Source organism: Lygodium microphyllum, chromosome 9 (assembly GCF_053477565.2).
Source record: "Lygodium microphyllum isolate KBCC chromosome 9, Lygodium_microphyllum_v1.1.10, whole genome shotgun sequence".
In the NCBI taxonomy this organism is placed as follows: Eukaryota; Viridiplantae; Streptophyta; class Polypodiopsida; order Schizaeales; family Lygodiaceae; genus Lygodium; species Lygodium microphyllum.
The window spans coordinates 1,650,735-1,794,913 of record NC_141143.1 but is presented as its reverse complement, the minus strand read 5'-3'; the positions used below and the strand labels follow the sequence as shown (position 1 = coordinate 1,794,913).

The 144,179-nt window shown below is 43.6% G+C and overlaps 1 protein-coding gene across 4 annotated transcripts; it reads left to right on the top strand.

The window, feature by feature from the left end:
- The first annotated feature begins 58,153 nt into the window (after positions 1–58,153).
- LOC148030747 (alpha/beta hydrolase domain-containing protein VTE7-like) lies at positions 58,154–142,483 on the top strand. 4 transcript variants are annotated; one of them, XR_015691796.1, is made up of 12 exons: positions 58,154–58,432; positions 58,541–58,875; positions 61,738–61,835; positions 61,911–62,008; positions 62,199–62,248; positions 62,338–62,433; positions 62,516–62,605; positions 62,969–63,061; positions 97,541–97,636; positions 141,608–141,744; positions 141,844–141,909; positions 142,000–142,056. XR_015691796.1 is itself a non-coding variant. In XM_087684252.1 (11 exons), the coding sequence occupies exons 1-11, from the start codon at positions 58,183–58,185 to the stop codon at positions 142,117–142,119; spliced, it is 1,392 nt and encodes a 463-aa protein (XP_087540378.1). In that variant the 5' UTR covers positions 58,154–58,182; the 3' UTR covers positions 142,120–142,480. The 4 variants fall into 4 exon arrangements, 2 of the variants coding, with proteins under 2 accessions (XP_087540378.1, XP_087540379.1); XM_087684252.1 differs by lacking the exon at positions 141,608–141,744 and having other exon boundaries at positions 142,000–142,480; XM_087684253.1 differs by lacking the exons at positions 97,541–97,636; positions 141,608–141,744 and having other exon boundaries at positions 142,000–142,483.
- Positions 142,484–144,179: the final 1,696 nt, after the last annotated feature.

The window sequence follows — 144,179 nt, the reverse complement described above, 5'->3', positions numbered from 1 at the left end:
AACCTTATGTTTGCTTCCTGTAAACTCCTCAAAAATTATAGATTTGCACTCTGTAACCTGCGCACCCACTTTTAGTCAATACAACCGAAATCACAGTGTACCCTGAAACTGCTGTTCGCAACCTTGCGGCTCTAAAACGGGCCCTGAAATGACCTCAGATGGCCAAAATAGCAGTGGGAAACCCCTAAAGGACTAATCTGCAGAATACACAGCGCTCTTCACACACACCAAATCTCACTGCAATCTAAGATTTTTGCTCTGCCCTGCTTTTGGTGCCTCCACAGGCACTGCCCAAGAGAAAGAGTGGAAGAATGGGAGAGCTTCTTACCCGTGGCTTGCTTTCTCGAACCTTGCTTCTTCTCCTTCACTTTAGCCTTCGAAATCAACCTCTCTCACTGGTGCGGCTCTGATACCATGTCAAGAATCATGTGGTGGGGGGACTTGCTCAAGATGCTGCGCAGAACACACACAGAATGCACAAGGAGAAGCTCACTCAAGAGACAAGAAGAGAGATGGAGGCCAAAACGTTTTCTTGCTAGTTTCTTCTTCTTCTTGCACACACTTTACAATGTACACAAAGTATAGATAAGATACAACATAAAGGAAAGTGGCCTACTAAGTCAAACAATGCATAACCCACTACACTAGTCGACTAGCGCTATAACTATGCCAGCTGTAAATAGGTGTAACAACCTGAATATAATAAGTAATGAGTCAGTGGCCATGTGAGAGTCATAATGATCACCGACGTGCTAAGTGTAGACATGTGGACCAATCTAACTAGGCGGTCCATCATTAATGTCCGCATGTGTTGAGCTTGTCATCTCAACACAACCTAGATTACCTAGTGAGCTTTGCTAGTAGAAAACTCACTAAAACCGAAATGAATTACTCCACAATGGAGAGAGAGGGCTTGGCAAGTATTTGCTGTAAAGAAATTCCAAAATTATCTATTGGCTACTCCTTTTACTTTCTTTGTTGACCATCAAGCCTTGTTGTATCTTGTTAACAAACCATGAGCTATAGGACACATTGCCAGATGGCTTCTTTTGCTTTTGGAATTTGACTTCTCTGTGGTAGTGCGTAAAGGAAAGCAACACTACATTACTAACCATCTATCTCATATCCCCACAAGAGAAGTGGCTATCCAAGGCATTGTGGATGAACTGCCAAATGCACACCTATTCTGCTTATCTAGCGAAAAAGATTTGATTAGAGCTGACATGACACCATATTGGGCTGATGACATAGTTCAAGTGCTTGAGCACGGACTTTCAGAGCGACTGATAGATAAAGCCTGACTTAGGCGGCTCATTCTAAAGATCCAACCATTCCAGTTAATAACAGGCCAACTTTACTGGCTGCTAGAACAAGACGAGTTACTGTGCAGATGCATGTGTGAACATGAAATGCATGGCATGCTAATAGAGGCACATGGTAGAATCGCCGGAGGATATTTCAGCGGAGAAGCGATAGCTCACAAAGTACTACAATCCTAGTTGTGGTAGCCTACCCTTTTCTGAGATGCTTGAGAGAGGAATTTAGGTGACGGGAAGTGCTTAAAAATAGCTAAAAATTATGAATATCAAGGGAAAAATATTCAATGTCAAAGGCGCCGGCTCGATCTAGGACGATTTTAAGCGTCAAAGTGCTTTAAAGGCGCCCGAGCGACACTTGTTGATTTTTCATAATTTTTCAGACAGTCGTGCGGGTTGACACGAGCTACTGGCCAATGCGGGATGCTAAGCCAGACGCCCAAGATTTTTCAGAGCTCGATTCCGAGTCCGGACGGGGAAATTGCCACAAAGTGGGCAAGATTTGAAAAGGTGGACCAAAGTTTGGCCAAAGTGGGCATGACCTTTGGGAGCCCAAGAAATTTAAATGTCACATGAAAAGTTTGATGCAAGAGATGAAAAAAACGTGGAGAGAGGAGGTGCCAGGATGCGCCCGAAAAATGCGCCTCCTCCTCCTTCATCATGGCATGGAGGTTGCATACAACCTATCAGGCAGATCATTGGCCCTCATTTCCCTCTGTATGCTGGTCATTTCACTACCCTTCGCCCGTCAAATGATGCTCTCTTTGAAGATCTCTGATTTCAGTCTTTCTCTCTCCTCCCTCTCTCTCTTCTAAAGGCAAGTTCATGTGGGGAGAAGAAGGAAGAAGAAAGAATGATGGAGGCTTGTCCGGCATGGATCGGATTGCTCCACAGGCTGGAAATGGTGATTGGTGATTGCGCTGGACATGAAGTGTTGCTGATTTCCAAATTTGCAGCCATGGACATGAAACCCGAAACACTCAAATAAGCGGTAATTTAAAATTTTCAAAGGAAATTTGAGATTCTATAGCTTTTAATTGATGAAATGTTGTTCATGTGGGTTAAAAATTGTTCATGTTGCTGTTTTCCATGAGTTCTTGCTGGTCATAATCAGAAAATCAGAAAAAATATACATCTTGTGGTTCAAAATAATACATTAAAACACGAAAAACATGAAAAATCAAGGGCAAATGATGGTTTTTGGCATAAAAATGGGGAAGTAAATAGGAACATCAACTAAACATTCACTTTTCTGCAAGAAGGAACTAAGGGCCACAGCCCCTAATCTGTTCTTAATTTTTAGTAATTAAATAATGCAGGAAAATAAAGGAAAATACAAGAAAAGGGTGGAAAAACCCTAAAAAATAGGGAAAAAATACATTTTGGGTTTCGAAAAATAAGGATAAATAAGAATAATGGTTGTGAATGTTTGTGGGGACTGAAGCATGAGGATTTGCCTCAGTTCAACCCCACCTTCTTGTGCTAGCGTGGGTTTTCCCGCTTTTTATACATAAAATGATGGTAAAATACCCTATAAACTTATCCAACGATGCACTATTTAAACGGGGAAGGGTAGAGGAGTTGAAATATGTCTAAATGCCATGTGAGATGATGGAAAGTTGCTAATTTCTATGCATAGCATTTAGGACGGATGATAATTAAAATTAAGAGCTTAGTAGCACGAGGATCACCTCGGTGCTAGGCCCATGCAACGAAGCACGAACGGTAGTTGGAAACCATTAAAAGAATGTTTTTGCACTTGTGCACGATACTGTTTTGCTAAATGTTTGAGCACTAGGCATCCACCAAATGCATAGAGCATGAAAAGAATTTAGAAAAAATATCAGTGATCAGCTCCTGGACATGCATTGCAATTGGTTTATTAGGACATGACCTATGTTGAGAGGCAGTGAGGTACCCATGTTGTAGGCTAGTCGTGGGGTCTAGGGGAAAGAGAAGTAAGGACAATGGTACATTCCTGGACACGCTTATTTGGTACCTTGAGCGACTTTTGTGCGAAATGTTTATTTGTTGAGCGACGCATCGAGGGGCCAATCCCCAAGGTGTAGGAGAGTCGCAGAGGGTTGACGGCATTCAGCCGTAGGAGGAACCCCATGTGTATGTGATTCGAGCCGTTTGGCTATGTAAAAGGGACTCCCTCTGAGGAGTAATATTGGGTTAGGATCAGTTGGACTACAACGTATTACAAACGCCATGTTTAGGAAGGCAGAGATTTCGATAGACGCTCCTGGCCGTGAGGCCGAGGGGTTGTCTTGTGCGTAGTGACGAGGCCCGGCTAGTGCATGAGCCAGTGCCGGCCCATTTTTAGGTCCATCAGTGGTGCGTCTGCCGGGAGCCGCTTAAAAGTGGCGGTCCTCGAATCTTAGTTGTCTAGGGACCAACTAGCAATTTATGCCAAAGGATACAGAGATTGATCCGTTATTTATTGATAAGCATCCTCTAGCAGAAATCCAAAAGCAAGAAAGAGACGAAAGAGCTAGGCGACGTGCTGAAATTTTTAGGAGATATTCCCCTAAGCGTAGCGGTGCTAAACCCTTACGAGGGAGTGGATCTAGTGGTTTTGGGACCACAAGCAGTAAGTTAGGAGAAGGTGGAAGCTCTAGTGCTCCCCTTCCTTCTATAAGCCAGTCCACGTCAAGTACGGGAGGTGTAACCCCACCGTCCCCTATTCCTAGTGCAAATCCAATCCTTGTCATGGCGCAGCCTATTGCAATTCCAGCAGGAACGACGGATTTGCCGGCTCTAGGTTACCCGCTACCCATTTTTAATGAGTTAGTTGAGGAAGATGCGGAACTCCACATTAGGGAGTTTCAAAAGCTGATATTTAATTGCCGCATCCAAGAAGAAGGACATTTAATGATGTTCTTCAATATGACTCTCAAAGGAAGAGCCGCTATATGGTATCATGGTTTAGAAGCCAAAACCATATTGAACATTGATGCATTTTATGGAGCTTTTCGAAGGTAGTTTTCCCCTAAAAGGGGTGGGCAATATTGGTTGCGTGTACTCAACGTGACTCGCCAAGAACCACACGAGGATATTCGTGCTTATGCGAAGAAGATAAAAGAGGTTTTCCGTAAGTTGGACACCTCTATTCCTATCCCCGCAGCTACCCAATTGCAATATTTCCTACATGGTTTGGACTTTAATATCCAATTGCAGTTGAGTAGTGTTCCCTTGGGGGATATAGATACTGCCATTACACAAGCACAAGAGGTGGAATCCCGACTACAAGCGGCCTATGCTTCTCGAGGCAATTCGAATATGGGTTTAGTGTTGGGAAATAATGTGGAAATGGCCAATGGTAGTAGTGGTCAAGGGATAGCGATGGCTAACCCTAATGGGAGAGGGAACATGATACAGAATGTGCCTTTATTACCAGCTCCCCTTAGCATGTCGATGCCTACGGGCAGTCAAATGGCTCCAAATGGTGGAGGCCAGGCGGTCAATTCTAACACCATGCCTGTGGCTCAACAACCTGTGCCTAATCGAATTGTTAGGGCGATGGAACGACATGGTAATGACCAAGGCTATGAGTCGAGTGCTTCCAATGTTCTTGGCGAGGTTAATGACATGATGAAGCATTATATTGACATGATTACAGAGCAGTATCGACAAATAGCCGTTGATGTCAACTTCCTTAAAAAACAACAAAACTTGATAGGAAGTAGATACCTAGAGGAGGGCGCACCTTCGAGGTTTAGTTGCAAATGGTGTGGTGGGCATTTACTATCCAAGAAATTGCCCAAATGTTAAGTGCGACATCTGTGGGAAATCCGGCCATTTAGCAGCTACTTGCTGGAGTAAGATCGGTTTCCTCCAGCGAGGAAGTTGGCAACCAGGGCCTGTTAATCATCGCGTGCAAGGAAATGATTCCCAGCGAGAAGACGGGCCTAAACAAATACTTCAACGACCAAAGACTACAGTGGAGGAGCTACCTAGTGGTAGTGGGGTTAGTTTGATTGAGGCTGTACGCCTTAACGATGCTAAAACCTCTAATCTGCGAGCTGTCCTTACAAGAGGTCAAAAGGGTAGAGAAGCTGACAAGGATAAGCCTGTCGACAGAAACCCTAAACAAGGCGACAAAGGAACGCAAGTTTTGGATCCTGCCATGGAAGGGGGACCTTTGAAGCCCGTAGAAAGTAAAGCCGATAAGGAACCACCAAAGAAGAAGGTGAAAGTTAAGAGAGAGGCAATAAAGCCAGTTCAGTGACCTAAAGAGCGGATGGTTTGGCGTGAAAAGCGAGCTCTATCAAACTATCATGAATTCGATTTAGCGAGCTCTCTTTGCGAAGTCAAGCCGGATGTGAATTTTTTACAGCTTATTAAGCTTTCCCCAAGAGTACGCAAGGAATTTAGAAAGATCCTACGTACCGGGTATATCGTAGAACCTTTGGGTATTGCGCGAGTTGGTGATGACTGGTTCGAGCATGCTGAGAAGCATTGCCCAAGGGTTGCGGCCTATGTCGATGGGATATTAGTAGATTATGCCATTGTCGACACGGGATCATCGGTCAACATTATGAGTTCTGAGCTGATGGAAAGGTTGGGTCTTGCAATTCAGAAAGATACCTCCACAATTCTCAGAATGGCAGATGATAGTTTGAGACAGCCAGAAGGTTGCATTACTAAGGTCCATGTCACTGTTGCAAATGTAGAATGCCTGTTGGACTTTAGGGTGATTCGTTTTGCAGGGCGTCCAAGTTACCAAGTATTACTCGGACGACCTTGGATCTTGCAAGCGGACTGCCAAGTGGATATACCCGCTTGTCGATTAATATTTGGCAGAGGTGCCCAGCGTGTGGTGATTGATGCTTATCCTGAGTCCCCGCAGAGTGAGAGAGCCCCTCTATCTTCCACAGAATTGGAGACATTAGAAGATTTATCTGCCAGTGAGACATCATCAAGTGATGAGTCCAAAGAGGGATCCACCACAGAAGACATCTATCAAATCACTTTGAATGAGCCGATAGAGGGCCAAGAGCGTATAAGAGATGCAGATGTAAAAATAATCAAATCCGTTTATGTGTAGATTTTAGGGAGCTGAATAAGCAGACAGTTAAGGACTACTACCCGTTGCCATTTATTGACCAGATTTTGGATCAATTAGCAGGTAGGGAGATATATTCGTTTATGGATTGCTTTGCAAGATACAACCAAATGGCAATTGCAGAAGAGGATAAGTTGAAAACAACTTTTATTACTGTATTTGGTACTTTTGCGTACCATGTGATGGCCTTTGGTTTATGCAATGCGCTTGGTTCGTGGCAACGAACAGTAGATAAGACATTCGGTGACATATCCCCTGAAGAGTTGAAGGTGTTTATTGATGACTTAGGGGCCGCCACCGTGAGAGGAAGGCAGTTGCTCATTTTAAGAAAATGCTTTGAGCGCTGTAGACAATTTTGCATCGCCCTAAACCCACGGAAGTGTGTTTTTGGAGTACTTTATGGGCTATTGCTGGGTCATGTGGTCAGTTCGGTAGGAATTGCGACAGACCCCGAGAAGGTCAAAGTTATAGTTCCCATGGGTCCACCACGCACTCCGAAGGAAGTTCATAGCTTTCTGTCTTTGGTTGGTTACTACCATAGATTCATCAACGCCTTAGCAGAAAGAACGTTGCCACTTACAAATTTATTGTCCTTCAGCTGCTCGTTTGTATGGGGTGACCCTTGTAAGGTAGCATTCGAGGATGTGAAACAAGAGCTAGCAAGAGCGCCCATCTTAAAAGCACCTAAAAGAGGTGAGGTGTTTTATATATTTTCAGCAGCCACGATGTATAGTATCAGCTGTTGTTTAGCCCAATTTTGGGAAGAGAAGTGGTACCACCCGATTGCTTTTGCCAGCCGGAAGCTGGGGGTATCCGAAATCAACTATACTTACATGGAGAAATTGTGTCTAGCGATGGTCTTTGGGACCAAGAAATTCAGGCATTACATTCTCTATGAGAAAGTCGTGCTTTATACGAAGGCGGAGGGACTTCGACTATTGATGAATAAGCTACAGTCGCCTGATCGTCTAGCAAAGTGGTTGATCACTTTGCAGGAATTTGATTATGAAATCAAGAGTAAGCCACCAAGGTTGCAAGGCATCGTGGAATGTCTTGTGGACTTTGGGGAGCCGAAAGAATCTGTGGCTGAAGGTAGTGACATGGAGTTGTTATTTAAAATAGATACAGCATCTATCCCCTCCTGGTATGCTGTAATAACGCATTATTTATCAACGGGAGAGGCGGGATCCGAATTATCTAAGGCTGAGAAAAGGAAAATTAAGCAGCAAGCGTTAAAGTTTGCCTTGATCGCAGGTACATTATATCGGCAAGGGGTTGATGACATCTATCGCCGGTGTGTGATGCCTGACGAGGTGCCATTCATTTTGGAAGAGTGCCATGATTCTGCTTGCGGTGGCCATTTTGCTGGACGGCTTACAGCACAAAAGGCTTTAAGAGCAGGTTATTGGTGGCCTGCCATCTTCCAGGATGCGTTTGCGTATGTTAAGCGATGCGATATTTGCCAACGCCATGATAGTCGAGAGAATAGAAAACGACCACTCAACCCTATTATGGCGATACTTCCATTTGAGAAGTGGGGAATAGACTTTGTGGGTCCTATTACTCCGTCGTCGACTACGCAAAAGAGGTACATCATTGTCGCAACTGACTACTTCATAAAGTGGTCAGAAGCACGTGCAACAAGGAAAGATGATGCTAAAGAAACTGCTAGTTTCCTTTTAGAGCAGATAATATGCCGGTTTGGTTCGCCAAAAGAATTAGTGTCGGACCGCGGAACCCATTTCCTAAATAAGGTGATTAAAGGTTTGACAGAGATGTGGCAAATCAAGCATAACAAGACAACCCCATATAATCCGCAAGCCAATGGGCAAGTTGAAAGCACCAACAAGCAGCTTGTGGGCATCCTGTCCAAAATTGTGTCGGAAAAGAAACGGGATTGGGATAAAAAGTTATACGTGGCAGTGTGGGCCTATAATACGACTTTCAAACGAGCCACTGGCCATACCCCATTCAAGTTAGTATATGGGGAGGAGTGTGTCTTGCCTTTAGAGATTGAGCTACCGACCATTCGGTTTGCCATCAATCATTCTTTGAGCGATGAAGACGCACTTTTTGAGCGCTTGACGACACTGGCATATTTAGATGAGCTTAAGTTGCAGAGCTTATTGCACCAAGAAGTGGCGAAGCGCCGGATGAAGCAGCTACATGACCTCAAAGCCAAGAAATACACCTTCAAGAAAGGACAGCTTGTTCTGTATTATGACGCACGACGTGAATTATTTCCAGGCAAGCTAGAGCCCAAATGGGATGGGCCCTATAGGATCGTTAGAATAGGAAAGAATAAATCCACAGTTTTGTTAGCTGACCTTGAGGGGATAGAATTTAAAAATAAGGTTAATCTTAATAAGATTAAACCTTATTATTTCTGATTGCACTAATGCTATGACTGCCTTGCAGGTCTAGGCGAGATCGATCAAACATCTGCAAGGAAATCGTGATAGAGGTTGATGGGTCGTCTGATCCCTTATTTAGAACACCCATATTTAGAACAGAGGTATCATCAAGGAAAGATCATTTGGTGGAGCAAAGGACACAAGGTGATTGAGCAAGAAGGCGGGACATTTATTTGGGAGATCAAGGTCTTCTGCCATCACTGCCTACAAATTTTGACGAGCATCCCTGTTGAATTCAATGACAATGGAGGGATGGAGCCTACAGTCCACCCATTGAATATGCTGAATTTCGATTACCATAATTACGAGTAGAGTTCCGGATGGCGGGATATGTAAACCCTTTATGGACGTACACCTTGTACTTTGATGGGGCGTCCAGGGGTCCATGCAAAAAAGGTAGTGTAGGAGTTGTCATCCGAGACCCCCGACGACGCATTGTCATGAAGTTAGCTGCTTATCTCAGGGTGAATTTTACCAATAATATGGCAGAATACAAAGCCCTGATTATGGGTTTGAATATTGCAAAGAAGGGTGGTATCCGCCAGTTGTTGGTGAAAGGGGACTCTCAGTTGGTTTTAAATCAACTCAATGGGACATACATGGTACGGAATCCCATCCTTTGTATGTACCATCATACTGCCATAGCCCTGCTAGACGAATTTGATAGAGTGTCTTTTCAGCTGATTCCACGGAATTGGAATCAGTTTGCCGATTCTTTGGCTAATTTTGCGTATGAAGAAGACCTCTTCTTTAATTGTGGCCCTTGTCCCGATATATCTATTGATGGTGAGACAGGACCTGGTCGTTTGTGGGGTATGCTTTCTGAACATGCCCTCTTTGGCAAACGCTGGTTAATTTGGGTGATGCAGAGGGTAAGCGAGACTTATCTGCCTTTATTATCTTGGACCCATAGACTGATTAGACGACATGTGATGCGAACACATCTTGCAATATACGCAGGAGGGATAGGTCATAATCTAATGCACCTAGTTTAGGGCTACGAGCCTTTGTTCCCCTGGGAATAGTATGCTTTGATGTCTATCATGGTTGTTTCCAGGAGGATGTTATGCGTAGTATTGTTTGATTTCATTAGGCCAAGAGGGCCGATTCAGTTTTGTAGTGAAGTGTTTCATTTCATTAGGCCAAGAGGGCCATTTCCCTGCCTAGTGCGGGTGTGTTTAATCGGGTTTTTGTTTTAAGTGTTGTGCTGGACAGGTTTAGTGGAATTTGGTGGAGCCTGGAGGAGCCTTTGCTGCGATGGAAGGTTCTTGTGGCCAATCCAGGTGATATCTCTCTTACGAGTACCTTTCTTTCCTGTTATATGTGTATTTGTACTTGTCGAGGGGATACATTTTTGTTGGGGACCGGAAACCAAGGCATGAAGTCCCAAGTTGAGGTTGAGTATGTTTGAGGGAGGTCGGAGTAGTCATTGCCTCCTGCAAAGACATTGTTGGACATTGAAAGACCTGTTTTAGAAGGAAGTCCTAGTGGCCCTGGCCTGCTAGCCTGCTAGGCAGCCATTCTAGGAGTTCTTGTTAGTAGTGAGGCAGTTAGAGAAGCCTGCCAGAAGATAATAAAGATGATTCCCAGAAACTTTGTACATCCTAAAAGATGAATATAAATACGAAGGTGTGTAAAAAGGGGTTCTAACCCCTAGCAAAGAAAAGAAAAGAAATGAAAATATATAAGCAGTTGATCATTGCCTTGCGAAGGCCTGGTAGGTTTCTGGGGACGAATCAGATCCGAGGCCGATACCTTGTCTTCCTAGGGGTGGCTTCTTGCCAAATATAATACCAAAACAAGGAAGGTTGGAGCGAAAATAAAAGTGAGCATTAGAAAAGGATTAAGTGTCGCCTTACGAGGACTTGGTAGGTTCTTGGGTGCCGAGACAGGTCCTGAGGCCGATGCCCTATTCTCCTTGGGTCACTACGCTCAGCTCCCTCCTTTTTACATGCCCAAGTATGTTCATCCAATAAAAACCCTAAAAGAAGAAATGTACTAAAAGCAAATACTCTTTGATCAAGCTATAGGAGTCCTCGCCTTGTAGGAGCGCCTAGTTGTGTTGTCTTTAGTTGGTAAGTAGTTCAGACTACCATTTAGGGCAACCTCTTTGACAAGGTTTTTTAGTTTGGCTGTGTTGGAGCAGCTGGTCAGTGACTCACTTCGGATCTTTTATTAGATGATGCTAGGCCTACTCCTTGTGGATGTCATGCCTTGGTTCTGTCCAGGGGTAGGGGGAGCATTGTGCTGAGGTTTATTATACATTCGTTTTGTATCAATTTGATGCTTCTTTGGTTGTTTATGTGCACATATGTTCGTGGATTCGACGGGCTGAGTCGCCCTATCCCATGGTCGCCAATGAGAGCGGAATTTAGGTGACGGGAAGTGCTTAAAAATAACTAAAAATTATGAATATCAAGGGAAAAATATTCAATGTCAAAGGCGGCGGCTCGATCTAGGACGATTTTAAGCGTCAAAGTGCTTTAAAGGCGCCCGAGCGACACTTTTTGATTTTTCATAATTTTTCAGACAGTCGTGCGGGTTGACACGAGCTACTGGCCAATGCGGGATGCTAAGCCGGACGCCCAAGATTTTTCAAAGCTCGATTCCGAGTCCGGACGGGGAAATTGCCACAAAGTGGGCAAGATTTGAAAAGGTGGACCAAAGTTTGGTCAAAGTGGGCATGACCTTTGGGAGCCCAAGAAATTTAAATGTCACATGAAAAGTTTGATGCAAGAGATGAAAAGAACGTGGAGAGAGCAGGTGCCAGGATGCGCCCGAAAAATGCGCCTCCTCCTCCTTCATCATGGCATGGAGGTTGCATACAACCTATCAGGCAGATCATTGGCCCTCATTTCCCTCTGTATGCTGGTCATTTCGCTGCCCTTCGCCCGCCAAATGATGCTCTCTTTGAAGATCTCTGATTTCAGTCTTTCTCTCTCCTCCCTCTCTCTCTTCTAAAGGCAAGTTCATGTGGAGAGAAGAAGGAAGAAGAAAGAATGATGGAGGCTTGTCCGGCATGGATCGGATTGCTCCACGGACTGGAAATGGTGATTGGTGATTGCACTGGACATGAAGTGCTGCTGATTTCCAAATTTGCAGCCATGGACATGAAACCCGAAACACACAAATAAGTGGTAATTTAAAATTTTCAAAGGAAATTTGAGATTCTATAGCTTTTGATTGATGAAATGTTGTTCATGTGGGTTAAAAATTGTTCATGTTGCTGTTTTCCATGAGTTCTTGCTGGTCATAATCAGAAAATCAGAAAAAATATACATCTTGTGGTTCAAAATAATACATTAAAACACGAAAAACATGAAAAATCAAGGGCAAATGATGGTTTTTGGCATAAAAATGGGGAAGTAAATAGGAACATCAACTAAACTTTCACTTTTCTGCAAGAAGGAACTAAGGGCCACAGCCCCTAATCTGTTCTTAATTTTTAGTAATTAAATAATGCAGGAAAATAAAGGAAAATACAAGAAAAGGGTGGAAAAACCCTAAAAAATAGGGAAAAAATACATTTTGGGTTTCGAAAAATAAGGATAAATAAGAATAATGGTTGTGAATGTTTGTGGGGACTGAAGCATGAGGATTTTCCTCAGTTCAACCCCACCTTCTTGTGCTAGCGTGGGTTTTCCCGCTTTTTATACATAAAATGATGGTAAAATACCCTATAAACTTATCCAACGATGCACTATTTAAACGGGGAAGGGTAGAGGAGTTGAAATATGTCTAAATGCCATGTGAGATGATGGAAAGTTGCTAATTTCTATGCATAGCATTTAGGACGGATGATAATTAAAATTAAGAGCTTAGTAGCACGAGGATCACCTCGGTGCTAGGCCCATGCAACGAAGCACGAACGGTAGTTGGAAACCATTAAAAGAATGTTTTTGCACTTGTGCACGATACTGTTTTGCTAAATTTTTGAGCACTAGGCATCCACCAAATGCATAGAGCATGAAAAGAATTTAGAAAAAATATCAGTGATCAGCTCCTGGACATGCATTGCAATTGGTTTATTAGGACATGACCTACGTTGAGAGGCAGTGAGGTACCCATGTTGTAGGCTAGTCGTGGGGTCTAGGGGAAAGAGAAGTAAGGACAATGGTACATTCCTGGACACGCTTATTTGGTACCTTGAGCAACTTTTGTGCGAAATGTTTATTTGTTGAGCGACGCATCAAGGGGCCAATCCCCAAGGTGTAGGAGAGTCGCAGAGGGTTGACGGCATTCAGCCGTAGGAGGAACCCCATGTGTATGTGATTCGAGCCGTTTGGCTATGTAAAAGGGACTCCCTCTGAGGAGTAATATTGGGTTAGGATCAGTTGGACTTCAACGTATTACAAACGCAATGTTTAGGAAGGCAGAGATTTCGATAGACACTCCTGGCCGTGAGGCCGAGGGGTTGTCTTCTGCGTAGTGATGAGGCCCGGCTAGTGCATGAGCCAGTGCTGGCCCGTTTTTAGGTCCATCAATGCTACACGCTTCGTAAAACACTGTGACGAGTGCCAAAGGACCAAAGTCCCAATTTGTAAGGATCGTATGGAGCTAACACCAAGTATCGCATGACAACCCTTTGAGAAATAGGGGATTGACTTCATCGACCCATTAGTCCTACAGCATAGTATTCACAAGTCAAATACATTATTTTGGCCTACCGATGATTTGATAAGGTGGGCAGAAGCGAGAGCTACAAGAAAGAATGACACTCGGACCACCACTAAGTTCCTATGGGAGCAAGTGATCTCGCAATTCCACTGCCCCATTGAACTAGTTAGCGACCAAGGCACCCACTTCATCAACGAAGTGATAGCGCACCTCTTGTCCTCCTTCCTAATCATCCTTTGGAAATCCTCGCCTTATTACCCACACGCAAACAGTCAATTCGAATCAACAAATAAAATCTTGATAAACGTCCTGACTAAGATTGCCTCTACTTCACACTCAGTGATTGGGATAAAAAACTGATGGCGGTCTCATGGGCCTATCACATGGCTTACAAGACAACTGTAGGACAAACCCCCTTTAGAATGACTAATGGCACAGAGGCAATCCTCCTTTTATAATTCTTCATGCCAAGCCTCAAGATCATCCTTCAAGAAAGATGGGATAGAAAGGAGACATGGATTGACCGCTTGATTGAACTCGAATGCTTAACGGAAACCCTGCTTCTAAGCACCCATGCATTCATATGCAAGAAGGCAAGATACAAAAGCTAGTTTGACAAGCATGTCAGACACCACAACTTCGAACAAGGTGACTTAGTACTACTATACTCAGTCAAAGGACATAAGAAAAAGCTAAAGTTTTGGGGGCTAGGACCTTTTAAGGTTCAGACCATCAATCGAACTAGCAATGTAGAACTCGAAACCATAGAGGGTGAAGGCATAGGCTTCTTCAATGGCAGCTGCATAAAGAAGTACTTCCCTCCTACACACCCATTGTATGAGCCCCCGATGCCAACACTCCCTATCCACATACGAGTAGCCACTATCACTCAAATGGACAATGAGGATGAGGAAGCAATACCATCAGCCTACCTCAACATGACGGTCACTACTAGGAATACATACACCATCAATGCATTGATTGATGAGGGAGTTAATAATATCTTAACCTATAACCATTGGACCCAAATTGGCAAACCACCATTGCAGCCTACTAATGCTAGCCTCACCCCTTATGGAGGCCAACCCTACAAACTTCTGGGAAAGTGCAAGGTTGTAGTTTCTATCGGATCTAAGAGCATGCCGATAATTTTCTATGTGTTGCCCAACACTAAGGAGGCAGGCGCGGAATCTCTATTAGGACAAACTTTCAAGAGGCAAGCTCGTTGCAATGTCGACTACGAATTACAGCACATCCACCTAGCCATGGATGAAGTTCGCATAGTTACAGCTTTCATCAGGGGCAGTGTGACTCCTTCCAAGTCCGCAAAGACACCGGTAAAGAAACCCACCGCCAAGTCTCAAGAGGGGGATCGTGACTTGTCACAACCTATCCAACCTGGAGGCCAGAAACCCACTAGAACCACCACTGAAACCCATGAACCCCAATTCAAATGGGTACCTAAATAGGGAGTGCCACCTAGAAATAGAAACCCATGACCTCGCAAGGCTAACAATCCGTACCCAAAACCTAGGAGGCTAAGGTGGAGCCCTAAATATCAATGCACGATCAAGTCACAATGGGTCCCTAAGACCTTATTGTGCATGCAAGGCTACTATGAGGGTAATGCCTAGATTTGGATGCCTAAAGCCAGAATAACCAAAGGCTCTATGTAAGCGCCAGACCACCCACAACATCATGCCAGAAACACTCAAACCGCTAGTGCATCAGGCCGCTAAGCCCATAGAACCTCCGAAGCCTAGCTCCGCAAGGTTTGAACCAATCTATCGCCACAATCACCGACTGCTACTAACAAAATGCCCAGTTCTACTAGTGGCATGACAACTGCAACCACCACCAAAACCAACAGATGGGAAACCCAGCTCCAACCTAAAAAGAAAACCACGTCGCGACCATTACCATATGAATTATCTAGCCCTGTCAAACCTCAACCACCACCGGACTTAGACCCTCTTATGAGAGGTGCTCAATTCTAACCTTGCCCACGGATTTAGCTGAAAATACTGGGGATGACTTGGTGCCTTCGACACTTGGATGCTACTTTTATGACATTGGCTAAAAGCTATGATCGAATAGATCTAGGACTCTTGGAAGAACCTATAGCAACAAAAGTGCGAACACTCCCTTGCTCTTGGGAAGAGTCGGAATTCGTATTCGTTAAAGCTTCCAAAGCAGCCAACGGAGTTGATTGCAATCGAGGTATCCAAGGAACAAGCAGTCAAACATCATCTCATTACATCGTATAGCAATAGCACGATCATGGCCACCAACCATGAAATCAAGGAGTTGCAACGGCTTGTTGCCAATCACAATTTCCCCTTCTTGCAAAAATGGTACGCTCTACGATTGCAATGGGAGCTAGACAGATGCCAAATAATGACCAATGCTAAATATCAATGTACAATCAAAGCATCTCAATATGACCCAACCTATGTCGCTCCAACTTCATGTAGGATGTTGACTACTCTCAATAATCGACCCATGCAAGATCACATTAAAGAACACCCTTATCTAGATCACATCCTCACCGAGGAGGAGTTGCACATTGCTAGCAGAGTGGCCTCTGGTGACTTCTTACTTGATGTCCTCACTTACATTACACATGTGGGCATCCGCCCTTGATGCCAGGAGGCATATTCCACATTGGATTTCGTGAGACCATGATGGACTCCGTGAGTTTTTTATTCTACGATGGATTTGGTGAGGTTTTGCAGTGGATTTCGTAAAACTATATTTATTTGCCGAGGCTCGTACACGAGGTGATTTCCTTGTGCGAGAAGTTGACGGGGATGTCTATCCTTTTCGGGCATCATATTAATTTATATGCACATGGGTGACTCCACAGCGGGCGATTCCACAAAATACATATTCAAAGTTAATGGATGTTTATGATTTTAGAGTGCACTCATATTAAACTAAAGTTAGGACAGAGTTTCAACCTATTTATTTATTTTGTAGCTGAAGAATGCTACGTATTCACTTTTGGTGGTTTAATTTTATTATTTTCTAACAATTGTAAATGCTTCAGTGTTGATGTGTAGAGCAGGTGCCGGTGGCGTTGGGAAGCACTGGACGATAGCATATATTCAAATTACCTAGAAGAAATTATCATTTTTGATGGGTGCGTGTCTCATTATTAAAAGTGTGACACTAATATTTATTTAGGCGTGCTTATTTATTGAAGCCCTTGACAAATATTTATTATTTTGTATACGCATGGATGGACGATTTAAATATTTCATTATGGGACATTGTATTTGGGCATAGCCCGACTTTTGGGCCACCAACCACTTTATTCTTTATTTGGACAAAAGCAAACACAAAAGCTAAAGCATGATAGTGGTAAAATTAGGCTATTTTTTAACTTTGATATGCATAAATTTATAAATACATGCTTTGTGAAGTGCTCACACAAGGCATGGGGGGAGATTGTACCCAATTAGTCTCTTTTCTTTATGTCGTGCAAATCTTCCTTCTTGCTTTTTGAGCTTAAGTAGAGTTCTTTTGTTCTTGGGGACCTTTTGGCGCTCACTACGTACGCATCCAGCATCTTATTTGCGCAATTATAGCCCTTTCAATATGGATAGCTATGCTCGGTTAGAATATAATCCGAGTTTCTATGCCTAGCTCATTCAAAAGTAAAACACTAAGATGGTGTGCTAAAGGCCCTTCAGCCTCTCTCATCCTAGAAAGGTCAATAAAACCAAACACATAGAGAAAACAATAAAGGAAAGGCACACATTGCAAGGGTAAAATGCAACAACTTGTAATTAAGAAAAAGGTCAATAAAATTTAAAATCAATAGACTACTGAGAGGAAAAAGTCTACTTCTGCACGCGAGCATTTCAGTTCAACAAGCATGTAGTAGTTTCCTATTGCTTGCAATTACTCTGAAAACCACTAATGACGAACATGGCTTCATGACAAGCACTCGCCATGGCAGGCCAAGAAAAGGCTAGAAAATTGCCTTTTTCAGAGGAAGAACAAGCAAAATATGGACTTTTGGTGGAAACACGAGCCTTCAACCAGTTCAAATTCCAGCATATCTTCTCAACCTAGATGACGTGGCCATTGAAGAACGGGCAGTAAGGCAGATCATCGAGCAATGCAACCTGCAAAAATACATGGAAGCAGTGAGCCGGGGAGTGGACTACTTCCACTCTGCAAAGTTCCTGAGGACTTTCCACAAAAATTGCAGCACCATAACTGTGCATGAGGGGGAGGAAACTTGCCAAGTGCAGATCGAATTGACCTTTGAGTTGGTGAAAAGGGCATTGGGCCGCTTGGTAAACAAAGTAGAAAGGAAGCCAAAAGAGATGTATATACTTTACTAGGGATGGAAAAGGTAAAAGTCCACACCAATGATGGTGTCAACTTGGAGGATATTCCTGATCCCAAAATCGAACTCCAAGCTAAGATGTTGCATGCGCTATTTTCTAGCCAAAGATACAACTCCATAATGAGTCTCATCAACGTCCCTCTGCTAGAGAGTGTCGTAGCAAGGTCGCTGGATGAGGTCAACCTCAACGGGTTTGTGAGGAAGACCATTGAGACCTCAGCAAAAGCCTTGGCAACAAGAGGGCAGCCCATTGGAGGAGAATCTCCCACCACCAAGGCTAAAAGGGAAGGTTCATCTTCAAAGGCTGCGACAATCGGATTTGGTGGGGTCCTCACCGTGATCATGAGGGAAGCCTTGGGACATGAGTAGGAAGAAGGAGAAGAAGGGGTGGACAAAACACCAAGTAGGTCACCACCCCACCAAGAATGGGAGGCACAGTCTAGCGAAAGGACACTAAGTGAAAAAGAAGAGGGCAAGGAATAAGAAGAGCAAACTAGTTGGGGAGAGGTTATGAAGACAAAGAAGAAAACTGCACAAGAACAGCAGGAGGAGGAGAGGAGGAAACAAGAAAGGGTGGACTTGCAAAAGGCATGCAGGGAGTCCAAATGGGCCGAGGATGAGAGAAAGAGAAAGTAGAAAGAGGAGGAGGAGGAGCTGAGGAAAAAAGAGGAGGAAGACATGGCCCTTACCACACGCAGATCCATTGAGCAGCAATCCAGGTACGATGAGCCAAAACCCGCAAGCCCCATCAAAAACGAAAGGCCAAGCTCAAGCACCTATGTGCTTGAGTTTGTGCCACCTGCAGTGCAAGAAGGCAAGGGCAAGGCTCCGATCACCCCCATCCCTGCAATCTTGACGCCTACCATAACCACCATCTCCACTCCCAACTTTATGACCTAGGTGGATGCTAGCAATTTAATTGCTTGGGTCTAATACTTTGTAAATAAGGAAATGGCCCAATGAGTAGGAGAAGAAACCCTCTTGGTAGAGACCAAAAGACCAGCTGCAGCAAACGCCGAGTTGAAGCGAGACCCTAAGAAGCAAAAGGTGGCAGGCTCTACAACCTCCGTCCCCACAACAGAGAGGCCGCTCAAAGAATACGATGAGTGCGTCAAAGAGCTTCTCTCTCAACTAGAGGGAGCCAAGGAGGAGAAGAAAACCACGTTAGCAACGCTTAGAATTGAAAAGGAGGCCATGGCGGCATTCCAGCTAGAGAGAACATGCCAAATGGCCATGGCCCACCAGAGGGAAGCCAATGAGCTGAAAGAGTAGCTACAAGCTAAGGAAGAGACTGAAGCTATGGCAGGTGTGCTTGAATGGAGAACTGACACCACACAACGCCTACGGCAACACAATGAAGAGATTGTGGCACTCTATGAAGGTCTGCAAGCTCAAATGGAGAAACTCACTAAAGCCATAGAAGAGCTAAAGGAGCTGAGGGAGGAAAGAGCTCACAAGTATGAAACAGAGATGGAGAGACTAACCCAAGAGGCTACCTCGGCATAGGAAGAGCAACAACAGCTAAGGGCAAGAATGGAAGACCAAGAACGAAGGCTGATAGTGCTGGCCCAAAGGCAGGGGAAAAGCCTCCACGACATGAACAAGAGGGTTGAAGAATGGGCCAATCAGAACCAAAAAAGAGTCAAAGCTTTGGCACGTCACCTCATCAAGCCAAAAAAGAAAAGATACTTGCCGAAAGCAGAGCGGAGGCCATCCAAGTGAGCTTCCACATCCAACAATGCACCTTCCTAGAAACCCTATTGGATGTCACCCAAGCAGACGAGGGAAAGTCCACGGAGGCAATGAAAAAGAAACTAGGAATGCCTAGCAGGGCACTAAAGGCTGGACTTCAGATGCCACTACAACCTAGTGGAATTGGCTCAAGCTTGGAAGAACAACGCCATTATCTCCTAGGAAGTGGACACACATTCCTCGAAGAGGAGCAACAAGAGCCAGGAAGGAAAAGAGAGGTGGATGTGAAATTTGAAATGGGACTACATGAAGACGAGCTTGTCCCACCACCTCTTTTCCCGAGGCCTAAAGAGCAACAACATGCAAACACCTCTGCAGAAAGAAAGGTGGCACTAAAAGAAAGAAGAAAGTAAATGGTGGAGAAGACAAGGAGAAAGTGGAATGCCAGAGGAGTGAGGGCACCCCAGGCACCTATTCCACCATGTGCAGACGACACCCCAGTAAGCTTCCACACCAACCTCATAATCTGGGAGATGCAAGAAATGGCTAGGAGCCCCTTTGACCTCAACTTACGATTCATCACCACCCTGTGTAGAGTGTTACCTATCAAGGTGGTGGAGGAGGTGATTAACATCGAAAACAGGCTCAGACAAAGATGGCTAGAGGAGAGAGAGCATAACCCCACATTATGGGCCACAAAAGACGTTGAATTTTGGCAAAATAAGTTTTTGAAGTACCACGATCTGTGCCCGGCTACAAATGCCAACCTACATAGAGAAGAAGGGTCTGTGATGCCAACTTGGACACTTGGATGGCCTTTTGCAACACTCAACCCTTCAAGAGGAATGACCCAACCTTTATGCCCTACCCTTGAAGGGTGGGAGTGGATTTTGACTCTAGTGTCCACAGCCGTTATGACTTCCTTGTAATCTATAATCCTCATTGTACTACATATGAAGATGCCCTCATCTTCACGTTAGAAAACTTATATGATACTCTAATCCAATTCACTAACCAATTCTCTTCATGGCCTAACCCCGCCTTTATTACCACTTGTAATTACCTTAGATTTCTTAGGATACTCCTTAGGCAGGACCCCACCCCCAGGAGCGCAGCCTCCTAGTTCTCCATTTTGATCCTAACACTATGGATAGTTGCACGATGGCTCGGCTAGAGATGTGAGCCACTCTATTGCCTTCATTTTTCTTAGCTTTGCTAGAGGACATGAATGATAGCCGCTTCACCCACTACAATCATCCATTCCTCTCCCGCACCACCACCCTTCAAGTCTTCCTAAACCTTAAGGGGTATCTCCAAAGCTCCGAATTCCTTAATAAATCTATTAAGCCCCCATCTCCACCTCACTCCGATGACAAAGATTAAACATATGTCATGACTATGTAGCTTTATTATTATTTATTTAAAAAAACAAAAAATATATCACACATCGCCATCGCAAGTTGCACATCCACCATAGCCATTGCACCTAGGGCTCCTCAAGTTAGGTGCATCCGGTGGCCCTGGTCGACCGGCTGCATTCCTTAACCCCCTAGCCTCATTTTGATCCCACACTTATGAAACATCCTACCATGCCGACCCAACAAACCAAGGGGCAGACACAACAACCCCAATCAAAAAGTGAATGAAGAAGCTCATTTCAAATAGTGCATAAGAAGGTCACCGCAGAGGGCCAGGTGACGGATCCATCCAACACAATATTCAATTTCAATGCCAAATCCGCCCATCAGCCTCTCTCCATTACCAGGGCTCAATCCAAACTCAAGGTCCTTTCTGGTCCATAAATCTCCCCAAGACAAGGGATCATCTCCAACTCAAGGGCCTCACAGTTCCATAAATCCCTCCAAGACCAAGGCGGCTCAATCTAAACGCAAGGGCCTTATAGTTCCATAAATCCCTCCAACATGACTCGTACACAAACTCAAAGAGCTACTTGGCTACTCTAGCAACACAGTTTGACTCATCCCCCAACAAGTGCTATGGAACTGGCACTCAACTAGAAGGGGGGTAATGTTAACCCTCAAAAGAACAAGGTGGAAAATCCAGAAAATCAAAATCAAAAGACAACGTTAAGGCAAAAGCGGAATGAAAAACAAAGGCACACCAAGAAAAATCGAGAAACACAAGAAGTGTAAAAATGTCCTAAATCAAGGAGAGGCGCTCAAGAAAAAGCACAAGTCGATACTTTTGTAAAAGAGCGCAAGGCGCACCATGATTTATTTTAAGAGCACCAGGCTCTGTGCAAATTGTAAATATAGATGGGCGGTAGGAAGGAAGCTAGGAAGATAGGAGAACAATGGAAAAGAGGGCCTAGGCTATGGTCGGTCATATAAAAAGAGTATAACCGCCCAAATGGGATTTAGGGCTTTGTATATAAAGTTCAAAAGATGAATGAGTGCCCATTCTTTTGGTGTGTGGCAAAGTGGAATCTTCTTCTTCTCTCCTTCTCTTCTCTTTTCTTGCTTGTGTGTGCTTGAGGGAGGGAGTGTGAGATTGTGAGGGAATGAGTATGTGAGAGTGAGGGATCAAGGAGGTGAAGCTCTCCACCAACTCTCTTCTTCTTCTCTCCTCTTCCCTTGTCTTCTCTTGTCTCACGTGCGGCTATGGAGGATGGAGCTTGGAGGAAGAGGTTTGAGGATGCTTGAGCTTACATCAAGAATCGTGTAGCTATCGAAGTGCTTAAGACAGGAAGCAACTCAATCAGGCATCAAGGTAAGCTCACTACTCTCGTAGAGAGGGATACGGCATTGGCTATGTGAGAGGTAGCCATTAGTGCTTGCTTGAAATGCTTGAACAATAGCAGTCCGTGGATCTTGGCAGTAGAGCTTGTGCTCGCCACTACAGAGGAGACTCAAGTTACAAGACAAGAATCAAAGAATCATCTTCGAGCTCAACATCAAGTTCGAGCATAGTATCTACATAGTGTGTTTTCACAGTGCCATTGTTTGTGTCTTTTGACACACTAGATTTCAACTCTATTACTAAAAAGTTTCAGAGTTTCAAGTTGATTCTCAATTGAAATTATGTAGACCTTAATGTGGAACTCATTCATGAGAAGTAACATGATTATTGCTATTCATTTCTACTACATTGGAAAAATGTATATTCTACTTGCAGGAACACATGAAGTTGCCTACATCAAAGAGCAATTAATGAATCCATTTGAAGATTTTGAAGGCATTTCTGTTGCCTCAAAGATAATGATACCTTTTCTTGAGGGGGACATGGACATGAAGACTAATGCAAAGCAAAGTCAATAAAGAAGAAGACTAAGAAAAAGAGGACCATGAAGAAGAGGACCAAAAGATGCAAGCTACAAGCAAAGCGAAGAAGAAGAAGAACAAGATCAACCATGAGGACCCTAAAGCTGCAAGCAAAGTGAAGGACAAGCATAAGTCGAAAAGAGCAAAGTGGACTACATGAAGAAGGACAAGAAGATTCATAATGGCATATCTAAAAATGCTAAAAACCACAAGGGCTTGTCGGTCCTTGACCCAAATTTTACTAGACCTTTTTATTGTATGTACTTGCCATTAATGCTCCCTTCATAAGCAATGTAAACTCCTCATGTAGCCTATGCATAACAGCCTATACACACTTAGTGAGGCCTTGTAATAGCCCATGGACGTCAGTCATGTTTGTGGTACCCACACTTAGCCTTTTTTATGACAGCCTCTGGATGATTACCATGTTTATGGCGTACCCACACTTAGCAAGGTTCCACAACCTCTATACAATTAATGCTTTTCCATGATTGTGATTGAGGAGGGGTGTTGAGAATCTGGCAATCACACTGCTTGTATGTCTCTTTCTATGAAGCAGTGAGCAAGGAAATCACCAACAGTCTAGGAAGAGATCTTGAATTCTATAAGCACAGTGGTGCAAAATGCTACCTATGGAGCTTCTATAAAGCATTGTACTTGACTATCACTTTCACAATGAGTAATGCAATATCATGATGCTTTCCTCTTTCAGTTAGTGTCATTTTCATTGTCAGTCTTATACACAAGATTGTCTTTATAAGTCCAAGCTTTCATCTTGGAACCTAATTCACTTGTGCAACAGTTGTCTACTCATTCTCCATGTCAATATGAATCTAGCCTTCATCTTTCATCCACCATATCTCCTTCCATGCTCTAGATCTGACATTTTGACATTGGTGGAGGCATCACTGCAATAAGAGTAGTTTTTTGGGAAAAGGACATCGGCACAGACACAGTTATGCACAAGAAATCGCAAAATGTGGGCATTCACGCCACGAAAAGACGCCAATCGTGAAAATGAAAATGGCATAAAAATTAATAACAATTAAACTGAGCATCGAATGGAAGGATGAAAAAAAGGAAAAATAGGTTAGAGGTCAAGAGGAAAGGGTGGAAAAATGGAAGGGTATGTCCGAGGTCAAATAAGGGCATTCGCATAGGAAAAAGGCAAACAATTGGCCAAAAGCACACACACGAAGATTAATATTGGTAAATCTGTCGTTCAAAATGAACAGTGGGCAAAAGAAAAAATGGCAAGAATGATGTGACGGACTGGCTTGTCATCTCAAAATGCAGTTCTGACAGGGATAAGACATGCTTGCATGGGAAAAACTACAACAAGACCAATAAAAACGAAGTCAAAAATTATTTCAAGAAAATTCTGTATCAAAACGTAGTGCAACAAAAAGGAAAAATGTCAAGGAAAATGTATGGGATATGGTTAGGCAATGAAATTGCAGTTTTGGGGGCATTCACATGAGAAAAATGCAAAAATCGAGTGTGAAAACCCACACGAAAGTGAATATCAATATATATGTCGGTCAAAATGAAGGGCACTCAAAAGGAAAAATGTTTAAGATGATGTGGAAAACTTGTTTGTCACATCAAAAAGTAATTACGCTAGGGATAAGACCCATTCACATGGGAAAAACAGACAAAAGGCACCCGAAAATGGAAATAAAATTTAATACGAAAGAATCTGCAGGTCAAAACCAAGCATAGTGAAAATTAAAAATGTTTGCTAGAAGATGTTATACAAGAGATGTAGGGTCCAAGGTGGTTTCGGAGGCAGTAGGACACGTTCGCATGGTAAAAAGTTAAAAACACAAATAAAAATGGAGTCGAAAATTAATACGAGAAAATCCGTGCATTAGAACAAAGTGCAACAAAAAGAAAAAATATCAAGAGAGATTGATGGGACTAGGATGTTAAGTCAAAACACAATTTTGATGGCATTAAAGGGTGTTCACATGGAAAATTTAGGAAAAACGAGCATGAAATTGCACTTAAAAATTAATAAAATAAAATCGATGGATCAAAACACGATGGGGAAAAAAAAAGTATAAAGGAGAGAATTTAGACATGGCCATCAAAGTAGAATTGAATTTTGAGGTGGTTAAGTAGGTTTGCACGAAAAAACAGCCAAAAATATGCACAAAATTTCCCAAAAATATGGAGAAATTAAGACAAACAAATCGTACATTGGAATGATGCCCTATAAAAATGAAAAATGTCTAGAGAAAGGTGCATGTTAGGGCTATCACATCAAATTACTGTTGCAAAGTGAAAAAGGTGCATTCGCATGGAAACACATGAAATGGGTAAAAAATTTATAAAAATTTAAAAACTCATGATCTATGGCTTGGAACGGAGGGTGATAAAAAGAAAAACTGGTCATTTCAAAGGGATGAATAGGGATGTAAGGTTAGATTGTAATTTGGGTGAACCTAGGGTGCGTTCGCATAGAAAAAACAACAAAATAAAAGAGAAAGGAAAATGGTCAAGGAACAACCCCAAGACAAGTTGAAAAGAGGATGGGTGGGTGGGTAAGGGACCCATCAGGGAAAACGTGGGATATGGAAAGCTCAAATAATCTCATAGGCAGGTTTCCAAGAGGATATGCAAAGTGAACACGTAGAGGCGCATCCCCACACTTAAGAACTTAATTGATTGGATTGACTAAGTGACACAGGCCTAACACTTGATCATAACCCATACTCGTACATCCCCACACTTAAAACATGACCGACTCTTGCAATCAAAAAGGGGTAAGGTAAGAAAAACTTGACCGATTTGTAGGTAGTCAAGGGTAACCATCACTATCACATGAAGGAGCATAGTCGTCGGCAGGAGGTATCATGGCTCACCACATCACACTCATCCAGCAGCATGGTAGGGACAACACAGCAGTACCTAGGGAGGTAGCTTTGTTGATGAAACATTGGTTAGGTTGTCAATGGTGGGGTAGACAACACTCAGTCTTCTCAACAGTCACTCATGTTGAAATGATAGATTAGTCACTCATTCTATGGCTCACATCACTCGAAGAATAATGAGGGAAACCCATAACTCACACCCAGTTACAAAATTGACGAGATGGATGATTTAGAGGAAGTATGCCAATGTGCACAATTGATGGTGCATCAATGCATCCCAACCCATTTGGCATAGGTGCAAGAAGGAAGGCCATGGAGCCTTAGCGTGCAGTGCGCCAAATAGAATGAGGTGTATAGTGATGGTGGAGGACACCCATCGTATGTGTGCATAAGAAAATGTGAATATACTTGTCTCCAAGTGTTGGAACATCCCTCAATCCTCACCTCTCAGTTGATGAAGGGGAAATTAATCACCCTCAAGTCCCCCCCTCTGTCTCACACTATTGATGATTACAAGAGGGCAACATGTTCCTCACACCCCATTGATTGAATCCTCACTATCACTTGTGCAAAGGTTATATACCGTGTGCGCAATTGATGGTGCAATAGTGCATCTTGCCCTGTTTTGACATACGGTATGAGAAGGAAGGCTATGGCGCCTTATAGTTCCATGCATAGTAACAAATTTGTGCTTTGTGCTTTGAGAGGCCCATCCTGTGTGTGCAACACTCCATTCACACATCTCACCTCTTTGTTGGATATAAAAGGCAAGGACTAGTTACTCATCCCACCCTCTATGTCTCACACTCTGTTAATGAATACAGACGGTAGCCCATACTCACGTCCTCATCTGGTTAAGATCATAGCTCTCATTGCTCAAGGTTGGTTGATGAACATCAATTCATTTGGTTAATAATGTCACTTGGATTGGTAGTAGATGAAAAGATATACCCAAGGAGGTAGCCCACAAATCAAGTACTTGGATTGCACCTTGGAAATATCACTTGTTTTGTAGGAGTCAGAAGCACTGATGGGGTTGCAAGATTCAACGCACGAAGGGAGGTGGCTTTGAAATTTCTTTGGGAAAAGTTCTGCTAATGATTCAACTATCCTGGAGGATTGTGGGGTGTTACCACCTTTTCCACAGCCAGCTTCCCGTCCAAGGGTGTGTGCCACCTTTTCTTGAAACGAGGCCTGTTATGACAAGGAATTTCTTCCTTTTCTCCCATAACAGTTTTGATTTTTTTCTTTTCTTTTCTTTCCTTTTCTTTTGCCCTTCTCCTGAGGGTGTTTCCACCATGTCTCGAAGAATAGGTCGCCATGACAAGGATTGAAGTCCTTTCTTGAGCAATAATTTTTTTCCCCTCTTTTTTTTCTTTTTGTTATCTTACCTCTTTTAAAAGAAAAGAATGACAGGAGCACCATGTATTAGAACAACCGGATCATTAGACAAACGAAGCGAAGGGGTGGAAGGTGGCTATGAGGGGCTAACAAAATGAAGCCACATCATCAAGTTCAGCAAGAGGGTTATCATGAGCATTAGGTAAAGCTATATCGACTGTCGTGTAAGAAATGAGGGAGCGATCGGCAATGATCGTCAGGATCCCTAAAGATGGTAATATATCTTGAGGCAATAGCCATTAATCAAGAAGGGATCATTAGAAGCATCAATTGACTGGACTTGGATAGATCCATTAGGGTTGACAGCAAGTACCTTATAGGGGCCATCCATTGTTGTTGAAGCTTGCCTCGGAATTTTCCAAATTGAGAATCATAAGCAAGGATTAAGTCACCTTCCTTGAACTCCTTCTACTTGATGAAGCTATCATGATAGACCTTTCTACAAGCTTGTATGGCTTCCATGCATTGTAGGGCCACCCTGCGAGTCTCATCTAGACATTCTAGGTGCAAGAGATGACATTGCAGAGATTCGTCAACTTCCAAGCGTTCTTTGATAGCCATGCGCAAAGAGGGTAGCTTGAGTTCAACAAGAAAGACAACTTCTATACCATACACCAACTGGAAGGGGGTTTGTCCTATAGCAGTCTTATGGGAGGTTCTGTATGCCCATAGGGCCTCTATAAGTCGATCATCCCAATAATGACAATGTGTGGTAATTATTCTTATCAGAATTAAATAGAGGATACAATTGGTAACTTCAACTTGGCCATTGGCTTTGGGATAGTAGGATGTGGACTTACGATGGTATATCTTATACAACTTTGTCAATTCTTCCATAATCTTGTTGAGAAAGTGAGTACCTCTATCACTTTCGAGCTCGAGGGGACTGCCAAAACGAGTGATGATATTCTTGTATAGGAATAGGGCCACACTGTTGCCATCATCCCACTTCAGAGCTTTGGCTTCACACCACTTTGTCACGCAGTCTGTACAAACCAAGATGTATTTGTTCTGCTTCCTTCTAGTTGGCAAATCAATGGGTCCCACAAAATCGATTCTCCACTTCTCGAATAGCTTTAGGGAAAGGATGGGTTGCAGTGGCATGGTACTAGATTTGGTAGGCTTCCCCATTCATTAACAAGCATCACAACGTTTGCAGTAGTCATAGGTATCCTTATGGAGGATCGGCCACCAATATCCTATGAGTAAAGCCTTTCTGGCTATTGCTTCTCCTGCAAAGTGTCCATCACATGGCTCATTGTGGCATGCTTTCAACACTATTCCAATCTCCTCTCCTACAACACATCTATGCAATACTTTGTCTTTGCCTTTCTTGTACAAAGTACCACCTAACAAGGTGTAGGGGGCTAATTCCAACAAAAGTTTCTTCTTCTCACAGCTTGAGATACCAGGGGGATACTGTTGGGTTGCCAAGAGGTTGGCTATGTTTGTGTACCATGGGATAACAGCTTCGACTAGAAACAAGGAAGCATCAAGAAGATATGGATCATCTTGCTCTTCTTCATCGCTCTGAGGGATTTGTGATAGATGATTAGCTAGGACATGGGAGCGACCGGGTTTAGTAACCACTTCAAAGTCAAACTCCTAGAACAGAAGGAGCCATCTTATCATTCTTCCCTTCACATTGGCCTTGTTCATCAAGAGAAGGATAGGGCCTCATGATCCAAGTAGAATTTGAAGTGCATCGATAATAAGTAGTGTCGAAACTTCTCCAAGGAGATTACCATTGCCATGCGCTCTAGCTCCATCACAAAATAATTCATTTCTCTATCGATTAGTTTTCGGTTGGCATAATATATAGGCTGATCTAAATTTGAGGGGCCCTTTTGGCATAAGATTGCACCTAGGCCTTCAATCGATACATCAGTGTGCACATGGAACTCCTTTGTCCAATTAAGAGGTTGCAGAATGGGTGCTTCAATCAGATACTACTTCAGGGTGTTGAATGCCTCATCACAATCAGTGGTCTAGGTGAACTCTATATCTTTCCTTAGAATCTTATGCAAGGGGGATGCCTTTGTTGCAAAGTGTGCAATGAACCTTCTGTAATAGCCCACATGACCAAGGAATCCTGTCAACTATTTGTGGTTGGTTGGCACTGTTAAGGCTGTGATCTTCTTGATCTTTGCAGGGTCTATTGCTATACCCTGTGGACAGACAATATGACCTAAAAGAACTCTAAATGAGATGCCAAAGATGCATTTGTTGGGGTTTAGAGAGATCCCATACTCTCGACATCTGTCAAAGCATTGCTCTAGGTGTCCCTAATGCTCACGGATTAGGCTATAGACACAGAACTTATCTAGGTACAACTCAATGAAGTCATGCAAATGGTTATAAAATGTGGCCATCATTACTCGTTGGAAAGTAGCAAGGATGTTACAGAGCCCAACAGGCATCACTCTGTAAGCATATGTTCCCCATTTTGTTGTAAAGGTTGTTTTGGGTTGATCTTCTTCTGCAATCTAGACTTGATTACATCCACTGAAAAAGTTCATGGCATGCCACTGTGTCCAATAGTTGGTCCATGAAAGGAATAGGAAAATGATCCTTCCTTGTCTTGGAATTCAACTTTCAAAAGTCCACATATATTTTTAGCTTTGCATTCTTTTTGGGTACTACCATAGTGGGTGAAACCCATTCAGTATTAGCCATTGGATGGATAAACTCAGCTTCAAGGAGCTTCAACAATTCGACCTTCACTAGGGCATGGAGTAATTTGGATTCATGCGCCTCTGTCTTTGCCTCACAGGCTTGGCATCAGGCTCTAGGTCAATGTGATGTTGGCATACTGTAGGATCAATACCCTTCAAATCTTTATAGGACCATGCAAACACATCTAGGTTCTCCTTCAGTAGGTCATGCAAGATCAATAGTTTTTCTTTTGGAAGATTGATACCCACCTTTAGGTGATGTTCGGTACCCTCAACATCCATGAAAGTTAAATGCTTTTCACCTTCCACTTCTCATAATGAATGTCCCATGGACAGATTCTAGTGGATATAGATTCGAATCCTTCAAGGGAGTGGTCTTCTCTTTTGATCATTCACTACTGGGAAAAACTTCCTCTTTCATTAGAGGCTTAACTTTCAGGTTTGGTTTCAGTTTTGGTTTGGGGATAAGTTATTTCTTAGCTTGAAGACTCATCTTCTGAGGATGCATCCAAGAACGTCACATAACATGAACCTCCTGAGTTCTGTTTAAGTTGCAAGGCTAGTGGTTGTTGGCAAGGTGCATCGTCATCATCTTCTCTTATGAAGGGTAACTTTGGGTGACAAGAGCCATTGTTGAAGGAAGGCTTATTCTTCTTAATCCATTTCTTATGGATCTTTTGCATATAACATAACCCATTAGCCAGTCCAAAGGGTACTAGATTCATTCTGTTGAACATCATGGGATTTTCTACTTCTGAGGCATTTGAAACTTCTTCCTCATCTCTTCCTTCTGCGAGTAGGATAGATTCTTCTAGCCCACCTTCATAGTCTTCTTCTACATTGTCATTTTCATCCTCTTCAGACTCTGTTTCTATCTTTGTGGGGGCTCTATAAGAGGAGAAAAAACTCTATATTATGTCCTTTGCTTCTGCTTCTCTGTTTGTCTCTGCTTGTGTCTTTGTCTTTGCCTCTGCATCCGCCTCTGCCTCTGTCTCTATTTTTGCTACGGCCATGTAACAGGGAGAATAGTACATCCATGCATCTATCTCATTGTCAAATGCCACTTTGCTTCCTTCGGTAGTTGGCTTATAGTGCTCATTGTTCATGAACTGTGCCTTTATCTTCTTGGGAATGATCTGTTTGATGGCTTCTTCATCTCCTAATGTGCCATCTATTACTTCATTGGAGAAATCAGTGATGACTTCAATGGAAGTGGACCCATAGCCTTTTTGTGATCCATACAACTTCAACACCACTTTGTTGGGTCCTTTGCCTAGGGTTAGGGTTCCTTTGAACCAATCCATACATGCCCTTACTTCCAAAAGCCATGGTCTTTCTAGCAAGAGAGGGTATGAGGTTCCGTAGGAATTTGATTTGACCACCAGATATGTCAGTCAATAATCCCTTCCTACAAGGGTTGTCTTCATGTATGTGAGAATGCCTAGAGGCTTAATTCTGCTTTGATCTACCAATCTGATAAGCCACTACATAGGCTGCATTCCTTGTAAGCCTAGATCTTTCATTGTCACATCCATCATTATGTTCATTGATGAGTCTCCATCAATCAATGTGTATGCTATAAAGCATCCTTCAATCCACACACCAATCTCTGGGGTTCCAACATCTAGGAAGGTATTCACTATATCTACTTCCTTCACAAGCTCTGGGGCTTTGTTAGGTTTGATTGGTGTTGAGGGAGAAATCCTTAGGCCTCTTCTTCTTGTCAGTATGCCTTTGAATTTCTTTTGACATCTAGGAGGCAGCATTAGCAACTTTTAGAATGTTAGGTTAGGTTTAAAGGTGTCTAGGTCTTTGACCAATTCATATTCTTTAATAGAATCTGTAGACTTCTCCAATCAACTAGGGAATGGTGAAACACCCACTTTTATCTTCCCTTTTTCTTCCAGGAGAGTGACAACATCTGCACCTCTTCTCCTTCAAGGGGTACTTCAGCATCCTCTATCTCCTGGACTTCCGGTCTTATCTCTGCAACTATTTCTATAGCTCTCTATGGCTCTGTAATGCTTTGTACTACATTGTTTTGTGATTCATTGTTCTATTTCTCCCTAGGAAGGTTGAAGTTTGCTGACTTAGAAAAGGGAAGATTCTCCTTTGGAACTGCAGGTTCCCCTTTCTTAGCACGTGTTATTTTGGCAACCTCTAATTCCACCAAATTGAAAGTAGGTTCTTGTGTCTTCTATTAGGTATCAAGAGTGGCTTACACAGGAGCTGGACTTTGACAATCTTTTGCAATGTAGCCTTCTCCTTTGCATCGAATGCATAAGGGCTTGTAGTCTAGAGACCTTCTAGGGTTTGGATAGTTTGGTAAGATATGCCCCTTTTCTCCACATCTATAACACTCCAACTCTGATCTCTAGCCACCGCCAGATTTTCGTCCTTTGTAATTTTGAGAGGGAAACCTCCTTGGACCAAAATTAGAACCGAAATCCCTAGGCTTTGGTCCAATGCCTTGGGTGATCATCTTGGATTCCAACAAGTTAAATCTTGCTTCTTCATCTTTCTTTCTTCTTTTGTGCATCTCTTTCAGAGAGCAAATATCCTCTGTATGGTTCTTCCTCAAATCATATGAACATAAGGCTCTAGGAATGGTTGGTTTTTTGGTACATTCAGTGGCTAAATGTCCCGCTTGATGACACTTTCTACACTATGTATTAGAATGCATCATATCTCTCGCACCTCCCATAGGAGTGAATACATTGGTTGTATTTACCTTCAACATCTATAGTTGTTTGGTAATCACATCCATAAACTCCTTCTTTATGCTTGCAACTGGATTAGACAGGTAGTCATTCAATTTTTCACCTGCTGGAGTACTTGCAGTAGGATTTTGGAAAGCTTCTGTTATCACTGCATAGACTGATTGGGTTGATCCAGAGGGTCTATTGAGGCTCGAATTGCACTTGCTATTAGTAATTTTATGCCTTAGTACTAGTATACATGTAGAAGCAACATATGTAAAGTGACTCAAAATGTCATATGAAGTTTTTACCTAGCATTCAAGTGCCTTCCTAATGTTCAGAAAGTTGTATCTTTTAAGATCCTGGATGATGAGTAATGCTACCTTCTTTAGGATAGCACCAGATTTTGGTCGCTCATATCTGGTTCTATTACTGTTTATTTGTGTCCTGAATATTTACGATGTCTATTTCAAGTTATCTGATTAGGAGTGGTCCTGATGACAGAGAACTGTGTGATAGTTTTCAGGACAGTAGTTCTGCATTGATAAATGCCATAACACTTTGGCGATCCTGCTAGTTTCATGGGAATAACTCTCATGATTTAGGCATCAGGCTTGGAAAGAATAATTACAAAATTGAGCTGCAGAAATTTAGGACCCTAATGGCATTGGAGATGTACAAGGTGCCTTGCATGGGCAGTATTTATGTCAGACAATTATCCTTATTTATCCAATCCTATCCTCACAAGGAACATCTCAAGAATTGAGGGCGCTATTGTCAAGATAGCAACAACAAACTACAGGGCCTAATGATATAGATGAAGCAATGCAATTAGGTAGGGTGGATAAAGAAGAGTTCACAGATGTTGGACAGAATCCCTTAGGGGTGGGTTCCTCTGAGGGTACCTCAATAGTATACCATTCTCCTACCACCTCTACAGAGTCCCCCCCAACACCTCCAACTTCTTCAAGCATACCAAGTTTATCAGATAATGAAGAAGCAATTTTGCCTCATGACTATCAGGGTACTCCTGCAAGGTAGGCACTTGAAAGATTGCAGCATGCGGTGTTAAGAAAGACATTCTTGTTAAGGAATGCAAGGGTTCCATTAAATAAATCTTTGAGTTTTAACCCTTTACCACCACAGAGGAAGCCCAAGAAGCAAAACAATATGAATCAAAATCAACTATTTAACCCAAAGGTGAGAGCATCTAAATTTTTAGGCAAGAAGGAAGATCCAGACAGCCATGTGACTCAGTTTGAAACAAGGTGGACAATAAGTGGATTTAATCAATTGTATGGAGATTAGGTCAAAGAGCAGCAGTTTGTAGCCACTCTTTGCAGGGAAAAGTCATGGACTGGTTTTCCAGTTATGGTATGGCCGCATTTAATACATATGATGAATTTAAAAATGCATTTTCGGGCAAGTTTTAAAAAGATAAAATCTCGGGGGATATTTTGAGGAAGATCAAGAGGATTAAGCAAAAGAGTTTGCTAGTGGATGATTATGCTCAAAAGTTTAGGAACCTATTGAATAGGTTGAATAATGCTGATGCACCATCAGTGGAGATGCAAATTACTTACTTCATTAAGGGTTTGAGGCGTAAAATTAGGAACCCAATTGCTAATGTAGAATTGGGACAAAATGGTACATTGGATACCATGATAAAGGCTGCTATGAGAGTTGAGAGAAGGCTGGGTACTTCTCATTCAAGAACACATAAAGATATTGATTCTTCAGGTTTAGATTCTGATACAGATTCAGATTTAGGATCTAAAAGTGATACTAATGATGATGATAGTGAGAATAGTTCAGATTCAGAAAATGATTCCAGTGACTCTGATGATGAGGAGTCTAGCAGGAAGAAACATAGGAAGAAGAAGAAAAAATCAGGATCAACCAAGTCTAAAAAGAAGAAAACAAAAGACAGAAGTAAAAGAAAAGCAGGAGAGTAAACTGGATAAGAAGATTAAGCAAAAGCTAAAAGATTTAGGTCGTTCAGACACTAAGAGGAAGGAAAATTACTGTGAGATATGCCAAAGAAATGGCCATGAAACCAGAATATGTTGGTACGATCCTAATGTTAGGATGGCACAGCAAATGCCAATGGGGGGCAACCTAGGCCGAGATCTATGCAGCCAGTTGCAGTTAATCAGATTATTACTAACACAATGCCTCAAAGATCTTTCAGGGGATCTGGAAAAATGTAGGTAAGACAGCCTTGGGAAAATTTAAGAACACATCAACTAACTACTCAAACGGGAGCATGCCACTATTGTGGAGGTCAAGGACACTTTGTTGGACCAAACTATGAACTTTGAGCAAGGCATAGGGCTGAGAGACGAATGCCAGAAGAGCAAGGAGCTGCAACGATGGAAGACCTGCAATAGTATCTCATCTACAACATCCACTTGCCCCAATTGCAGTAGACCTCATAGAGCTACTTGACCAATATGTGAAAATGCAATTTTGGGATGGTACAGGAGTTGTAATTCAGCAAGAAGAGGTTCAAGAATGGCGAGAGGGGGTGTCAGGTGACTTAAATGCTGCAAGTATGCATGTTGAATGTGATTGTTCTAATTACATTAAAGTAGAGGATTGTCCTGATGAAGCTATGGTATTAGCGAATACTAGAAGCCAAGTAGGCTTGAAGCTTGATTGGTAGGAACAAGAGAAAGCCAGGAAAAAAGCAATAAAGCAGGTCAAATGGTTTCAAAAACTTGCAGGGAAAGCTAGATTTGAAGAGCTTGATGATCACATACATTCAGGAACCCTATATCTTGATGAGCAGGATCAATATCCTAAAGATAAAGAATTAGGAAAATTTCAAGAGGAAGGTTCATCAGAGCTATTCCATGCTCTAGCAAAGTGTTCCTTGCAATTAACATTGGAACAGATCTTGGATTTAATTCCAGGTTTCAAGGAGAAGTTTCTCTTGAAGATCAGAGAAATGGAGCAAGAGGTTCTTGAAAGTACACCAGTTCACACGATCAGGTAGTTCCTAGCTATCAAGCAATTATACCAACCCAACAAGAAGTTGTGGATTATCAAAGGCCCACTATTCAAGTTGAATATGTAAGAAGGAAGCATGATGATGTCCTGTTGGATGGGGGTTCCGGAGTTAATATACTTCTTGAATATACATATATAGCAACCAAGCAAGATGAGTTGCTACCAGCTTCGTTTCAGGTCATGATGGCAAAGGAGAGGAGGTTACAACCTCTGGGAATTATCAAGAATCAAGAAAAAGTAGTTGGCCTGAAGTTCAAGGTAAGTTTTGTTGTGTTAAGAATGTCAAAAATTGGAAATTCCTATAAGATGCTTTTGGGTAGACCGTGGTTTAAGTTGGCTAAATTGAAGGAGGATTGGGGGAATGATTATGTATGTATACCAAGGGGATTGAAAGAGATTGGATTATCAATAGTTAGTAAGGTAATCCTAAAGAGTTCTTCTAGACATGTGGTAGCTCAGACTATTGATTTGGCAGATGAAGTGGAAGATGATGAGGAGGAAATGTTTCTTCAAGCAAATCCTTCTATAGTTCTAGTGTTTGAAATTGGCGTGGACAATATTATTCAGAAGTATTAAGATTCTTCAATAACTAAAGGACATGAAGTTTTGGACTACCAGATTGTTCAAATTGCACGTAGAAACCAATCAGGACACCAACCTGAAGGTTTTCCTGAAGGTCATGAGTAGTCTGATGTTTAGGAGAGATCAGAAAATGAGACCCATAAAAGGGTTCAGGACCGGGATAGCAGTTATCCTAAAGAATTTCAACAAGGGACAGTCCTGAAGTACTAGATCGAGAGGGTCAAAAATTAATTATTCATGTTGAGTTTCGATATGAGCATACCATGAGAACATCTACAAGGGTTGTTGAATATGAGGTTCAAGAAGTCAACTTGAATCTTGAAGGGGAGGTTAAACCCATTAAGGTCAGTATCTTTGTGGAAGAAGAGTTCAAGCAAAGCCTCATCCAGTTGTGCAAGGAATTTAAGGATATATTTACTTAGGATTACACAGATATGAAGGGATTCGATCCAATTGTTTGTCAACATAGATTAAATCTTAAAAAAGATGCCAAGCCAATTATCCAAAAAAGGTATAGGATGAATTTGAATTATGCCAAGTAGGTCAATGATGAAATCGACAAGCTCTTGAGGGTTGGATTCATCAAACCAGTAAATGAGGTTGTGGGAGCTCTCGCTCAACCGCCAAGACCCACAGACCGCTTATTGTTCAAGCGTTCCAAGCCGAGCACTAATGGCTACCTCTCACATAGCTGACGCGCCATCCATATCTACGGGTGTAGTGAGCTTACCTCCATGCCGTTCGAGTTACCTCCTCTCCCACGCACTCCGGTAGCTCCACGATCCAAGTGCAAGCTTTAAGCAAGCTCCATCCTCAAGCTCCACGCTCCAAACTCCATTGCCACGAGCAAGACAAGAGAAGAGAAGAGAAGAGAAGAAGAGAGGAGAAGATGGAGAGCTTCTCCTCCTCGGTCCCTCACCCTCACACACTCACTCCCTCATACTCTCACACTCCCTCTCTCAAGCACAAGCTCAAGCAAGCAAGAACAAGAAGAAGAAGAAGAGGAGGAGAGCTACTTTTGGCCACACACAAGAATGAGCTTCTCATTCACTTTTCAACTTTATATACAAAACCCTAAATCCCTTTTGGGCGGTCATCCCCTTTTCCTCTTTTTTACATGGCCGGCCGTAGCCTAGGCCCTTCTCCCCATTGTCCTTCTATCTTCCTAGATTCCTTTCCACCGCCCGTCTACATTTACAAATTGCATGGGTGAGAGCCCGGCGCTCTTTTACAAGATTTCAGGGTGTGCCTTTTTATTGTAAAATGCGCCTTTCCCCTTTTGCATTTGCCTTGGACTTTTAAGGTTGCCCTTGCGCTTTTGGCCTTTTCTCCTATTCTTTCTTCAGTCGGGCTATCTTTTTTCTGCCTTTTCCCTGCATCTTTTTTATTTCCTTTTTCTTTCTTTGTGTTGGGGTTAATATTACCCCCTCCTAAACGAGTGCCAATCCCATGGCACTCACCGTCGTAGGTAGCAGGCTATAGCATGCACCGAAGACATGGGTGACAAGGACACCAGTTGTTTCCGTGAAGGAGTGTTGGTGGTGGTGTGGAAGAAGGTCCTGGGGGCCTGTTGGTGGCCAAGGTGGCTGGTGGAAGGTTGTTGGAGTTGGTGGTAGGGCTGTTCTGTGTTGGGGATGGCATTGATGGCCAGCACAAGTGTTGGTTTGTTGGGGATTTGGCTTCTTTGCGGGCTTGTCGGATAGTAAGGGATAAGCATTCAGAGTTGGGTGTCACTAAAGAGCGATCGACATTTCGTTGGAGGCTTCAATACCTGCAATTTGAAAACCTCTCATGTGGTCTCTCCCTAAGGGGTAGTGCTAGTCTTCTTGTTGTACACAAGACATATGTGATTAGTTTGGGAGACAGGTTAAACTCTAAGCAAGCTGAGAGTATTGTCCTGCACTTGAGGACCCAAACTGTGTATATACTTCGGTGCAGATATTATGTGAGTGCTCATGTATACTTAGATATTATGTAGTTAGAAGACTGTGGGCTAGTTTCTCGTAACAATGTAGGGATGAAGAAAAGTTGTCCATGTTGAGAAGAAGTACACGTGAAGGTATATGAGACATCCTTTGCATTGTGACTACACGACGTAGCATAATTGAATACAGGGACACCGCACTTTCGGTAGTTGGAAGCTATTGGACTTGCTTGATGAGGACGGTGTACTTTTCATGGCCAATCGTGCGATGCTTACCACAATTGATTGCAATGGTATTAAGGCAGAGTGCAAGAGGGAATTGTGCAAGTGGGTGAGGGTGACAGGTCTAACCATAGGCGAGACAATTGTGGGTGATGCTAAAGGGCTAGGGGACTAGGGACGGAGCTAGTCGACCAAGGTCACTGGACGTACCTAATTTGAGGACCCCTAGGTGTTGTGCTGTGATCGTGGGTGCTTCTTATCTTTTCGTTCGTTTCTTTTTTTTCTTTTCTTTTCTTTTCTTTCTTTCTTTCTTTTTTTTAGTTTCTTTTTCTTGTGCTTTTTTCTTTCTTTCTTTCTTTTGTTCTCTTCTCTTTTCTCCTCTTTTTTTTTTTTTTGGACTTGCCTGAGTACAACCATTACAATATGTTGAGGCTATAAGCCTTTCAATGGGTTGGAAAATGTCAAGCTTCGAAGGCTCAAGAAATGGATATTATAGTGATGATTGTGCCCTAGCCTCGTTGTTAGAGAAGCAGTTGTTGAGATGGGGAGATACACTTGAGATATTGCAAACCTCCTTGCGACACACGCGACGTTGGTACAATTGAGGCAACGGCTGCCGTGAGCCAACTATAGAGCTTGACCCAGAAAGAGAGCGTAGCCCATGAATATGCTTTGGGCCATGCGATGTGGGCGGTCGGCAAGGGTGATTTTTGCTTTGGGCAGCATGGCTTTGCTACGGCTCTTTGTGGGGTCGATGGTCTTGCGGTGATCGGGCATTGAACACTTATGCACAAAGACCTGTATCATCCTGCATCCACTTGTCACTTCATGAGAGTACATGCATGGTCTATGCCACAACTATAATAAACTGGTGCAACGCAAGGAGACATCACTTATCTGAATTCTATGGTGTTGACTTAGATATTTATCACCTACGCTTGATTAGATTTTTCTTTTGCTAAAGATGTGAAAGACATTAAACACAGATATGAAAAGTTCGTACAATTAGGGAACATGTCAACACTTAACCATTTGAAGACAAAGAGTCCTGGCCAGGTAGCTTTTAATAAGCCTTTATACAACATGGGGCTACTCTATTTGTACGAGGCAGGGCGAGTCTAGGTGGTCGGGCAATTGGGGCTCTGCTAGTGCGGGGCTCTCGTGGGGTTGGGCAGGGAACATGTCGACCGGGACATGAATGGTGTAGTCCCGGGCTGCCACCGTTTCCAAAATGCCTTTAAATAGTTCATTGAATTCTTCCCTGTCCGGAGCTTCCCTTTCTGCCCTTAAGCATCTAGTGCCCGAGCGTACATTGGGGGTTTGTGCCACTGGAGTTGCCACATTGTGTGCGCCTCCTTGAGCGTCCGCTCCCCTGGCCCGCGGATTCTTCGGCCTTCGTCCGGGGCGGTGTCGCTTAAGGCCGCATTTCTTGGCGTACCTTTTAAGAGTGGGCACGTAGCGCACTAGTGGAGGGGCATGTGTTGCATGTTCCCGTCGACTGCGGAGAGCATCCTTACAAGCTAGCTGCCCTTAGTTCTCCATATTTTCCTTGCGGAGGGCCTGTAAGATGCAAATCAAGGATTAGGATTTGTCACATGATAAGACCATTCATATGTAAGAGATTATAGTGCATGTTATCAAGCGCATAGGATGAGAAGGGGAGGGGTGGGGCATGCAATGTTGTTGTAGAGGGATGGCCCCCCGTGATGTATATTTAGCCTCCCCATTAGCAAATCTTGGTTCACGCCGAGTTACATTGGCTGGTGGTCATGGATTTAGGCAGGGCTCATCCTTGGAAGGATAGACCAGAAAGGGAAGAAGGTATATAGAAAGGGACTACACACTATCTACACCATCAGAGTTGTTGGTCAAGGCTTCCTATGGCGGTAATGTGCGTTGCATGCCCTTCACTTGGAGGTGGGGATGGTCACACGGATTTTAAATGCGTGATGAGAGGAGGACTTGAGGAGCTTAGCCTGTCAGACCCAACTCTTCTCCCTGCGCTTGACTATCATCGCTTGTGTGTGTTGATATTGTTTATACACGGTGACACAAAAATCAGTGTTTATTTATATACATATTTATGAATCCATGTCACTTCACGAGGATAAGAACCAATTGTAGAACTCGGGGTTATACTAGAGCATGGCACACGCATCCAGCACTCGTGGCAGCTTACTTAGTACCAATAGATATTTTGCCACATCGAGCAACATGGACCCTTGTCCGAGTCTACTGGCAACATGTAGCTTCTCCTCAGTGAGAACCTCATCAAACAGAGAGTTTTCTTGGCTAGGTTCACCCAAGTCTATACCCCGAATGGCAGTCAGCACTCGAAGGGAAGTTGGTGCCACATAGGTTGGGTCCCTTTGGGATCGCCATTTGGCCAATCGCTCCTCAGAGACTGTCATGATCTGAGCCCCTAGTTCGGCCATTGCAACGCGGTTCTCACACCAACGCTGTTCAATTTGACTTCGGCCCTTTGTTAGTCGCTTTATTTGTTCTATCTCTAAGAGATTTGGTTGGCAGAGCACATCATTGAACGTGACAGTTAAGCGCAATTCGTCAGATTCCTCGTCAGAGATGAGTCGCATGCGTTCATGCAGGAGCCTGTCGTAGTGCTCGTTAAGATGTTCTTGCTCTTTCTAGGATAGAGGAAAGGGCAAGTAATCTCCAAGCTGCTCCTTGAGGATTGTGCCCACGTCCGCAAGGACGTAGACTCGTGTGAACACCTTGAGCTTAGCATCCAACTCAGCTAAGCATTCTGCGATACTTCTATGTTCAACGAGGGCTTGCTCGGTTGCCATCTCATGCAAGGTTCTAGGAGTTTGTCTAGGCTTTAGCATAGCTGGGGGTCCAGGCCTATATGAGCAAGATTGGTCAACGCTAGGATTGCTCATGCTCTTGGGGTTTCCATGTTTCTCTTGAGGCTTCGTTATTGCGTCATGGTTCTCCTTGGGTGTGACTGGTGTGAATTCGTCATCCCGTCGTGACAGTGTTGTATCCACTCTTGATTGGTCGATGTGAGTTCTATTGTCGGTGGGTTGAGTGTTGAAAGCAACTGTTGATGGAAACGGCTGCTTTGATTTTTCAGAGCACACGGATGTTACTGAGGTTTCACCGCTATTAGAAGAGACATCAATAGGGGACTTGATGCTTTATTCCCCAGCTCTCCATCGCTCTTGGTCTCAATGCTCTTGAGGTCCACAATCACCTATGATTGCTGTTGTCTTTGTTGTTTTCTCCTCTTTTTCCTGGTCAGTGAAGGTGCATCTCTCAACGACTCAGGACCCTGGACTAGGTCAACTGTTGATGTGCTTGGTTGGGCCTCAGCATTCTCTTTCTCTAGCGTGTCCTTATGGGACATGGCTGTGGCCTGCTGAATAGCCTTGCTAGGTTGTGAGAGCACAATTACCTCCCTTTTCGGAGAGTCTAGCTCTTCAGCCAACTCCCTTGAGTTTAACTCCTCCAGCCTAGGCTTTAGGCACTCTGAAAGTGCTAGAGTTTTCGAGGAAGTTGGTTGCAACACCTCCTCCACAGGTAAACTACTAAGGACACGTTCCACACAGGGCATTGTCACGGCCAAGGGCTGTGACTGCTGTGATCCCTGATTGGAAGTAGTATCAGCTAGTTTAGTGGGCTAGCTACCCTTGGTGGATTGCGGTGTCAGGTCCCTAGGGCGATCGGAAGTAGTCGCATCCTCTGTTGCCCTTTGGGTGTTTGTCAGTGTAGATCGGGCATGAGTTGATCTGGTCACATTGGGTTGCACAGGCATATCCTTGGGCCGAGAGCTACGGCTAGTGTCATGTCCCCCCTCTTGGATATTTGGAAGCCTTGATGGAGATAGAAATTGGGAGTGAGCAGCTGCCATTGACGATTGCTGTTGTGCTTCATGTGTCCGTTTGGAAAAAGAGGATGTAGGAGATCTAGGACTCTTGGGTGGACTTGGCACTAGCTGAATGATTTGCTCGTGTGGCTGTTAGATGATTTTGCTATTTGCTCTATTGAGCATTTACCCTTGTCGTGAGCAATATTGTGCCTATGATCCCTGCTATCCTCTTGGGGAATCAAAGGCTCCTTGGGCACTAGTGACTTTTGCATATCCTCAACGATTACACCTGATGTCTACTTGTCAAGCACGCTAGGCTAAGGATCTTTCTTTCAAACACTCATGTCTGGCTTCTTGCCTCGAGACCTAGAGTTTCTCTTAGATTTCCTCATGTGCTTCGTTGCTTTTGATACAATCTTGCCTTCAGCTGATAGAGATGGTTTAGTAGGGGATTTTGGTACCCAAATCCATCGGTTACCTGTGTAATACCCTTGAGCACGTAGCAACGCTTTGGATATCCATCGCGGCGTTGTGCTGACCCTCCATCGATGCCTGCATCTATAAGGCTTGGGCTTCTTTTGGGGCCTTCTACAATATTTGTAAGTCCAAAGCCTGTCTTTGGCGTTATCTCTTGACCTTCTTGTTTCGAGCATGGCCTCACTCACCGGTTCTCGTTGTTCTACTTGTGCTTGTATTAACTCTTCCAACAAGTCCTTGCTCTCGTCAGCAAGCTTGACTGTTATGTCAGCACCTTGCTTGCCTTTCCCTCGAGGTTTGATGAGGTCACCCTTGCTAAAGGTTGTGACTATCCTCACACTCGGTAGTGTCAGGTGTATCCTCTGTGCTACATAGTCGGCCTCACACTTGGTCGCCCTTTTGAAGGGTCTTCCTAGGAGGGTTTCTTTCCCGCAGCTAGCACTATTTGGAGGAACATGAAATAGGATAGGCAAGCTTTCCGTTTCAATTGTCGCAAGGATTTTGCACTTCCCTATGAGTGTTTGTGGGTGTCCCCCATAAGGGCTAAGAGTTGCACTAGTCGGTGTGAGCTCTGGTTGGCCTAGTAGGGTCCATGATTCATAGGTCAAGATGTTAAAATCTGCTCCTTCATCAATCAGAGCATCGATAGTATGCTCTCTTTTCGCGGTGAGTTTGACCGTAAGATAAGCAGGTGGTACTATGTCTTCATCTTCCGGGTCCTGGCTTGTAAATTTAAGCCTTCTGACAGATGCCCTTGAGTCCCCACTTGCATGACCAGACGTGGATTCTCCACTAATGTCTTGGGTTGTCTGTGCAATGTTGCTCAAGGTACATCTCTCGTCAAGAGTGTCATGTCTAGTCATCTTGGCATTTGTAGCTTGCTGATGTTGCATTTCGCTCTGACTAGACATGGTATGAACACAATGTCTTTGTGTTCTCGTGGTGTGGCCTTTTTGCCCTTGATGGCTAGATTGGCCCATTGAGGTTCTAGGGTCTCTGTTTGTCTCTATTCGGGCACGGGCTTTTGGTTGCTCTTTTGCAAGGGAGAATCCATGCTCGTGTAGAGCTATTGCTACACTAGGGTCCAATTTGGAGGACCTATCATAGCGTGCGTTTTCTCTCCAACCTACTCGAGGGAGGTGCGGAGGGGGCATAGCTCTAAATTGTGAACTACGTGATCTAAATTTTGGCCCACTGATGGATCTGTGATGTGCCTTTAGCTCTACATAGCCTTTGGGATCAATCTCGGGGTTTAGATGTGTCAAAATTTGCGTTCTAGATACCTGTCCGATTTTCAAGAATCCGATTATCAGATGTCCGATTTTCAGGAGTCTGATTATCAGAATCGAACGTCCGATTTTGGGTTGGTTCGTTCGGCCCCATGGTCCAATTTTGGTCACATCCGATTCTGGGAGTCGGATCGAAAAGTGGTCCGATTCTGGGAATCGGATTGGACAGGGTGGTCCGATTCTGGACTGGTTCGATTCTATGATTCGGACAGGGGTGGGTCCGATTCTGAACTGGTCCGATTCTACGATTCGGACAGGGGTGGGTCCAATTTCCTCGATCAGACGAGGCGTCTAATCGGACAAGTTGGTCTGAGTGGTCTGAATCCCAAAATCGAACGGGTTGGTCCGATCGGACGGTTGTTTGAACGTCCGATTCTCAAAATCGGACGTCCGATTCTGAGACTCGGACACTAAATCGGGTATCTGATTCCGTCGACCCGAACGTACTTTCGAGCATGAAATCGTCCAAAATCTTAAGGTATTGCTTATTGTAAGCTACAAGATTCCACAGGAACGATGCTAGAGTGATGGGGAAGAGATCTATATACCTGGGATAGCCAATAAACTCCAAAATGCAAATCAGCAAACGAATCAAACCCTCATGCCTTGTTATGACAGCAGAAACCCTGATGCTTTTTTTTTCTTTGTTTTTTCCTACCCTAATGCACCCAAATCACAAAGTAAATACCTACACTACTTCATTCTACAACATAAATCTCAAGAAAGCAAAAAACCTACTTGCCAAGGAGATCGAATACCATCTTCAACCCCCTCCCTTCCTACCTATCTCAAGCACCGGTTCGGGGGAAACCCCTTACTTTGATGCTTGATTCGAAGCGCGCAAGCGCTCAAGGCTTGAATCCGTTGGTCCCGGCAACAACGGAACCAAAATGTGGGAGCTCTCGCTCAATCGCCAAGACCCACGGACCGCTTATTGTTCAAGCATTCCAAGCCGAGCACTAATGGCTATCTCTCACATAGCCGACACGCCATCCATATCTACGGGTGTAGTGAGCTTACCTCCATGCCGTTTGAGTTACCTCCTCTCCCGTGCACTCCGGTAGCTCCACGATCCAAGTGCAAGCTTCAAGCAAGCTCCATCCTCAAGCTCCACGCTCCAAGCTCCATTGCCGTGAGCAAGACAAGAGAAGAGAAGAGAAGAGAAGAAGAAAGGAGAAGATGGAGAGCTTCTCCTCCTCGGTCCCTCACCCTCACACACTCACTCCCTCACACTCTCACACTCCCTCTCTCAAGCACAAGCTTGAGCAAGCAAGAACAAGAAGAAGGAGAAGAAGAGGAGAGCTACTTTTGGCCACACACAAGAATGAGCTTCTCATTCACTTTTCAACTTTATATACAAAACCCTAAATCCCTTTTGGGCGGTCATCCCCTTTTCCTCTTTTTTACATGGCCGGCCATAGCCTAGGCCCTTCTTCCCATTGTCCTTCTATCTTCCTAGATTCCTTTCCACCGCCCGTCTACATTTACAAATTGCATGGGTGAGAGCCCGGCGCTCTTTTACAAGATTTTAGGGTGCGCCTTTTTATTTTAAAATGCGCCTTTCCCCTTTTGCATTTGCCTTGGACTTTTAAGGTTTCCCTTGTGCTTTTGGACTTTTCTCCTATTCTTTCTTCAGTCAGGCTACCTTTTTTCCGCCTTTGCCCTCCGTCTTTTTTATTTCCTTTTGCTTTCTTCGTGTTGGGGTTAACAGAGGTCACTTGGTTATCCCCTATAGTGGTGGTGCCTAGAAAGAATGGAAAGATCTGGGTTTGTGTGGATTATAGGAAATTGAATGCAGCCACTATTATTGATCCTTTCCCTATCCCTTTTGCTAATTCTCTTCTTGATGATGTGATTGGCCATGAAATGTATAGTTTTCTGGATGGTTTTTCAGGCTACAATCAAATAAGGATACATCTAGAGAAGATATGGATAAGACGGCCTTCATCATTGAGTGGAAGCATATGTTAGTACGATCATGAATTTTGGGTTAAAAATGGGCCTCCTGAGTTTTAGGGATTTTCCTTTCCTTATTTTTGTTGATGCTTCTGATCTTGCTGTGGGATCTGTGTTAATGCAGGACAAAGTACCTGGATGGTATAGACCTATTTACTATGCAAGTCGGAGATTGAGTGTTGCTAAAAAGAATTATTCAGTAACTGAAAGAGAAGCACTTGGTATGGTGTATTCAGTTCAGAAATTCAGACATTGTTTGCTTGGAAATCAAGTCATATTTCATGTGGACCATTAGGCACTCTTGTTCTTGATCAATAAACCTTAGTTAACAGGAAGATTTACTAGATGGATGTTGTTGTTGCAGGAATTTGATTTCAAAGTTATTCATACTCCTGGGAAAGAGCATGCTATAGCTGATTATCTCAACAGACTGGACAATGATGATATGGAGGCAAGAGTTCCTAATCAGCTTCCTGATGAATGCTGAAATTTTTGAAGTTCAGGTAATAGATCTTAACTCCTATTATGATCAGCTGTTGCATTTCTTACAGGATGGAGTGATGCATGTACACTTTACAGTAGATCGAAGGAAAAGATTGGCATTGAAGAGTCAGTCATTTCAGGTTATTATGAATATTTTGTACAGAAAAGGAGTTGATAATGTTTTACGGAGGTGTGTTCTTGAATTTGAGCAACCAACAGTTCTTCATGAAGCTCATTCCAGACTGTCAGGAGGTCACTTTTCTGGAGAAATTACACGTAGAAAAATTCTGCAGACAGCAGGCAAGTCTATGGTGGCCTACTGTGTTGAAAGATGCTCATCAATATACTAATGAGTGTTTGCAATGAGTGAAGGAGGGTCAACCTCTTGATAGAGATAGAATGCAGGATCATCTTGTATTACCACTTGAACCATTTTAGAAATGAGGAATAGATTTTGTTGAACCCATTAAGCCAGTTGCAAAAAGGACATGTAATCGGTACATTTTAGTTTGCACTGATTATGCCACAAAATGGGTGGAAGCTCAAGCCTTGAAGGATGATAAAGCTATTAGTGTGGCCAAGTTTTTGTATACTAACATCATGACCAGGTTTGGATGCCCCATTGAGTTGGTTAGTGATAGGGTTAAGCATTTTTTGAATCAAGTTATTCAGGACGACCTGACTGTCTTTCACATGATTCTTCACAATAAGTTGACCCCATACCATCCTCAGGCTAATGGGCAAGATGAGAGTTCCAACAAGATATTACTCTATATCCTAAAGAAAATTGTTGAGGATAACAGGAAGGATTGGGATGTAAAGTTGGATTCTACATTGTGGGCTTTTAGGACTACATACAAGGTGACAACTAGACTTACACCTTTCAGGTTGGTGTATGGATTAGAGGCTGTGGTCCCTATGGAGTTTGTGGTCCCAAGTTTAAGAGTTTCTATTGAACATAAATTGGATCCTAAACAGTCAGTGCAACATCAGGTGGAACAGCTCCTAAAGTTGGAGGAAAACATGGTGTTAGCTGCCTATGTGTCATGAATCATACAGCAAAGGAGACAAGCTTGGGTGAATAGACACATTAAAAATAAAGTTTTTGAAAAAGGGAATTGGGTTGTTGTTTACAATTCTCGACTGGGAAAATTCCTAGGTAAATTGAAGCTTCGGTATGCTGGACCATTTATTATTTATGAAGATCTTGGACAAGGTACATTTTTGCTAAAAAGATTGCAAGGCAATATCTTGAAACCTACACTTAATGGTTTCAGGTTGAAAAGGCTAGTGCAACCTTATTATTCACCTATTAGTTTAATTTTTCATGTTGGTGCAAACGAGTTGGTTTTTGAGGGTTGCATGTATGAAGGGTCACAATTGCATGATTTTGACATGACAATTGGCACAAAAGAAGGGTCACTCAAAGAAGACTTAGACTTCACTTTTGAATGGAGAAGGAAACAGGGTCTTTTGATGTTTCTTCTCTTTCTCCATCACCGTGTGCTTCGTGCCTTGCTATTGCTGCCATGACCCCCACATATCGAAGCTCTGCAAAAGGAAGTTGGTGTTACCAAAACGTGCTCAATTGGAAGAAGAGGAGGAGGAGGAGTATGAAGAGTTTGACGATGAATGACCTACGTGACATAAGGATGAAGAATCAACATCGAAACAAGTGTCGCAATTGTCGAGTCCGAGTGCTGTGAGTACTCCCTTTGTTGACTCTACATTAGTCATTGATGTTGAGGATGAGGTCCACAGTGGTTGGCTGCAAAGTATTGGCCTATATGCATTTGCATGTCTACCATGGTCTCGATGGGTAGTGAATGTTAATGCGTCATCACAATTGGTTGTGTTGAGACAAACACAGGGTATTATTGAAGGCCGCATAGAATTAACTACATCAGTGGTTGCTCGAGCGTTTGCACTCCCCATGAATGACAATCTGACATTGTGGAGATGCAGTGAAGAGCATATGTGCTAAGCATTTGGGGACCCTGCTGGTCCTAGAAATGTCTATATCTTGAAAAGAATTGATGCTGTGAGGAAATTGCAGTTGCTTTGGTTCATGGAACGCTTCATGATTTTTATTAAAACCGACAGCATAGCCAGGGAAACTTATGGAGTTATTTACTATGCAGAGAACATTGGCATGCCAAATTGGGAAGGATTGATGCTTGATAGACTCATGACTGAGATTAAGATATCAAGGCCTAAAAAGGTTTTTCAAAAATCTCGAATGGGGTGTTATTTAGCTGCACTCTATGAATATGCTCAATCATAGTATCCTGATGTTGCTTTGGAGACTTTGCATGGTTTGAAACCATTTTCTACATCGGGTGATGTAGTGCAAGTTGATGGTCAGAATGCAGGTTTTGATTCTATCAAAAAGGATGATGACAATGATAGCCTCTTTGTAGGTAATGAACACAAAAAGGCTATTTATAGGGATTTAGTGCAGGTTGGATATGACAAAGAATGTGCTCGCAAGATTGCATTGGAATTTGTTAAAAAAGATCATCAAGATGATAATTTTGTGGATATACATGTTGGGTTGCAGGTTGAACATAAGATGTTGATGGAGAGGTTTGAGCCTCTTTAAAATGTTGAATAACAGATATTGCAAAATTTGGAAGTGGATGTTGATGCTTCTATAGTATTAAAGTCTAAATTTCATGAGATTCAGCATGCTTTGATTACTAATGTTAAAAATACTTGGCAGGTTATGGCTGGGAAATTTTAGAAGGTTATGGCAGGTTATGGAAATTTTAAGTCATCCACCGGGCTATGCCAGGTGTTGAGGCTCGAATTGCACTTGCTATTAGTACTTTTATACCTTAGTACTGGTATACATGTAGAACCAACATATGTAAAGTGACTTAAAATGTCATATGAAGTTTTTAGCTGACATTTAGGTGCCTTCGTGACGTTCAGGAAATTGTATCTTTTGAGATCCTGCGTGATGAGTAATACCTTCTTCAAGAAAGCGCCAAATTTTGGTCACTCATATCTGGTTCTATTACTATGTATTTGTGTCCTGAATAGTTATGATGTCTATTTCAAGTTATCTGATCAGGAGTGGTTGTGATGACAGAGAGCTGTGTGATAGTTTTCAAGACAATAGTTCTGCGTTGATGAATGCAATATGTAGTTCATGCTCGGGGGGGTCACTCATGAATATATGTATATATAACGTGAGTTCAAAATAAGGGGTTTTTTAAATACTATTTTTATACTTTTTTTTACATACAGAAGGGTGTCATATAAAGGGATTACTTACAGATTGAATAGAAAAGGGTTGTGTTTTATTCAAGAAAAATTTATAGATTAGGATATTTATAAATAGACCATGAACGCACATTATATCGAGGATATTTATATAGTGAGCCCCCTGAGAGTTCATGTTTGCATAATGTTCTTGAAGAATAAATGTATGAAATATGTAGTTCATGTTTGCATAGTGTTCTTGAAGAATAAATGTATGAAATGGATGGAAATCATGTCAGGGAGTTTCTTGCAGTAAAATAGTCATTTCAGGTAGTTTGATGTTTCATGTATTTTCTATTATGGTCTTGACAGGCCATAATAGGGTCCTCTATTCTAGTTCTAGTTTAGAGATCTTGTTGAGATTGGGGATTTTTGGTTCCAATTAGTAGGATTCCAGTGTTGTTGTGGAGTTGCCAATGGAGGAACTATTTGAGGCCATTGTTGTTGTGGTTGAACCATCATTTGAGGTACTGTCATTTGCGGTCACAGTGGATTTAGTGCATTGTATTGTGGCGTTGTTTGCGTCTGGGGGTAGGGGTAGGGAACTGTCCTTGAGACTGCATTTGGTGGGTACACTATTCCTGGTATGGGAGAAGGTAAGAATCCTCTTCTCGAGGTCATTGACATCCTTGCTTCAACTTCATCATACAATCTTGCACCTTCCACTACAGCTTGCAAATTGATTGCTCTTCTCAATTCCACAAACTTATGAACTTCTAGTTGTAGGCCTCTGAGAAAAACTCCCTCCTAGATGCCTTTATCCAAGTGATGGTTAGTCCATCTCTTCAGCATGGATTCCATTCTAGAGACATAAGCTTCCACTCATTCACTAGAGACACTCCTCTCTACATCTGCTCTTCAAAACCTTCATGCCTAAATTTAGTGAGGAAGGCCCAAGTTCAAGTCGTCCCATGTGCCAAAAGTTCTTACTGCTTGTCTCTCATACCACTGAAATATCACGCCTTTGAAAGTGGCTGGGAATATCACGAACCAATGCTCAAGGGTTTTAGCATTGTTAGCCACACACGCTACCATGAATTCTGCTACATGAAGATCAATGTCTTCATTGTACTCTCCCTTAAAGATGGGCAATGGGACTATATTCACTAGCCTGTCATCTATATTTCCAAGACAAATCTAACTAGGAAGGGGACCTTGACTTGCCATGGGAACTTTTATAAAGAGTGCTACTAGGTCATCAAAGGAGGCTTCTGCTAGCTCATTCTCGGCTTTGATTTTTTCTTTCTCTCTTCTCACGTACCTCTAGACTTGTTCTAGTGCTTGCCCCTTGATTGCATCATTCATCAGGGAGTCAGCTCCACCCAATTGGTTTGCACTCCATAGAACAAAATCAGAGGAGCCCTAGTCTCTAAAGGACTCTGTGGCCAATATCTCTTTTGCTTCCTTTCAACATCTCTAAATTTAGCTTTTAGTCCACTACAGAGGGGAAGATATTCCATTCTAAAAGTATCAAAACTCATTCTTCTGAGCATCATTGTGGTGTCATCATCATAGTAATACCAACTTTTGATAGTTTCAACAATGTATGTTGTGAAGAATACTCTATCCACCAACTTCTAGTGGGTTGCTAATTGGAAAAATAAGAGATTGTCAATGCACCATGCGTCCAGTGTGTCCTGCTGTTGAGCATCCACGAAAAAATTCCAACTCTTTTCTTTCTTGTTTTCTTGAACCTCCACTGACCACAACTCATGAAGCTTCTTCATGATCTCCCACTTGATGATGTATGGAAACTTCTCAATGAATGCCAAATCTCCCATGGATGATCATTCTCTTTGTTTCTGCACTTCAGTTTGCTCCCAAATAGTTTGCCACCAAGATGCGCATCTCTATTACTTCAATAGGGAGAGGAAATAGCCCACCACATAGAGCCTATTATTATGATGGTAATATGTTTTTGCCATTGTGAAATGAACTTCTTGTAAAAAGTGGCTTTGGAAATGAGAATCTCCAATTCTTTTATGGTAGAAGGAACTTTGCAAGCATCCATTGAATTCTTCTCCTCTTGGCAATTCCATTTCCTTCATTTTCAGTCTCTTCTGATGTTTATTGATGGCAGTCTTCCCCAGCTGCGCACCAAAAACATGGATCCCTAAGAGGAACACCAAGAAAATAGGGAATCTACTATAAGAAAATCTATTTGGTATCATCAACAAACATATTTTTCATATTTGATATGTCTACAACAAGGAAAAGAACACCGGGAACAAGAAATCTTCACGCAGCTTCATAGAAACAATTCTCCCACGGCTTTAACTTGAATAAAATTGATTATGCTCTTCATATTCTTCATAGAATTCATTAAGAGACCACAAAAACACAAGAGAATATACCATTTTGGATGGAAATCATCACATAATATTCTTCTTCAAAAGTTCCATAGCTTTCTCTCACAATCTCTCACTCATATATACATTGTTTTTCATAGAATTGGCTATCTCTCACACACACACACTCTCTCATATATAATCTCTCTCAATTGTACAATGAGATAATAAATAATAATCATTCATAACCCCTCTTAAGTCGTAAATTCCCCTCTCAAGAGGTATGTCTAGTATGAAAGGTCACTATAACCACTATAATGTCTCTTTGTAGCTCCACAATGTCACTATCACTTTAGTCTTTACTTGAAGGCTTCAACTAGCAGCTACTTCTTCAACTTCTTTGAGATATTTTGAATTTATATGCATCATCTCTTCCCAAGATTGGAAAAATTTCCCAATCTACATATTCATCCATCATCACACTTACAAAGGCATACAAAACAAAACAAAACATAAACAGAGGCTCTACAAAAGCTCAACAAGAACAGAGGGTTTACAGAACCATACAGGTCATCAGAAAGCCTTGAACTTACTTAAATCATTCCAAACCATAAAAAATAAATCAAAAAGATTCCAAACACTCTCAAAATTTATTAATCATTATTTCAACCTCTCATACAGAAGGAAAATAAAGCAAAGTAGAAGGTCAGCACACTTAAGCAGAACCAATCAGACACTAACAGGGCATCAACAGAACATATCAAAACATCACATCTCCACTATAAAACATCATGAGCTTCTCAAAACTAATCAATCTCATCCAAAACACTCTCAAACACTTCTAAAACAACTAAACATCATACAAAATCCATCAAAAACCAATCATTCAATCCACAAAAATAATAAAAATCAACCAAAAAATCAAATCGTATCAACCCTCAACATAGGGATCATAAGTTAGAGATTGAGTAGTGGAGTGAGTCTTTTCCCCCAATTTGTGGGCTTCAGGATTGTGGTGTAAATTTCACTACCCCTCTTGGTCATTTTCAGTAGGTCCACTCTTGCATGCATCTTTTAATGTTTCCTCCCATGCTTTGGCATCATTAATGGAGCTTATTTAAGTCTTCTTCCTCATCCTCTAAAATGTATTGTCCTCTTGAAGAAACCCTAATGGTTGACAATAGGGGCAACCATTAAATCTATCCACTACTTGATTGTCTTATGGGTTGAAAAGCCTATGCAACAACCTAGTACCCAATATACATAGCATGTTCAACATCATTCCATATCCATCCAAGCATCAATTATCTCTATATGCAAGTATGAAGCTTTCGGTAGCATACATGTCATATTGATTGCATAATTTCCAAGTTCAATGCATGGATGCCTTTATTACTACATTTGTCTCATGTTTTAGCATTTTATATCAAGATATGGGGTATCCATTGAATGTACCTACACTTGCATATGACTATTGGGATTTGGATCACTAGGACCTCGGACCACGTTGTGCACCCCTTTAAGGTATTAAGTAGTAAGGGAGAGTCACCTCTCTTTTAGCTTACCAACTCATCTAGCATTAGCCTTTTCCTTAGTTGGCATACATATGGTATGACATTTTTAACTTAAGTAATTGATATGAGATGCATGGATGGGAAACAAATTGTTGGCTTTTCATAAGATGCATGGAATGGACAATTAAGTGGATGGGGAAGGGATTATCTTAGTAGTCTAGTGACTCACTAGAAGCCAACTTACCCTTTTACAAATTATTTTGCATACTATCACTAGATCAACACAATAAAGTTAGGTAATCCATGGTTAGAGATTTAAAATGAAACTCAAGATGATGGGGATGACATTGAATACAACACTATGGATTATTCAATGAAAATTTGAGTTTCTTCAATATATGAGTGCAGATAGAGAGTGGGATAATCTAATCTTTCCATTTCAATAAGAAAATAGAGCTTAATCAAGTGAATTAATGAGGTTTGGATGAGATTGAATGGATTACCTCTTTAGTGGATTTCATCTGAGCCATAGCTTCATGCATGGTGCTTCATAGCTCAATCACGTGCAATGATGAGCCATGAATACTTGGAAGTCGATGGAGCTTCAAAGGGGAAGAGCTTTCAACTTCCTTGAGTGCCCAATCCAAAATTTTTGCTCTCTTGATAGAAATCCCAAAAATTCAACTCCATAATACCTTGTGATGGTCAAGATGCTTCAATTTCTTTTTATTCTTGAGAATTCTTGACTTATTCTTGCTATAGATAGGTCATAGGGCTAGGAATTAGAGAGTTCTTGAAGGGTTTTTTTTAGCTTGGGTCAAGTTACATAGTGCAGTAGGTGCAAGAATTTCAGGACTGCCAAAAAGAATTTCAAAACTTTTTATATTTCTACTAGGGAAGAACCTTATGTCTTCTCTCAAAGAGAGCATAATCATCTTTTAAGCAAACCAAATATCTCCCAATCGGAGCTATGGTCTAGGAGATATTGCAATATTTGTGCACAAGGGTCTTATGGACAAGGTATAAACCATCATGAGTAGAATAGCTAAAATGGGGAGCATAGCCACAATGAGCAGTATGCATACAATGGGTAGTATACATATAATGGGTAGCATGCTTAGAATGGCCAGCATGGCTTAAATGGGCAACAAGGTGCTTATGTTCGAGAGATTCAAAATAAGATGATCCTCACCAAATACAATTGGCAATCATCGTCTCCATCACTTTTAGAAGAGTGGATAGCCAAGTTGGAATCTTAATTTGACCTCTACCCCAAGACGAATGAGCAAAACATTCATTTTGCAACTCTCCATCTCGAGGGTTTTGCATATACCTAGTGGTGCTATGTTAAGTGCGAAAATCAACCTATACATGGGTGGGAGGACTTCAAAGCACACACGGTGCTAGTTTTGTTTCTTCAATTGAAACAGAGTGGTTGAGAAGAAGGTGATACCAATTGGACCAATGTAGCTTATCCATGAGAGAATATACAAACCAATTTCTCAAATTGACAATGTGCGTGAAAAGTATTAGTAATGGCACCAAATTGTAGAAATATATATATGGGTTGGAGCCTAGTTTGTCCATTAATGTAATGGCACGATTTAAGCCCACCACACTTCTTGAAGCAATAAAGCCGGTCGAAAGGCATGCCCATAAATACAAGAAGGATATTGGATTTCATCACAATTTTGGACATCAAAGGGTAGCTAGACAAAGCCCTCAAGGAGGTGCTTATGGGGGAGGTAACATGCCTTAACATCACATTGTTCTTGAAGAGCTATAGCACTGACCATAGTTTGTATAGTGCTTGAAGGTATGGAAGAATACTCTTAGTTTCACTATAGTTTGGTTTTTAATTGTAGTGTTGACATATTTCAACTTCTATGCTTCTAGTGTATTATAATATTTTTCTTTTTGCTAACACGTAAGATGTCTAGTTTGTGTAGGCAAAAGGCATTGAAGAGGGAGACTTGGAAGAAAGAACAAGTGAATTGCACTACCTTAGGTTACAAAACTTGTACTTTGCAATCCAAGTGAAGATTTGGTAGCTTTCACTTATTATATATTGTATGCTAGTCAAATTGTGGCTTCCAATGCTTTATGTAAACTCATGTATACATTTAACACAAACAATAATATGATTTTGTCATTCTCATTTTGCTTTTATATTGTCCTTCAACATTTTGTTGTGCCAAGCTATGTTATTGTATGTAATTTTCTATACCATAATGTTATCCAAAAGACTTGCCATCATGTGTGGAGCATGTGTGTCACCTATTGGGTGGGAAAACTTAGATAAAATGAGCAAAAAGCCTATGATGATGATTAAGGCCAACTTGGCATCAATCACCATGGCCATCACATGGGCATCGCCATAATCATTATGTGAAAAATCAGTAGGAGCATGGGAACTTTTCTCAAATCTCGAAGAACAACGAGATGATTGTCAAAGGACACGAACAACGAAAGCGTTGACCTAGAGTTATGTCTTAACCGATTTACGCTGTTTTAGGGGAATGGAATGGGACTATGCCTTATGGCAGAGAGGTTGAGCTTTGCATCCCTCTCGTTTCCCATTCTCTTTGAACCAAGTGCAGCGTGAATCCGCTTCGGACCTGGCGTTTCTGCGTAAAGTAGCTCGCTTGGGTCCGAAGCTAGTTGCTGTTAGGAAATGACCAATCAGGAAAACCCTAATTCCGGTCGATCGGAACCATGACCATGAGCAAAAGTGAAACACTAAATGCTAAGTTTAGTAGACTTCACCTCAACACTATAAAGTTGATGCATTTTATCAAATTGGAAACAAAGCATATCGAATTCGGTAGTTTTCCAATATGTGAAACAGAAAAGTAATGGAAAATTAATGATAAAGGCAAAGTCATATGTTAAAGATAAAGCAAGACACATTATATGTAGTCACCTTCAAATCTTGCAAAAATACGAGTCAAATAAATAAAGTGTGCCAAGTTACCTAAAACATTTGACAAGATCATTGGCAACTTGATATACTACATCAATTTACCAAGTACTTCTCAAAATGTTTTGGGCAACTTGATATGATGTATCAAGTTTCTTGTATATTTGTCAAAGTCTCTAGGCAACCGAATCTAATCCATCAAGTTGCTCGCAAAATTGGATATATCTCTTGGCAACTTGATGTAGTGCATCAAGTTGGTCGTAACATAGACTATATTTCTAAGTAGCTTGATGCAATGCATCCAGTTGCACACAAAATTGTCAAAGTCTCTAGGTAGTTTGATACATTTCATCAAATTATATCTATATTTATGTAGATGCCAACAAAAGTTCTAAATTTCCTTGGAACTTGATTTAATGCATTAAGTTGTGGATGAAGCTACATATATTTACTTCCATTCTAAAAAATTTCATGTTTGGAACAAAATAAGGACCCCTTGTCTTCATAAAAAAAGGTAAATCTACATTTTAATTTATGTAGACGCTAGCAAAAAGCTCTAGATTTCCTTGGAACTTTATATAATGCATCAAGTTGCAAATGAAGCTACATATATTTCCTTCCATTCTAAAAAAATTCATGTTTGGAACAACATAAGAATGCCTTGTCTCCATCAAAAAAGGAGGGGTGAATGGACATAAGCTAATGACAAAGATGGTGCAACATAAGAGGAAGATGAATTGGTATTAATGCCTTGTAAAAATGAAAATCCACCTTTTATTGAATGTTGAAATTTCAATTGTTTTCTTAATTAGTACTTATTTAGCTATTGTTTAGAAATATGTTTGCTTCATTTAGGAGCATCGTAATGATTAGAAAGTTTTGTATAACAAAAAACCTACACTCTCCTCTTATAGATCTATATAAATTTGTCTCCTTAATTTAGGCTTCTTTTCAAGAAGATGAATTTTATGTAATATGAAAAATTTAGATTTTTGGTATCATGTTTTAAACATATTGACTCAAAAATATGTGCTTTTAAAATATTACATAAAAAAGCAAAAATTTGGGGGAATCTTTGCAAAGATTCCAAATGTTTCTCTCAAGACAAAATATTATCCAAAAGGTTTGCAATTGTGTTTGAATTGACCTAATCGGCTTACATATTTTTAGTGAAACCCTCGCCTCCCCTCCCCCCTCCCCTCCTCAAGGGTGCAACAAAAGAGAAAGATGAAGGAAAGGTAAATACCTTACAACAATGAAATTTGTCATTATTTTTAAAAAACCTCTACTTGTGGAGATTTTCTATCATTTTTTCAAATAGTATAAATTTGGAAACCTTTTTAAAATCTCACCAACATGTGTATACGGAGTCTCATAATGAATAGTAAGTTTCACACGATAAAAAAGATATGCGTACTTCTCTAATCATCCCCATTTAATTTTTCTTTCAAAATCGATGTACTTTTCAATATGACAAATATGATATTATTCAAAAAGTTTAGTCATTTGCATAACATTTTTTCAAAACATTGACTCAAAAAAGTTTGATTTTGAATAATTACATGAAAAAAGGATAGCTTTTTAAGGGAATCTTTGAGAAGATTTCAAATGTTTCTCTTAAGATAAAATATTACCCAAAAGGTTTGCAAATATGTTATGTAGTTGTAGCGCTTTCAAAATGCATGAAAGATTGCACTTATTCTTGGATTTCCGGATGCGGGCCTTTTGATGGGTTGCAAAGCACGATTATAGATGTGGTCATAGTTTTTTTAAAAGTTCAAGAAACACAGTTAAGTATTACATTTCACTAATATGTAATACTTACATATTAATTTATGAGTATTACATCAATAATTAAGGTTCAAGCTTTCTCTAAAGTTTGAACCTTGATTAATATTAATTTAATTAATCAATGATTGTTACTTGAAATTAAACCATAATAAAAGATGCGGAGATTAAATGCACCTCCTACACAATGGTGAGATAGAGACAGGGGGGGGAACATCATTGATAATCAATGCCGGACACTGGGACACTGGACGCACAAGCTCAGAATTTCAGAAGTCTCGGGGGTCTCCCTGTCGTTCCTTTTCTTTTGATTGACAGTACACGTTACTACCATCTAAACAAACACATGCACGCACACACATCGAATGATCGAGACATTCAAGACATGCACGCACACACATACCCACATCGACACATACAAGACGCACAGAGACAGACAGAGCAGGAAGAAGAAGAAGAAGAAGAAGAAGAAGAAGAAGGTATCTACACTATAGCTTCTTCAATAAGTCGTTGAGAGAGAGAGAGAGAGAGAGAGAGAGAGAGAGAGAGAGAGAGAGAGATGGTTCAGACAACAAGGGTCGGTGCAGTCAGTGTTATCGGAATCGATCACACCGAGATCTCTTCTCAATTACTAGCTCCTCCTCCCCAATTATCATTATTACATGCCACCACCAGCTGCACTTTGCCGCGGCCCTCGCCTGTCGAAGAGGACAGAGATCGCCAAAAACTTGCGCTTAAACAGCGTCCTCATCATCATCATTCTCCAGCTGGCCTTCATGGTCACACTTGCCAATCCCATCAAACTCACAGCGACGTCAACAATATTGTAGTCTTCCCTTCCTTCCTTCCACCACAAGTGAAGCACCTGCGGGACTCGGCTGCACGTGCCATGGCGTTGCGGATCGAAAGACTTCCTGTACAGGTATGACCTTCTCAACACCTTCATCAATCCCAATTGCTGTAATATGGCGCATATTCTAGTGGAAATCGCAGCAATTTATAACCACAATTAGCCTGCACACTCGCCCGTTTGGAGATGACAATTAGATCGACATAACGATACTGCAAACAAGCTATTGTATCTCCATCCGCTTCCTTTCACATGAAGTAAGGAAACCAATAGTACCGTACTTATCTTCATTCACTCTAATTTACAAGGGTACGTATGCCTCGTGAATTCATGTACAGGATCTTTATTTACGGCCAATAAGCAGTTTGAGCTGCATTCTTGCAGTTGTGCACATTCTCCAACTGGTTGATAGTTTTAGAAGAGCTATATGCTATATTTTTTCAGTAGACCTGCAGCTTCATTAGGGAACTTGATATAATGCTGCTCAAAATTGTGCGGATCATTATCAAATTCAACTGCTTTTAGACTCTCAAAAGAGAGCTGTTTTGTGCTTCAATAGCTGTAGACATTTTCAATAAACAAACTGTTAAGAAATGGGCACTGAATACTAGAGTGAATATATTTAGAGCCACTGCTATGAAGGATCATGAGTTGAACTCATCTTTCTGTATACTCATGAACAATTGAACACAGCAAAGTTGCTATGATGACTAGTGTATTCCAGTTTGGATCATGGGACAATAAAGCCAGACCATGAGTGTAGTTGGATGATATGCACAGATGCACATTGTTGCATGCATTTGGGATTGGCTATGGCAACAGTTATCGATCTACATCATCAGGCATATTGAGCATGGAAGAATATGTGCCGTTTCACTGAATCGCTTTAGAGTGAGCTTGTCAAGCAGCACATTGTGCATAAGAAATCTTTCCAAAACTCAGAAAGCAGGGCAGTCAATGTCAGCATTGTCAATCATTGGGCTGTTGCAGCCAACTTTGTAACTGAATTGCTACACAGGCCACTGGTGTAGCCTTATCTTGAGAGTTATTGTTTTGTCATTTTGTGTTTGGTATCCGTAGAGGCGAATAATGGTACCCTTGGAACAGAACCCAGTTCTCAGACATCAAATGACAAGTAAGTTTTTCCAAAAATCCCATGATGATATGGAACCCAGTTCTTGGACATCAAATGACATGCATTCGTGGGATATTGATTTTTGACATGTAAGATGTGTTCTGTTCACTCTCGAATATATGCGGGTTTTAACTAATGTTGCAGGTTCAGGGAGTCTGGCAACCTCCATGTATTAGAGCATGAGACCGACTAGCTTAAACTGAAAGGGGACCAAAGTGATCAGGGAAAGTGAAGCTGCATAAAACTTACAAGATAATCATCAAAATAAAAGGTGCCTATGGAAGGACTTCAATACCATGCCATATATAAAAGAGTGGATGCCAATAAGCGACCAAAATACCCCATGAAATGACCCATGAAATGAATGAATTTACTTACAACATCGCCTGAGGTGCATTTGAGAGCTTGACACACTGTAGCTCGTGGCTTCCCAATGATGATCATGGTTGGGTGGTGAGTTAGCCTACACCTCTGTTCTGTTTCATTGATACATGCTACAGTTGTAGTTTCTTGAATTTCCTGCTGTCTTGCAGGCCTTCTAGGTTCTCAGAGTCGACTGGGACCTCGACTTGCGGACCTACTTCAGGATTGTGTTTTACTCTTGAATCTGCAGTTATCTTATGGAGTAGCAAGAAGCAACACATTGTTGCTCTTTCTTTAGCATAGGAGAACATCAGGGCCAGTTGTGTGGCTGAAAGATTGCTTGGATACACTGGCTTTCTAGAGTCACACTCGTTCATCATTGAGTGCAACAATGAAATCTTCTTGACTATTGCGAATTTGATCTGGTGTTCAATGCTTGCACAAAGCACATAGAGATCCAATATCATTTTGTAATATAGGTTAGGATCCTCAGCATGGAGTTCGAGATAGTCTAATCTTTACCCAGGGCAATGTGGTGGATCTAATGATAAAGACTCTTCTATTGCCTTTGATTCTTTGAGACTTGGAATGGGTAGGTGTTTAAGCCTCACAGGATTGAGAGGGAACTTGTGAGCCCTAGCACTAAACCAAGTGGCAGACAGCAGGGCTCCACTATTTTAGCCTTTTTTGGGGTTTTACTGGCCTTGGGCCAGTTTGTGCCTAGCCATTTGGTCATTTTAGGGCAGACTGATTGGTGCCTAACTCTTAAAGTTCTATGTTTGTTTACAGGCAGCATTGCTAGCATCACATTGAGATTTAGATGGTTTTAGAGAACTTGAATAATCAAGCCTGGCAGTGTACTTCCATCCTTGGGAAGCTTTGATCTCCTTGTCAGCCCATTTGAACGTAAAACCTGTCTTCTGTAGACCATGTAGTGGAGCTGCGATCCTGGCAGCTCCCTTCATGAATCTCATGCAAGAAGACATATGAAGCTTTGTACATCATGTACACATGTCAAATGAGGCCATATCACCATAACATTTACAAGTTCAGGATCTATGCAAAAGGAATTTCAAAAACAATATATCCAAAGTATTGAATGCTTTCAATTTGCATACTTTTCAGGATGGACAGTTTATGCTTCTGTAATTCCAAAATTTTTTAGCGAGATGTCTCCAATATTCCTTCTCTTTCTTGCAATAACTGAAATATCATCAAATTATGTACATGCACATTTTTAACATAATTGAAGAAAAGCTCGTACTTCAGTCCATCATCCTATTGTTAACAGAAAAGGAAGCAGAGCCTTGAAAAAGGAGTAATTATTGGGTCTAAGCTTTTCTTAGAGTTTTGTTTCATGTCTACAGGTTCAATTTTTCTATAGACAGTTGTAGATCTGTCAATAACCTTCTGTAAATTTTGGTCTGTTTTATTAGACAAGTTTTTTGGAGAAGCCGATCATGACAAGCTGTGTAAAACCTAAAAAATTCAGAAAGGATCAATGCCCTGTGCTTCTACTTCATGGGTTTGATAGGTAAAATTTAAATGATCTCTTAGATGACTTGAACTGCATATGCCAGAGGTTGACACTATTGCATTTTCTTTTCAGCTCTTGTCTTGAATGGAGCAAGACATACCCCAAACTTGAAAGACACAATTTGGAATGTTGGGCCGTTGACATACTTGGATGGGGATTCTCATGTTCTGGTAAAGCAACTTTAGCTGTAAAATACCCAAACAAAGTACCAGTGCTAATATATTTGAACAAAGTATGATAACTATTTGTATAATAGGATTTTATGTAAAGGACCATAGGGTTACAAGTGGAACTGATGCGTCAACTTGAGGCACCTGATTTATCTTGAATGTTGTTCTGACAAGAAACTCTTATTGACAGAGGGACTGAAATCTGCTGGTGTTGCTGAAAAAAGGGAGCATTTGTATCAGGTAATATTCTCATGACTCATTAATAGGATGAGGATTTTAAGTGTACAGTGGACTGCCAATTACTAAAGGGTACATTCTTCTGCATTTAGTTTTGGCAATCTTACATACAAAAACCCGTAATTCTGGTGGGCCCCAGTCTTGGAGGAGCTATGGCAATAGATTTTTGTCTTGCTCATCCAGAAGCTGTGAGTTAAAAATTTGAGAATTGTGTGTTCTTCCCTCTCATAGAGGTTTGTCATTGGTAGTAATTTTCTAACATGTCTTTAGGTATCAAAACTGATCCTTATCAATGCACAAGGTTATGCTGAGGGCACTGGAAGATTGGCAGTGTTGCCTAAACTTCTTGCTTACGCTGGGGTAAGTATGTCTAAAATGTGCTGATATCTTCAAACACCAATCAAAATGTTGGGTGTCTTGCATGTACTAATGAAATAATGGCATTCCATGCAGTTTTTCTTAAAAATGAAGGTCTAATGTAAAAAAGTTCTCAGAATTTCTAGAAGGTTTAGAATCCAAATGTTGAGAAAAATGGTTTGTTAAAATGGAAGGTGTTTGTTGTAACTGCTATCAAAAATGGTGTTTTATGAACAGTGATTCTTTAGAAACATTCATGAACATGCACAGAGTGTTATATGAGTGCTAGAGAAAATCATTTTAATTCTTATTTACTGTTGACAAAGTACTCTACCTGAGATATTAATGTATGGCATTCTGTTGCAGGTGCTTTTGTTGAAGAGTGTGCTATTGCGGACTTACGCTTATTTTCTTATTCATCATAGAATACAATGGAATGCAGTGATTGATCATCTAAATGTATGATAATCAGCTTTTACTTATGAGGAAGGAATTATATGCAGCAAGATTCAAGTAGCAGGTTTATCAAGATATTGTTTTAAAATGGCTTCTTGGTTAGGGGTTTTGCATAGTATCACACGAGTATCAATAAAGAATATGTAGATTCAGTGGAGGGATATTACTAAGAATAATTGTACTTTATGGCATTTGAAGGATTAGTTCAAGCTATGATTCAATAAAACTAATATCTAATCTCTACCTTTTTGTGTTTTCTGTATCCAAGTACAACTACATGCAGGAGATTATCTAACATTTTACAAGACATCCCAGATTATCTAGAGGTTAGAGAAACACAAAAGATTTTTAGTGATTGTGTGTGACAGTAAGTTGTCACCTTTGCTAGCTTTGGAGTAGCTTTGTGTTCAATTTTTTGACCTTTGTATTGAATTATTGCCTATTCTAGGCACAAACAGGTTTGTCTTGGCCATGCCTCCCTCTTGGTGTATGGATTTGGGAGGAGTACGATCCTAGCGAGAGTAGCTTCAGTACATACCTCATCCCCTTTTCTTGATACACCATTGAATTAAGAGGTGCATTCCTAGTTTGACTGCATGAGGTACTTTCCTAGTTTGGCTGCACTATTGAGATTTTTTGTAATGAACGGGGATCACGGGAACATGGCAGGGGAACATGCCAGTCATACTGACGGTATATGTGTAAGAGGGTATTTTTAGGCATCACAGAAATTATCAAGAAACTCTCTTTTCACCTTCTCAAGCTTCCATGGCTTCTTCTTCTTCTTTCTTTTTCCCTCTTTCTCTCTCTTCTTCTTGCCTTTCTCTCTCCTCTCTCTCTTCTCCTGCAGTCCTTCTCTCTCTCCTTCCCCTTAGTTAGGACAGTTAGGTCTCTTTCATTACAAGTGGTATCAGAGCTTTGTCTTTGATCCTTCTCTTTTCCCATAGATTTAGGGTTCTCACAGTTTCCCACAGTTAGAAAACTCTAGTTACATCTCTCTCACAGGTACACAGGAGTACTCAGGCAGGCTGTCAGCCCTCTTGAAGACTATGGCAGCCTTTCTTGGAGCTTTTCCAAGAACCATGGACACATTTGGAGACGGGCAGACAAATTTGACAGGTCGTCATTAATTTTCATGCAAGTTTCTTGAGGGTTTTGGGCAAAAAGGAGGGTAGCACAGTTAGAGAAGGCCAAAAGCTCAGTTACTTTTTAAGAAGACCTTCTCTCTTCTCCTTTCACAAGCTGCCTGCAAGCTCCCATGGAGGAAACCAGCCCCAAATCTTGCTCTCCCCCTTCTTCCATGAAGCATCAGCCTTGCCCCTTCATCTTCTGAAGCTCAGGAGCCACTGATCAAGCAGGGCTAAGCTGGGTGGTCATCCCCAACCCTCCAGGAGCAGCCCCGAAATTTGCCGCGCAAAAAACGGGCTGCTTTCTAGCCTGCTAGACAGCTCCCCAGCCCTCCTCTCCTCCTTGGATCTCACTCTTGGCTCTTGGCAAGTCTCTCGGGCAACATTGAAGGCTTCCTCCTCAGCTCTTGGACTTCCCTTTCCACTTCAAGAGACCCTGATCTGGTGCAGTCCATGGCACCATGGAACCTTGGCATCAAGCTCAAAAATCTTGAAGATTTTGGTCTTTTCTTGGTCCCCGGGAGTCCCTCTTCAAGCCTAGCTCAAGATTTTTCTTGGCCTAACCATCAAGAAGATTTTGGTCTTTTCTTGGCCTAACCATCAAGAAGCACGGGAAGAAGATTAGAAGCAAGATTTGAAGACATGCACTTGTGGGCAGCCATGGCTATGGGAGTAGAGCTTCAATTTCAGCAAGAGCTCTTCATGGGAAGGTCCTGAGCCATCCTTCCCCAAGCTTGACTTCACCCTTTCTTGACGGAGCACAACCATTTTGGAGCTATGGAGCATGCGGGATCAAATTGGAGCTCTCATGAAGGACTGAAGTGGCATTAGTATGGCTGCTTTCTTTTCCAAATGACTGAAGGTAACCGATTCTTGGCTCTTATTCTCTCCGTTTAAGCCTCTTGTTGAATCCTATCCACTTGTTTGAGAGAATGTATGAGTCCAAGTAGATAATAGGAGTCCCAGACATTATATTCATGCTGAATATTAATCCTAGTCATTTCCCTTTGATCTTATGGCATTGGAATGGATTTTACTCATACTGAAGCTTCATTGAGATTATATGTTTGCTTACCCATAACCCGTTTGGCTTCTTGTGAATTGGTTGAGCCAAGAATTAATAAAAAAATCCATTGTATAAGGGTGAGTAGGCAGTGAGTCACTACCGGTAAGCTCTCTATTCCTATTTCCCATTCCAATTCCATGCACTTCATAAAAAGCCCAAAATTTTGATTCTTGAAATGCATCTCATGCTGGGTGTTTAATTAATAAATGTCTACCATGTATATTCCGGGTGAGGAAAAGCCCGATGTCAGGCGAGGTGGCAAGATAAAAGAGGGGTGACCCCCCCTTGCCATCAAAGACCCTACGGTTTGGGAGATACACTCAGTTTTGTGCCCAGAGATACTGTGGGACAGGCAGCAGTCCTACAGCTGTCGTAGAGGGGATCGAGGGCTTTCATTTGAATCAAAAAGTTTGGTGATCGGAGCTTTCTAGCTCAAGATATCATCATTTCTGTAACAAGGGGTCTGGTGGACTGCACTTGGGATGGCAGGCCACAAGGGTAAAGCGAAGGCCCAGGAGGACTTTCAGCGTGAAATAAGGGACTCCCGTGCCTCAATGAACGATCCTAGCTCAGCCCAGGAGGATCGTGAAGACATGTTTGAAGAGGGTGCCCTCGAGATAGACCGCTTATCTTTGCTCAACCAAACCTTATGCCAACATGAGACCCATCATGCTGAACGACATCGAGAGATGGAGCAACGCTACAGGGAGATGGAAACTCGTCAAGATCACCGTCATTCTGAGATGATGGCCAAGATGGACTTACTCATAGAGCGCATGGGCGTCCTCATCCCCGCCATTGCCCCCCCCTTGGATCCACCCAAGGAGTATGTCCCTCCCCGTGAGGCTAACCGCCCTCCCCCCTTGGAGACCGGGCGTAGCCCACAAGGTCTCGGTGGTACCCATGGCATTCCCCATAGCACTTATGAGACGGGTGAGCCTTCCACTCGACATGATGAGCCCCTCCTTCCCTCCCCCGTTACGAATCCTTCAAGCCCATCCTTGGCACCCCAACTCCCCCGTAATGAAAGCTATTTGCACGCTCAGGGGAATGGCTCCAATGCAAATCTTGGGCAGCATGGAATGCACGGAGTACATGGGCAGCATGCATATGGCAATGGGCAGCATGCATATGGTAATGGGCAGCATGGACATTTTGGACAGCAAGGTCCTAATGGGCAATTTGGTCCTCATGTAATGCAAGGGGAGTATGGCCCCCATGGAAATTTTGGACAGCCGGGGATTGGACAGCAAGGCATGTATGGGCAGCATGTAGCACATGGCATTCATGGGCAGCAAGGCCCAAATGAGCTGTGTGACAAGATTGTGTTTACTAAATTCAATGGGCAGTCCTCATCCCCAGCTGAACTAGAGGAATGGACCTCTAAATTGGAAGCCTATTTTCTCCTCTACCCCCGTACCGATGAGGCAAAGATTATTTTTGCCTCCCTTCATTTAGAAGGTTTTGCCTACACATGGTGGAGATTCGTTCAAAGAGAAAATCAGCAATTTCGTGATTGGGAAGAGTTCAAGATGTATATGATCCAAGTTTTTGTCTCCCCGGTGGAAAAAGAACATTTGGCTAGGCAATCGCATCAATTTGATTAGCGAAATCTCACCGTGAGGGAGTACACCAACCAATTTATGAACCTATCCATGTATGTTGAGGCAGTCAGTGATGAGGCCAAATTGCATAAATACATTTATGGGCTAGATGCATATCTCTCAGCTGATGTAATGGCTCAAAAGCCAGCCACCCTGTTTGCAGCCATAGAATTGGCTGAACGCTATGGTCGGAAATACCGTCGCAATGAGGGCATGCAGCCCATTGCAGGACAGCAAAGATACCCTATCAGGAAACCCCCATATGCTAATAATTATCGCAGCAACAATGCAGGGAATGGCAGCCCCAAAATCCCTACTTACTCCACTTTTAATGCTGAAAGGAAATATGGGAGTTTTGGGACAACACCACCCTCCAAAAGTGACCCAAAGTATGCTGAAAATAAGACAAGGAATAACTTCAGTCCTAACGGTCAAAAATTCATTTCTTCTGAAGTTGTCAAGGATAGAAAAGCCAAAGACTTGTGCTTTAAATGCGGGGATAAGTACACAACTGATCATGCATCCAAATGCCCCTTCAAGAATGCCATTGTCAAGTTTAATAGCATGTATGTGCTAGAAGATAGTGACAAGTTAGAAGATGACTTGCATGACAACTCTCCCATGATGACACTTGCTGAAAATGCTGAATTTGAAGAGGATCTTGATACCGATCAGTTTTATGACTCACCAGACGGGTTCCCTTTTGACCCTGGTGGCTGCCCCATTGATGACATGCTTGGGAATGGGCCTTGGCACCCCTCATTCAACACTATATCAGCTTGCTCGATCTCCATGAATGCATGGACCGGATCTAGGAGCCCGAACACCCTACGAGTGCATGGTAACATTGATGGCAAGAGTGTATACATCCTCATAGATAGTGGCAGCACGCACAGTTTTGTGAATAAATCGACTCTTGGCCGTTTGACATGTGTTCCCACTGAATTACAGCAACATCTTCGGGTTCAAGTGGCCAATGGAAATGAGGAAGTGAGCTCCCATGTATGTGTGAGAGTGCGCAATGGAAGAAGAAAACACGAACACAGAGGAAAGACAGAGAGAAAGCAGAGAATGAAGGAAGAATATCTGCACTGGCTGAAATGGATGCTGAATACTCTGAAATGGACTGATCAGTCCATGCACGCAGCCCGAAGTGTCAGTGAGGGCACCAGATTAAGCTGGAAACAAGGGCAGAACCGATGCCGGAGTGGGAGAGGAGAGACTGCGCTGAATCTGAAAAAGAATGTGTATGGCTGATGGGGGGGGGGGGGACTGCTATATATAGCCCCCCAGCCATAAATCTGGCCGACTGGTCAAAAAGCTGGTCGACTGCACCAACAAGCAGCCTCTAAAGGCTGACTACCACAAAAAATAGCTATACCTAATCTGACAAAGCTCCTCTGTCTCCTGCCGAACTCTGATAGGAGCTCACAACCAGGAGATGACAGACTGACACTGAACTAGAGCAGTCTAACACCCCCTCTTAGATCCTGGGAGGGTCTGAAGATCTAACAACCGCATGTGATGAAGCAAAGAAGGCTGAGGCAAAGGCTTCGTGAAGAGATCAGCCGCATTGTCCGCGGTGGGACAATAGGCCACCGCCAGCTCCGAATCCACGATCCGCTCTCGAACATAGTGGTACTGAACCTCAATGTGCTTCGTTCGAGCATGAAACACTGGGTTCTTTGCCAGAGCAAGGGCACTCTGGTTGTCCATGCACAGCTCCGTAGGACCTGTCGGGGAAAAACCAATCTCCGCCATCAAGCGACGGAGCCAAACGGCCTCCATAGCGGTCGAACATAAGGCCCGATACTCGACCTCTGTAGAAGAAAGTGCCACAGTTGGCTGCTTCTTGCTGCTCCAAGAGATAGCACCAGAGCCAAGGATGAAAGCATAACTTGTAGTGGATCGACGCGAATCCACATCACCTGCCTAGTCAGAATCACTCCATCCAGAAAGAGTAATCTCATCTTCATACATGATCCCATAGGGTCGAGTCCCCTGTAAATACCGAAGAACACGCAAAGCAACCCTCCAGTGGTCCTGAGTAGGAATCTTCATAAAAGAAGACAACAAAGCCACCACAAAAGAGAGATCGGGTCGAGTGTGAAGAAGCCATATAAGTGAACCAACAAGGCACGTGTAACGGGTGGCATAAAAAAGGGGAACTCCATCTGCCAAAAGTTTGGACTCAGGGTCCGTGGGGCATGAAATAGGCTGACTCTCGGCCATACCAAACTCCGAAAGAAGCTCGGAGATGTAACGGTATTGCGAGATAAAGATGCCCTGTGCTATTTGATAGATCTCCAGTCCTAGAAAGAAGCGAAGGATCCCTAGATCCGTCATGTCAAACTTCTGTCGCAGAATAGACCGAGTATGCTCCACCGGCGGAGTGTCGCTCCCTGTAATAATAAGATCATTGATATACAAGATAAGCAAAACACAAAGAGAACCCGCAACCGTAAAGTAGAGGTTGGGGTCATGATCGGAGCGTTGAAAACCACTCTGAAGAAAGAAGTGGTCAATCCGCTGGTACGAAGCACGAGGAGCCTGCTTCAGGCCATAAAGGGCCTTCTGCAGCCTGTAGACACGATCCTCCTTCCCTTGCACAAGAAAACCGGAAGGCTATGAAACATAGATCTCCTCTTCAAGGACGCCATTTAGAAAGGCTGACTTGACATCCATCTGATAAACAGGCCAACGGTGGTGAGCGGCAAGAGCCAAAATAACTCGAATGGTAGACATCCGAGCTTTAGGAGCAAAAGTCTCAAAGTAATCCAAACCTGCTCGCTGTGCAAAACCCTTGGCAACAAGCTGAGCTTTATGCTTGTCCAAGGAGCCATCTGCAAGATACTTGGTCTTAAAGACCAATTTCACACCTATCACCTTCCGTTTCTAGGGACGCGGAACAAGCTCCCTAGTATGGTTCTGCTCGATGGAATCGAGCTATGCCTGCATAGCCTGTCGCCAAATATCCTGTGCAAGAGCCTTCTTCATTGTGGAAGGCTCAAAATCCTGAAGAACATGTGACATAAGTGATGCCAGGAGGCATATTCCACGGTGGATTCCGTGAGGTTTTACGGTGGATTCCGTAAACTTAGATGACCGGGGCTCATACACAAAGAGGATTCTTTGTGCGAGAAGTTGATGGGGACGCCTGTCCTTTTCGGGTGTTTCATTAATTTAGTGTGTACATGGGTGATTCCATAGCGGGTGATTCCGCAAAATGCATATTAAATTAATAAACGTTTATGAGTTTAGAGTGCGCACTCGTAATAAATTAAGGTTAGGATTTATTTCTAACCAGTTGATTTATTTATGTAGCTGAAGACTGCTAGGTATTCACTTTTGTCGGTTTAATTGTGTTATTTTACTAACGATTGTGAATGCTTCAGTTGATGTGTAGAGATAGCAGCAGTGGCGGAGGAAAGCATTGGAGTCTAGCGGGTTTTCGACTATATTTTGATAGGCGCCACGCCTATATTTTGTTATGTCTATAGAGACATCGATTATTTATTATTATTTTGTATGCGCTTATGCGCCTGGATATGTTATTTCTATTTGGACATTGAGATTGGGCGTGCCAGACTCTATGGGCACCGTCCATTAGCTTTATTTTCCTATTTTTGGTAGAAAGCAAACTCAAAAGCTAAAAGCTTGTCATATTTTTGTAATTGGGCTATTATTGAGCATGAAGATTGGAAATATACATTAAATACATGCTTTGTGAAGCGCTCACACAAGGCATGGGGGAGATTGAACCCAATTTGTCTCTTGCCTTTTGTCGTGCTTGCTTTTACATGGGTTTTTGTGCTAAAAAGTAGAGTACTTTGTTCTTCGGGACCTTCCGGGATTCACCACGTGAGCTATCTGCGTCTGATCTGCGCACCAGTGGTATCAGAGCGGAGCAGAGATCAAGAGCTTCCAATCGCTACCAATCTCGGGTGAAGGCGGAGCTCCAGGAACAAACGGCCTCTACAGTCAATCTCGTCGCGAACCGTCGATACAGGCAGACTTCTGGCGATCAAGAACCCCTGTTTCCACTGTCAGATCGCGAAGGACCAAGCTCTGCAGGCGGAGGACCACTCAAACACCTCCATCAACAAGTCGTTGAAAAACAGTGAGAAAGCTCTTAATCCTCTTCATTAAAAGCTTAATTACAAAGCTTTAAGAGCTTAAGAGAAGCCTAAGCTTCTCAAAATCATCTCGAGGTATAAGAAGACCTTTCCGAAAATCACGCGTGGAGAAAAAAACGGCCCCCCCCCCCCTCACGAAAAAAAACCGCGGCCTCTTCCACCATTAAGCTCTCTTAAAGCTCTCTTAATCTTAAGTCAAAGCTTAAGTCACTCAATTTTTACCAAGTCACACAGGGCAGAGAAGTCTGTAAACTCCGGGTCCTGCGCATCAGAAGTCAAGTTCAGTAAGTCACTTGGAATCAAGTACTGCAAGTTGTGCAAGTCGGCCTAAGTTCAGCAAGTCAACAACTCTACAAGTCTGCTAAGTCTGCAACTCTGCAAGTCAGACTAAATCAGAACTGACTAGTGCTAAAAACTCATAGAAGACTTGTTCGTATGCAAAAACTCTGAACTGGAAAGTTGTTCGCAGCAAGCTGTTTTACCTATCTACAAGTTCGTTGAAGTACTTTCAGCAAACGGAGACAGAAATATTGCAGAATTTCTCAAAATTGAAGAAGAAAATACCCAAAAATACATAGCCTTGTAACCCCAAATTTGAGCTACGCTCATCCCGCTAACTGATTTTGAGTGAGAAAGGTTTGTTAAGTTTTACAGGATGACTACCCCACATATGGATGATCCTATGGCTGAAGACGATCTACCCGAGCCTACCATGGAACAAAAGCTGGATCTTATCATGCTGCAATTGGAAGAAGAGCGAAGAGCTAGGCAAGCCTTGCAAGCGCAATTGACAAAGCTACAAGGAGCGTCCACTGATAAAGAAGAATCTCAAGCTGAAGATTTGATTCGCCGTACCATCGACGCCACTCTTAAAGCACAAACCATTCGCAAGGAATCCAAGATAAGTAAACGAAGTTTCAAGTTTCGCACTTTCAATGGCATAAGAGAAGGAAAGACTGTTTTATCATTCATTAGCCAGTTTGATGACTATTTCCATGAGGAAACTTATCCCGAGAAAGATAAAATCAAGTGTGTTACTAATCATCTGATAGACAGAGCATCACTTTGGTGGACTGTAGTCCGCAAGAGCATAGAATGTCCTACTACATGGGAAGATTTCAAGAAGAAGTTCATGCAAAATTTCCTTCCACCGCAATTTCATGAGAAGGCTATCAAGCAATGGGATTTACTCCAACAGCGCGATCGTGAGCCTATTCCACAGTATACAGAGCGTTTTTGGAATGCACTCCTACAGCTACGCATGCTTGAATACGTACCAGAGACGACACATAAGCGGAAGTATATGTCTGGACTTCTTGGACATTACTACGCTGAGGTGAATATGTTCAAGCCTGCTACCCTTGAAGACGCCATCTCCTTAGCTCACGACACTGAAGATAAGTTACGCGGAAGAGATCGACGACCACAGCCATTCCAAGCAAACGGTAATTATGGATCTAAACAATTCAATTCCAATTTCAGAAGATTTAATCCAGGTCGTTTCTCATCACCATCTTTCCGCAAGAATTGGCCTAAACCACCTGCATTACCATCCACTGTCAATCCAAATCCTAAGCCTATTCCACAAGCAAATCCAAATATACCCAGACTCCCAGCCATTGCAAATAATGTGACCAAAGCCAAGCCCATAGTATGCTACAAGTGTCACCAGTCAGGGCATCTCGCAGCAAATTGTCATTCAAAGAAGCCATCAGCACATATTAACTACCTTGGAGCTATGGACGAAGACGAGCATGAGGATATGCCGGATTTCACTGAAGAAGAAGATGATCCTACTACTACTTCCGACACTTTACCAGGTATGCCTACTTCACATTCATTGTTGACTATGAAATGTATGGTGCATGGAAAAGAAAGAACTATATTGCATGATGACGGTAGTACCCATGACTTTATTTCAGCAAAATTGGTAAAGGAATTGAAATTACATACTGTACCTACGCACTATCGCATAAAAGCTGCATTTTTAGGCACTAGGTACAATGGCACACAAGAAGTTCAAGATTTAGAAATTCAAATTGGTCCATATATTGAAAGAAGAAATTTCTTAGTTGTTCCATTACAGTCTAGCGACATTATTCTAGGAATGCCATGGAGACACCAACATAATCCCAATATAGATTATTCCACACACACAATGAATATTAATTTTCAAGGAAAATCTATTACATTATTTGGTATGCATGCATCTCATATGTTTCCACTGCTTTCGCATACTCAAGCAAAACGTGCACTACGCAAGAATACTAAATCATATCTCATTTGGGTGAATGAATAACGTTTATGAGTTTAGAGTGCGCACTCGTAATAAATTAAGGTTAGGATTTATTTCTAACCAGTTGATTTATTTATGTAGCTGAAGACTGCTAGGTATTCACTTTTGTCGGTTTAATTGTGTTATTTTACTAACGATTGTAAATGCTTCAGTTGATGTGTAGAGATAGCAGCAGTGGCGGAGGAAAGCATTGGAGTCTAGCGGGTTTTCGACTATATTTTGATAGGCGCCACGCCTATATTTTGTTATGTCTATAGAGACATCGATTATTTATTATTATTTTGTATGCGCTTATGCGCCTGGATATGCTATTTCTATTTGGACATTGAGATTGGGCGTGCCAGACTCTATGGGCACCGTCCATTAGCTTTATTTTCCTATTTTTGGTAGAAAGCAAACTCAAAAGCTAAAAGCTTGTCATATTTTTGTAATTGGGCTATTATTGAGCATGAAGATTGGAAATATACATTAAATACATGCTTTGTGAAGCGCTCACACAAGGCATGGGGGAGATTGAACCCAATTTGTCTCTTGCCTCTTGTCGTGCTTGCTTTTACATGGGTTTTTGTGCTAAAAAGTAGAGTACTTTGTTCTTGGGGACCTTCCGGGATTCACCACGTGAGCTATCTGCGTCCGATCTGCGCACCAATAAGAGCATAGTTCACACAGAGTGAACTATCCCGCTGGGCTTGTAAGCGGGCTGATCTGCGTGGACCTGTAGAAGAAGCAGGAAAGTGAGTAACATTTGAATCTTGCATAAGCCGGCGATACCACAAAGGAATCCTAAGAGACTCCTGCTGCTGCGAGGGAGACCGAGTAGCCTTCGGAACCTGTAAAGCACCTGTCTCAGATAAGGTGTGGAGAGGAGAGAAATCGGGAAGTCCCTCCACCATCTTCCTCCGAGAAGCCCGTTGAATAGAATCAAGGTTTAGATGCCCATAATGAGCATGCCAAAGCAATCCAAGCTCGTGGAAGGCCCTCACAGCCAAGGCTGTGAGCTGGTAGAGCCCACCCTTCTGTGTACCTATCCAAAGAGCATCACCTGTAGAAGCATCCTCCACTGTGACTGCATCCTACGTAAAAATGACTCGGGTACCGAGTTGAGTAAGACCATGCACAGACAATAGGTTAAAACCCAAATTAGGTACATAAAGAACTTTGGCGGAAGAAGACCGCCTGTCAGAAAACATAGGTAAAGTCTCCACGCCGCGAACAAGAACTGTAGAGTTGTCACCAATGGTGATAGTGTCCCCTCTCGAACGAAGATCTTGAAGCCAATCCTGTCTGAAGGTCATATGAGAAGATGCTCCACTGTCCACGAGCCAAGGCTTTGCTTGAGTGGTAGAAGCTAGGGCTGTATCCTCCTCAACAAAGACATGCACAAAAGCAGACTCTGTCGTAGCTGGGGCCGCCTTGGAGTCCTCCTTGGGCTTCAGATGGGGGTACTTTTGCCAACACTTCTCCTCGGGATGAGTGCCCTTCCCACAGTGTGGGCACTTGGGCTTCTTCGCATCCTTCTTGTCCTCCTCCTCCTTGTCCTCTGCCTTCTTGTCCTTGGCCTTCGCCTTTTGTTGCTTCTTATTCTTGCCGCCACTGGTACCGGCAGTAAAAGCCTTGGTGGAGCCATTGGCACCCACCTCTCTGAGACGCTCGTCATGCTCCAAGACAAGCGGGGGAAGTTCCTCCCATAGAAGTTTCTCGCAGGTCCTCGAGGTGATGAGGTTGGTGTAGAAGACATCGAGTCAAGAGAATCATCGCCATATCCTCGGATGAAATCACTCGACCAAGAGAGGCTAGCTCGCCTCGCATGTCCTCCATCTTCGTGATGTGCTCCTTCATGGAAGAAGAATCATCAAGACTGAGCATCCGCAACTTCTTCTCCAAAGAAATCTTGTGGGCGAACGTCTTATGCTGGTACAAAGACGCAAGCTTCTTCCACACTGTCGCCGCCGTCTGTAACCTGTGAACATGAACAAGAACCGAGTCATGAAGACTCATAAAGAGAAAGGAACGGGCTCTAGAGTTGAGCCGATCCCACAAGGCTGCACGGTCCATAGAACTTCCATCGGACGAATCCACGGGGGGACGGTCGATGGGTGAAGAAACAAGCTCCCATAGGTCGAATGTATCGAGGATGCACTCCACCTTGCACGACCAAAGGGAATAGTTGGAACCGTCCAACTTGTCTTCCTTTGGAAAGGAAGGAAGTATGGGCACGTGTATCGAGGGAATCAAGGAAGGCATCCGGACATCTGAAGAAGTCTTCACCGATGGAACCTTCACTGTAGATGGAACCCTCTGAGATGCATGGACAGAAGAAGGACGGGTGCAAGGAGACTCCTCCCGTCGTCGATCACGAAACTCCTGATAATCCCGTCTCTGCTCAAAGGAATGATGTGAAAGAAGTTCATCCTTGGAGTCGTCAAAGCCTGAAAATTGATAAGACATCTTCCAAATCTGCAAACACCAAAGACACCACAAATATCTTTGCCGATGCCGAAGGATGACCAGCAGAAGGGTCACCAACCACAAAAACGCAAACTGTGGAGGCTGACAAACATCTGGAGCTGCAAAATGCAATGATGTCTGATGAAGATCACCCAGATAGAAACCGCCGAACAGAAATCGCAGCCTGGGAGATTGCTGCCTGCAAGAAAAGGACCCACAAAAGGTGGAACAACCTCCAGAGTAGCAAAACGCAGCCTGGAGTAGTGTCGCCTAGCTGTAGAGATGGCCACCTGGCAGAAAACACACCCAGGAGAGGAGTGTTGATGACGTGGCAGCCTCAGAAGTTGCCTGCAGCAAATGCAAGAGTTGGAGCCGCCAGTATGAGCCGCCTGGGCTGTGGGGATGGAATTGACAGCAGCAGAAGAAGGGGATGGTGTCTCTCTGTCGGGTAAGATCCTCCATGCTCTCAGTTAGGTGATGATACCATGTGAGAGTGCGCAACGGAAGAAGAAAACACGAACTCAGAGGAGAGACAGAGAGAAAGCAGAGAATGAAGGAAGAATATCTGCACTGATTGAAATGGATGCTGAATACTTTGAAATGGACTGATCAGTCCATGCACGCAGCCCGAAGCGTCAGTGAGGGCACCAGATCAGGCTGGAAACAAGGGCAGAACCGACGCCGGAGTGGGAGAGGAGAGAGACTGCGCTGAACCTGGAAAAAAATGTGTATGGCTGATGGGGGGGGGGGGCTGCTATAGCCTAAAGGCTGACTGCTACAAAAAACAGCTATACCTAATCTGACAGAGCTCCTCAGTCTCCTGCCAAACTTTGACAGGAGCTCACAACCAGGAGATGACAGACTGACACTGAACTAGAGCAGGCTAACAGCATGCACACAAGTGTCTCTTATGCTGGCTGAAAATTACATAGCAAAGGTGGACTTAATTACCCTTGATATGGGCCCCGTGGATGTTGTTTTGGGATGTGATTGGCTTCAGCAGTTGGGAAAAATTTCTATGGACTTCTCTTAGCTGTATATGGAGTTTGTAATGCATGGGCAGCTTGTACACTTGGAGGGAATCAAAGAAATTGCAGATTTTCAGCTTATAACAGCAAGACAACTCAAAAAGGAATTCAAGAAACGCTCCCAAATCTTTGTCTTGCATTTGCATAAGGATAATGATGACCAACGCACCTTGGGGAAGCAAAATGCAGCACTAAAAGCGCTTTTGGCTGAATATGAGAACCTATTTCAGCCCCCTACTACCTGAAAGATGACTTCGAAAAGACAGAGAGAAAACCAAGAAAGCACGAGTGATTCTTCTCCTCCTAACCATGCCTAGATCAGTGCTGGCCCTTTCACTCGGATTCCTTTGCCAGCCGTCAACTTCCTGGAGTCCTACTATTCCTGGACTCTCTTACTCTCTAGGCTCCCCTTAACCCCGTTCGGGCGCCCAAGAGCCCGGATGGTCATTCTCGTGCATGTTCCCCTAGATTTATCTTAATGTCACATTAAATGTCACTTTTAATGTCATTCCATATTTATGACCTTAATGTGACATTAAATATCACTTTTAATGTCACATTAATGTCACATTTTCTTCCCCTTAAGAATCGGTTTCGTTCTCGAAAACGATACTTGAAAGGTCTAACTGTAAATCGGGAAACCTTTTCTTTAAAGTACTTACTCGCTCCCATGTTGAGTTTTCTTCTGAACAATCTTTCCACTTAACCAAACATTCCTGATAAATAGTGTTCCTTGTTCGTCTATTACGAACATTTAATATTTTTTCTGGTTCATGTGGATTAGATTGGTCATTGAATAGCTCCTCAATATCATCATTTAAGATTAAATTATCCAAATCACCCAGCTTCTTCCTTAATCTACTTACATGAAAAACTGGATGTATTTTACTACCAGCAGGTAGTTGGAGCTTGTAAGCCAATTCTCCCACCCTTTTAAGTATTATGAAAGGACCACAATACCTTGGCGAAAGCTTTGGACATTGTCCCTTTTTCATAGTTTTAGTTTGTTCAGGCACCTTAAGATAGACCAATTCTCCTTCTTCAAAGGAGATGTCTCTTCGGTGAGGATCTGCATATGTTCTAGCTCGATTTTGAGCTTTTTTAATATTTTCTTGAGCAAATTTTAACATACTATTCATATCCTCCAAAAAGTCTTTAGCTATCTGAACCTTTTCCTTATGCAGTCCTACTGCAAAAGGTTCTCTGGGCTGAAACCCATACATTAACATAAATGGACTATATCCGGTGGAAGAGTGCTTGGCACTGTTATATGCAAACTCTGCTATCGATAAATACTCTTCCCAATTAGTTTGCCTTTTACTTACATATGCCCTAAGCATATCTTCAAGAATTTGGTTAACCCTTTCAGTTTGCCCATCTGTTTGCGGATGGTCCGCTGTACTCATGCTAAGTTTAGTATCCAATTTCCTAAATACCGCACGCCAAAAATGGCTATCGAATTTTCTATCCCGATCAGAAACTATATTTGCCGGAAGGCCATACAATCGGTATATGTTCTCTACGAACAATCTAGCCAATTCTGGTGTTTTAACATCAGTTGAAGTTGGAATGAACCTAGCCATTTTGGTTAACCTATCTACAATCACCCACACAGAGTCGTGCCCCCTCTGTGTTCTAGGTAAAGCAACAATAAAGTCCATGGAGATACTCTCCCATTTTCCCGAAGGAATTTCTAGTGGATGGAGAAGTCCTCCCATTTTTAATCTTTCAGCTTTATTAACCTGGCATTTATTACATTTGACCACATAGTCAAGGACGTCCTTATTCATTCCAGGCCAATAGAACTGCCTTTTAATAAGACTATAAGTCTTATTAACTCCTGGATGTCCCGCACTAGGGGTATCATGACACTCAAAGAGTATCTGGCGCCTTATTTCTGTATCTTTCGGGACACATACCCTACCCTTGTAGAGTAAATAACCATTATCAATGGTAAAATTCTTCCACTTGAATCCAATTTGAGCAACCCCTGATGCTCCATTTCCTTGTTGAACATCCTCAGATATTCCTTCCTCAATAGAAGCACTTTCATTTGTATCCCCATTTTTTATTGCTTCCCATATGTTGGAATATGCTGGATCAACCTGGCATTTTCCTTTTAAAGATTCGAGCAAATTGGAAGTGAACTGAGTAAAACTCAATTCATTAATGATGGGCATTCTGCTGAGTGCATCAGCTACTATATTATACTTTCCTTTTCGATATCTTATCTCATAGTCGAACTCTTGGAGAAGTTCGGCCCATCTGGCTTTACGCCCGTGTAAATTTGGTTGATCATTAAGCCACTTAATGCTTTCATGATCCGATAAAATCAAAAGTTTGGCACCATACAAATAGTACCTCCATTTTTTCATTGCATGTACTATTGCATACAGCTCCCTCTCGTAAACAGAATAATTCTGTTTTGCACGATCTAATTTCTTGCTTTCAAAAGCAACTGGTCGACCTTCTTGTAATAAGACCGCGCCTATTGCCTTATCACTGGCATCAGCTTCAACCACAAATGGTTTGTTGTGATCCACTATTAATAGTACTGGAGCTGTAGCAATAGCTACCTTAAGTTTTTGAAAACTTTCATTTTGGTCTGTTCCCCAATTAAAACTTTTCTCTTTCCCTTTAAGTTGGTCTATCATTGGAACAGCTATTTTGGCATAATCTCGAATGAATCTACGATAAAATCCAGATAAACCTAGGAAGATCTGCAGCTCTTCCAGGTTCCTTGGAGGTGGCCATTCAATAATTGCCCTTACTTTTTCTGGATCCATGTTGATTCCCTCTTTCGAGATAATATGCCCCAGATATTTGACCTCTTGTGCAAAGAATTCACATTTAGTTTTCTTCGCATAAAGGGAATGTGTTCTTAACAGTTGGAATACTAATTGTAAGTGTTCCAAATGTTCTTCTCTTGATTTACTAAAGATCAAGATATCATCCAAGAAGACTACTACAAAATGTCCTAGATAGGGCCGTAAAATACTATTCATCAGCTTCATAAAGGTAGCTGGTGCATTAGTGAGGCCAAAAGGCATCACTAAAAAATCATAATGTCCGTATCTAGTACGAAATGCCGTCTTGGAAACATCTTGTGCCTTAATTCTTATTTGGTGATAGCCTGATCTTAAATCTATCTTTGTGAAGAATTTTGCCCCTTGCAATTGATCAAAAAGATATTCCATTCTGGGCATAGGAAATTTATTCTTCACCGTTATTTTATTAAGTGCTTTATTAAGTGCTCTTTAGTCAACACAAAGTTGCATAGAACCATCTTTTTTCTTTACCAATAAAATTGGTGAAGCCCAAGGTGAATTACTGGGTTGAATAAACCCTTTATCCAGGTAATCCTTAATTTGTCTTTCAACTTCTTGATGCTGTGTTTCACTTAACCTATACGGTGGTTTTGAAATTGGGTGTGTATCCTTATTTATATCAATTGGGTGATTTATATCACCCCTATCTGGTGGAAGGCCACTTGGTAGATCAGAAGGAAACACATCTTTAAAATCATTTAACAAACTATTCAATTCATTATTAACATTCAACTCACAAACATAAGAAAATTGTTGCTTTATATTACAGAAAGTAAAAGTATTCTGTACAGGAAGAGACCATAACATATATGCCTCACAAACTTCCTTCTTTATCAGCTTTTGAACTTCAGTAGAACACAGCAAAGGATTATCAGATACTTCATGTTCACCTTGAATGACAAAAGTCTTACCATCCCTTTCAAATTCCAGTGTATTATGGTGATAGCTACGTTTTAAGAATGGTTCTAATCCCCATAGCCACTCCCTCCCTAGAGCAATATCAGCTCTTTTCATGTTCATTATTTGGAAATCAAGCTTATCTTTATATCCTTGAATCTCAATTTCCAAATTGGATACCATTGTATCCCATATTTTATTGTCTTGGCCTTGCATCATACGAACAACATATTGATGCCCACTGTTTTGTTGGGGAAGTTTCAATTTTTTGACAAGTGCATAATTTATAAAATTATGTGTGGCAGAGTCATCAATCATGACTCTAACCCTTTTTCCAGCTATCAATCCATGTACTCTAAGTAAATCATGTGGCCCAAAAGTAGGCTGCCACATAGAAGTTGACATACAACACTTATGTTGTATATCCATGTGCAAGACCTCTAAAGATTTATACTTTTCATGGCCCTTTAATTCTAAGGTCTGCACTACATGGATTTGTTTTTCTTTTCCCTTGCCCTTGTCCTTATCATTTCCTTTGTCTTCCCTCTTTTTCTTTTGAGGGCAATTCCAAGCAGCATGGTTAGGGGATAGGCAATTAAAACACAACTTTTCTTTTTTGGCCTTATCAAAGTCATCAGGACTTAACTTTGGCCTCATATATGGTTTCTTTTCAAAAGGTTGTTTTTTACCCTTAAAAAATGGCATTTTTCTTTTAAATTTGCCCACAAATTTTGAGGTTTCCAATTCCTTAGACTTGGGCTCCGTATCAGTGAGACTAGTGAGTATACCTGGACGCATACTATCTTCATAAATTAATGCAAATTTAATTGCCTCTTCCAGCGTCTTAGGTAAACTCCGTTTTACTTCCTTTTTACAGGCTTTATCTAGTCCCCTAATGAATCCTCTTGTTTTTTGGAATTCATCTATTCCTTCCAGTTTGAGGATTATCTCACGATATTCCTCCAAATATGTCAGCAGGGGTCTTCCCTTTTGTTTGACATAATCCCAATCTTCTCAATTTCTTTCCATTTCATTTTCGGGAAGAAATTCTTTCAAAAAGACGGATTCAAATTGAGCCCAAGTTTCAGGTATTTTATTCGCCTCCTTTAAAGTTCGCCACCACTTATATGCTTTGGGCCCCAAAGTTAAACTAGCCTCTAGTGCTTGGAGATGTGGTGGGGTATTTTTTAATTTATGTAAATCTTCCCATTTTTGGAGGAAATTAAAGATTGTGTCTTTATTCCTATCTTTTTCCTCCCCGTAAAATTGAGGTGGTTTCATATACTTTAGAACTGGATTATCCCTCAATTTATGGTAAGTTTGGGGTTCCTTAGGATCTCGCATAGTCACATCTAAATCTTTCGATGAAGATGGGACATCTGAGATTTCTATTTTATTTTTATCTCTTTCCAACAATAAAGTTAATTGAGATTTTATTTCAGTAAGTGTTTGAGTTAAAAATTCTATTTGAACCCCCTGAGTTTGCATACGAGCAGTAAGATCATCGAATTGCTCTCGCGTAGCAAAAAATTATTCCCATTGTTCTTTTTGTATTTCTGGTTCATGGGGATCTACCATAGGTTGGTCCCCGGAACTAGAACTTTCCATTATCCTTTCTTTCCCTTTTTCTGCCATTAATACACTGGAATTGGAAAGCAAAAATAAGAAATTTGCATACAAGATAAAGTACTTCCCTGATTTTTAATGGCAGACTGTGGTTGCTGGTTTGGAAAGAAGCCCAAAGAGTAATGAACAAATTTTATCTTCCCAGACTAGAGCAGTAAAACAGTCATGCTGGAAATTCAATTTTCTGATTTCAGTCGTGTATGACATTCTTCTGTTCCTCTCACAGCAGTCGCAGTGATGTCCATCTCACAGCAGTCGCAGTCAGCAGTCGCAGTTACCCGTCAACAGCAGTCGTGACAAAGTCACGTTTCCTCGTGACCCCACGCCTGGTCCTCGCGACGCCACTTCTGGTCTGGTCTTTGCGACCCACTTCTGATTGTTTTTTCCTGCCCGTAACGTAACGTGTCACATTAATGTGACGTGGCACGTCTCTTTTCTTTCTCTTCACGGCCCGTCGCGTTTTCACGGCTCCTGGCACGTCTCACTTTTCTTTTCCCTCACGGCCCGTCGCGTTTTCACGGCGCCTGATACTCATACGACCTTGCGAAACGTTGACGACCTGGCGGGCGACTGACTATCTGACGAATAACTGACGATTTCTGATAGACGACGGATCTGATCGTTGAACCATAGGCTCTGATACCAATGAAAGATGACTTCGAAAAGACAGAGAGAAAACCAAGAAAGCACGAGTGATTCTTCTCCTCCCAACCACGCCTAGATCAGTGCTGGCCCTTTCACTCGGATTCCTTTGCCAGCCGTCAACTTCCTGGAGTCCTACTATTCCTGGACTCTCTTACTCTCTAGGCTCCCCTTAACCCCGTTCGGGCGCCCAAGAGCCCGGACGGTCATTCTCATGCATGTTCCCCTAGATTTACCTTAATGTCACATTAAATGTCACTTTTAATGTCATTCCATATTTATGACCTTAATGTGACATTAAATATCACTTTTAATGTCACACTACCCTTCCCCCTCAGAGATCGGTGGATCACCCGATTGACTTGGAGCCCCATGCGAAGCCCATCAATAAACCCCCATATCGACTCTCTAAATGTGAGAGAGAGGAAGTAGCAAAGCAAGTCAAGGAGCTCACTGAGATGGGATTCATAGAGCCTAGCTCTTCCCCTTATGCCTTCCCGGTTCTATTGGTTAAGAAAAAGGACGGATCTTTCCGGTTATGCATTGACTACCATGATCTCAATAAGATCACCGTAAAAAATAGATACCCCATCCCTCGAATTGATGACTTGCTTGATGAACTCAAGGGAGCACGCTATTTCACCAAGATTGATTTGCGATTCGGCTACCACCAAATCAGAATGAGGGTGGGTGATGAAGTCAAAACAGCCTTTCGGACTGACCGTGGCTTGTACCATTTCCTTGTCATGCCATTTGGGCTCACTAATGCACCTGCCACATTTCAGAGCTTAATGAACAAAATATTGCAGCCATGGCTTTTCCAGTTTGTGTTGGTATTCTTTGATGATATAGTCATTTACAGCAAGTCATTGCATGAGCATCTGAAGCATGTCAGGCAAATTTTTGATGTCCTAAGAGAGCACCGGCTATTTGCCAAAGAAAGCAAGTGTGTCTTCATGCAAACAGAGGTTGAGTACTTGGGACACATTGTTAGTGAAAAATGCATCCAAGCATCCTAAGAAAATGCAATGTATCCGGGAGTGGCCCACCCCTACTACCGCTACTTCCTTGCGTTGTTTTCTTGGCCTCTCCTCTTTTTATCGGAGATTTATTTGCCATTATGCCACAATTGCAGCCCCGTTAACAGACAGGCTGAAAAAAGAGGCTTTCCTATGGGATGAATTGGCTGGCCGCAGTTTTCAGCAGCTGAAAGACTTGCTCACTTCAGCCCCCATCCTTGTATGCCCCAACTTTTCAAAGGATTTTACCATCCAGTGTGATGCTAGTGGACGGGGTATTGGTGCAGTCTTGTTGCAAGAACACGGGGTAATAGCATTTGAGAGCCAAAAATTGGATGATAAAGAGAGAGAGTTGCATGTCTATGATCAGGAGATGTTGGCAATCATTCATGCTATCAAAAAGTGGCATCACTACTTGTATGGCAGCAGATTTAAGGTGAAAAGTGACCACTGTGTGCTCAAATACTTCTTGACTCAATCCAACCTCACTCCCAAACAACGTAGATGGGTGGCTACCCTACAAAACTATGACTTTGAGATTACCCACACCTGTGGCAAGGACAATGTAGTGGTTGATGCACTCTCTCGCATGTGGGCATGCAAGATTACCCACACCCATGGCAAGGACAATGTAGTGGCTGATGCACTCTCTTGCATGTGGGCATGCAAGGTTTCATTCATCACTGAACTCTACCATGATTGGATTGAAAAGCTCCAAGAGGCATACTTGCTTGATGCTGAATTCAGCCCTCTTTTTCAGAAATTACAGCAAGGTGTCATGGATAACAATTCCCAATATCAGCTTCACAATGGCCTCATTTGGATCCATGGCCGTATTGTGATTCCCCATGCCTCTCCTTTCACCCAAAGGATCCTTGAAGAGATGCATTCTTCACCGATTGCTGGCCACTTAGGGGTCTTCAAAACATATGACCGAGTTTCAAAAAGCTTCCATTGGAAAAGCCTATGGCAGGATGTTAAAGACTTTGTGTCTAGATGTGTGCCTTGTCAACAAAATACAGATAGCACTCTTAACCGTGATCTTTAATGAAAATCTCAACCCCCTTGGAAAAGAAGAGTTGGACCGCATGCAAGCTTTACTTCAACAATGCAAGGTAGACCTCAAAAGGGCTCAAGAGCACATGAATCTCCATGTTGATGCAAAAAGAAGACCCCTTGACTTTCAAGAGGGTGAATTGGTACTCCTCAAGGTCCCCAAGTTCCGTTATGCCACACTAAAGGACGGTTCTTGTAACACGTTGGCACACCGTTACTATGGGCTTTACAAAATCATTAAGAAGGTCGGGGACTTGGCTTACCGTCTCCAACTCCATCCCACTACTAAGATCTATGATGTCTTCCATGTGAGCTAATTAAAACCTTTCATTGGCACTCCCAAAGATCATGTAGAGGAGTTACCACCCATAGATGAGGAGGGCCTTATCTAGTATATTCCTGAAGCGGTCATTGGGCAACGTGAAAAGCAACTCCGCACCCGTTTCATAAATGAATACCTGATCAAATGGCAAGGCCTACCAATAGAGGAAGCCTCTTGGCGCCCAGCATCTAATTTTGGATGAATTTCCACACCTCAAGGAGGCTGTATTGGTTGGAACCTAACCATGACACCTGTTTTGGGCTGCAGTCTGCATCTGGACAGCCACCTGTTTTGCATCAGTTTTGGTCCTGGTCCATTTTCAGCCCCATCCTCCATACATGGACTGAAAGTACACCTCGAGGGCTCCGTGCCAACACCTTATTTGCCCTGATCGGAGTTCCCTAGAGGAAGTTATGGCTGTTTTTCTCCAGCCATACCATCTGGGACAGCACACTAGTAATTCCTGGACAGCCCTCTATTTTGTAACAGTTTTGGTCCTGACCTAATTGCAGCCCCGCCCCACCCACATGGACTGAAAGTACATCTCATGGGCTCCGTAACACCACCTCAATTGTCCCATTCGGAGTTTCTCACACAAAGTTATGGCTGATTTCCTACAGCACACCCTTACAGTCCATGACCACATCCCTTGTTTTCGAGGACAAAAAATTTATGAGACGGGATGGTTTGTAATGAACGGGGATCATGGGAACATGGCATGGGAACATACCAGTCACATCGACGGTATATAAGGTGTAAGAGGGTATTTTGAGGCATCACAAAAATTATCAAGAAACTCTCTTTTCACCTTCTCAATCTTCCATGGCTTCTTCTTCTTTTTCCTCTTCATCTTCCTTTTTCCCTCTTTCTCTCTCTTCTTATTGCCTTTCTCTCTCCTCTTCCTCTTCTCTGCAGTCCTTCTCTCTCTCCTTCCCCTTAGTTAGGACAGTTAGGTCTCTTTCATTACATTTTCCTCCAACTTTGTAGATCTATTCATGCTTTTCTAGTTTGACCACACTACTGATATTGTCCTCTAGCTTTGTGGATCTCCTCATGCTTTCCGAGGGAGTGACAGATTTTAACTTTACATGCAGCAAGACAGATGAGATATCATTTTGCACGCGAGACAACTAGAGTGTACAATAATGCAATATGGGAAGGTTTATGGGACATAGACCCGCATCACCTCTTGGATGAATTGACCTCAATCCTGGCAGATATACTAAATGATTATGCAGATATGCATTTTCACATAGCAGAGGTTCCCATTGCAAACTTTCAGGAAACGTAGCCTCCCAGAACAATCAGTATGATGAAGCATGTCATGAGACTAGAGCTAGAGTTGAATAGGAGATCTTACTAGGGCACATGTATACATAGCCAAGCAAAGACTCTTTCGAAGCCTAGAGTGGGGGAAGAAGTGTAGCTACTAAGCTAAGCTTGAAGATATACCAGCTAATCTTGGGCCAGACAGCAAGAGAGCCTAAAAGAGATTCAGTAGAGATGATCATCAACCCCAATTGCATCACCTGAGCCATACATGATTCACTAGTTCTCAGTTAGTGGGTGGAGAGAGATTGGCGTAGAGCTGAGAACTGGCTGGTTTTACAAAAATGTTTTCCATACTAGACCACATATTTACACTTGAGCTATGATAGAGGAGGGACGAGTGCATGGAAAGAGGATTTACTGTTGTTTTGTAGAATATTCCAAAGCCTTTTAGACTGTACCATGAGCCACAAGCATATGAGGAGACTACAAGGTATTGGACTATGAATGATATACAGTGTACAGTGGGACATATATGCTTTATATAAATCAGTGACAGGAAGAATGCGTGCACCAAAAGGGTTATCAGACAAAGTTACCAACAGTATTGGGGTGAAGCAAGGGCGTCCACTATCGCCTCTAGTATTTTCCCTTTACATTGATGAGATTGCAGATTGTATAGATAGATTTTGGGGCCATGCTGTAAGCCTCATTGGAATATTGATACTCATCTTGTTATATGCTAATAATTTTGTGCTCATCTTACACTCTTTTGAGACCTTTTAGCAGCATTTAGATGCTGTACAAAATTTTTGCATGGACAAAGACCGCATAGTGAAATTCGGAAAGACCAAGGTCATGGTATTAATAATACACAAGCATGGGGGACCAAGTTAGAGCAGCATTTCAGTTTTGGTAGAGATCCTATAGGAACCCCATAGAGACTCTTAGATGATATTTATATTTGGGCATGGCCTTAAAAAAGGGCCACAATTCTCCATGTGAGAGATGGCACAAACCAAGTCCAAGTTGGCATGAGGCTTCATAGCATTAGGTACACTTGAGAGACATCACACCCATGTATAATTCCAGCAGCCATAGACCAAGCTATGGCTTTTTGGTACTTTGTTGACATCAGTACTCCTCTATGGAGTAGAGATTTTTGGACCTAGCTTGTACCACTCGAGGATAGAGGTACTACTAGGACATGATGGACTAGGGAGAGACTTCTATGATGATTGACAGCCCATGGAAATACCATTGGTTATGATGATATCATATATGGCCCATTCCCTTCCACCATCTAGTGGTGAGAGGAGGCAGCTTCTTCTCTTGGTGCTTATAGGATTTTGTTTACTTTATCTTGATTGATAATTTTTTGTACTTTGTAATATTATCCGTAGTGTCTAGATAATCATGATTCTAAGAAGGCGTTTGGGTAAGTGAATAATTCCCTTGCAAGCACATTGTCCAAATGGCATTGTTGGATAGCATTTTTCTTGATATGCATTTGTGCATATTTATCCCTTTCAGTCAAAGAGTGATGGACTTTGGTTCCACCATATTCATGGCAGCTCACATGGCAGTCTCCTTAGGCAGTCTCTATGGTAGCATCCTATATATACCCTCCATATCTTTTTTCTCTATGGTAGCATCCCATATATACCCTCTATATCTTTTTTCGTTGAAACATCCATGGGTAGTTGAGGTTGCTTTTTGTTTTATAATGCGTTGGATCTGACCATCTCTTTTATTTTCCCCTAGGGCACAAATACTTAAAAGATCAAAACAAACAACCAAATTAAAAAAAAAAAAGCAAGCTCAAAGTAGTTCGATCTCCTTTTGTAGGTCCTAGTGGGCCATTGGGTAGCAGATGAGCATCCTTTGTTCGATGTCTTGGTCTCTCTAGGATGACCCTTTGGGCTCCCAAGGTAAGAAAAGCATTGCCTTTGTAGTCTTAGTACGCTAGTAGGTAGTTGATGTGCACTCTTTGTCTCAAGCCTTGGCTACTTTGGGGTGGGATGCCTTGGGGTGATTATAGGCTAAGTTATGCTTTGCATGCTCTTCTTGGTTTGAGTTTTGGGTGTGAAAGGGGGTGTTGCACTAAAATGCATTATAAATTGATTAGCTCTTTAATATAATCTCAAAACATGCTTATCACCAAAGTTTTCATTAAATTACCAAACTAGAGAGTATTTGCATCCCATAAGCCAAACCCTAATTTGGGAGGATCCACTCATTTGTAAATAGGAGGCAGCCTATCCACTCAGCCCATATTCATTCGTCAGGTTTTCCTCCTGTTGGCGCCCAATTCTCCATTGCTCTCTACACCCTCCTTGGCAGATACCTTAGTTCATGGTAGTGATCGGTTCTTTATTCACTCTACATAGTGTGTTTACTGCATTGAGCATTGTATTTATTCATTCATTTATTTATCTTCTTTGTTCACTGTCTTTGAGTTACCCTAACTCTACTGAGTTCTATTACGAGTTTGTGCTTTGTCATGTGATTGTGTTTGTATTTTGTACACAAGTCTTTCTTTACATGGGTGTTTTCACATCAAAAGAGACCCTCAACTAGCACTCATGTGCTCCAGCCAATTAGTGGTAGAGGGTGACAACCACTATGAGTATAGCCAAATATGCACCTTGTTGAGCTTATGTGGGATGAGGATTGATAGAATTCTTCCATTTAGCTACAAGTTTGATTGTCCCACTTGGATCTCACTCATTGTGAAATGAATTGGGTGATTAGGATGGACATTGTGAGGCTAGATATTGAGAGGACTTGTGTGAGTGCAAAACAGCTAATATAAATATAATCTAGTATCTTGTATCTCTTAGAGGATGGTTTTATCATACGGCTAGCCTCTAGGGCACCTAGGGTATAAGGATATAGACTTGTACCTGGCCTTAGATGTGTTATTGGCTAGATCCACACCTCCTCACACTAGGTGAGGACAGATAGGGAGATATTAGGGCATAGTAGCAAAGGATCTTATCTTCTAGTTATGTGGGATAGAGGTAGAGCTGCTTGGAGGAGAACTACATATGCCACTGCATTGTTTCGTACGAGATTAGGGGGAGATACCATTGTCTCTTCCGAGAGGCATTTGGACCACTATGGTAGATCATGGAGCTCGAGGATCAAAAATTCTAAACCATATGCTCTTGATAGCAAAAGAAGGTGCCATAATCCTAGGTCTTGAGAAAAGGATCTCTCCTTGTCCTCATATTCTCCAAGCTATGTATACTCTCCCATCTCTCACAGATTTGCTTAGTGCTTCGGACACATGATCATATTTTATATTAGATTTTAGTAAGCTTTGAATTTTGTACTTGATGATGAGACATCATTTCACTCGTACTACATTCTTATGTCTTATAGGTCACATCATCCTCTTGCAAGCATTACTATACCTATGTGTGTGTGTGTCTTCAAGCCATGTTTACTCTCCCATCTCCCACAGATTTTCTCAATGCTTTAGACACATGATCTTATTTTATATTAGATTTTAGCTAGCTTTTTATTTTGTACTTGATGATGAGACATCATTTCACTTGTACTGCATACTTATGTCTTGTAGGTCATGTCAGCCTCTTCCTGATGTTAATATACCTCTATGCGGGTGTGGGTGTGTGTGTAGCTGCTGATGGTGAGTTAATGTTGAGCTGAACCTTATGCTGAGTTGCTGCAAGAAGAAGATGGATCCACACCTGCAAAAAGGAGAAATAGGAGCTCAAAGAAGAATTCAATAGGTGCAAGGAAAACAATTGAGAAGTTTAAGAAACAAGGCAGGAGGCAAAGTCTGGAAATGAGGCTCCATTTGCAAAAGTGAATAAAAAGGTTGAATTCTCAGTGAAAAAAGAAATCATAACTATTGCTGAGGTGACAAAATAGGCAAATGTTGAGATAAAAGAGAATGCCAAATGGATCCATGTGTTAAAAAACTGGAAGAATATGCTAGATAATTAAATAGTAGTGATGAATGCTGCTCTTGAGGCAAAGGCCAAGAGACATGCTAGAGTATTGCACGTATGTGTTATTGGATGGGATGAGAATGGCACTCCCCAAGAAGATGCCAAGGCACTCATAACAAAAAATGGGGTGATTGAAATCCCCATTATAAACACATGGATAGTAGGCAAGGATGGTACCAAAGCTTTGGGCTTTGATCTTGAAGTTTAGACATTGAGAAGGAAAGGACTGTTCCTCTCCAAAAGCACAACCCTTTGATATTTGTGCAAGTGGAATATTGGAAGGAGCACATGCCAAATGAGACATGAAAGGAGGGAAAGTGGGCAATATGTAGAGATTGGAATGTGACCATCATAGAGCATTGCTCCATATGATGATGCACAACCTATTGGACCACAAATATGATAGTATGGAATTATAGTGGGTCAATATTGTTAGATGCAAGATACTTTAAGGATACATTGAAGGCTAAGATTTTGCAATGTACACTAAGACATGCCAATGCATAGGAGTGGTTCATGGATATTGGTGGGAGTTAGTATATCACCCTTGTCAAAAATACCAGGTATGCTGTGATACCATGTCAAAATAAGCAACAATACAAAGAGACAATAGGGTTTGCGGGACAGAGTGTGTATGGCAAAGACTGAGAGAGAAGAGAAACTTAGAAACACAAGAAGAATACATTGATGATGCACTGAATCGTGATATGAGAAGAAAAGCTAATACAACAATGAAGCTCAAAAGATAATTGCATTGTCCTACCTGTGGAAATTTGCATAGTCAAAGGGAGCAAAACACGGTCCTCTAAGTAGTAGTCTATTGAAATAATCATTGGAAGGTGAAGGACAGCTGTCAAGGGAGCGAACCACAGTCCTTTGATTGTCCTACCTGTGGAAATTTGCACAGTCAAAGGGAGCAAAACGCGGTCCTCTGAGTAGTAGTCTATTGGAAATATCATTGGAAGGTGAAGGACAGCTGTCAAGGGAGCGAACCACAGTCCTTTGATGCTGGGGAGTGACCTGGGCAGAAAAACACGAATCCTAGAGTGTGAGAGCTGTCAAACAGAGGGAGAGCAGCCTAGATGTTGATGCCAGGTGAATAATGATGATGCCAGATGATGGTAGATGAGTTGGGCTGCAAAAATGCAGGTCCTAGCAGCCTCTGTAATAGATGAGTGCGGTCAAGGGAGCGAACGACAGTCCTCTGATGTCAGGGAGTGACGTGGGCAGAAAAACACAAATCCTAGAGTGTCAGAGCTGTTAAACAGAGGGAGAACAGCCTAGATGTTGATGTCAGGTGAATAATGATGATGCCAGATGATGGTAGATGAGTTGGGCTGCCAAAATGCAGGTCCTAGCAGAGCCTCTGTGATAGATGAGTGATGCCAGGTGATGGAGGAGAAGCCAGGCTGAAAAAAAGCAGGTTCCAACAGCCCTTGTAATAGATGAGTGATCAAATCACTGATGCGATGATGTAGACTACCCCCATAGGCTAGGATGCTGACGCCAATCTAGAGATGATGACGCCAGGCAATAAGAAGACCTCCAAATTGAAAAACGCAGGTGAAGGTGGAGCCTGAAGGAGAAGGGTGTTGATGCCAAGTAGATGATGGTGACACTAGGTGGAAGCTGATAAGGCCTGATGATAGAAGAGGACATCTGAAGAAGATGATGAAGGGTGAAGGTAGGTACAAGCCACGAACTATAATGTCCTCCTGAAGGGGTATGAGGGTAGTGAAAGGAGTTGGTGAGAGAAGGGAAGAGTGTTTGATGATGAAGGAAGAGAGGTGAAGAATGACTGAAGAGTGGTGGGGTGGTGAAGAATGAATGAAGTGATTGCCTATTTATAGGCATAAGATATCTAGGGTGGCGCATCACTGTGTGGTCGCCCACTGAAAAAGTGGCCAAAATGTAGATACTAGCCCTTTTTGGAGCTATCAATGCGAAGCCTAAAATGAAGTGTGTGAACTAAAGAAGTGGTTTCTCAACATCCCCTCTCTTAGGGCCAAAAAGGATGAAGAAATAGGAGTGAAGAGAGATACCAGAAAGATGTAGAGGATCCCAGAGATCCAAGATTGCCACCTGAAAGGTAACCTATAGTAAGAAATAGTAGATGGGATAAACTGTAGAACTTGACTTTGTCTCGGGAGAGAAGCCACTAGCTTCGCAACTCCAAGCTGAAAGGAATTTGAAGGCCTCATCACCAAGTCATGGGGTTGAACCTCCAAGGCCTTGATCTAAGTGGTCTCTGAATATCATGGGTATCATAAGGAGAAATGACTACTCGAGGACAGCCATCCCAAAAGAGAAAATGGTGGGTAATGAGCTTCATGATGAGGAGGTGCCCCCCCTGAGGGTGGAGGTACGAGGCCCCCTCTAAAGCTGAAGAAGTAGAAGCCCCCGCAAAGAGAGTACATCTCCCTTTGAAGCCCCCTCTACAAGAGATAGGAAATCTAAAACCTCGTGGATCATGGACTTCGAATCATCTGATGATGAAGGAAGTGCCGTTGATCGTGTTGAAGAAGGTATCTAGGGCATTGAAGATATTGAAGAACTCTCAGAGGTGGCCTCTCGAACTTGAGTAGTTGAGGGTGGGGAAAGGTGAGGCTCAGGTTATGGCAAGGGTGGGAACCAATCATTGTCTCTTAATGGAGCGAACTACGGAGCCGAAGTAGTTGAAGGGGTTGAGCAACCACTGTCTCGCAAAGGAGCGGACTATCGAGGGAACGGTAGCCAACAATCACTGTCCCTCAAGGGAGAGGACTATAGAACTGTCGAGGTGGCATTCTAAAAACCCTAGAAGAAGTAGAAGCAATGTCTGTAGCACATTGTAGCGGTCGCGAGGAGGCTGTGGTACGAGTTGATCCTCATGTGGCTCAAAAGGGTTTAGTGCGCATTGGATGCGTCTTATTGCCTTGAGCATAAAAATCTGAAAAGCTAGTGCAGGATAAACTCTATGGCCCAGAAGGGAGAGGTGGCACAATGAGTGCTTGGGGATAGATGCATATACTAAGGAGGGGTAGGGAGCAAAGGTCCATGGCAGCAAGCATCGGTGAGGGTTCTAGTGATGCCAGAAGAGGAGCACCCAGCGGTCTGTTCGTCTACCTATGGAGAAGTCATAGCACCAGAGCGTCAACCTATAAAAGGGAGGGTGGATGGGAGAGGAAGAGAAAGGTATCTCTATCTTCTGGTGATGCAACAGAAATGAAGGGAAAAATCAATAGATGATGGCGAACCCACAACCTATCTTTGACTCCTCTAATGAACAAGGTTCTTAGCTCTTTGAACTCCTATGCTCTGATACCAAGTAAAAAATAGTAGGTATGCTTGGTGCAGAGAGATAATAGGTTTTGCGGGGAGTAACACAGAGTGTATATGGCAAACACTGAGAGAGAAGAGAAACTCAGAAACTCAAGAACACAGTGATGATGCACTAAATCGTGCTATGAGAAGAAAAGTTGATATAGCGGAACTGAAGCTTAAAAGATAATTGCATTGTCCTATCTAAATCAGGTGGCAACACCTATGGAAATTTGCACAGTGAAGGGAGTAAAACGTAGTCCTCCGACTAGTGGGCTATTGAAGTTATCCTTGGAAGGTGAAGAAGAATTGTTGAGGGAGCAAACTGCAGTCCTCTAATGTTGTCGGAGATGTGGAAGATGATCATTAGTTGTCAAGGGAGTGAATTGCAGTCCTTTGATGCCTGGGAGTGACCTAGGCAGCAAAATACAAATCTTGGAGTGTTGCAACCATCAAATGTAGGGAGAGCAGCCCAGATGCTAATGCTGGTTGGATAATGATGATGCCAGATGATGGAAGATGAGCCGGGCTCCAAAAATGCAAGTCCCAACAGCCTCTATGATGACAGACGAGTGATGCCAGGTGATGGAGGAGAAGCCAGGCTGCAAAAGTGCAGGCCCCAGCAACCCCTGTAATAGACGAGTGATGACATCATTGACACTTGGTGATGTAGATTGCTACCAGTGGCTAGGAATGTGATGCCAAGCTAGAGATGATGACACCAAGCAAGGAAAAGACCTCCAAACTAAAAACTGCAGGTGAAGGTGGGGCCTAAAGGAAAAGGGTGTTGATTCCAAGCAGATGATGGTGATGCCAAGTAAAAGATGCTCCAAATGTAAGGTGTGATGATGAAACAGGGTGATTGAAGCATTTGATGAAGAGTGAAGGCGGCCACGAGCCATGAACTGCAATGTTCTCCTGAAGGGGTGTGAGGGTAGTGGAAGGGGTTGGTGAGAGAAGGGAAGGGTGTTTGATGATGGAGGAAGAGGGGTGAAGAATGACTAAAAAGTGGTGGGGTGATGAAGAATGAATGAAGTGACTACCTATTTATAGGCATAACTTGTCTAGGGTGGTGCACCGCTGTGTGGGCGCCCACTGAAAAAGTGGCCAAAATGTGAGCACCAGCCCTTTTTGGGGTTGTTAGTGCAAAACCCTAAAATGAAGTGTGTAAACTAAAGAAGTGGTTTCTCAACAACCCTTAGCCATGCATGGCCAATGGAAGTAGGATATTAGGATATGCATCAGGGTTGTACAGAAAGAATCTCCACGACATGATTTAAGCGGTATATAGAGATGTAGATGCATGATACATGTGGATCAAAGTGGGCAAAACTAGATCTCTCTACATATTATGTTAATACATATGCATATACATGTGCACAAACATAAAAACACACACACACACACACACATACGTATGTTGATCGTAGTGTGATGTTTCTTTTACTGGCACACTCTACATGTCCTTATATGAGGAAATTTTGAAGTCTGGCACGCAAGTCAACAGCTGTTGTACACATAGATGGCATTACTGATTTGCATATTTGGCCTTTGAATGAGTTGGCATCACTAGAGGATACTCATCATTGGCTCTTATGGAGCGACAGTGTCATCAGGCACATTTCCAGGAGCCCCGCACCAAGGGGTGGCTCTTTGATACTCTAGTCACTCCAGCACTGATGTATGGAGCAGCTATATGGGGGCCAGGCCTTGCCGATTATGTATGGACATTAATGGAGAGACCTCAGGTGATTATGATATCTAGATTGATTCGCAGCAAGGCCTCAGTCCCACATGACATTGTGCGAGCAGAGCTTGCCACACCGCCCATGCTAGTCGAGGCATTATTTCAGACAATCTGCTTCCTGCACAGATTTCAGGATATGGACAGAGATCGCATTGCATACAGAGCATATATGGCATCTCAGGAGATGGCTCGAGCGGGGGATACCACATCATGGTATGCACAGACTAGAGCTTGGTTTGACAGACATGGGCTGGACATTGATAGACTCCCACCTCTTCTATATGATACTCAGGCTCCCACTTACACCCTCTCTCTCTCTAAGAGGAATAGAGTCATCAGACAGGAGATATGGCATATTTATATACAGAGGACATGGGTCAGCCCTGCACAGCCACTGCCATCGAAGATGGCACATTATTATACACAGTTCTTGAGCATATCAGAGCAGGGATTCATAGAGATTCCGAGATATATGCAGATCTATATGCCACATCGATTGAGAGTTCTTATTGGACAGCTCATGGTATCATCACATCAGCTTATGATTGAGAGTGGCAGAGCTAGTGGCATCCCATGGGAGGAGAGGATATGCCCCCTTTGTAGATCAGAGGTGGAGAGTGAGGAGCATTTTGTTCTCAGATGCCCGGCATACTCAGAGTTGAGACCTAGATACACATTGAGCAGCTCACTTCAGGGATGTATGACTGATATGGATCAGAGATCATTTGGTCGTTTTCTGGGAGAGGCATGGCACATCAGAGAGTAGAGCACACAGCGGGTCCCAGTCAGAGAGGGGCCAACCCAGACGACTATTACACAGTTCTTTCAGACAGACAGAGTGAGAGCTACTGTACCAGCCTCTAGCCAGACCTCCGGGCTCACACTACAGCAGGCTGAGGACCAGCGTACCTGACGCCGCACGAGGATCCGTGGGTTTCGGACCCCACAGCCACACCGACAGGAGATCCGGAGGATTCTTGATCTACATCGACAGCAGACTGAGATCCGACGACACTCGACACATTGGATCTTAGATCTCCAGTTTGCTCTTTCTCCACCGCAGATGTACCCCATCCTGCATCCAGGAGGGATCACCTGCTATTAGCGACTTTGACGACTGCTACTACATCCCAGGATAGTATATCTCCCTGCATCTGTTACATATACACATCGCACCACTTTATCACAGCCGACAGTTGTTCCCCTATCACAGCCGACATTTGTTCCCCTTTTGTAGCCATTATCTGGAGTACCAGAGCTACATACACACATACACATACACGACACATATCAAACTCACAGCACCGTATTTTCAGTTTCCAGTTTTTAGCTTTTCATTCAGCACTTTTATTTTGGATAGCTGGACCTCATCAGTTGTATCACAGTTTGTCTCATAGGCCAGTTTTGGTCTTTAGAAGACGTTAATATAACTTTCTTTCTTTCTTTCTTTCTTTGGGTATACATCATTTGGCCTTCACTAGACATCAAAATGGCTTTCTTTTTTCTCTCTTTTGTTATAATCTCCAACACTGTAGGACAATCCCAAGGCAGTTCATTTCAGTAGACATCATGGACATGTTTAGTGTTAAATAATCAAACTTCCAGTAAACGTGCACATGTTCATAGAAATGTCAATACACCCAAAACTTATCATTTTCGAGATTTTGTTGGTGAGCCAGTTTCAATGGACTGTATTAGGAAACAGGTAAATGCAATTACTGCATCCTTTTTCTAATATGAACTTTGTAGAAGATACCTCCGACCACACGAGCTGTTACTGAACATCCTCATGAAGCAGAAAAGAATGCAATTATGCTTAAGCAAGAAAATAACTATTTATTGAGCTTTTTTGACCAAGGAAATAAAACAAAGGTGACAAATTACCAAATACTAAATAAATTAGCTATGCCTCTTCGAACTTGTCTCACTGCTTTATCTATTATAACCAGGAGACTATAACTGATTTGTGTGTCCCTTTCATTAGGGTGCTTTTATTCCTTGCATTAGTGTTTTTCATCAAGCAATTGTTGCAACTACTTGAATTTGGATAGACACACTGATCATTGTCCTACTACTCATGATGTGCTGCAGGTGGGAAGACTACATTGTTGCATGCCTGGTTGGGTAGAATCTTCAGTTGATTTTATGTTAAGTGGGGGTTACAACATTGCCTCCTGTGTAACAGAGGTAACATTACCTTTGGTGGCTAGTTAGTGGTTGTAACCAAGGGCAGTGTTGAGTATGCATGATAATCTTCTCAGCTTGGGTTTATAATTCATGTTTAATTAATCAGTATTGTAACAATATATTCTCAGCAGTAAATTCCTTCTAGTGAGAGTTTTTAACATAAGGCTAGCTTACCATGTACAAGGAACACCTGTGTTGTGACTTGAAGCTCTTCATCTGTAATGACCTTTCATAGCACGCTTTCACTGTTAATGACCATGTTGTCCCCAGCTTTGTGCCACCTGCGATGTTTTATTGTCCTAAGTTCAAAATTTATTGTTCTCTCCACAAACCGGTCACCTTGTTTTACAGCATAGGAGGATTTGCTAGATTTGGTGTTTGGATGGTAGTTTCTGGTGAGAGCTGAACATGCCGTAAAGTGAATGTTGTTATCCACAGCCCGAACATCAGCCAAGCCACATTTGGCTATCAATTCTTGAGTGCTGTAATGTGTGTTGACCAAGCTTTCCAGATTGATCAGAAGCCGGAATCGTAGTAGTCCTTCACTGTTTATGAGCATGTCAGCCCCACCTTTGTGTCACCTGCAATGTTTTATTGTATTTGCTTATTTTAGCTTTTATTCCAAGAGTTTCTTCTATCAATTGTGGACTAAGCTCAAAATTTACTATCCTCTCCACAAACCGCTCACTTTGTTTTTCAACATAGGAGAATTTGCTGGATTTGGTGTTTGGAATGTAGTTTTTTATGAGATCTGAACATGGCATAAAGTGAACGTTTTTATCCACAACCCGGACATAGTCAGCCAAACCATATTTGGCTATCAATTCTTGAGTGCTCTGATATGTGTTGACCAAGCCTTCCAGATTGGTTAGAAGCCAGAATTGTAGCAGTTCTACTCTCCACATGCTTTCCTGTACTTCAAAATCCAGCCTTCGTTGCATGGTGAACACTGGCTTGTCCTTATTGAGGGGGTCTCTGATCAGTATAGGGCAGGGAATGGGTAACATTGGGGAACAGGGCCCTATCGGCCTATCATATACAAAAAAGAATTAACAATAATTAGAATTATTCGCAATGGAAAAAATAAAGTACAATTCACTTGCTGCTTTTTTTTTTCTTGATTCTATAAGAATACATACATTCTACACATATATTCATGTGCATAATATCTCATTCATGTGAGATAGTAGAAACAAATGAATACTCTACTGCCAGCCTTGAGCTCCTTGTGTTCCCATGTGTATCACTTTGCCTTACAGTCGCTACACTCGCCTGCTTGGTCTCACTCTTGGTCTTCTTCTCCCACTGTGCCTCTCTGGGCAGTTGACAGGCCCCCTGATAGAGATGACAGATGGGCTAGGACATCAAACGCAGGGTTTCAACAGATCCACACCAGAGAAAACACAGCAGTTTCAAACCTGCAGACGGTCATACACAGCAAATGAAGCACCAATAGCTGGTGAGCTGGTCGTCTGATACGATGTGAGAGTGCACAATGGAAGGGGAGCAAGAAACACAAAGCACAAACACAGATACAATGAATAGAGAACTCAAGAATGAATCATGAATGGGCAATGGAGTCCCATAGATGAAAGCACGAGAACAAAGATACAATACCACCAAGGTAACCAGCACACAAAGTGAGCAGAAGTGCCTTTAGTTTCCCTCTCTCCAAATGCAAGATGATGCAATGAGCATGGTTCTAAAGTACAATACGATATTCTCTCCTAAAAGCTACTTAAAACCTAAAAATTTTTGACAATAAAAGATAGAGAAGTTGTTTGAATCTCAATTAAGTTGGTACCTCATGGTACTAATACATATGGTGTAGTAATTATAGTATTGTATAGTATGAAGCCTTTTGTATATGGTGCTAGTGCAACTATGGTGCCAATAACCTTCGTCGATCTGATAGCTCCCTACCTGTCGCGTCGCATCTGATGCCCCTGCCCTTGCCCTTTCTCTCGCGCCAGCCCCCGCCATTCCTGCCTGCGCCTGACCTTGCCTCGCTCTTGCCCTCGCTAGCTCCTGTCCGTAGCCCGTAGCACGCTTGCCGTCGCGTTGCGAACACCGCTTCGCCTGCGCCCGACAAAGAGGGAGACAATAGGGGGAGCCGCAGCCAGCTCCTTAGACACAGCCTTGGTAGCAGGGAGTAGGAGGGCGAGTGACGCCCCCCTGGCAGAGCACTCCGCAACCCCCCTGCCCACCCCACCTGGCAGAGGACCGCATTCCCCCACATCCACCACCTGTGCCAAAGACTACCTCACTTGAGATCCCACAGTCCCACCCACCACGTACCTCTGACCACCCCACCATCCCTCGATCTTCTTCCCCACCACCACCTCCCCTGCCGAGCACCCCTCTTGATCTGCACCCGGTATAGTTGATCCCCCCCCAGACCCACCCGCGCTTCTCCCACAGGAGGTGATGAGCCACACATGCTTACATCCTTCTCGCACCAGCAATCTTGCCCTCCCCACACAGCCACCAGCTCATTTGCCCTTGCCGCCCATTAGACTTTCCCGAGACAGGCGCAACTGTTACCATAGGAGTTCTTCTGCAGTGGCCTATGGTCTTACCTGAGATTTGTGGGTTGATTACAAGATGGGTAATCTTGTGCCCTAAGCAAAGCTTAAACATATCCTCACTCGGAGAGATTTTTGTCTTTGACGAGAGGGACATTGTGCAATTCCCTACACTGGTTGAGTCCTCTAAGCCTATTGCTCAGCCTATACTACCTAAGATCATGCTGTTTGAGCTTGCTTCTCTTCTTGCTCTTGACCTGCCCACGAAGTCTTTGATCCCTACAGGATCTTGATATTCTAACACTTATTCAGCATAGCTCTTGTTGATTCCATCAGTACCCTATATTTCCTTTCTGATACACCATTTTACTGTGATGTATAGCTACAAGTTAATTGTCTTTTAATCCCATATTTAGCACGGTACCTGCCAAAGTGATTAGAGACATATTCTCCACCTCCATTTGATCTAAGGCATGAAATTTTACAGCTCAACTCATTTTCTATGAGTGATAAGATAGGTTATGCCTTTGGTATCCAAAAGGTAGAAAGATTTTTCATAGTAATGATGCGATGTTACAATGAGAAAAAGATGCATAAGCAGCCTCTTAAAGTGAACACAAGAAAGGTTACTTTCCAAGTTGCATTGCCTCCTATTATTCTGTCCTATAGAGCAACAAGTGCTAGTGCACCAAGTGTGCAAATAGAGGGCACAAGTGATGCTTTAGCTAGTGAGCAAGAAGCAATGATATTTATTAAGTAGTAGTTTGAGAGCCCTAGAGTGCCTCATGAAGAAAGAGTGGAGGCTAAGATTCCTAGCCCATTGTGTTACATAAATCTACTCATATCTCTTGTCCCTTGAGAGACTTTAATCTAGGGTTGAAAATGTGATGTTGATGGATTGTTAGGAGCCACCTTGTTATAAAGAGGCCTTTACTCATGATAATAAACTTAAGTGGGAGCTAGCCATGGAGTCTCAAATGGATACCATTATGAAGAATCAGACTTGAGATTTGGTTGCTTTGCCAAAGGGAAAAATGATATGCCATCCAAGCGGATTTGCAAGTTGAAGGTTACAAGTGATGCTAAACCGAAGTATAAGGCAAGGTTAGTGGTTAAAGGTTTCACGCGGAGAGTTCCCACTACCTCTGGAGGTGGGGATTTTTGTGGTTCGTAAGTCAAGGAGGGGCAAGTCTATCTACTAGCATCGCTGGATGGACCAAACTACCCCTTTTTCCTTTAGTCCTCTCACTCAAGGGATTGGACGACGACATAGATAGAGGAGGCGGTGAAGAGTCAGGTGGCGGACCACATCTCCCAGTGGATGGGAGAAAAAGGACTAGCACTGTTTGCACAGCAGTGGCCAGGTTGCATGATGGACATTAACTGGTGGGTTGGTGTTGAGGTCCCATACTTGAGCATTATCTTTCGAGCCCCTCCACAGTGGAGAGCTCTAATGGATGTGATCGAGTGGCCCCTGGCACAGGCGGCCCGTTTCTACCAGTGTATAGAGTCACAACTCTCAACATGGCTGATAGATGCATTGGTAGTACTACCTGGAGCATCTATCACCCCTATGGTCCGCGCGAGGGCCACCATGGAGGACTGGAGTTCGTCATCCAGGCCTGTGGCAAAGCTTACTTGCATGTCCCATAGTTCTTCCTCCTCATCAGCAGCTTCCACATCGAACATAAGCCTGTTCAGTCAGTCACAGGTTTCCCCATGAACTTACACCTTGCATCCTGGAATGTGAATAGTCTCCACTATAGTGGGGCACGTGGTTCCAGGGAGTTGATTGTTCGATAGGAGTTGTAGCTGGCCCTTGCAGGACGGATAAACATCCTACTTTTGCAGGAGCACAAGCTCACCCCCGCCCAAGCCCATCGGGTAGGGAAGGTTCTCCCAGGCAGGTCACACACCTACTGGGAGTACGCCATCGGTACCCACGGCAGGAGTGGAGGTGTATGCACCTCTGTTGGCCCGAGCCTTACCGCCTGCGTACGGGATCATGGGGCGATTGTGGCAAGGAGGGTTCTATGGGTCAGGTTGGGTATTGGGGACTCGTGTCTCGGAGTCCTCAATGTCTATGCCCCCACTGAGGTCAGGGCACGCAGTAGGTTCTGTGTGGAGATTACAGGACTCTCAGAGGTGGACTCTTGGATTGTTAGAGGAGACTTCAATAACCTGGAGGCCTTAAAGGACCATCAGGGTAGAGGCAGAAACTACAGGGCGTGGCTGGGGAGAAGTAGGAGGCATGGGAGGTCTTCCTACTGGTAGTAGGAGCTCATGATGCTTGGAGAGACCCAGCTTTCCACAAGAGAGAAAGGTCGTTGGACTTCTCGTGGGGATAGAGGTAGCTAGGTGGAGTTTTGCTGGAGCGGTTGCATAGGTTCTATGTGGGAGAGTGGGGATGCTCTTGCGGAGGCCAAATAGGGCAGTTGGTTGGCACCACTCTGTCCGATCACTGCTCGGTCCTGGGCACTGAAGGGGGACACGATGTGTAGGGAGTTCTTTCAAGCACACAAGCCCCGCACCTCAGGAGAGCAGATACACAACCTTCAGGATCAATATGGGAGGATTCGCTCTAGCCCAGATGAGGTGATGGAGATTGCCACCGGCTACTACAGACGCCTTTTACAAAAGGAGACATCCTCAGCCAGAGGACAGTGTTGCAGGCAGCAGGTCTGGGATCACATCCCGTCCCTCGTCAGAGAGATGGGATGCTCCCTCCTAGCCTCCTGCACAGAGAAGGAATTAGAGGAGGCTTTCCAGATATAGGATAGGCAAAAATGCCCAGGAGAGGATGGCCCCTCTAAGGCCTTCTTCACCACCTTTTTGGAGGTAGTGAAGGACCCCTTACTGCTGGCTTTCTAGGAGATTTTCAGTTTAGGTTGGATGCCAGGGAGTTTATCAGCAGGTCTTATCAGTCTCCTCCCTAAAGGGGGAGGTTGGTTGGAGCTATCCTAGTGGAGATCGATCACCCTGTTGCCAGTTGCCTATAAGGCACTGGCATAGATGATTGGTAGGCGACTCTATCCCATGCTCCCAGACATCATTCATGACACACAGATAGGCTTTATCCAGGATAGGAGCATCCTAGACAATGTCTTTACCTTCTTTGAGGTGACATAGTGGGCCCAACACAATGGTTAGGGATTGGCTATATTACTCTTGGATTTTGAGAAAGCCTATGATAGGGTGGATTGGGAATTCTTGGAGGGCACCATGGAGAGGTTGGGCTTTCGCCAAGCATGGATCCATGGGGTCTCTGCACTCTATAGATCGGCTACCAGCAGGATTCTCATAGGTGGCAGGAGAGGGGAGGAGTTTCGGCTGGAGAGATCTGTATGACAAGGCTGCCCATCAGCCCCCTATCGGTTCCTACTCTTTGCAGAGGCGACGTATCACTTTTTGAGATCATGAGTGAGTGGATTATGCGGCCTCCAACTTCCAGTGAGAGAGGAGAGGGAGCTGTTAGACTCAGAGTATGCAGATGATACAACACTTTACATAGAGAACGATGAGTTGATGCTGGAGAGAGTGAGACTAGCTCTCAAGGTGTTCTGTACTGTAGTAGGAGCGAAAATCAACTGGTGGAAGTCGGTTGGTTTCCTTATAGACCCGGAATCTAGTACGGAGTGGGGCGTCCACTTGGGATTTAGATGGGTGTGTAGAGGGCAGACCGTACGTTACCTAGGGTTCTAGGTGGGACTTGACATCACCCCCTCCCAGCAGTTTCTCCCAGTCCTCGACTCTATTCGGAGAAAGTTAACCTATTGGAGTACCACTCGTCTCTCCCTAGCAGGCTGAGCCCTGGAACTAGGTCCTTGTAGTGATGGCTTGGTACATCGCCTCATGTTGGTGCTTCTCCTCGTCCTGTGTTGCTCAGCTTCATCGCCTAGTGGGAAATTTCCTTTGGGCCGGGTTGGACAGTTCCAGGGACTCTCGGGCCAAGGTGGCGTCGGCGACCATCGTTCGGTATCGGTCTCAGAGGGAGGGCTTGGGATCATTGACCCAAAGTATCAGAGTATGGCCCTTTTGGGCAAGCTTGTAGTCCACGGTCTCACACTGGGAGGGTAGACCTAGAAGGTCCTACTACAGGAGGGTCTCCAGGAGTGCAGACCGAGGCTTTGCAGGGATTGGAGACTGTCCTTGAGATGGATCTTCACAACGGCCCAGAACACACCTCCCAGATCCCCCTTCCTACGTAGCTTACTTCATGTGTGGTAGGGCCTCCGTAAGGCCCTAATTTAGAGCCCTCTAGGTTGTCAGGAGGAGATAGACCGTAGCCAGTGATCTGGAACCCCGAAGCCAGAGATCAGGAGGGGGTACAGATCGGCGAGCTCTCCCACATCCAATGGGCTGGTTGAGAGGCCGGCCTGACTCGCACCATCAAGACCTAGCGGAAGGTGTATAGGTTGGTGGACGAGTAGCAGTGGGCATTAGGTTGCCAGAGAGGAGTTGAGTTGAGAAGAAGGGAGATTGAAGCAACAATACCTTAGGAGTGGCTTGGCCCTTGATACAAGAGCCGATAGAGCTCGGGGAGGTATGGGCCGCTAAGTTTTCACTGACAAGTATCCCTCTACAGGTGGCAGGTAGAGTGGGCAGCCCCACCCATGGGACTTTCTTCACCGTTCAGGAAGGGGGGCGTCTGGCCCTTGACAAAGGGCAGTAAGATGAGGGGATAGCTGTCCTTTTGCGGAGGAGGATTCGGGTAGTGGGTCTTCAGGGGAAGACATGGCGACTGGACCCCTATGTTTTCGAGGAGGAGCTTCGGGAGTGGTGCCTCTGGATTTGGGAGGGCAGACCACTTGATGAGTTGGAGTGGGATCCAAGAGAGTGGCTATGGCCGGCCACTACGGTCGCCAAGAAGCCACTGAGGTTCTTGGAGTACACAGCCAGGATTGGCAGACGCGTGCTGATGCAGGAGGACATGGACTGGGCGCCGTCGCGTAGTAGATACTGGGTGGAGCACAACATCACGAATGCTTTCCGACAGACTTTCTGGCGCCACCTATGGGACAGTTGAGGCCAAGGAGGGTATTGTATTTCATATGGCTGGTGGCACATGGAGGCCTAGTGGTAGGGGGTTAGCCCAGATGCATAAGGATGGAGAATGTGAACACTGCACACAACAACTTGTGGGAACTCCAAAGCACTGTCTCTAGTCGTGTGAGGCAGCGTAGCTAGTGTTGAGAGGAGCATGCCGCATCCTCTGCCGTATAGCACCCAGCCTTGGATGTATCTCATGGGGAGCTTTCTACTGGTAGGCAGTCAGCTAGGGTCACCACCTTCTGTATGAGGTTGGGATCTAGGACACGATCTTCCTTATTGAGGCTGGGTCGTGTGCAATAGCTGGCTTGGAGGCTCTACCCGTCCACCAGGCATTGGAGTCCACAATAGACCGCTTTGAGGTGTGGGAGATTGTAGGGAGTCTCATTGGATGGCATATCTGGAAGGCGCAGTGTCAGGAGGTTTTTGGAGGAGAGAGACTTTCTATATAGGTGACTTTGGCAGAGCTCTGGACCTCCATCATCCACTCCCTTCTCGGCCAATGGGACCAAGTGCAGGGCGAGTCTCGAGATCGTCAGGAGCTTTGTCTTCACTTCATGTGCACTTGGGGCTGTCAGGACTTGTTTTTCATGATGCAGGCAGGCAGCCCCAAATGGGGATACACCCCCCCTCCATGGCTTCTTGCTCCCATCCCCCCCCTAGACCGCCCTGAGAGGCTTGTATATTTGATATTTCTGTGACTCTGTATCAGCTCCAGCTAGTCTGTTGAGCAGGAGCACTTCTTTGTATTCAAGGTTTTTTTGAAGTAATATAATTAGCCACACTTTATTTGCAAAAAAAAAAAAAAAAAAAAAAAAAACTATGCTGCCAATGAGGTGAGGAAACCTATATTTAGGTGACAATGTGAGAGACTTGAGAGGACAAATCACTCAATAATCAGCAAGTTGCCCATAAATGAAGCTGCCTACAAAAGCCTAATAAAATGCACACTAAATACAGTGCTGATACCCATGACATGCATAAAACTAACAGTAGAGAGGGCTGGGGCACTGGATTCTCATGCTCACACAGGAGAAGGGGAAGTAGAGAGAAGAATTTGCATGCAAAAAAAAAAAAGGCTGAAGATGGCATCACTTGCTATTGGTACCATATAAGGAAGAACAATAGTCAAAGTTAAAGCTGATGGTGCTTGAAAATCGACCTCAAGAGAGAATCCACTAGCTCCATATCATACTAGTGAGAATGTGAATGTATGTTTGATCTTGGGCCTTGAGAGAGGACACTATCCCCATCTCTATGCTAGACAAGTTGCCCACAAGTTGTGAAGGTGTAGCCACCAAGTTATGCTTGCACACAGCCCAAAGCATTAGCGAGGGCACTAGATCAGGCTGATGATGATGGTAGCACCAAGCATGGAGAGTTGGAGTGTTGGAATGTGCACATGCAAAGGAAGATTGAAGACTGAAGAGTGTGTGTGTTTGCCAAGTGGGGGGATTGGCTACCTGCTCCTATAGGGGCCATAAATGGTGGCTGACCAGCATTTAATGTTGGTCAATGAAGGGAAAAATGCTAGAAAAATAGGGGTGACTCTAGAAAAATTCCAAATAACAATGACAATGTCTGGTAGGTGTGGGCAGACTGTGGAAAGTAGTAATTAGCCTAGGAATGCACACAAGAAGCCAACAAACCAAGAAAACACACCTACACTACCAAAGCTTCTATGTCTTCGTTAGACTCTGACTTTAGCTCACAACCAAGAGATGAGAGACTGACGTAACTAACATAGGTAGGTCAATAGACACTTCACTGCATTATTTAGCAGTCTTCCTCCATGATCAAGTTCTTTATGCGATCTACACTTTTTTATCTTCATGCTCAACGCTTTGAGGACAAAGCTTCTTCATGCGAGGATGGTCTGTAATGAAGGATAAATACTCATGAAAATAGTTTCAAGAGATCTCTATTGGCCTTTGGAGGAGACAACTATTGGGGAAAATATGAGTGACATTAGTGGATTTAGGGATGAGTATAAAAGGACACTTTATGCTATTGCAAAGGTCTTTTTGCTCATTTGGCAAACATCAAGACTTCAGCTTAGCATTAGCATTAAAACTCGTACTAGACCATCCGACTATTTGTTTCCATGGAGAGGTGAAGATGAAAGCTTTTGCCCGTCATGCTGCTACCCCGCCATTACGCCCAACTGCACTCCCTGGTTTCCTTGCCCTGTTCCCTCCCGTCGCGCCAGGCAATCCTCCTCCCCTCGTCGTGTAGCGCTTGCCCCTCCTGCCAACAATCCTCCTCCCGTCGCGCTATGCCTCCCCCTCTTGCCAGCAATCCTCCCCCCCCGTGCACTACCTCTGCCTTACACCCCGCCCCCCCCCCCCCCCCCCCCCCCCCCACACACACACACACACACACACACACACAAGTTGCTCCCTCCATCTACAGCAACATCCCCCCTCCGGTAGCACAACAGTGTGATTGGTAGGTTCTCAGAAGAGACTTGCTATGGAAACCTCTAGTCAGACGCCGGTGCATTCTATGAGTGTCCCCAATCAAACACCTTACGTATCGTTCTCTCTTAGAGGAATAACTCTTAGCCATCTGTGGCACAGAGCTGGAGCTGAAAGAAACAATGATCTTTGGTCAGGTCGTAGGACACTCTCCATCTAGGGCCCAACTTTTGGATTGGCTTCACTCTACGTTGGGCATTGGTACAATGCAAATCGTGGAGGTAGTTCTCATGGTTCAAGGGATCTTTATGGTCCGACTCACCTTGGCGGATGCAGCTCGTGAGCTAGTGGATAGCTCATCTTATGCATCCATGAAGGGGGTTATCCATATGGTTCCCTGGTAAAGTGGCTTCACAGTGGAGGAATTCGCACTCCACAATAGGTTTCTTAGACATCCGGTCACCTTACTATTCCTAGACTGGCGGTAGAGTATCGTTAGTTAGTGGAGGACTTTGGACAGCTCTTTAGCACAGTTATTTTTGCCTCCTTCGCAGATGCAGTGACAGCCGTAGGAGTCCCAAAGGTACGGGTGGCTGTGAAAGATACATATCATAGTTTCTGGAGATTGAGGCAGGCAGACACTTCTTTAGGTAGTAGGTTATTGTGACTAGGCAGCCAGGGCAATGTCCGCAATGCCATGACTTTGGGCATCAGGCAGCAGATTGCATGCGCTTTGGAGCCAAGGTGGCTGTGCCGACAGGCCTGTAGGTGGATGTTGACAGCTTTATACGGGTCTAGCAACGACAAAGAGGGAGATGGCAAGGGAGGCCTCAGTGCCCATCAGACACCACCACGGCAGCACAGAGTAGGAGGGCTAGCCGCCGACAGACTTCCAGCAGAGCACCCCATAGCCCCCCCAACTCGTCCCACCCAGCAGGATGACAGACCTTCACATCCACCACCCACGGAGGTGTCACAGGCTCCCCACCCACCCGAGACCCAAGATCCCACACCCCCCCTCCCCCCCATCTATCCCCCCCTAACCCTAACCCATATCCTCCCCCTTCTAGGGCCACCGGCCCTCCCCACACCTGCCCCATACCTCTGATCACCCCACCATCCCTCGATCTTCCTCCTCCCTACCATCCCCCCCGCCGATCAATCCCCCTAATCCTCACCCAGTACAAGGCCACCGGCCCTCCCCATACCTGCCCCATACCTTCGATCACCCCACCATTCCTCGATCTTCCTCCTCCCTACCATCCCTCCTGCCAATGAGTCCTCCTAATCCTCACCCAGTACAGGTAAAAACCCCCCTCCCCCAAACAACAGGAGGTGATGAACCTTATATGCCTATATCCTCCCCTCACCAGCAGCCTAGCCCTCCCCTCCCTCTCCCTACATAATCACCAACTCATCTATTCTTATTGCCCGTCACACTTTCCCGAGACAGGTGCAACTGCTACCACAGGAGTTCTTCCGCAGTGGTCCGTGGTCCTACTTGAGAGTTGCGAAGCACTGAGAGTCTCCACTACCTTTGGAGGTGGGGATCTTCGTGGTCCGCAAGTCAGAGAGCGGCAAGGTCCATTTACTAGCACCGCCAGATGGACCAAACTATGTTTTCTTCCTTCAGATCTCTCATTCAGGAGACTGGATGATGACACACACATAGGGGAGGAGGTGAAGGGCTAGGTGGCAGAGACCACATCTCCCAGTGGATGGGAGGAGGAGGACTAGCACTCTTTTCCCAGCAGTGGCAAGGTTGCATGATGGACATTAACTGGTGGGTTGGAGCTGAGGTCCCATATCTGAACATTATTTTTCGAGCTCCTCCATAGTGGAGAGCACTGATGGATGTGATTGAGTGGTCCTTGGTAGAGTCATACCTCTCAGCCTGGCTGATAGATGCCCTGGTGGTACTGCCTGGAGCATCTATTACCCCCATGGTCCACCCAAGGGCCACCATGGGGGAATGAAGTTCACCTTCCAGATCTGTGGCAAAGTGTATTTGCATGCCTCGTAGCTCTTCTTCTTCATCAGTAGCTTCCACACTGAACAGATGCTTGTTCGGTCAGTCATTAGTTTCCCTATGAGTCTACATCTAGCATCCTGGAATGTGAATAGCCTCTAGTACAGTGGGGCACATGGTTCTAGGAAGTTGATTGTTCGGCAGAAGTTGCAGCTTGCCCTTGTCGGACGGATCGACATCTTACTTCTCTAGGAGCACAAGCTCACCCATGCCCAAGCCCATCGGATAGGGAAGGTACTCCTAGGCAGTTCCCATACCTATTGGGAGTATTCCATCGGTGCCCATGGCAGGAGTGGAGGTGTATGTACGTCTATTGGCCCGAGCCTCACCGCTTGTGTACGTGACCACGGACGATTGTGGCAGGGAGGGTCCTATGGATCAGATTGGATATTGGGGACTCGTGCCTTGGAGTCCTCAATGTTTATGCCCCTATTGAGGTTAGGGCACACAGCAGGTTTTGGGTGGAGATCGCAGAAGGAGGACTCCCAGAGGTGGACTCCTGGATTGTTGGAGGAGACTTCAACAACCTAGAGGCCTTAGAGGACCAGCAGGGTAGAGGCAGAGATTACCAGGGTATGGCAGGGGAGGAGCAGGAGGCATAGAAGGTCTTCGTCCTTGCAGTAGGAGCACACGATGCTTGGCAGAAGCCAGCTTTCCATAGGAGGGAGAGGTCGTTGGCCTTCTCTTGAGGATATAGGCGGTTGGGTAGAGCTCTTCTGGAGCGGTTGGACAGGTTCTATGTGGGAGAGTGGGGGTGCTCTTGCAGAGGCCAGGTAGGGCAGTTGGCTAGCACCACTTTGTCTGATCGCTGCCCGGTCCTCCTTACACTTGATGCTCTAGTTTCAGCCTTGGACACGCGATCTTGCCAGATCCTTGACTTGATCTACAGGAGGGAGGAGGTGAGGAGGCAAATTAAGTAGCTTTGGACTAGGGAGTGGGATAGGAGGAACCGGATCATAGAGGAGGTTGCAGAGGTCCTAGCCGAGTGGAGCAGGATCTGCCAGGAGGCAGCCCTACAAGCCAGGCAGCAGAGCTAGGAGGAGGAGAGAGCACTTCAGCGAGACCTAGCAGCCACACAGAGACCACTCCAGGAGGCACCAGGGGATGCCACTCTCCACACATAGGAGGTGCGCACACGGGCGGCCCTCACTAGTCTCGAGGACAGATGCTCCAAGTTTTCCTTCCATACCTCAACAACCTTTTGGGCGCGGAGGGGGGCATGATGTGCAAGGATTTTTTCTAGGTGCATCAGCCTCGCACCTCAAGAGATCAGATTCGCAGCCTCCGTGATCAGTATGGGAGGATTCACTTTATCCTAGATGAGGTGATGGAGATAGCCACTGACTACTACAGACACCTTTTTCAGCAGGAGGCAGTCTCACCTAGAGGACAGCGCTGTAGACAAGTCTAGGACCACATTCCGTCCCTCGTTACAAAGGAGTTGAGATGCTCCCTCCTAGACTCCTTCATAGAGAAGGAATTAGAGGAGGCTTTCCATGAACAGGACGGGCAGAAATGCCTGAGAGAGGATGGCCTTTCTAAGACCTTCTTCTCTACCTACTAGGAGGTGGTGAAGGACCCCCTATTGCTGGCCTTTCAGGAGATCTTCAGCTTAGGAGGGATGCCAGGGAGTCTATTGGCAAGTTTGATCAGTCTTCTTCCCAAAGGGGGAGACCGGTTGGAGCTATCCCAGTGGAGACCAATCACCCTGTTGTCAGTGGCCTATAAGGCGCTGGCCGTGTTTGCTGCTTCAGCTGCATCATCTATGGCTAGGGATGAATTCTGAGGCTGTGCTGCTACATGGGCTGCCACATCATCAGATTTGCATTTTTGCTGCTGTCAGCCTGCCATATCATAACCAGCCTACCACATTATAGATTTTCACTCTCCTCTACGTATCTATCACTGTTCTTACACCTGATATTTACTTGTACATATCGGAAAAAAACTCCGCTCATTGCGTCTTGTGAGCTTCCCCCGCCCCGACTGTTTCGCTGTGCTACCATCGCTTGATCAAACATGCTCGCCTGCCTATTTCCTTTCCGACACCAACGCCCCCTTGCCCTAGTCATCGCCCCTAACCTTACCATCTGTTGCCGCCCCCCCACCCCCCCCTCCCCGCCTGCACCCCCGCCGACCTAGCAATTGGCTTGCCTGCCCCCCCTGCTTGCGCCCCCTGTCGGCAACCAGCTGTATCCGACTTGCTTTCCCCCAGCCTGCGGCTCAGTGCCGCACCTGCATTGCCAAGGGTGGACCTTTGTGGAAGGAAGGAATAGGCTTAAAGAACCAAGATGCCATGGCTATGCTGAGTGCAAAGCTGAGATATTAAAGGAGGCTTAAAGACCCCCTGCGCTGCCCCTGTCTTCTCCGTCCTGCAGCACACAGTCTCACCTGGCGGATCCACCATCCGTACCTCCCCCCCCCCTCCCCCCCCCCAGTTGCTTCCTTCCTCTGCAGCATGTTGGGGATAAAGGCGCCTCCGCCTAGCCGCTCGTGTATTACTACACTGACAGTACCCGCCATTGCACACTGTAGGTGGTGGGTGCCCATCACCGTTACTTTATTCTTTATTCTTTTAGTGACAGTTTGAATAAAGGAAGCCCTGGTCACACATTGTGACTGTTGGATTTCCCATTTTGGTCTCTCTCTCTTTCTTGCTCTTGCTCTCCTGCCATAGCTCTTCCAAGTAAGCTTCAATCTTTCTCACCTTTCAACTGGTATCAGAGCATGGTTGCTCGAGCATTCTGACTTGGTTTGTGGCTCCTTCAGCTTCCTATTGATTACCTATACTCATTGGGTCTCCTTCCGGCAGCCGTAGCCGACCTTCTTGAGCCTATACATGGTCATTTGATGCCCGATTATGCCCGGTTGGTGCCTATACATATGGAAAAGTATACCTATGGTTTGTCTATGGTTTTGAGCTTGGATTGAGCCACTGTTTGCTCAGTTTTGGATGTTTATTTGTTGCTGGAATATTCAGGACTGAAGCTCATTTACTTATGTTTGGACATGCCTATTGAATTTGGGCTATGTCTTAGATGTATACATTGATGTAGTGACTCTCGAGGATTGACATAGAGCTTGGATTTGCTCTCGAATCATTGGTTAAGCTTGAGCTCGCTTCGCATCGCATTTGGATCTTCATCTCTGATGTACTTATGGCATGTACTTTGCTTATGTCTTACCGGCCTTGACATGCTTGGCCTATGCCACTACTACGTGCCTGTTATGTTGTTTGGAGTTGGACGCTACTGAGCCTTGCTTTGGCTTGACCTTTGATTGCGTGGAGCTTACTTTGGCTATTTCTCGGCTTGCCAAAGTTACAGTTTGGACTTACGTGATATCTATGGTGGATACTATGTATGGATGCTACATGGCCTATATGCTCATGAGGTCTTATTGATGCTTGATCTTGGATCTTTTGGCACTGGTGCTATCATATGTCCTTGTTGAGTTTCTTTGCTTAATATTTACAGCTTTTGTGTCAATGGGAGTGTCTTGATATGCTTGATAGACATTTAGTAGGTGGTTTATACTAGAGCATTCGGATACTTGAGATTGGGATCTTCACTTGGATGTTGCATGGTTGATATGCCGTAGTCCTCACGGATGTACTTGGGCTGATTTGGGCTTTGCACTCCTTGAGCATACACCTCTTTGTGCCAGGTCTTACCAGTGTTGTGTATAGTTTGCCCTATTACATAGGGGGTGTGCCGGCTTACTAACGGATTCATTTGACATGCTTGGGTGTTTTTTCAATGTTCGTATGACTGTCACATGCTTATTTATGTTCGCTTGATGCTGGTTATGCTTTGACAGTCAATGGTTGACTTGGTGTATTCATTTTTCCTACAGTTTGCTCTCATTGTACCTGGCTGTAATTTATTACAGGAAGCAATTATGCATGGACTGACGTGAAATCTTCATGTTGAATCATCTTGATTTTATGTACTTTTGATGGTACTTGGTGGGCAGCATTTTGCCTTAGTTTTGGTGGTATTTTGGCTGTTTACAGCAGAAAACAGCAAGTTGTTTTGAGCTGTCTGCACCGTTTTTGACTGGATTATGGGTTCTTCTTCCAATGACAATGCTATTTTCAACGCCATTAAGCTTGATGGTACGAATTATGCCTATTGGAAGAGCCAAGTTTGGCAGGTATTGCTGCAGAAAGCGCAGATACAGCCACTAAGGATGCATGGCGAGCAGCTTGAAACTATGATTGATGACGAATGGGATAAGCTTGATGAGTTATGCAGGTCTACTCTCATCTTGTCTCTCACTAAACAAGTGCATTACAATGTGGTTTGAGGAAGCACAGAGTGCTTGGCAGCTTTGGGATAATATCAAATACCTCTATGACAAGAAAAGTCCAGCAAGTCAAATGTATTGGTTGAAGCAACTTATAAACCTGCACATGAAGGAGAATATGACGATGTCTGCTCACTTGAGCGAGTTCTATGCTATTCTTAAGAACTTGACTTTGTAGGGCATTACCTTCAATGATGAGGTTACTCCATTGTTTTTGCTTGGGACTCTGAGTGAGTCATGGGATGTATTCCGCACTCCCTTATGTACTCCTGTTACTGTTTTGAACTTGCCCGATGTAGAGAGTGAGTGCTCTTCTGCAGGAAGAGATCAACTGAAAGAACTTGGATGCCTCTCGTGTGTCACATACTTTGACTGTTAGAGGCAGAGATGGTAATGGAAAGCATGACCGTGGGAATGGCCGTGGTTGAGATTCACAGAAGTCTAGGTCTAAGTCACGTGGTAAGTCATGCAGCAAGTCTCGTGGGAGAAATGCTAATGTGATTTGTCATCATTGTGGCAAGAAGGGTCATATACACCCACAGCATCATGAGTTGCGCAATGAAAAGTGCAAAGAAAAGGGAAAAGACAAAGTATAGGAAAAGTCCTTTGATCGCAACTTGGTACCTGCGAAATCCAGTGTGAAAATCGAGAGATAAATGTCATGTAGAGTGATGACTCCAATGGAGAGTACATACGCAGGGGTGACGGTCGCTCCTGGGAGAGGGCTATGCAATCTGAGATGGACTCCTTGCATAAAAATATGACTTGGATCAGGTTGTATTGCCTCAGGGCAAGAAGGCTTTGCCATGCAAATGGGTGTATAAGCTCAAAAGTACCCTTGGAAACCCCAAGCCGGCTTATATGGAAAGACTTGTTGCTAAGGGTTTTAAACATGAGCATGGAGTTGACTTTGATGAAGTCTTTTCTCCTATGGTCAAGATGACCACCCTATGCTTGGCTTTGGCCTTAGTCGCACAGCTTGACTTGGACATGTATTAGATGGATGTCAAGACTGCATTATTACATAGGGATTTGCATGATGAGATATACATGGAGCAGCCTAAGGGCTTTGCAGAACTTGGCAGGGAGCACCTAGTGGGCAAGTTGAAGAAAAGTCTTTATGACTTGAAGCAAGCACCTAGGGAGTGGTATCATAAGTTTGATGCCTTTATGTATTCACAGGGCTACAACAAGAGTGCTATGGATCCGTGTCTTTACACGAAGAAAGCCCGTGATGGCTCATTGTTTATTTTGATACTTTATGTGGATGATATGCTGATAGCAGGGAAAGCTCATGATGAGTTGAATGCTCTTAAATCTTAGCTAAAGAAGAGCTTTGAGATGAAGGATTTAGGACATTCCTATCACATTCTTGGTATGCGTATTAAGTGCGATAGGCATCGGAGACTACTCTACCTCTCACAAAGGGAGTATATTCGTAAAGTTCTTGAGCGTTTCCATATGCAAGACGTAAAGCCTATTGGCTGTCGATTACCTTCTTATGTGAAGGTCTCACATGCCGATTGTCCACAGACAGATGAGCAGAGGGCGAAGATGGCCAAGATCCCTTATGCATCAACTGTGGGCAGTTTGATGTATGCCATGATAGCCACTCGTCTAGATATTGCCTTTGCAGTTGGTGTTGTGGCACGCTATATGGCTACTCCTGGCAAGAAACATTGGGATGCCGTGAAGGGTATCATGCGATACCTGAAGGGCACAACAGATATGTGTATTTGCTATGGCAGCCAGGATACAGGAATTGTGGGCTACACAGACTCCGATTATGCTGGACATGCAGATAGTACGAAGTCCACTTCCGACTATGTATTCACCTATGTTGGCGGTGCTGTTTCTTGGATGTTCAAGGTTCAGAAGTGTACGGCTCTCTCTATCACTGAGACCGAGTATGTTGCAGACACTGAGGCTTGCAAGGAGGCCATATGGTTGGGCCGTTTGGTTCATGACCTTGGGATTGATACTATACATATGCTGCATTCGAATTCTATGAGTGCTATTCAGCTAGCCAAGAATCTGGTTTTCCATGCGAAGACGAAACACATTGAGGTGAGGTATCACTTCATACGTGGGGTCATGGAGGACAAGTTTGCTGACCTTGTCAAGATTTCCACTGACGAAAATCTTGCAAATCTACAAAAGCCTCACTAGTGAGTGCTTTGCCTTCTTGAGGAGATTGATGGGCGTTGGATGAGATGACATTTTTCCTCATTCTGTTGTACATGTGTACATTGTACTGCCTTTTCTTTTTCTTTTCACTCCTCGCTGGGGCAGATTCGCCTTTAAGTGGGAGGTTATTGGGGATAAAGGCATCTTTGTCTAGCCTCCTGTGTATTACTACACTGATAGTACCCACCACTGCACATTGCAGGTGTGGTGGGCGCTCGTCACCGTCACTTTATTCTTTATTCTTTTAGTGACAGTTTGAATAAAGGAAGGCCTGGTCACACATTGTGACTGTTGGAGTTCCCATTTTGGTCTCTCTCTTTCTTGCTCTTGCTCTCCCGCCATAGCTCTTCCGAGCAAGCTTCGATCCTTCTCATCTTTCATAGCAACTTTCCCCTACACTGCTAGCAAAGCAACGTGATATATAGGTTCTCACCAGGGACATGCAATGGAAACCTTTGGTCAAACGTCGGAGCATTGTGCGAGTGCCCCCATTCAAACACCTTGCGTATCATCCTCTCTGAGGAATAACTCTTAGCCGTCTATGGCATAGAGTTGGAGTTGAAAGAAACAACGATCTTTGGTCAAGTCGTTGGACACTCCCTATCAAGGGTCCAACTTCGAGATTGGCTTCACTCCATGTTGCACATTGGCACAACATAGATCGCGGAGACAGTCCTCATGGGCCAAGGGATCTTCATGGTTCGACTCACCTTTTGCGGACACAGCTCATGAGTTAGTGGAGAGCTCACCCTATGTCTCCACGAAGGGGGTCATTTACATGGTTTCCTAGTATATCTGCTTCAGAGTGGAGACATTTGCGCTCCATAATAGGTTTCTTAGACATCCGGTCACTTTAATTTTCCCCGGACCGGTGGTAGAGTACCGCTAGTTAGTTGAGGACTTGGGACGGCTCTTTGGTACAGTTCTTCGTGCCTCCTTCATGGATACTGTGACAGTTGCAAGAGTCCCGAAGGTACAAGTGGCTGTGAAAGACAAAGAGTATACCAAAGTTCTTGGAGATTGAGGCAGGAGGTCACTCCTTTAGGCAACAGGTCATTGTGAATGGGCAACTAGGATAGTGCTTGCGTTGCTATAACTTTGGGCATCAGGCAGCAAATTGCATGCGTTTCAAAGCCAAGGCAGGTCCACCGACAGGCCTGTAGGTGGACGTTGACGGTTATACACGGGTCTAGAGACGACAGAGAGAGAGATGGTAGGGAGGCCGCAGTCAGTTCCTCAGACATAGCCACGACAGTAGGAAGTAGGAGGGCAAGTGACGGTCCCCCCGGCAGAGCACCCCACAGCCTCCCTTTGCCCGTCCCACCCGGCAGGACCGCACTCCTCCACATCCACCACCCATGGATCCCCCACTGACCCTAGCCCACAACCCCCCCCCCTTCCAGGGCCACCATCCCCCCCCATACCCGCCACGTATCTCTGACCACCCCACTATCCCCTGAACTTTTTCTCCCCCACCACCTCCCCTGCCGAGCACCCCCCCTAATCCACACCCGGTACAGGTGATTCCCCCCTAGCCCATCCCCTCTCTTCCCACAGGAGGTGATGAGCCACACACGCCTACATCCTCCTCTCACTAGCAGTCTTGTGCTCCCTCTCGCCACATAGCCACCAGCTCATCTGTCCCTGTCGTTCGTTACACTTTCCCAAGACAGGTGCAGCTGTTACCACAGGAGTTCTTCCGTAGTGACCGTTGTTCTACCTGAGAGTTACGGAGCATGGAGAGTTTCCACTACCTCTGGAGATGGGGATCTTCGTGGTACGTAAGTCAAGGAGGGGCAGGGTCCATCCACTAGCACCACCGGATGGACCAAACTACGCCCCCTTCCTTCAGTCCTCTCACTCAGGGGATGGGACGACGACACAATTAGAGGAGTAGGTGAAGAGTCAGGTGGCGGATCACATCTCCTGGAGCATCTATCACCCCCATGGTCCACCAGAGGGCCACCACGGGGAACTGGAGTTCGTTGTCCAGGCTTGTGGCAAAGCGTTCTTGCATGCCCCATAGTTCTTCCTCCTCATCAGCAACTTCCACACCGAACAGATGCCTGTTTAGTCAATCACAAGTTTTCCCATGAGCTTACACCTTGCATCTTGGAATGTGAATAGTCTTCACTACAGTGGGACACGTGGTTCCAGGAAGTTGATTGTCCGGCAAGAGTTGCAGCTGGCCCTTGCTAGACGGATAGACATTCTACTTCTATAGGAGCACAAGCTCACCCCCGCCCAGGCCCATCGGGTAGGGAAAGTTCTTCTAGGCAGGTCACACACTTACTGGGAGTACGCCATCGGTGCCCACGACAGGAATGGAGGTGTATGCATCTCTATTGGCTCGAGCCTTACCGCCTATGTATGGGATCATGGGGCGATTATGGCAAGGAGCGTTCTATGGATCAGGTTGGATATTGGGGACTTGTGCATCGAAGTCCTCAATGTCTACGCCCCTACGTAGCTTAGGGCACGCGGTAGGTTCTGGGTGGAGATCGCAGCAGGACTCCCAGAGGTGGACTCTTGGATTGTTGTTGGAGACTTCAACAACCAAGAGACCTTAGAGGACCAACAAGGCACAGAGAGAAACTACTAGGGTATGGCAAGGGAGGAGCAGGAGGTATGGGAGGTCTTCATCCTCGCAGTAGGAGCACGTGATGCTTGGAGGGACCTAGCTTTCCACAGGAGGGAGAGGTCACTGGACTTCTCTTGGGGATACAGACGGCTGTGCGGAGTTTTGTTGGAGTGACTGGACAGGTTCTATGTGAGAGAGGGGGGTGTTCTCGCGGAGGCCATGTAGGGTAGTTGGCTGGTACCACTCTATTTGATCATTGCCCGGTTCTCTTGACACTTGACCCCCCAATATTAGCCCTGGATACTCCATACTGTCAGATCCCTGTCTTTTTACAGGAGGGAGGAGGTGAAGTGGCAGATTGAGCAGCTCTGGTCTAGGGAGTGGGACAGTAGGGACAAGATCGCAGAGGAGGTTGCAGAGATCCTAGCAAAGTGGAGGAGGATTTGCCAGGAGCAGCCCTACAGGCTAGGCAGTAGAGCTGGGAGGAGGACAGAGAGCACTCCAATGAGACCTTGTAGCCACGCAGAGACTTCTCCAAGATGCACCAAGGGACCCCACTCTCCACGCACAGGAGATGCGCGCACAGGGTGCCCTCCTCGGTATCAAGGATAGGCACTCGGAGTTTTCCAGGTGCGTCAGCCTCGCATTTCAGGATATCAGATTCGCAGCCTCTAGGATCAATATGGGAGGATTCGCTCTAGCCCAGATGAGGTGATGGAGATTGCCACAGACTACTATAGACACCTTTTCCAGTAGGAGGCAATCTCAGCCAGAGGATAGGGTTGTAGACAACAGGTTTGGGGCCACATCTTGTCCCTTGTCATAGAGGTGATGGGTCTTTCACTTTTAGCCCCCTTCACAGAGAAGGAACTGGAGGAGGCTTTCCATGTACAGGATGGGCAGAAATGCCTAAGAGAGGATGGTCTTTCTAAGGCCTTCTTCGCTACCTACTGGGAGGTGGTAAAGAACCCCTTACTGCTAGCCTTTTAGGTGATTTTTAGCTTAGGACGAATGCCAGAGAGTCTATCGGCAGGTCTTGTCAGTCTCCTCCCCAAAGGGGGAGATCGGTTGGAGCTATCTTAGTGGAGAGGGATCACCTTGTTGTCAGTAGCCTATAAGGCACTGGCTAAGATGATTTGTAGGTGACTCTGCCTCATGCTTCTAGACATCATTCATGACACATAGATAGGTTTTGTCTAGGATAGCATCCTCAACAATGTCTTCACCTTCTTCGAGGCCACTGAGTGGGCCCAGCACAGTGGTCAGGGGTTGGTCGTACTTCTCCTGGACTTCGAGAAAGCCTACGACCGGGTGGACTGGGACTTCTTAGAGGGCACCATGGTGAGGTTGGGCTTTCCCTAGGCATGGATCCGAGGGGTCTCTACACTTTACATGTTAGCTACCAGTAGGGTACTCATAGATGGTAGGAGGGGGGCAAGCCTATTCTCTGGCCCCGTATCTGTACCTACTCTTTGCAGAGGCAATGTCCTACTTCCTCCGGTCTCGTGTGAGCGGGCTACGTGGCCTTCGACTTCCAATGAGGAAGGAGTCGGAGTTGTTAGATTGAGAGTATACAGATGATACCGCACTATATATAGAGGATGATGAGTTGATGTTGGAGAGAGTGAGACTAGCTTTGGAGGTGTTTTGCACTATAGCGGGAGTGAAAATCAACAGGCAAAAGTCGGTTGGTTTTCGTACGGACTCGGACTCTGGCACAGAGTGGGGTGTTTACTTGGGATTCAGGTGGGTGTGCAGAGGGTAGACCATCCGATACCTAGGGTTTTAGGTGGGAATCGACATCACCTCAGCCCAACAGTTCCTTCCTATTCTTGACTCTATCAAGTGGAAGTTGACATACTGGAGTACTGCCCGCCTTTCCTTAGCAGGCCGAGCCCTGGTGGTCAACCAGGTCCTCCTATCGACGGCATGGTACATTGCCTCGTGCTGGTGTTTTTCCTCGTCTTGTGTAGTGGAGCTCCGCCACCTTGTGCAGAATTTTCTCTAGGCCGGTTCAGACAATTCTAGGGATTCGAGGGCCAAGGTGGCATGGGCGACCGTCATCTGGCATTGGTCTAAGGGAGAGCTTGGGATCATAGACCCAGAGTTTCAGAGTTTGGCCCTGCTGGGCAAGCTAGTAGTTCGAGGGTTCACTCCAGGAGGGCAGATCTGGAAGGTCCTACTATAGGAGGATCTCCAGGAGTGCAAGCCGAGGCTTGGTGGTGATTGGAGGCCATCCTTGAGATGGATCTTCATGGAGGCCCAAATCACGCTCCCCAGATCCTCTTTCCTCCGCAGCCTACTTCGTCTGTGGAAGGGCCTTTATAAGGCTCTAATTTAGAGCCCTGTAGGATGCCAGGAGGAGATAGACCGCTAGTAGCTGGTGGTCTAAAACCCCTAGGTCAGAGATAGGAACGGGATACAGATTGGCAAGTGCCCCCACATCCGGTGGGTTGGTTGGGAGGTTGGCCCCACTCGCACTATCAGGACATGGCGGGAGGTGTACAGGATGATGGACTAGGAGGTGCTGCAGTAGGCATCAAGGTATCAGAGAGGAGCGGAGCTGAGGAGACGGGAGATTGATGCAATGATACTGCAAGAGTGGCTTGACCTCTCGATCCAAGAGCTGGTAGAGCCTGGCGAGGTATGGGTGCTACATTTTCACCGGTAGGTATTCCCCTACAGGTGATAGGCAAAGTAGGTGGAGTCCCCTTCGGGATTTTCGTCACCGTACGCGAGGGGGGGCATTTGGTCCTAGACAGAGGGGAGCAGGATGAGGAGAGGACTTCCTTCCATGGAGGAGGATTTGTATAGTCGGTCTTTAGGGGAAGACCTGGTGTCTTGACCCTTATGTGTTTTGGGAGGAGTTCCGGGAGTGGTACCTTTGGATATCGGAGAGTAGGCCACTTGATGAACTGGAGTGGGACCTTGGAGAGTGGCTATGGCCAGCCACTGCAGTTGCCAAGGAGCCATTGAGGTTCTTGGAGTACATAGCCAGGATTGGCAGACATGTACTGATGTAGGAGAACATGGATTGGGCGCCTTCGCGTAGCCAATACTGGGCAGAGCACAACATCACGGATGCCTTTCGTCAGATTTTCTGGCACCGTCTATGGGACAGCTGGAGGCCGAGGAGGGTATCGTATTTCCTATGGCTTTTTGCACACAGAGGACTAGCGGTGGGGAGTTGGCTTGCCTAGATGCAGCAGGATGGAGGGTGTAAGCGATACCCACAACAGCTTTTGGAAACTCCAAAGCACTACCTTTGGTCATGCGAGGCAACACAACTCGTGTGGAGAGGAGCATGCCACATTCTCCGCCGTCTGGCACCTAGCCTTGGATGCATCTCGTGGGGAGCTTTTTGCTCGCACGCAGTCAGCTAGGGCCGTCACCTTCTGTATGAGGTCGGGATGCATGATACGATCTTCATCATTGAGGCTGGGTCTTGCATAGTGGTCGGCCTAGAAGATTTACCTAGTCACCAGGTAGTGGAGCCCATAGCAGACCGCTCTGAGGTATGGGAGATCATAGGGAGTCTTACTGGATGACACATTTGGAAGGCATGCTGTCAGGAGGTTTTCGGCAGGGAGAACCTTTCAGCACAGGCGACTCTGGCTGAGCTTTGGACCTCCATTATCCACTCCCTCCATGGCCGGTGGGAACAAGTGCAGGGTGAGTCTCGAGCTCATCAAGAGCTCCGTTTTTATTTCTTGCGCACCTGGGGCAGCTAGGACTTGTTCTTCATGATGTAGGCAGGCAGCCCCAGATGGCGATACATCCCCCCTCCATGGCTTCTTGCGCCCATCCCCCCTAGGCCCCCTTGAGAGACTTGTACACTTGATATATCTGTGACTCTGCATCAGCTCCAACTAGTCTGTTGAGCATGAGCTTCTTTGTATTCAAATTTTTCTGAAGTTATATAATTAGCCACACTTTATTTGCAAAAAAAAAAAGAAGGCACTAGCCAAGATGATCGGTAGGCGACTCCATCCCATACTTTCAGACATCATTCATGACACACAAACGGGTTTTGTCCACGATAGGAGCATCCTAGGCAATGTCTTCACCTTCTTCAAGGTGACTGAGTGGGCCTAGCACAGGGGTCAGGGATTGGCTGTACTTCTCTTGGACTTTGAGAAAGCCTACGATAGGGTTGACTAAGACTTCTAAGAGGGCACCATGGTGAGATTGGGCTCCCCCCTAGGCATGGATCTGAGGGGTTTTTCAATTTACAGATCTGCTACCAGCAGGGTTCTCATAGGTGGCCAGGAAGGGGGAGGAGTTTCGGCCAGAGAGATCGGTTTGGTAGGGCTGTCATCTTGCCCCGTATTTGTTCCTAATCTTTGTAGAGGCGATGTCATACTTCATTCGGTCACATGTGAGTGGGCTATGTGGCCTTTCGACTTCCGGTGAGGGAGGAGATAGAGCTGCTAGATTCGGAGTATGTAGATGATACCGCCCTTTATATAGAGGATGATGAGTTGATGCTGGAGAGAGTGAGACTAGCCCTAGAGATGTTTTGCATTGTAGTTGGAGCGAAAATAGACTGGCGAAAGTCGGTTGGTTTTCTTACGGACCCCGACTCAAGCACGGAGTGGGGCGTCCACTTGGGAACACAAAGTGTGGTGTAGAGAAACATCCCAACCGGATACACAAGAACCCACCTTAAAGTTGAGTAGTGTATTGCGCAATAGCTGATTAGAAAAGAAAACACTTGCTGCAAACACAGACAAATCACAGCAAAATACAAAGTTGACAGCCACCAGATAGTAAAACAGCCTGAAAGGACTGTCGCCCAGCCCTGCATAGAAGCAAAAAGGCAAAACGCAGAGGCTGATCAAGAAACTCCAAAGCTAGCAGGCATTAAATGCTATCGTATGGCAAGAAAACAGGTTGCCTCACCCTGCATACACAAAACGCAGATGCAGCCTGGGAAAACAAAGAGTTTAGAGAGTCAATAATAGGTCGCCAGCTGTGAAACAGTCCCAAAATAGTAAATGTAAATGGCAGGCTGCAAAACACAGAGTAACACACCAGAAAACAGGCTGTTTTGGCTCAGCAGATGGTCACTCAGGCTGGAAACGCAGTTGCAGCAGTCCAGAAAGTCTAATCAGCATCAAACAATTCAAAATGCAAGTCTATAGCAGAAGAAATCAGCACCAGCACACATCAGATGGCTGATCACCAGATAGGAGCAAAGGCCAACCTGAAATCTGATACCATGTCAGAAAACTGTTATAATAAATTGCGTAACACAAGAGTGAAGAGAAAAGAAGAAACATTGCAAAGGAAAGAAGAACATTGCACAAGGACTCAAAAAGAAAAGGATGCTTGGGAAATGGAATCCATATACCAAGAAATGAGACAATATAGAAACAATGGGAGTCACTGGCTATATGGGCACTGTGGCATTGGCTCCCTCTCTCCACCGGTCGCTGCTATTGAAGTATGCAAAGTGATACAATGAATGATACATGAGAAGGGAGTGCTTGAATAAATAGGCCAGAAATATGCCATCAATATGATCAGGTCAGCTAGCATTAAATGCTGGTTGGCGAGCAATAAATGCCTAGATCACCATGAAAATGACAAATATAAAATGCCTAAAATATCTAGTTGTGCTTAGTGCAGTGGAACATGCATAGACTCACACATGAACTGACATATCCACTAACAATAAGATCCCTCTTGAGTTTGATGGAGTAGCCAATGCTTTGAGGGCCCAGACATTCTCGATGCCACTAGGCTTCACTCATATGTCCTATATGCTACTTGAGCATGGGACACCTTGATATTAGAGGGGGACTTCCATCTTGACATGGTGGCCATAATGAGGCTTTCATAACTTCAGAGAGGGATGGTAGGAAGAAAAAGTCGAAGGTCCATTGTTATCATTGTGGTAATAACGGATACCTTTGCAAGGGTTGCAAGGAGTTAGCGAATTCATGGAAGAAGAAGGAGAAGAAAAAGAAGCAGGATATGAACTCTTCTAACGAGTCATTCTCATTCTCCTATGACTTGACCTCATATCCTTCCACCAAGGCGAAGACTAAGGCACGAAAAGACTCATCTTCTATCGAGAGAGTTGCTTCTTCTTCTGCTACTTTCTAGTGCTGGTGATATCGCCATCTCTCACAACTCTAGTATGGTATGAGAGAGGGAGTATGAGTGGGTGGTGAGGTGGGATAGGTGAGTCTAATTTATATAGGTATACAGGTGCAAAGGATTCAAAGAGGGACTTTCCTTCCACATTGACTAAATTTTGGCAAGTTTCAAAATCCTGAAGCTAGGATTGACATCCAGGTTCATGATGGGCTTTTTCTTGATAGAGAGCAGGACTAATTCCTAGTCTGAGCTCACATGAGCCTAGCGCCTAGTTTTTGATGAATTTTGTTCTATTTTCTACCCTTGACATCTGTGTTTTTATTTACAACAGTCTTTGTTTTAGGGTTTTTGCTTTGCTCAAGATTTGAGACCACTTTTTCATATTGTACGACAGCATGTAATGTTAACTAAGTTTGTGTGTTGATATTCGGCACATATGTTTTGATTTATTGATCTTGTGTAGGGTTGGGTGACTCTATTTTCAGGCTATATTTCTTTATTTGGTGGTTGTCAATACTACATTCATGCATTTATTGGTAGTGTTTTGGTTTGTTCTTTCTTGTATTCTCTTTTTGTAGCAATCTTGTTTTTTGATGAGCTTATTTGTGATACATTGGTTACTGTCAAAAGACGACGTACAAGCGAGACAGTAGGGTTTGTGGGGAGAAACACAGAGTGACTCGATAAACACTGAGAAGAGAATAGAAGAGAGAAGAAAATCTGATGAATGGAATGATGAAGATCTGAATCACGGAGTGAATGTGATACAAGGCAACAAGGGTGTTGTAAGGAAGATGATAAAAATAGCCATGAACCACAAACCGCAATGTTGTCTTGAAGGGGTGTGAGGGTAGTGGAGAGGTTGGAGAGAAGAGGTGATTGACTGGATGAATCAACCGTGAAGAATGAGTGACAGAGGCAACCTATAAATAGGCTAGAGACTATCTAGGGTGGTGCTCGAAGGGACGGCGCTGGATGCCTAGGGTGGCACCCCACTGTGGGCGCCCAGCTCCTTTTTGGGGATGTCCACTGTAAAACCCTAAACACAAAATGGGAAACCCTAAATGCAAAACATGAAACCCAAAATGCAAAACGCAGAACGTAAATTGCATGTGAAGGGTTTCTCAACACCCCCTATTAGGCCCAAAAAGGGGAAGAAGAGACAAGTGAGGTGGAGATGTAATGCTATATGCTAAAGAATGCTCATGCAGCATGTGCCACTTGGACAGTGTCCCTTGTGGAAAAATTGTTCACTTCTCCAAGCGCCCTAGTACAAAGATGATGAAAACATGCAATGTATGGTAGGAATGTCAGACTTTGTGTGGTGCCAATAACCATAAGGATATGCCCGTACTCGATCTTGGGAGTTGGCTCCATGCTAACAAAGTGACCAAGGCAAGAAGAAGATGTAGAGGATCCCTAAGATCCAATATTTCCACGTGAAAGGGAACCTGCAGTAAAGAACAATAGACAAAGTGAATTGGAGAACTGGAAACTCAACCTCGGGAGAGAAGCCACTAGCACTGTGTATCCATGCAAGAAGGAATACGAAGGCCTCGTCACCAAGTCGCGACTGAACCTCCAAATTCCCAATCTAGATAGATTCTCAAGATCTTGGGTATTAATAGGTGAGATGATTGTTGGAAGGAAGCCACCCCATCCAAGGATAGAAGAAGAAGGTAAAAGGCCTTCGCCAAGGTGTGCGAAGGATTGAGCGGTGGGTGGGGACCCCCTTTGAAACTGGAGGAATAGGAGCCCCCTCTGAAGTTGCAGTAGATGTAGATGTCCCCTCGGAGGGCAAAGAAAGATCATCCCCCTTTGAGGTAGATAGAGAATCCAAAAACTCATGGATCATGGACTTTGAAATGTTTGAGGATGAAGGAAGTGCCGCCGGTCATGCCAAAGAAGGTAATTGGGGTGGTGAAGAACTCCTAGAGGTGGCCTCTCAAACCTGAGTAGGCGAGGGTGAAGGGTGCGGCTCATGAGCAATGAGTGGGTAACAATTCTTGCTTTGCAATGGAGCGGACCGGGAAGTTGAAGAAGAGGAAGAAGTTGAGTAGCCACTGAAGGAGTGGATTGACAAGGAGACAGTATCAAACGATCATTGTTTCTTGATGGAGCGGACTACAGAACTTCTGGCTGTGGTAGCCATTGTACCCGAAAATAGGTGGGAGAAGACTGCCACTGGCATTGCAACGATCTCCAAGAGGTCATAGCACCAATGGATCCTCCATGTGCTCGAAAGGACTTAGTGCGCATCGGATGTGTCTTATTGCCTTGAGCATAGTACTTTGATAGCCGAAGCAGAACGATCTCTGTGGCCTAGAAAGGAGAGGTGGCACAAGGAGTGCCTGGTGGAAGACGTATATACTCCAGGGGGGGTGGGGAGCAAAGGTCGAAGTCGACCAGTATCGGTGGTGTGTCCGGTGATGCCACAATAGGAGCACCCAAGAGTTTGGGCATATGTTGGGTAAAGAAGCCATGGGTACCGGTGTGCCTTGCTGAAGAAGGAAGAGGTCAGCCACGAACCATGAATTGCAATGTCTACCTCAAGGGGTGTGAGAGCAGTGCAAAGCATGAACTGCAATGTTCGCCTTTAGGGATGGGAGGGTAGTGGAAGGACTGGAAGTGAACTGCAAGTGGGGGGAGGATGCTACCAATAGTAAGAGGTTGCAACCGGTAGAAAAACACAGGGTACAATAGTATGGTGGAGCTGTTGGGTTGTAGAGAATAGCGGCAAGTAGCAGGGAGGAGATGCCTGCAGTCTGGCTGAGCCGCCAGCAGCAGAGAACAATCGCCAATAGTCTGGTTGAGCTGCCAGCAACAGGGAGGAGCCGCCAGTAATCTAGCTGAGCCGCCAGCAATATGGGATTGGACTGCCAGCAGGGAGGAGCCACCAGCAAACTGGCTGAGTCGCTCGCAGCACAAAATAGGTACTGGAATACAGCTAGGTGCAGCAGAAGAGCTGCCATCAGTAAACACAACAAAGGGGAGGTGGAGGTGGCAGCAACAGCCCTGAACGCAGGCTGGAAAACAGCAAATGCAGGAGGGAGCAGCTGCCAGTTAGGGTGTTGATGTAGTGGAAGAAGGAGAGAAGGGGATGCCAAACCCGCCATCAGTCTTTGCCTTCATTGGAGTGGAGGATGTTTGCCACTGTTTGAGCAGATCTAGCTCTAATACCATGTCAAAAGATGAGGTACCAGCGTGATAGTAGTGTTTGTGGGGAAAACATGGAGTGAACTCAGTAAACGCTGAGACGAGAAGAAAAGAAGTAAGAAACTTTGATGAATGGAATGACGATGATTTGAATCATCGAGTGAATGTGATACAAGGGAACAAGGGTGTTGTAGCACAAGGAAGACGATGAAGATAGCCACGAACCATGAACCGCAATGTCCTTCCTTGTTTCAAAGCTTCCACTATTGCAGACTAGAATTGCTCTTATAAAAATCAAGATAGTATTTGATTGAAAATGGAGATTCGTATATTAGAGTAGAATAGTTTATTATCGTCCACGGAAGGCCAAGTTATGACCCATGGAACCTTTCCAGATATACAATGATTCTCCTCCCCCATGGTAGGAAAGGGGTAGCCACGGTGAAAGAACGATCTATGTAGTGTGGTTCTCCCGAAAGCGTAATATGTGGGTGATGAGAGCCCCTAACTTCGATATAGGAGTAGTGGTCAGAAATTGGTGAAGTGGCCCCTATAAAGGGATATCAAAGTCACCTGTATGTGTGCATATGCTGGGCATGTCATAATCATGTGCTCCTCTAATTCTACACTCTATAGTCCACATAGCTTGCATAACCTCGTCTCTCTTGTCTATCCACTCCATGCACCTGTCTTGATCAATAAAGCGTGTGATGGAGTTCAAAGTCGTGCAATACTGTCTAAATACCATTGAGAGCGGGTTGGCTATGTATGGCTGTGTGTGTGCCTCTGTCTGTATGTAGGATTCCCAACATGAAGGATAGATATGCATACTGTAATAAGCAAGTTTGCCATTTGCTCCCTTGCTTTGATGTTTTGCTTGATACGCTCGTAAGAGGTCCGATTGAAATGTGTCCATGCATATATCTTCGGATGCCATATCTAGATATCTATCCACTCCCCACCCTTTAAACCATTTTCGCATATCCAGTACCCATCCTATTGAAAGCACTTTACTTTTCCACGTTTTTTGTAGGCGTATGCTAGCATCCTATGCCCATTTGGGGAGCTTACTATCATCCATTTGGCGTACTCGGGTGGCATATCTCAGTACGTGGATCATAGCATATACCTCAATTGGCCGACGACCAGATTCCAAAAGCATGAGTACATATGGTGTGGTGCTTTTGATGTCCAAATGTCTACGAATAAAAGCTTTTTGCAGCTTCTCAATGTCATTCCATGCAGATGAGGAGATGCTTCCCCCCCCACACTTCCATTCCATATAATACCGTTTGTAGAACATATGCATAAAAAATCATACAACGTATTTTCTAGCATTTAGTATTTGTACGGTTGTAGTCATTTTCAAAGTGATAATACTTGCTTTTCGCTTCCGCTAATCGCCGCTCCACACATGTATACCATCTGTGGTTTGCATGTATCTCAATCCCCAAGTATTTGAAAGTAGATACTACCTCTATAAACTATCTCGCATAATGTACTTTTGGTGGGGTCTTTGATTGCTTGGTGCGCACAGCCATTAGCTTTGTTTTTGATACATTCATCGTCAAACCACTATCTTGACAAAATCGTTCAAGAATCCCCATGAACTGTTGCATACGTTCCCCAATATATGTAAAGAAGACCATATCATTTGCATAAAGCAGGAGCAAGATGGCAAACATATCAATATATGGGCTTTTGGCTTCCTCTTCATTCATAGCCGTGAGAAGTATTTCCTCTAGCTTATCAATGCATGAACCAAATAATATAGGGGAGAGCATCCAACCTTGTTCTCTTCATTCATAGCCGTGAGAAGTATTTCCTCTAGCTTATCAATGCATAAACCAAATAATGTAGGGGAGAGCGGCCAACCTTGTTTGACTCCCATATTACTCTCAAATACTTGGGACAGCCTGTTGCGACCTCTGAGGCGGTACACCACTCGTTGATATATCCTATAAATTCCCATGCATAGATCATTTGGGACCCCTAATTCTTGCATTCGCTGCCATAAGCCAACCCTTGGTATGGTGTCAAAAGCCTTCTTAAAATCCACATAACAACAATACAAGGTTGCTCTTCAAGCCAACTCTCATCCATAAGCGCACGTAAAGTAACCAAATGGGCTATGGTGTTATGACCAAGGCAAAAACTTGCTTGTCCATAAGCTCGTTTGTTATTACTTTCTGCCCATTTACTCAATTGCATTTCCAGGATAGTGCTGAATAGCTTTGCCATGGTTGAACTGACCTTAATTGTGCGGTAGTTTGTGAGCAAATTGCGATCTCCTCCCTTATACAACGGTTGTATCCAATTCTTGTGCCATTCTTGGGGAAAACCATATGCAAAAGCATGATGTATCACATGCAGCATAAACAGTCTCGTCTCCTTTGTTGTCCATTTCAATATCTCTGCATTCAGTTGCAAAATATCACATGCTTTTCCATTAGCCATCTTGTTGAGGGCTGCCTCCAATGTTTCTAAAGTGAATAGAGCACTAAATGGTTGCGTATCTACATCACATTTGATGGGATGTACCCCTTTATGTATGTTAAGTTCTGTAACATATGATAGCATGTTAGCATTTGTAAAATCCCCCATAACATTTGACCGTTTGGTATGCAATTTTCTCCATGCTCGCCTCGGACATTTCTCAAACTCCCTAGCATCTTCACTTTCTTTGGCCACTACTTATCGTCATCGCTTTTTACGCGTGAGAGCATTATATTGTTTTTCCGTCTCACTTCATTCTTCTCCCTTAGGGAGGATTTTCAGCTTTCTACGTGTAGCCTTACATTCATCATCAAACCAGTTCTTGCATGGCAATCCTTTGACATTTTTGTGACTACTCTTTGGTTTCCCAAAAACCTCTATTGTCGTATTTAACATTGCATCTCTCAGATCAGCCCATGTGCTCCTAGTGAGATTGCTCATAAGACTATCTAGGTGACCAACATATGCTTGTTTCTTGTCTATATCAATATGGAATGCATCAGTACCTACTGTGTCCCCTGCATGTCCTACATGGTGGCAAATATCAAGTGTCAAGCCCAAAGCTATAAAAATCAATCTACATTTTCTTTATGCATAAATCATTCATGTGTACCATTGCATAGTCTACCAGAGTGGAACCTCTACTAGTTGAGTAGCGCGTGTATCCTTCAGTATCGGGGAAACAATTCATATCATTCAATATCGGCATGTACAAACCATTAACCATATCCATCAAAGCATGTCCATGAGCGTTAATGTGTATCCTCAGATTGTCTACACCAGCATGCGTCTACATCCACAACCTCCTCCTTGTTTAGCTCATCATGTGCTATGGGCTGAAATTGCATACGTCCAATACGTGCATTTAAGTCACCTAAGACCATCACATGTCCTTGTTGTATATATGTGCATGCATCCATATTCAAATCTTCAAGAGGTTTTTGCCAATCCACTTCATGTCGTGCATAGAAGGGGAACTCCTTATGTGGAATGTAACATCCTGCAATGTACATTGGTGTAGTATGCTTGAGCATAATCCATATGTACCGCTTATGTCAGTCTACTTTACATACATCAATCATTCCTTTCAAATGACATTTGTATATGCATGCAACTCCTCCTTGCCCTCTTTTTCCTACATATGACTGATATGCGCTATGAATTATGTACCCTGGGATATTCGGAATTCTACATGTCTCCTGCTCCCATGTCTCAGCGAGGAACACAATGTCAACATCACCAACCATAGCATTAATGCTTTCACCTTTATGCCATGGAAACCCTCCGCAATTCCAAAACAACACCTTCACAAGTGCGTAGCTCCCATAGGTCGCGCATCCCTATGCATCCTTTGAAGTGTTATCACTAGATTTCTTTTGTTTAATTGTATTGCTTCGGATGTTCCTCCTGTTGCATGGCGGTGCGATCCTCATTTACATAAAAATCTGTTCCCTTGAGGTATACTCGACTACTGTCTAAAAGTATAGTTCTCTTACGTGCATCCAATAGTGCATACAATGGCTCTTGCCTTCCCATCGTCTTTCCTCTTGCCCATACGCCGAGCACCAAAGACAAGTACATCTGCCATGGCAAAATGCTTACCAAAAAACTCCGTGACTTCCGTAGTAAGAGAGTGTGCAGTCTTATCATTTGTTTCGGGAAATCCCCAAATAACCAAGTTTTGGGCCCACTTTTCTCTTTCTTTACATTCACGTGCATCCACATCATCTACCATTGCATCACCACCCTCTGCATGAAGTACAAGCATGTTTCCATTTGGGGGGGTATGTGCTACTACTCTAGTCCATGTTTTTGGTGTTTCCATTCATGTGCGTGTCGCCATACTCGTTTCCAAGTCTGTGATTCTCTTGGCCTGTTCCTCCACAATTTGTTCCAACTGTGTATTCTTGCTTTCCAACGCTTGACACTCCAGAGCCAAGCATGTGATTTCTTGATTCTATGCATTGATGGATGCTTGAAGTGTTGCCAGAAAATTCCATATCCCATCCTGTGAGATTTCTCCAACACATGGCTGCTCCAACATGCCAGTAGAGAGAGGTGAACCTGTGGTTGTTGAGTTGGCTTTGCTGCATGTGACAAATCGTCCACTCCAAGAAAGGTACTCATTAGTATCTCCAATCGTAGTCATGTTTCTTGGTTCTCAACTTCTACACAACCTTAGTATCTCCAATCGTATTATAATATGACAGAGTTACAAGGAGCAGCAACCAACAAGCTATATTCATGTACATGAGAGATCTTAATCTCAATCTCAACCTCAATCACAAAATTGGCATAAGAAAAAGATGATGGATTGTCTCGAATCTCATTTGACTGATTTTTTTGAAGAGCTTCACTCATTTGGAATCCCCAAGAAATGCATGTACCAAAAACTGAAGCAATCAAAATCAGCATGTGCATTCAAAGCATGTCAAAAAAGAAAAAGAAAAAGAAAAAGTGACACAACATTATTTAGTTTAAAAAATTAAATAAATAATATAAATATAAGTACAGAAAATAAATCATTTTTCATTTTTGGAGGCTCATATCTCCAAAAGGAATTTGACCAAGCCTATAAGAGGACAAAACATTCTCCTCAACGTTCTCTTTAAACTCTGTGAGATGGGCTTGAATCAAATTCTGTTCTGTTTAACCACAAATTAAGCTCCAAGACATGTTTATGTGTGTAAATTTTGACAAAGCATGTGTCATTACCAAAACTTATCCACATACTCAAAATGACCTAAATAGCACTTCTAAGTACTATTTACACACGTTACAAAAAAAAAATTGTAGGATTTTATTAGTTCATATCACACTTTTCCATATTGTGGACACTTTCCTTTAGGTTTCTCATCCTTCTCCTACTCCTTGTTCTTGGTTTTCTTCTTCTTTTGCTCCCCCTCCAAGATGACCAAGCTACAAAAGCATGAAATGGTGATTCGGGCTCTACTCGTCCTAGTCTCCTTGTGTCTAGCATCTTGCTCCAAGATGAATGGTACAAGCTCCTCCCAAGTCACGGTATCCTAAATCTTAGAAGTAACAAAACTGGAGTAGGAAACATCATATTTTGGAGATGGAAGGTGTGTCAAAAGAGTCATTGCCATGTCTTTAGATGATATCTTCTTGCCAAGGGATGCAAGCTCATCCCGTCTCTCTTCCATTTTGTTGATATGGTTCTTCATGATCAAGAGATCATCAAAAGAAAATACTTGGAGTTTCTTCTCAAGAGTGATGTGATGGGCAAAGGTCCGTGGGCAAAGGTCCGAACTTGGTACAATGAAGAAATCTTGTTCCAAACTCCCACGACCAGAGTGGATTCTCTTGAGTCGGATTGACATGAGCAAGAGCTAAATCATGGCAACTCATAAAAGAGAAAGGAACGGGTTTGAGAGTTGAGTCTATCCCAAAGAGCCGCGTGATCGATAGTTGGTCTAATATTTGGATCATCCAACATTGTACGATGGATAGTGGGGGCGGAAAATTTCCACAAATTGAAGGTATCCAAGATATACCCCACTTTGTAGAGACCAAAGGGAGTAGTTGAAAACCATCTAGACAATCCTTCTTGAGCAATGTATGAAGAACATTCACCTACACATAGTACAGCATGATGACCAAGCAAGGTCCTTAGTAGGAGAACATGCACCTGCACATAGTACAACATGATGGCCAAGCAAGGTCCTTTAGTAGGAGCCCTCATAGAAATAAAGAGAGAAAAGGGCTGGGGGGGATCATATGTGGGTTTGTGAGTGAGACTATGCATGTTCTAAGCTTTTGGATTGATCTGATTGCTGATCTTTGTTGGATCAAGCTCTGATCTTTGGTCTTCTTTTCATCAATCCTTGCAATCTTCTCAACTGTAAGTGTCTTCGCAACAGCAATCTATTTGACGAGAATGTCGTTCTTCAGAGCTTTGTTGGTCCTCATTAGATTCACCAAGCCAGTCAAACCGGTAATCCATCTATCCTTCAAAGTATTTGCACAAACACACAAAGAATATGTTGTGTTTTGTTGTTAGGGTATCTAAATGGAGCCTCAATCAGCTACACTGCTGCGTTGAGATGAAAACAGCTTGTAGATACTCTGCAATCGATGGATGAATCACAAACAATGCCAACAAGCTAGCATTTTCAAGTTGCCTTGATGGGAACAGCTCTCACCAGCAATTTGGGGCAGTTGCCAAACGTTGGATGGCTGGAAAATACAAAAATCTGCAAAAACAAAGCAAGAAAAGTATGCTCTCCATTCCATAGATGCTCCGAGCCCTCTCTATTGGCAATGATACGATGTATGCAATGGAAGACAAACACGAACGCAAAGACAGAATGGAAGACAAAAATTGAAATGAATCCACAAGAAAGGAAGGAATAGACTGCATGGATCTGAAAATGAATGCTAAATACAGCATGGACCGAGTAGTCCCTATATGCAACCCAAGGTATCAGTGATGATGAAATATTGAAAAGAAGAATGAGAGGAAAAGTACACAAATACAATGACATATTTATTCATGAAAGATGGGTGCCCTTTTATAAGCATACAACAAGATGGATTAGGGTTTCCTAAAGAGAATGTTTGGTGGCTAAAGCGCATTCACATAGTGCAAGGTGGGTGTAGGGAGAGACTCCCTTTATTGATGGGTACAAACCATAGGATAAAATAAATTAGGCTAGGAAGTGTGTGCTTCTTGTGCAACCTCCAAAGTACCTATCATGTGTTTGTGATTTCAACACCCCCCTTCAAACTCATGATGTACACAACTTTGTGCATGACCATCTTTTGCAATAGCTTGGTCACCACATGGCTTACCAGGGACATGTCCATCCTTGATCAGCTCAGAGGCACATTGGCTTGTCTACTCAAGATGATAAGAGGCATTCTTTGCTTGATCATTTGTGGGTTAGAGGTTTGGATGGTTTAGGGGACTTGGGATTTAGACAAGATGACTTTAGCAAAGGTTGATACAAGTAGATTTTACAAGGGTTGCATGACATGACTAAAGAGAGTTACTGAGGAGAATCACACATTTAGAGCAATCCTTCATAAATAGACACATCTGGAGGAGCCATCTTAGCTCCCTTCTTCTTCTTCTTCTTCTTAAAAGTCATGAATAATGCTTCATGTTTTTCTTCTTCAACTTCTACTTCTTCGTCTTCTTTAGCTTCCTCTTCACTTTCTTGGGCAATCTTGATGAGAAACACTTTTTGAGCTTGCATCCTATGAAAACAATCTTTTTCTTAATGATCGGGCTTGTGACAAAAGTCACATACAAGGAGTTCATTATGAATGATTTTATTCTTTCCTTTGTATTTTGATTTGGTGTAGAGTGCTTCATGTTTTGAAGCAGTGTTGGTCTTTTGTTTAAATTTCAATATATTCTCTTATTCTAGAAGACAAGGTTCAACTTCAACTAGCTTAGGAGAAGGCATGTTGATAAGAGTAGTGAACACGTGGTCATACTTTCCACGCAATATGACCAATAGCAATGTCTTCTTCAACTTTAAGTTCAACCAATGATTTGAGTAAGACACCAATACCAATAGGAATGAGAGGAAAAGTACACAAATACAATGACATATTTATTCATGAAAGATGGGTGCCCTTTTATAAGCATACAACAAGATGGATTAGGGTTTCCTAAAGAGATAATGTTTGGTGGCTAAAGTGCATTCACATAGTGCAAGGTGGGTGTAGGGAGACTCTCCCTTTATTGATGGGTACAAACCATAGGATAAAATAAATTAGGCTAGGAAGTGTGTGCTTCTTGTGCAACCTCCAAAGTACATATCATGTGTTTGTGATTTCAACACCCCCCTTCAAACTCATGATGTACACAGCTTTGTGCATGACCATCTTTTGCAATAGCTTGGTCACCACATGGCTTACCAGGGACATGTCCATCCTTAAGCAGCTCAGAGGCACATTGGCTTATCTACTCAAGATGATAAGAGGCATTCTTTGCTTGATCATTTGTGGGTCAGAGGTTTGGATGGTTTAGGAGACTCGGGATTTAGACAAGATGACTTTAGCAAAGGTTGATACAAGTAGATTTTACAAGGGTTGCATGACATGACTAAAGAGAGTTACTGAGGAGAATCACACATTTAGAGCAATCCTTCATAAATAGACACATCTGGAGGAGCCATCTTAGCTCCCTTCTTCTTCTTCTTCTTCTTCTTAAAAGTCATGAATAATGCTTCATGTTTTTCTTCTTCAACTTCTACTTCTTCGTCTTCTTCAGCTTCCTCTTCACTTTCTTGGGCAATCTTGATGAGAAACACTTTTTGAGCTTGCATCCTATGAAAACAATCTTTTTCTTAATGATCGGGTTTGTGACAAAAGTCACATACAAGGAGTTCATTATGAATGATTTTATTCTTTCCTTTGTATTTTGATTTGGTGTAGAGTGCTTCATGTTTTGAAGCAGTGTTGGTCTTTTGTTTAAATTTCAATATATTCTCTTATTCTAGAAGACAAGGTTCAACTTCAACTAGCTTAGGAGAAGGCATGTTGATAAGAGTAGTGACCGCATGGTCATACTTTCCATGCAATATGACCAATAGCAATGTCTTCTTCAACTTAAGTTCAACCAACGATTTGAGTAAGACACCAATAGCAATGTGATCGTCAACTTTAAGTTCAATCCCTGCAAGTTGAGTTAACAAGCCTTTCATGTGATTCAAATGAGATGCAAGAGAAGACTGAGATTTCATTTCTAAACAAAAGAATTTAATTAGCAGCCCAATGTTGGAACTTTTGGATTGAGATCCAAACAACTTTTTGAGTTCATCCCAAGTATCTTTTGCAGTGTCACATTCATCCACATGATGAATGTAAGTATCATCTAGCTCCATCTTGATGATGGCTTGGGCCTTATAATCTTGTACTGCCCATGTGGCTACTTGGGCTGCATCCCGGGGTCTCTTCTCATTTCCATTTACAATATTCCATAGGCCTTTCTTCATGAGGATTGATTTGATTCTTGTTTGCTAAGTATGGAATGCATAACCTTTAAACTTAGTGGATCCATTTTCTCCATTAGAGGACATGATGCAGCATTTTCTCCATTAGAAGACATGATGCTGTGTTTAGAAACACATGGTCTTAATAAGTATATGGACACTTCACTGTAGAGATGAGCTGACTGATGCTCAGATTTTAATATACTATTTAGTGATAGCAAACAAGCTCATATCCCAGATTTGGTAAACCATGATGATAGCAGCAAGAAGATAACTTCATGTGAGTAGTAGTTGTCATGATTTCTAGCAGTAGAGGTAGCTCATAATAGGAGTGAATTGATGGAAGATACAGCATGAGCATTTTCAGCTTAGTATTGATGAGCTTTATCCAGCTAGTCTGCTTGTTTTGATCAGATAGATTTCTATAAATATCAATAACTTACTATTGAAGGAGGGCAGCAATGGATCTGACCAAGAGAGAGCAGCCCATTAGAAGAGCGACCAGCAGTAAATCAGTCAGAGAATAAGCAGCATCAAGGGTGATCTGATAGTAGTTCACTGCAACAATAGCTGCCTTAATGGTTCATCATAGCAAATGCAGCTGATGGGGATGAAGTCCAGTAATGATTCTAACACAGAGAGAAGAAGCTTCATTGCATTTTCAGCCAAGTTTTGACAACAATAGCTCAGCTTTGACCAGTAGCAAATGGTGCCTGTTTCAGCATTCTGTAGGTGCAATTTCAGCAGCATGATTTACTACAGTTTATGTCACTTATCTTGGTTGTAGCTCCACGTAACACATCAGCAAATCAATCCAGTAGTAGCAGTGATTTCAACTGCAAACACGTGAGTAGGACAGCTCAAATCTACACCTGCAGATCTAAATCTTTAGTATCCATATACTCAATGAGTAGCTTGCTAATGTTTTACTTCAGTCATGGAGCAACCCACAGATCAGCTCTCCTTAAGTAGTAGGCCTGACTTGATAATGACAATGATGAATAATAGTGACCATCAACAGCTCTGTAGTGGATCTTTGTCAGGGAAACAAAAGTAGCTGCAGACCTGTCCAGCAGGACAGCTCACGTAAGTAGAAGGACACCAGTAGATTTGGTTTCATTAGCTTTTGTTGGCAACAGAAGGAAGCTTCAATGACTGGACTGATGGAACTTCAGTGAATAGAAGCACCATGGAAAACCAAGCAATAGCAAGAGCAGCACTTGCCTTCATCTGTTCTTCCAGCACCAATGGCAATGAGCTCCAAGAGATGGGCAGCAGCAGTAGAAGCTCAAGGATCCATACCTAGCATTGCTCTAAGATACCATGTTGAAATATTCAAAAGAGGAATGAGAAGGAAAGTACACTAGTACAATGACATGTTTATTCATGAAATATGGGTGCCCTTTTATAGGAATAAAAAAAGATAGATTAGGGTTTCCTAAAGAGAGAATGTTTGGTGGTTAAAGTGCATTCATAGAGTGCAAGGTGGGTGTAGGGAGACTCTCCCTTTATTAATGGGTATAAACCATAGGATAAAATAAATTAGGCTAGGCAGTGTGTCCTTCTTGTGCAACCTCTAGTACATATCATGTGTTTGTGATTTTAAAAAGTGAGGGCACTAGATCAGGTTGGTGAGAGAAAGAGAATGCGGGCTGAATAGAGACAGAGTGTGGCAGCTAATGACTGAATAGGCAGTAGCAAGAGGGTGGCAGCCATAAATAGCAGCCAGCGGGCCGATGAGCTCTAGAACGGGCCGACAAGCTGCATTCAGCTGCATTTACTACAGCTGACCAATCATAAATGGTGCCACCTGTTCAAACCAGCCTGTCGAGTGTGAACGCGACCACTAAAGTGGCACAAACTGAAATGCAAAAGAATGTGAACAGACTGAAACACTCTAAAACTGAAATGCAAGGATGGAAATAGAAATGTGTGGGCTGTTAGAGTTCCAATGTCTCTGTCAGGCTCTAATGGAGCTCCCAACTAGGAGATAAGATGAACAGCATGAAATGCAAGGAATACCAACATAGAATGTTGTGGTAGAGTGATAGAAGTGGACAATGTTGGAGATGACTCGCCCTTGATCTTCTTCACCTTTTCCTTTGGCTACAAGATTTTCAGTTGCCCACATGCATTTCATCTTAGAGCAGAGACAGTTTTTGGTTGTTGATAGCCTTTTGCATGGGACCTTGTAGGCTGAATTCGTGTGCCATGGACCCAAGGTCCAAGTTGTCCTAGTATATCTCACATGTAGTGATGGACATTACTAGGTACATGTGCTTCATTGGGTCATTTGTTTGGCTCATTCATATCTGACAAAATGATTCTTATGCAGCGACCATCTTGAGCTCATTCATGCAGAGACCTCCTCAGCCTCAGTGGCAGGCCGCTTTGTGGGTTTTGCAGTACCTGCGAGACACCCCGATACATGAGATTTTCTATGGAGAGGGGGTATCTTTGATAGCTTAGATAGCTCCAGATTTGGTAGGTGATGTAGACCCTTGGAGATCTATGATAGACTTTTGCTTTACTTTGGGTTCATATGCCGTTTCTTGCAGTAACAAGTAACAACTCAATGTTGCTCCTTTTTACACAGAGGCAGAGTATTGAGCAGCTTGTGCAACCCCCCAAGATGTTGTTTGGTTGAGGTGGATGTCAGCTAAGATAGGATCTCCATAATAATATCAAGAATTCTTTATCGCCACAATGCACACTGCACAACCTACAATTTTTCTTAGTGACAGTCATCAGAGCTACCTAGTCATAGCTAGTAATCCAATGTTTTGTGCTTGCACAAAAGCACATTGAGATCTTGTATTCACCATGTGCATCTAGGACTGAAACTAGAGCTGATTTACTTTTCTACATCAGACAATGTGACAAACATCTTCATGGTTTACCTTTGCTTCATCATATGGGTTCCTTGGGAGTTCATGCACACTCAGGATCAGGGAGGGGTATTAGTGGTTATGGTTATGTCTTGGTTGTGAGCCTACACTTAAGTTAGTGGAAGGACGTTGGGAGCTCTATCTGTGTCCTGGTCATTTTAGTCAGGTCACTTTGTCCTTTGGCCCAATTTGCAGGAAGTGGCAATGTTTCTGGCTTGGGATGTTGTCCTAGAGGATTCAAATGCCATCTAGTTAGGTCAGTCTTGCCTATTTATAGGCCTCACCTATCAGTTGGTTCATGTCACTTCAATCATTGACTTCTTTTGTCTCCCACCTGCTCTCTCCTAGTGCCCTCAGTACAGCCTAGCTACCCCCTGTAGCGTGTGCAGAGGTTGAGCCTTATATCAGCTTCCTTTCATTATTCAATGGAGTTTCTCCTTCTTGCCTTTAGTGTTCTCTTCTTGTGGATGTGCATCCTTTTCCACTGCATGTATCACAAAATGGGCTCAAGAAAAGGAGCCAAACAACCTATTATGGATGGACCATTACAGTTCATTCTCAAGTTGGAGTTCTCTCAACTCTGTTTAGGCTTGGAGCTTTCTTTTGTGGTGCAAAGAAAGGATGAGTATTGGCTAAATACAGCAAAGAGCCAAACAACTCCTCAACCATTATTAGTATAACATGAGCTCTTCAAATCCTTGGGAATAGTCAAAAGACTTGCAATCAAACATGCCAAAGCATGGTTACCAAGTCGAACTAAAGGCTAGTTACACACCAAATGGCGAACACCCACTTTGCAAGCATTAACCAATCGAAGTACTTCTTTAGGGTTTGGGTGTCCACTGTCCTTTACTACACACTAGAGAGGACATGACCTATTGTTTACCTACTAAACAGGTGAATTCCCTGCCCACTTTTGGACGGGGAGTCTCCCCCACCCAATTTGTAAAGGGATTGACAAGGGTGCACTTTTTGCATTTGCAACCAATCAAAAAATTTATAAGCATATTATTTTTTAAATTTTGCAAACTGTGTCCTTTTGGTGTGTAAAGGCTTTGTGATGATGTTTGTGTCCAGTTTCAAAAATTGCATACCCAAACTATTGGCAAGGGTTAGGCGACTGTCATTTGGTGTGTAACCAACCTAATACTTTTGCTAGGATAAGTTGCTATGATCATTATTGGAAAATCTGCATACAAACAAAGAAGGGTTATTTATAGGGCGTAAATCAGTTATCTGAAATGTAAGGCTGTGATGCATTACAGCAACCACATTGGCCGTGTAAGAGCTAGTAATAATCAAATCATCAACAGACAGCGAAGTCGGTTGTAGGGATGAATAATTGGAAGATTCTAAGACAATCGTATGGTTATGGCGAGCTCCTTTTGAATGCTGCTATTTGGTTTGCTCTCCCTTCTTCAGCTGATGCTTGATAACAATACAATTTGAGTGAATTTTCCCAGCACTCTCGGTGTCTACCCTCTTACTTGCGTTTTTGCAGGTCACTAAGGAGACACTCGTCATATGGGGAGAGCAAGACAGGATCATAAGCAAAGATGTTCCTCAGGTTGGTCCTTCAAGTTCGCTTGGTTGTTCCACCCAACCCACGCTACACTTTGCTGTGTAAGGAAAAGAACCTGACTTTGTTGTTTTTCAGAGACTGAGAAAAGACTTGCCAGACGTGCGACTGGAATATGTCAAGTATTGTGGGCATCTTCCTCATGTCGAGAAGCCAGACGAAGTCCGAAGACTGATAGTGGAGTTCTGTAAAACATAGCAGGAAGGCATAAATGTGTCTTGCCTGCCATCAAATGTAGCACCACACATTGAGATTTACCACTCTGTTTGCAGGGAATGTAGTCGGTTCAATTGTTCTGGGAGAAGGGAATCATCTTGTCGTTGGGAATGTGTCTGCTGCAAATCTGTACATAAAAATGTCCTCTACTAGCCTACATACAATGAGATATGGTATGAAATGGGTTGAACGAAACGGTACATAAAAATCATTTGAGAAGCACTCTGCAGAGGGCATGCATGGTTTCTGAACCCATAAAATATAAACTGCCTTTTGTTTGGATTTGTATTTGTCCCAAAAGAGGAAACGTTGGGACATAGGCCGTTAATTGATGGACCAGAGTGGAGTAGTGTCCAACCACATATTATATTTGAGTGATTAGCCTCAATCATTATAGTTGATAGGGTCGCACAAGATAGATGTAGACTGATGGAGAGGCCCTCGGTGTCCATACTGTCTAGGATGATTAGATGGAGATTAGCCCATTAGTTGGGAGGAGAGGGGAGAGAGAGTAGAGGAGAGAGGAGTGAAAGGAGAGCCGATAGAAAAAGAGGAGAGTCAAAGAGAGAGAATAGAGAAGAGAGTAGAGAGTAGAGAGCAAAAGAGAGGGTAGCTAGAGTAGAGAGAGTGGAGTAGAGTAGAGTAGAGGGTAGCTAGAGTAGAGAGAGAGGAAGTAGAAGTGAAAGGATATATTAAGTATCACTCTCTTTGGCAACCTATCAAGAGGACTCCAAAGTGAGCCATGCATATCTATGTCTAGGGAGTTCCCATAAGTTGTGTATATATGTGATTGATTGGGTGAGGGCCTCTACTACAATTGTGTGGCCGCTAGCTCAACTCTAATGATCTCATATACGATTGAGACCTTACATTTTGACATCTTAGAAATCATGGAAACAAGTGGCCTCTTCATCGACCTCCATCCATGATAAGTGTGACCTAATTGGTTGCAGTGATCAAGACTGGGCCCCCATACTTGTACTCCTATAGAGTAATGGAGACACGACCAATATATGGGCCTAGGATTTAAACCTAGTCTCAACTCATTGCCATTGCATTAATAGTGAGCTAGTTTTCTCTAGCAAGTGTGGATTGCATTTCTAACACCTCCCCTCAAGCTACACCTTGGTTGAGGTCATAGTGCCATCCAAGCTCAACAACTTGAGCTTTGATATCAAGTTAGAAATTGGATGGGGACCCTTGTGCCTCCCCTTCTTGAGAGGTCACCCATTCTAGTATTGTTCATGCCAATGCGCGCTTAACTAGAAGTTTCCCATAATTGGACTAGCCATCTAGCCTCCAAAACCTTAAGGTGATGGATGACCTCCGGTATATCCAATTATGGCAATATTTCTCTATTCGGCTTAGGATTCAAATCTAGTCTCAACTAATTGTTGCCTTACTGATAGTGAGCTAGTTTTCTTTAGCAAGTGTGGATTGCATAAAGTGCCACATCTTAGTGCGGGGTTCATGAAACTCAACATGTGAGCATATCCTCTCCAAACCACCTAGTCTTATGTATCCTTTGGTCAGTCTAGTGTTTGATGCCTCTCTCATAGAGAAAGTAGGATCTATAAATAATGCATGTAGATATATATATAGGAATCCATGTATTCGAAATCCTCTTATCCATATGTGAGTTTAGGTACAGGTGTCCTAGCCCACCATGGTGTAGTGTTAAACACTATTGCCTTGTCTTTATTAAGGTTCACTCAAAGCCCATTGTCTAATGCATAAGAGTGCTTAGTATATCCAAATGTCCCTATAGTCCCTATGGAGAATCAACTATCAATACGATGTCATCTACATATAATATAAGAGGCATTCAAGTGCCATCTAGTCAAGTTTCTCTATCTTCTCCCTAAGACATGTAATCAGAAATCCCATCAATGTGTAGGCCAAATAGCATTGGAGAGAGGAGCATCCTTCACCCCATTGGTGAAGTGAATAGGTGATGAAAGTTCCTCAAGTTTCCACATCTTATCTTAACAATTGTCTCGTACATTTTTGGAATTCCCCAAATAAGCTCCTTAGTTACTCCA

Excerpts from the sequence above, each read along its gene's own strand:
- LOC148030747 (XM_087684252.1), top strand. The coding sequence starts at position 58,183 with ATGCCGGACACTGGGACACTGGACGCACAAGCTCAGAATTTCAGAAGT. Across the intron at positions 58,876-61,737 it reads TCGAAAGACTTCCTGTACAG|ACAAGTTTTTTGGAGAAGCC; the intron begins GTATGACCTTCT and ends CTGTTTTATTAG. Across the intron at positions 62,434-62,515 it reads GTCTTGCTCATCCAGAAGCT|GTATCAAAACTGATCCTTAT; the intron begins GTGAGTTAAAAA and ends ACATGTCTTTAG.